The 135521-nt window shown below is 42.9% G+C and overlaps 18 protein-coding genes across 38 annotated transcripts in view; 6 read left to right on the top strand and 12 right to left on the bottom strand.

Moving 5' to 3' along the window:
* Positions 1-14206, top strand: part of rnf34b (ring finger protein 34b) — a 16065-nt gene extending 1859 nt beyond the window's left edge. Inside the window, exons 2-9 of one of the 4 annotated variants that reach the window (XM_034601972.1) lie at positions 3615-3821; positions 5568-5786; positions 8174-8680; positions 11146-11208; positions 11319-11520; positions 11609-11632; positions 11757-11798; positions 13681-14206. In XM_034601972.1, coding sequence (XP_034457863.1) covers positions 5583-5786; positions 8174-8680; positions 11146-11208; positions 11319-11520; positions 11609-11632; positions 11757-11798; positions 13681-13865 — 1227 coding nt within the window. In that variant the 5' untranslated portion in view covers positions 3615-3821; positions 5568-5582 and the 3' untranslated portion in view covers positions 13866-14206. The remainder of the gene's footprint in view (positions 1-3614; positions 3822-5567; positions 5787-8173; positions 8681-11145; positions 11209-11318; positions 11521-11608; positions 11633-11756; positions 11799-13680) is intronic. The other 3 variants (XM_034601971.1, XM_034601973.1, XM_034601974.1) reach the window with 3 other exon arrangements.
* A 3975-nt stretch (positions 14207-18181) lies between these two features.
* LOC117771518 (lysine-specific demethylase 2B) lies at positions 18182-38533 on the bottom strand. Of its 2 annotated transcripts, none has more exons than XM_034601968.1 (21): positions 38276-38533; positions 37632-37776; positions 37065-37143; positions 36882-36928; positions 36334-36512; positions 36108-36214; positions 34233-34326; positions 33555-33708; positions 33250-33365; positions 32348-32474; positions 31708-32114; positions 31523-31609; positions 25805-26035; positions 24137-24280; positions 23949-24035; positions 23516-23851; positions 22366-23435; positions 22109-22272; positions 20822-20983; positions 20213-20431; positions 18182-19462 (listed from the first exon to the last, which is right to left on the bottom strand). In XM_034601968.1, the coding sequence occupies exons 1-21, from the start codon at positions 38318-38320 to the stop codon at positions 19281-19283; spliced, it is 4182 nt and encodes a 1393-aa protein (XP_034457859.1). In that variant the 5' UTR covers positions 38321-38533; the 3' UTR covers positions 18182-19280. The 2 variants fall into 2 exon arrangements, with proteins under 2 accessions (XP_034457859.1, XP_034457861.1); XM_034601970.1 differs by having other exon boundaries at positions 23516-23842.
* Positions 38534-39375: 842 nt separating this feature from the next.
* orai1b (ORAI calcium release-activated calcium modulator 1b) lies at positions 39376-40998 on the top strand. The gene is made up of 2 exons (XM_034603275.1): positions 39376-39716; positions 39831-40998. Exons 1-2 carry the CDS (start codon positions 39603-39605, stop codon positions 40386-40388), a joined length of 672 nt encoding a protein of 223 aa, XP_034459166.1. The 5' UTR covers positions 39376-39602; the 3' UTR covers positions 40389-40998.
* Positions 40999-41118: 120 nt separating this feature from the next.
* On the bottom strand, positions 41119-43569 carry morn3 (MORN repeat containing 3). 2 transcript variants are annotated; one of them, XM_034603273.1, is made up of 6 exons: positions 43467-43569; positions 42307-42476; positions 42050-42207; positions 41800-41959; positions 41515-41699; positions 41119-41428 (listed from the first exon to the last, which is right to left on the bottom strand). In XM_034603273.1, exons 2-6 carry the CDS (start codon positions 42449-42451, stop codon positions 41363-41365), a joined length of 714 nt encoding a protein of 237 aa, XP_034459164.1. In that variant the 5' UTR covers positions 42452-42476; positions 43467-43569; the 3' UTR covers positions 41119-41362. The 2 variants fall into 2 exon arrangements, with proteins under 2 accessions (XP_034459164.1, XP_034459165.1); XM_034603274.1 differs by having other exon boundaries at positions 43504-43560.
* Positions 43570-43772: 203 nt separating this feature from the next.
* Positions 43773-51594, top strand: tmem120b (transmembrane protein 120B). The gene is made up of 12 exons (XM_034603270.1): positions 43773-43926; positions 45729-45847; positions 46984-47100; positions 47191-47250; positions 47341-47436; positions 47525-47614; positions 47850-47915; positions 48387-48448; positions 49202-49294; positions 49552-49616; positions 49895-49963; positions 50244-51594. The coding sequence occupies exons 1-12, from the start codon at positions 43864-43866 to the stop codon at positions 50358-50360; spliced, it is 1017 nt and encodes a 338-aa protein (XP_034459161.1). The 5' UTR covers positions 43773-43863; the 3' UTR covers positions 50361-51594.
* Positions 51595-52153: 559 nt separating this feature from the next.
* On the bottom strand, positions 52154-55937 carry rhof (ras homolog family member F). Its single transcript, XM_034603272.1, has 5 exons — positions 55173-55937; positions 54950-55037; positions 53919-54028; positions 53468-53602; positions 52154-53254 (listed from the first exon to the last, which is right to left on the bottom strand). The coding sequence occupies exons 1-5, from the start codon at positions 55305-55307 to the stop codon at positions 53090-53092; spliced, it is 633 nt and encodes a 210-aa protein (XP_034459163.1). The 5' UTR covers positions 55308-55937; the 3' UTR covers positions 52154-53089.
* Positions 55938-59126: 3189 nt separating this feature from the next.
* On the top strand, positions 59127-79556 carry setd1ba (SET domain containing 1B, histone lysine methyltransferase a). 5 transcript variants are annotated; one of them, XM_034603267.1, is made up of 19 exons: positions 59127-59243; positions 59706-59819; positions 62344-62498; positions 62767-62865; positions 63193-63463; positions 64358-64479; positions 64993-66096; positions 68029-68784; positions 69167-69340; positions 69447-69540; positions 69634-69836; positions 69920-69992; positions 70083-70442; positions 70529-71800; positions 72100-72266; positions 72352-72477; positions 72679-72798; positions 73233-73370; positions 73984-76249. In XM_034603267.1, the coding sequence occupies exons 3-19, from the start codon at positions 62358-62360 to the stop codon at positions 74155-74157; spliced, it is 5394 nt and encodes a 1797-aa protein (XP_034459158.1). In that variant the 5' UTR covers positions 59127-59243; positions 59706-59819; positions 62344-62357; the 3' UTR covers positions 74158-76249. The 5 variants fall into 5 exon arrangements, 4 of the variants coding, with proteins under 4 accessions (XP_034459158.1, XP_034459159.1, XP_034459157.1 ...); XR_004615731.1 differs by lacking the exons at positions 59127-59243; positions 59706-59819 and adding exons at positions 61577-62069; positions 79540-79556 and having other exon boundaries at positions 73984-75064; XM_034603269.1 differs by lacking the exons at positions 59127-59243; positions 59706-59819 and adding an exon at positions 61586-62069 and having other exon boundaries at positions 70529-70660; positions 71228-71800.
* Positions 78056-81627, bottom strand: car15 (carbonic anhydrase 15). The gene is made up of 8 exons (XM_034603271.1): positions 81344-81627; positions 81193-81222; positions 80149-80325; positions 79911-80056; positions 79717-79809; positions 79564-79630; positions 79321-79481; positions 78056-79224 (listed from the first exon to the last, which is right to left on the bottom strand). The coding sequence occupies exons 1-8, from the start codon at positions 81393-81395 to the stop codon at positions 79000-79002; spliced, it is 951 nt and encodes a 316-aa protein (XP_034459162.1). The 5' UTR covers positions 81396-81627; the 3' UTR covers positions 78056-78999.
* Positions 81628-82716: 1089 nt separating this feature from the next.
* On the bottom strand, positions 82717-98237 carry dgcr2 (DiGeorge syndrome critical region gene 2). 4 transcript variants are annotated; one of them, XM_034603123.1, is made up of 11 exons: positions 97722-98191; positions 91363-91395; positions 90247-90369; positions 88338-88424; positions 88039-88267; positions 86814-86890; positions 86525-86707; positions 86209-86412; positions 85626-85778; positions 85241-85477; positions 82717-85152 (listed from the first exon to the last, which is right to left on the bottom strand). In XM_034603123.1, exons 1-11 carry the CDS (start codon positions 97801-97803, stop codon positions 84923-84925), a joined length of 1638 nt encoding a protein of 545 aa, XP_034459014.1. In that variant the 5' UTR covers positions 97804-98191; the 3' UTR covers positions 82717-84922. The 4 variants fall into 4 exon arrangements, with proteins under 4 accessions (XP_034459014.1, XP_034459015.1, XP_034459016.1 ...); XM_034603124.1 differs by having other exon boundaries at positions 88039-88249; positions 97722-98190; XM_034603125.1 differs by lacking the exon at positions 91363-91395 and having other exon boundaries at positions 97722-98237.
* Positions 98238-99234: 997 nt separating this feature from the next.
* Positions 99235-103919, bottom strand: ess2 (ess-2 splicing factor homolog). Its single transcript, XM_034603127.1, has 10 exons — positions 103515-103919; positions 102571-102739; positions 102313-102396; positions 102054-102223; positions 101599-101716; positions 101365-101498; positions 101142-101244; positions 100931-101040; positions 100700-100815; positions 99235-100545 (listed from the first exon to the last, which is right to left on the bottom strand). The coding sequence occupies exons 1-10, from the start codon at positions 103659-103661 to the stop codon at positions 100275-100277; spliced, it is 1422 nt and encodes a 473-aa protein (XP_034459018.1). The 5' UTR covers positions 103662-103919; the 3' UTR covers positions 99235-100274.
* Positions 103920-104674: 755 nt separating this feature from the next.
* Positions 104675-107425, bottom strand: LOC117772180 (homeobox protein goosecoid-2). Its single transcript, XM_034603138.1, has 3 exons — positions 105768-107425; positions 105428-105678; positions 104675-105205 (listed from the first exon to the last, which is right to left on the bottom strand). Exons 1-3 carry the CDS (start codon positions 106006-106008, stop codon positions 105128-105130), a joined length of 570 nt encoding a protein of 189 aa, XP_034459029.1. The 5' UTR covers positions 106009-107425; the 3' UTR covers positions 104675-105127.
* A 2279-nt stretch (positions 107426-109704) lies between these two features.
* On the top strand, positions 109705-112650 carry si:zfos-128g4.1. Its single transcript, XM_034603176.1, has 3 exons — positions 109705-109715; positions 109781-110118; positions 111511-112650. Exons 1-3 carry the CDS (start codon positions 109705-109707, stop codon positions 112221-112223), a joined length of 1062 nt encoding a protein of 353 aa, XP_034459067.1. The 3' UTR covers positions 112224-112650.
* On the bottom strand, positions 112235-115836 carry rnf185 (ring finger protein 185). Of its 2 annotated transcripts, none has more exons than XM_034603137.1 (6): positions 115270-115836; positions 114619-114637; positions 114414-114526; positions 114166-114220; positions 113682-113784; positions 112235-113574 (listed from the first exon to the last, which is right to left on the bottom strand). In XM_034603137.1, exons 1-6 carry the CDS (start codon positions 115464-115466, stop codon positions 113477-113479), a joined length of 585 nt encoding a protein of 194 aa, XP_034459028.1. In that variant the 5' UTR covers positions 115467-115836; the 3' UTR covers positions 112235-113476. The 2 variants fall into 2 exon arrangements, with proteins under 2 accessions (XP_034459028.1, XP_034459027.1); XM_034603136.1 differs by having other exon boundaries at positions 113667-113784; positions 115270-115835.
* A 444-nt stretch (positions 115837-116280) lies between these two features.
* Positions 116281-118203, bottom strand: LOC117772176 (chemokine-like receptor 1). The gene is made up of 3 exons (XM_034603134.1): positions 117960-118203; positions 116750-117846; positions 116281-116711 (listed from the first exon to the last, which is right to left on the bottom strand). The coding sequence occupies exon 2, from the start codon at positions 117834-117836 to the stop codon at positions 116817-116819; it is 1020 nt and encodes a 339-aa protein (XP_034459025.1). The 5' UTR covers positions 117837-117846; positions 117960-118203; the 3' UTR covers positions 116281-116711; positions 116750-116816.
* Positions 118204-119356: 1153 nt separating this feature from the next.
* Positions 119357-122494, top strand: LOC117772178 (iron-sulfur cluster assembly scaffold protein IscU-like). Its single transcript, XM_034603135.1, has 5 exons — positions 119357-119512; positions 121153-121266; positions 121527-121637; positions 121731-121809; positions 121911-122494. The coding sequence occupies exons 1-5, from the start codon at positions 119411-119413 to the stop codon at positions 122000-122002; spliced, it is 498 nt and encodes a 165-aa protein (XP_034459026.1). The 5' UTR covers positions 119357-119410; the 3' UTR covers positions 122003-122494.
* tmem119b (transmembrane protein 119b) lies at positions 122116-126288 on the bottom strand. Of its 3 annotated transcripts, none has more exons than XM_034603133.1 (3): positions 126074-126288; positions 123476-124431; positions 122116-123430 (listed from the first exon to the last, which is right to left on the bottom strand). In XM_034603133.1, the coding sequence occupies exons 2-3, from the start codon at positions 124413-124415 to the stop codon at positions 123309-123311; spliced, it is 1062 nt and encodes a 353-aa protein (XP_034459024.1). In that variant the 5' UTR covers positions 124416-124431; positions 126074-126288; the 3' UTR covers positions 122116-123308. The 3 variants fall into 3 exon arrangements, with proteins under 3 accessions (XP_034459024.1, XP_034459023.1, XP_034459022.1); XM_034603132.1 differs by having other exon boundaries at positions 122116-123448; positions 123479-124431; XM_034603131.1 differs by having other exon boundaries at positions 122116-124431; positions 126074-126285.
* A 1651-nt stretch (positions 126289-127939) lies between these two features.
* Positions 127940-130136, bottom strand: selplg (selectin P ligand). Of its 3 annotated transcripts, none has more exons than XM_034603129.1 (3): positions 129866-130136; positions 128176-129432; positions 127940-128137 (listed from the first exon to the last, which is right to left on the bottom strand). In XM_034603129.1, exon 2 carries the CDS (start codon positions 129412-129414, stop codon positions 128188-128190), a length of 1227 nt encoding a protein of 408 aa, XP_034459020.1. In that variant the 5' UTR covers positions 129415-129432; positions 129866-130136; the 3' UTR covers positions 127940-128137; positions 128176-128187. The 3 variants fall into 3 exon arrangements, with proteins under 3 accessions (XP_034459020.1, XP_034459021.1, XP_034459019.1); XM_034603130.1 differs by having other exon boundaries at positions 127940-128143; positions 128182-129432; XM_034603128.1 differs by having other exon boundaries at positions 127940-129432.
* Positions 130137-131751: 1615 nt separating this feature from the next.
* Positions 131752-135521, bottom strand: part of coro1cb (coronin, actin binding protein, 1Cb) — a 15047-nt gene continuing 11277 nt past the window's right edge. For 2 of the 4 annotated variants that reach the window (XM_034602168.1, XM_034602170.1), the window contains exons 4-11: positions 135407-135521; positions 135021-135202; positions 134765-134884; positions 134314-134418; positions 134079-134224; positions 133550-133607; positions 133160-133402; positions 131752-132742 (exon numbers count right to left, since the gene is read on the bottom strand). The exon at positions 135407-135521 is cut by the window's right edge and continues 15 nt beyond it. In XM_034602168.1, the coding sequence (XP_034458059.1) occupies positions 132620-132742; positions 133160-133402; positions 133550-133607; positions 134079-134224; positions 134314-134418; positions 134765-134884; positions 135021-135202; positions 135407-135521 (1092 nt within the window). In that variant the 3' untranslated portion in view covers positions 131752-132619. The remainder of the gene's footprint in view (positions 132743-133159; positions 133403-133549; positions 133608-134078; positions 134225-134313; positions 134419-134764; positions 134885-135020; positions 135203-135406) is intronic. The other 2 variants (XM_034602169.1, XM_034602171.1) reach the window with 1 other exon arrangement.

The following is a 135521-nucleotide window of genomic DNA, read 5'->3' as shown; positions in this document are numbered from 1 at the left end:
CTGGCCTTACAGTGTATGTGTTATCAATACCAATCAGTGATGCAAATGCATATTTGATACATTTTTTTAATTCTTTCCATTCAAAATCCTCTTATCATTTCATATAAACTGGACGTCACAGACGCAAACACTAATCTCAAGCTGAAATTATAAGATGTCACAGGGCTGTAGCTCAGCGGCTCATGCTCATATTCCAGATGAGAATGTAAGTTGACTTAGGGCTGACTTCTAAAGTGGATGAAGAGGTCCAAAGCTATAAAGAGAGTCCGGGGGGCACGGCAGATTTCGGGTGCGGGTTGTAAAACAGTCTGGTTATGCTTTAATATTCCAGGACAAACTCTGCAGCAGTCAATATGCGTTTGCATCGCCGAACCGAAAGTTCTCTCCAGGCTAAATCCTCGCCAAGTTCTCCTCTGCCCTCGGAGTAAACTGTTTAAACATTTTACTTTGCAGACACAAATCCAAACTTAGCCTGTAGCCGACTTTAATGTGCATATCTCTCTCCAGACTCTCTCTCTGCATGTGATGTCTGCAGGCTGCAGCAGACACGACTGAATCGAGTACATCTCGCACATGATTCACTAATGTGTAGTTTAAAATGAAAAAAAAAAAATCCCACTGAGTCTTATCATTTTAGATAAACAACGAAAGGCCGTAAATGAATTTGTTTATTTTCTCTGGCGAAATTACTCCCCGGTCTGAACAGTCGGGGCGACTGGATCCACTTTCCACGGCGTGAGTGACATTTCCAGAGAAAAACAGGATTCAGCCGACAGAGAGGGGAAATGAAATGTGAGAGAGAGACAGCTCCTGATGGAAATATGGTGAATGATGACGCTTTATGATAGTGCACAGATGTTTACTCTGCAGGCATCTTAATACTCTCAGTCTGGGTTATACTGTTTCTGTGTATTGATCGCTGTTGATGTGTGCAAATGCATAGACTGAGACTGAGCCTTGAGATGATACATAGCATTAGACAGAATTTGTCAACGATCAGAGATTTGTATACAGATGTAGGTCCTCCATCAGTTTAGCTCTCCATCCATCCATCCATCCATCCATCCATTCATTCTCTACAATTTATCCTTTGAGGGTCGCAGGGGGAGCTTGAGCCAATCCCAGCTGACATTGGGCGAGAGGCGGGGCACACCCTTGATACTGTAGGTCACCAGACAAGTCTTCAATTAACACAATTCCAATCTGCATGTTTTTGGCCACCTCCACACAGAAAGGCCAAGGTCAAGCTGGGATTCGAACCAGGAACATTCTTGCTGTGAGGTACCACTGTAACACCTTACCGCTCTGAGTATGTAGCTCTGTATCAATATTCAGACTCAAGATGGACAGTGTACAAAAACTGGATCAAAATATATGCAGCAGAGACTAGAGCGTGGTGGTTCTCCCCAAGTCCTGCAAACTCATTCTGATGTGTGAAATTGGTGGATTTCTCCTTTAAATAGCTCCACTGAGATGTGGTGGACGGAGCTGCAGGTCAGGCACAACTGATTTATGCCAATATTTGACTTTATGAATTCTCCAGCAGGGTCAGCAGTGTCGACTCGCAGCACAAAAGGTTCCCGGTTCGAATCCCAGCTTGGTCTTTCTGTGCAGAGTTTGCGTGTTCTTCATGTGTCTGGGTGGGGTTTTCTCTGGGTTCCTCCCACAGTCCAAAGACATGTAGAGTGAGGATATAAATTGTCCGTAGGTGTGAATAGTTGTTTGTCTCTGTGTGTTGGAACCATGACCTGCAAAGGATAAACTATAAATCATAGAGTTATGCACAAAGAGATTAAAGTATTTATTATTTCGCTATATAGATATATACATTTGTGATGAATCATCAATGTGAGGAAGTACATTGATTTTTTCTTACCTTTATTTTTAGAGTCTATAGTGCAGAGTTACAGGAAACATAAGGAGAGAGATGATAAGCAACATAATTCCACACTGGGATTCAAACTGTGGATGATTCCTGTTATGTGGTTACTCACTGTTACCATTAGACTCAATGGTTCAGGGCGCCTGGTTATTTTAAGGTGTTTAATGCTCTTGATTTGATTGACTTTGACATTAATGCATCAATGACACGAGTCAACTTTCTCCGGTTGTGTTAGGAATAAATCTGAGAGGGAACCTTTTCAGCAGAGGTTGCTCAGAAGTCACCTGACGCCGCTCAGAGGTAAGAAGTGTTATCTCTCGGTTTCAGACTCGTTCCAGCTCCAATCTCCACACGACCCATTTACACCTCAATATGGTTCTGCCCCATGTGTTTACACTTGTCTGTGTCGATACAGTTTTTCTTTTGAAGCTGTATTTATGGGGTCAGATTACTGTTCGTGGAATCAGGCCTGAACGAAGCCGATTTTCATTTCCCAGGTGGTTTTTTTCTATTTAAATCTGTGGCACAGTTACTTGTTGCTGCTCTCCCCTCTTGCTGGCCCCCTGGTTTGTTTGTGCACAAAACTGCGTCCTGGTTGTTTGCTGGTCATGTTCCAGCAGCAGTGTGAGAAATGCCTCAATTATGTGGCCAAGTCCCGGAATTCAGAGTGTCCGGAGGCGATTGGATCGACAGAATCCATCAATATAATACAGTATATCCAAGGAAACATAAAATATACAGCTGACAAAAGGGTAGTGGAGTTTGCTCTTGTCCCTTGTTTATGTGGGACTCCCTGCCCACAGAGCTTACCGTGCGCTAATTGAAGTGACAGAGGGATCTCGTGCTGCTGGCTCACCGCCTGATAACACTGTTTTCATTGGAGGGCTGCCGTGGAGGATGCACTAAATATTCCTTCTTAGTGTCTTCACTCCCTCGTGAGGAGGTTTTGTATTTGACCTGCGAGACTTTTTGAGCAGCCGAACATCGGGTCAAGTTTAAGCCTCGGGCAAATAAATCAAGTTGTTATGCATCCTGGTTTTATTGTGTGCGCATAAAGCTACGGGAGTATGGCAAAGCAAGCTGCTTGTGGCAGATTGAAATCAGGAGAAGATGCATAAAGCTAAGAATAGTCAGTTAACATGAGATGAATTAATAGCAGTTAATAAATGACTTTTTAATTTATTTATCAAGCAGAAAGAGGAAACATTTACTTCTTCCAGCGTCTAGATTTTAAAGAATTAGTGTCTTATCTTAGTGTAAATTCTATATTTTTATGTTTTGGACTGTTGGTTTGATGAAATAAGGTTTTTTAAAGATGTCACCTTGAACTGGAGGCAGAGGTGATGAGCATTTTTCTCTATTTGTTTTACCTTTTGTTGACCAAAGGATGAAGTATTTAGTCTCGATATTAGTTTGGTGGAAATCTAATAAATGAATGAAATAAGTGAATGGTTTGAAACCCGTCCTGGACTGTGCGATTGCAGCAGGGGCTGGACCTTCCTCCACCTTCCTCGCCGTGACTCCACACATAGTGCCTGCTTCCTAAGATTACGTAACGGATCCCTAAGCAGATGGGTGAGGTCAGTTCACAGGGTGTTTGTGACAAGTCGGAGCGGAGTGCCGCCTGAGGAAGAGATGTGGCAGGACCCTGTGAACTCCGTTACTTTCCCGCACAGAGCCGGGGAACCACAGAGGGCCTACATTATGCTCATGTCAGCTATTGATTCTGCAGGCCGGGGGGAACAACAGAAGACATATTCTCTTCCTCGCTGACCTCCCTTCCTCCCTCCTCCGTCTCATCAGTATGCTCCAAGGGGCCGCGCCTCCCATCACGCCATCTTTGCTCCGTGTCCCTGGCCCATCTCGTGGTCAGCAAACACATCCGGCCGAGTCGCTCCGTGTGGGCTGGGATTGGCTCTAGTTTGCACGTTTTCCTCAGGTCAACATAAGATTCTCACCCTCTCATTTGACCCTCACGGTGCATGTCTCAGAACTCCTCAGCCATCATCTGCTGACTATGTGGTGTATTTATTTATCAGATTGTACAAAATAATGCAGTGACTGAGAAGTTTATCCCACAGATCTCTTTGGAAAACTTCATTAATAGGAGCTTTTAGAGGCTTCTTCTGCCTAATTATCTCTAACCTCGAGGACTGTTAAAGAGCACTCTCGGTAATGGGCTGTCCAGTACCTCCCCTCCTCCCTCACTCCCTCCCTCCCTCCCTTTCTTTCCTACTCATTCATTCATCTCTTTGTTTTACTCTCTCAACCTCCGTACCAAGAAGAGACCATCTCCTCAAGACATGCGGGGTACAGTAGAGGCCAGGGGTGGATGATACAGCATAGTTAAAATTAATAGTTTGATTAGTAAGGGCACCAATGAAAGGAAAAACTAATTTAAAGAGCATGAGGTGAATTGTTTTAGTGTGAGAATAATAATCAATCAATCACATTTTATTTGTACAGCCCACATTCCAATAATCACAATTTGATTTATAACACCCTCTGCCCTTAACCCTCGACCAGAGTGAGGAAAAGAAATGCTGATGATTTGCTATGGTCCTCACAGTGTCCAGGTGTTAGACAGTGTCCATGAGAGGGACACGTCCTCCTTATGGACACTGTCTAACACCTGGAGACTATGGTCCTCACAGTCTCCAGGTGTTAGACAGTGTCCATGAGAGGGACACGTCCTCCTTACTGTTAAACTCTGATTCGGTCTCCCCAAAAATATTCCATGTGCTCGCAGCGTTTGAAGGTTTTGCAGCCAGTAGTGAATCATTTCACTTTTTTTTGCCCTGGATTTTGAGTCTCAGGCGACTCAAGCTGCCCTACTTTGTCTGCGGAGGTACTGCAGATGCTATTCAGGGCTGAGAGAAATCCCCAGCTTGTCTGCTTTTTAGTTATTTACACGTGATTCTGCTAAAAAAGACACAAGAGCCGATCATCAAGCTCTTTGGTGAAGATAGAAATGAATGAGTAATCATTTAATTACCTCATTGTTGACATGATAATAGTAGTTTTACACAAACACAATTCTGTCTCCATGAATTCAGAGAACATAACATTGACTTACATTGATTTCCTGTAATCCTACTCCAACTTAACCATAGTTATTATTTGCTTAACCTTAAAACTAACCTTAACCTAACCTAAACTTAAACTTAAACCTTAACCTAAATCTTAACATTCACATTAAAATGTAATGATTTACGTTATGGGAACTTGATTTTTGTAACTATAAGTAAGAAAGTCCACATAATGTGAATGTGTAAACAGATTTAGGTCCCCACAACATGAGTAGTACCTGGACCACACACACACACATTAGACACACACACAATAAACAACAACATCTCAGCGTGGTAACTCATTTAATCAGTATTTATTGTTTACTACATGATGATGTTGGAATCTAATTTATTACTACTTGTACGTATAACTTTGTTCAAACGCACTGATCGTTACTTCAGTGCAGTGCAGAGGTGGATGTGGAGTCCAGGGTTTGAATATTTCATAAATATGTTGTTTAGCTTCAATGAGGAGCTGGAATGAGCTGATACATAATACATATGATACTGTCTGTGACTGTCTGTGACTGTGGATTAAGAGAAGATTTCCATCTTTAGAGCTGTGGAAAGATTTCTCTAAAAGTTTTTCTGTGTGTGTTTCTATCTGTGAACAGGCCGGGGCATCGTCCATGTGGGCGTCATGCTGCGGGCTGCTGAACGAGGTGATGGGCACGGGCACGGTGCGGGCGCAGCAGCCCGGGTTCGGAGCAGGCGCCGGGCCCTTCCGCTTCGCCCCCAGCGCCGGATACTCCACCTACCCGCCCACCAGCTCAGGGAGCGCCGGCCAGCTGTGCAAGGCCTGCGGACTGGCCTTCACCGTCTTCAGACGCAAGGTAAACAAGAGCTGAGTGAACCGGGTTTCAGACAGTGAGCCGGGGTTCAGGGACAATACCAGAGATTATTTTTAGGAAAGATGTCCAAAACAGCAAGTTGACATACCAGCTTCCTGCCCCCCCCCCCCCCTCCAGGTCAGAGCAACATCAACATCAACTTGCAGAGACGAGGGAACCTGCCTAAATAATCCTTCACCTTCCACATTTAGTCAGTGTTTTTTTTTTTTTATGTGTGTCTGAGTTATGCAATCATTGCGTGCAGCGGTGAGAGGGACTGCTCATTCATGGTGCATTCAAGGAAACACTGACGTCCATAATTACCGATTCACTCGCTGAGCAGAGATCCTCTTAGTGTAAAAACCTGGGAACTAGGCCTTTCAATTAAGTGAATTAAATCCATGTTATATTAAATCCTTATTCCACTCAACAAGATCATTTTCACTATTTGTAAGGTTGTATTCTTTTTGGGAAGTGAACAATCTCAGTATCTCTATCCACATGCTGTTTCACACTAACACCCTCTTTAAGAGTTAACAGAAATAAAATAACAGGGTCAGACAAACATGAATTGACTGGATTAGAGCAGTAAGTGAAAAAGCACAGGCTCATATACACAAACAGTGACAGGATCATCATGTTCAGTACAACATGCACATAATACAAAACTAAAACGAGGCAGCACGTTCTGCACTGTGACAACAAACTTATCTCAAGTTCAAAGTGGTGAAAAGTGCATTTACTCCACTACTGTTTGAAAGTAGAGTTTTTAGGTACTTGTACTTTACCCGAGTATTTCATGTGACTCACTTCATTTCAACAAGAAATATATGTTTTACTTACACTCAACAATAGTTACTACCTTTCACATGAAGTACTCCGTATATAAATGATTAGATTACAGGTGTCTAGTAGTTGTTAGCAGTTCCACCATGGAGGGATTTCTGCTCTAGATTTCTCAGTTTGTGGGCGGCAACAACCATACATATTTATTCTGGTATTTCCAGGGGGTCTCTGCCCGTGTCAGAGTTTAATGCCAGCGTGTCCTCGCCACTTCAGATCGCTCTATCGCCATCCAAACACCAGGTGCCTGTCTGTCGGCGGGTCGATTCCCTGGATTCGCGCATGTTTGTGTGCGAGCGTGAGATATTTTCACGGTATGAAAAGAGACGTGCCGGAGGATTAAGAGCAGATGATTGAAGAACTGTATCTGTTGCGGTGGAAATGTGTTTGTGCGTGTTTGTGCATTACTGATAAGAAGATGTATACAGCGGTGGTCGACCTGCTTCCCTGCACGTCTGAAGTGTCAGTCCACTCCAATGCTCTGTATCAGTGTTAAGCCTCTAAAATGTCAAACATCACCAAGAACTACTGACAGTTAAGTCTTTTTTTTACTTTATTCTTTCCCAGAAAACGACTGAGTGCAGGATATGAGCTACAGGATATAATGAACACACGATGAAATGTGCAATGATAGAAAACAGCAAGAAACAGTGAATCCTCACATCAGAGAAACTGGAACATGCAGCTTTTTGGACATTTTTGCTTCATAAATGACTCAAAGAATTTTTGATCCATTTTAAGCCAATCAACTTGGCACCTGATCCCTCATCTCGTCAATAAATCACTGACATCGACCTACATTGAAAATACAAACATTCATCACACAAATTTCTAAATCATTTTTTTTTATGTTTGACCTGATGGTTGTTGTCCAATCGTAGCCTTACCTGTTATGTATATGCAGTTTTATTTTTCTGATTATTGCTTTACTGTAAATGTCTTTAACTTCTTTTGTGTAAAGCACATTGTGTTTCATGAATCATGCTTTATTAATTAAGTTTGTTATCATCAAAGTTAGAAAAAAATAGAAAAAGCAAAGTGTAAAAGCTCATTTACACTTTGCCTCAAAATTGAAAACGAATCATTTTGTGAAACGATAACAAAGTAAATTCCTGTTATCGTGCAGCAGCTCCACTGAAAGTTAATAAATGATAATTCTGGATTATCGCTCAGCTCCAATCGACAGTATCTTGCGAGTCAAACTCTTGGCTGGTGAATTATTGTTTTTCAAAACTAAAACAATGTGAACAGAAACTGTCGTTATCTCAGTTCCATCGTGTGACCCACTTTCCTCAGCTCAAGTTAATTAAATCCCTGTTGTGATTCATTTATTCACCAAAAGTGACGTGTTGGATAAATAGTTTCCTATGCTCACAGAAGGCAGACATCAGGGCCGTATTAGCAATAATGAAAAACACATTTTCCTAAGTGAATGCTGTGGATTGAATTACTCTAACGATGAGTTTGGTTGCTTCAGTCAGAAGAAAAAGAATCGCTAATCACATCACGCCGGTCGCTGACTCTCTTCCTCTCTCTCCCCTCCCCAGCACATCTGCTGCGACTGTAAGAAGAGTTTCTGCGCCCTGTGCTCGGTGCTGCAGGAGAACCTGCGCTGCTGCACAACCTGCCACCTGCTGCGCAGCACGGCCTTCCAGCGGCCCCGGCTCATGCAGCTCCGGGTGAAAGACCTGCGCCAGTACCTGCTGCTGCGCAACATCCCCACAGACACGTGTCGGGAGAAAGAGGACCTGGTGGACCTGGTGATGTGTCATCAGGGGTCGAGGGAGCCCCAGAGTGCGGTGCTGGAAGTGGAGGAGGACGAGGAGGAAGAGGAGGAAGAGGAAGAGGAGGAGGAGGAGGAAGAAGAGGAGGAGGACACACACGAGGAGGAGGAAGATGAAGGGGGAGATGACACAGACAGTCTGCACTCACTCCCCCACTCGCACGCCGCCTCGCCCCGCTCCGCCACACGCTCCGCCTCGGAACAGTCAGTCCTCTCCGCCTCTCAGGGAGACGTGCTCAGCCCGAGTGACAGCTCAGGGACCACCAGCCAGGTCTGACGCGTACACACACACACACACACACACACACACACACACACACACACACACACACACACACACACACACACACACACACACACACACACACACACACACACACACACACACATACACAGGCAGGCATTCACTCACTCACTAATCTCCATATGCCATACTTCTCTCACATCTGGCCTCATTCTATCCAAGATAATTAGTTTCAGAGGTGAAATCAACTTATTTACAAGTTTCCAGTCAGGACGAGGCTCCTTCCTTTCAACTCCCCAACAAACAAACAGCCTCTCGTGCAAATCTTCAGACGGCAATTCGTTTATTTCATTCATTTCTTCTCTTGCTTCTATTCTTTCCGTTTCACCTCCACCAAGGACGTTTTGTTTTCACCCCTGTGAGTTTGTTTGTTGGTTTGTTTATTAGTTAGCAAGATTACACAAAATCTAAAGGATAGATTACTACCAACCTTGGTGGAAGGATGTGGAAAGAACCCATCAAATTTAGGTGCGATTGTGGGTCAGGGTGCGGATCCAGGATTTTTTTTTTCAGTCTCTTTAACATTGCAAGTTTCAACATTTTCCCAGATTTCCCAGTGAATAATTCAAGGATCTAGATAAAAACAACCAAACACATTCAGGGAACTGATATCTTGATAGCTTGGTTGGATTTAAAGGCGTTGGTTGAGGTTTACGCTCTACTCAGTGATATTCAGGTTTCTATCTTTTGTTCGACGTCCCATGGTGCTTTGCTCTGAATGAAGTGTCTCTGCATGAAAATCCACAAACTGTGAAGATTTGATTTTCCTCCACAGCACATTGAAAAAACACAGCTGGCTTATCTGATATGTCCATGTGACGAGATGTGAAACAGCCGTGTTCGCGCCGCGTGTGTGTACTTGTACCTCTGTCTTTGAGGTATAGACCTTATCAGGACATTTCATATTTAAATAGATTTTTTTTTAGGAGGTTAAAATGTGGTTGAAAGGTTCAGATTAGAATTAGAGGTCAGGTTTATGCATTTAGTTCTAATGGTTGAGGTTAGGGTGAGGAGACAGTGGATGTGTTATGTAAATGAGTGTCCTCACAAAGATAGAAGTACAAGTGTCCGTGTGTGTGTGTGTGTGTGTGTGTGTGTGTGTGTGTGTGTGTGTGTGTGTGTGTGTGTGTGTGTGTGTGTGTGTGTGTGTGGCTCTCGGACCAGCCAGCGATGCAGCTTAAGCCCTTTGCCTTTTTTAGGTCTGTTACATATAGGCTGAGTCTGTTATGTAACAGCCACACAGGTTGAGAAACTCCCCACAGCATCACAGCTGCAGAGAAACAACACAAACGCTGGAGTTCATCCCTCCTCTCATCCTCCCATAGATAATCTCCCTCTATGTGTTTTTTTATTCCTCCTCTCACTCTGCGGGACACGAGGGCTTTAAGATCCTTTTGTTGTTTGGGTTATTTACTAGCGACATAACTATATTATCCAAACCCACGTTTCAGTTCAGACTTTGATTTTCTGAGCCGTGGTTCGGATCAAACCTGCACGTTCCAACACTGCTGATTTAAATGTGCCGGGGGGGCGTCCACAGTTGAAGGGTGTTCTCCATCTTGAGCTAATTAAACTGGCTTAACGTTCACCACAGGCGAGATCCCTCAAACACAATTGGACCAAAATAGTGATGTGACACATGCAGTTATAGGTGTTATGAGTAATATTTACAAAATATCCTGAACGACGCTCAGTCCCCTGAAAGTCAACCTGGAATAAATTTCACACACTCATAGATATCAGTCCCTCCGTATATCTCACAATGTTAAATAAAAGAATAAAACAAATCCTGGATCGGCCCCTTTGTCCAGATCCGTGCCAAAATTAAAACGTTTATTTCCTGGCCCGTGTCCCATCCATTCATCACGTTTCATGGAAATCTGTGAGTAGTTTATACATAATCCTGCTGAAAAAAAATACTAGAAGAATACTGAGTGGCCACTTTATCACCATACTGCATGTACATGTATTGAGATCAAATACATCCAGAAAATGATACAGATCAGCTTTATTTGATAACTGAAAACATTTTCAGAATTTGAAAAAACGATCTTGGATCTGCACCCTTAATGGAATCCACTCTGAAACTAATTGTAATGAAAACATAAAGTATTTGGTGTAGGTAAAATGTGATAGATATTGAAGGGACAATAAGGAATAAGTTTGTGCCACTTTGTCGCTCTCTTGACATTGATCATCATGCTGAGCTAAATAAACGACATTCTTTTAAACTATTCTTTTAAATGATGAAATTCATGGACGTATTTTGACACATCATTTGACTTTGACTCTCAAACAGCGCATGTTTTACGAGGAGTGATTTTATATGTGTGATGAATCAGTTACTGTGTGTTTCAATAGGCTGAGCGGTGACTAATGAGAGTTTAAACAAAGTTGAATTGACTTCAGTGTTTTGATCTCCGCCCACACAGGAGCATGAGGATACTCCAACAGCGTCCCTCTTGAACCTGGAGCCCACTGAAAATATCATAGAGGTGTGACGACCTGTGTTTTTATTAAAAATATATATAAATATACATAGAACTGAATGATGTTGATAAGTAAAAGAGGCTGATCCTAGTTCTGTTTCCCGTGTGTGTTGCAGGTCAGTCCGGCCACACAGAGGAGGATCAGGGCTTCACTGTCTGATCTGGACAACGAGGAGGCGATAGAGAACCTCTCCGTCCGCCAGCTCAAAGAGATTCTCGCCAGGAACTTCGTCAATTACTCCGGCTGCTGCGAGAAGTGGGAGCTGCTGGAGCGAGTGCATCGGCTCTACAGAGAAAACGAGCAGAACAGGAAATCCAGTGAGTTGGATTTCACTTTTTTGTTGAATTTGTGTGACCTCCGGTGTTCCGTCTCATTAAAAATACTGTTTTCTCCTTTTTTCTTTAGTGGAAAATGTGAGCATAACTGCAGGTAATTGTTCCTTTGATTATATTTGTTGCTTATGGAATAAACTCCCACTCGACTTTAATCTGCTTTAATTCAACACAGTTTCCTACACTAATACATTTTCTCTATCACATTCTTATCTATAAAGTGGTTGCATATCCTCCACCTCTCTGCAACAGTGGTGTTGGAGGTAAGATGTCTTTATAATAAAACACATTTTGCATCACCTCCATGAAGAGATACACACATTTCACTTTTTCACATTTCACATTTCTGCCTTTTTTAGAGCCCGGCTGATCTGGAATTTGGGTTTTCCGATATTAAGTAATGCAAAATTTCCAATACTTATATATCAGCTACATGTTAGAAGGGGAAAATCAGATATCAGTTTTTAGTGAAGATTTATAAAATATTTAATCTTTATTATGACAGGATCTTTTTTTCTCATTAAATTATGCCTTTATTTCGTAATACTGTGGATGTTCTGTTGTTAAATTACGACGTTATCCTCATAAAATTATGAAAATAAAGTCAGAAATCCGACATTATTCTGAAAATCGTCAATATGGCCCTAATACAATTAAACCATAAATTGTATTATTACTGCAAATTAAAAGAAAACAAAAATACAACTCAATTTAAAGAACTTGAATTGAGAGAATAATTGTGAATCTTTTCTGCATCGTTTATTCTGTAAAACACCGACAGCGATCAGTCTGTGAAAGGCTGATATCAGCAGTTTTTTATCAGCCATCGGTCGGGCTCGAGCCATTTTTACCCTCTCGATCCTTTTTATCATCCTGTGCATTATCCCATTATGGTCAATTGAGTCATTATCTCCTGTCTTTCTCAGCGTCTGCACGTTCTGTCACTCGTGTCTCTTCTCCTTTGTGCAGCATCTCGTTTCATCCTCTCGTCCCGTCAGTAATGCACTCTCTCTCTCAGAGCTCTTACCTCTGAGTCATCGCATTACTTCAGTGGCAGCACGTCTCCATCAGTTGTAATTACATTCTCAGACTTCCTCTGGTTCTCCTGTTGACATGAAGGGCTTGACGATGGTATTAATGGTTCACTGTGGAGGGACGAGCCGACAGGCCGCAGCTCTGTGGGCCTTTTACAGCGGCGAGCAGCAGGAGACAGATTTAAGCCAATGAGCTGATCAGTCAGCTGTCAGACGTTTAACTCCTGTAAACCAGTGATGGATTAGTGGCACATTTTGAATGAATGTTTAAAAATGCTAAATGTAGTTTTCATATTCTTGGTTTCAATGACCAGAATTCATATAAGATGTCTTTTTTTTTTTTTTGTTACTTTCGTTCCCATCACGCGATCTGCAGCAGCAGATGGAGTTTTACTTTACGTCCATGTTGGTTATTAGCTCCATCAAGAAGGTTTTGTTTTCATCAGGCTCGTTGCCCACCGGCTATCGTCTGAATCTGTTTCTAGAGATTATGTTTTCATTGGTAATTAGTTCGTTAGCAGGATTGAATTTTGTGGAGGAGTGAGGCATAAATGAAGGAGCCATTAGACTTTGGATCTGATACACAGCTGAATTTCTGTTTTTTTATACGGTTGCATTGGTGGACCTGTTCGTGCTTCGTCCATCTACTACGGCTCTGATTCTTTAGCTGATTTATTAGGTTTGGAAAATGCTGACAAAGCATTTTAATAAGGATTTGTACACTTATTAACTAGAGAGTAGAGATTTAGATGAGACAGTTTACTGCAGGTCATAGCAGGGCCAAACAGAGGTGAATGATGTTACTGCAGGATTGGAGGAGTTATGTTTGTCTGCCTGTTGATTAGCGCAATTTATTTAATTTTGGTGCAGATCCGGATGAGTGGGGCGGATCCCGGATTTTATTTAAAAAATGTATTTAACGTTGTGAGAAGCCATTTTTCAAAATTTTGAGTTTTTGATTTCTCAGAGAATAATTCATATATTTTGATGAAAAAATTAGACACATTTAGGGGACTGATATTTATGTAAAAAAATCTGGATCTAGTGAATTTGAATGTGTTTTGTGGAAAACTGCTGTCACTGGAACCTAACTCCATCTTTCCGTCCACAGAAGGTGTCAAAGCTCAGCTGACGGCCGACGAAAACCTGTGTCGCATCTGCATGGACGCCATCATTGACTGCGTGCTGCTGGAGTGCGGCCACATGGTCACCTGCACCAAATGCGGAAAGAGGATGAGCGAGTGCCCAATATGCAGGCAGTACGTAGTGCGGGCCGTGCACGTCTTCAAGTCTTAAAGACTCCCGAGCGTGTGCGCGTCGGAGCGGCCCCCTCGGGCGCGCACACGTGGGCCCGAGGGGCTCTGACTTCACCACTGAGGAAGAAGTGCTGTGCATGACGTCTCACACGGGGGGGCCTAATGCTGCAGCGGGCGCGAGCAACTCCCCGGAAACCAGGCGGTTGCCTCTGGCCTACCACGGTCTGGTTCCCCCTCCTCCCCTCTTTACTAACTCATGCTCCAGTCCCACTGCTCCTCCCCTGGTGGACCGTCATCAGCTGCACCGGGAAACAAACACACACCCTCTCTCTTCATCTCTCTAGGGTCTGATAAACACACAGCAGAACCCCCCCACACCCCCCTTGCCACCACTTTCTACTCTCTTTTGAGATCCTACTCGCAGGAGAGGAGGAGGAGAGGACGGCGGTCCCGTGGTGACTTGAAGCCGAATCGGTTTGTTCCGACGCAGCGTGATGAGAAATGTAAGATCCCAGGGTTAGAGTCGATACGGTTTACACAGTCATGCCACATGACGCCGTGTGCTATCTCCCTCAGTGTTCTTTAGGATGTGCAATATCAGAGAAAAAAAAAAGATTCAAGAGACTTACTCACACGTGTTTTTAGTCGTCTCGTCTCACACGCAGAAGGCTGTGAGGTGCCAAACGTCATGCCTTTGTCTGATATTTGGGTTAGGATTCCACATCAGTAGCGACATCTCATAACCAGCAAGCTCGGTGTGATAGTTTACTCCTTTTTTTTTTCTTTCTGTTTTCTCAAATGAACTTTAGGAAATAAAAAGTAAATGTTTGAACACCTACTGTGTGAATGTGCTCTGACATTTCCCTCGACTAAAAATGCGGTGCACAGACGCGACTCCTGCCGACGACATGCTGCACGGTGTTCCTGTTGAGTGTGGAAGTTCATTCCGGACCTTTGACCTTTGAGACAGCAGTACGACGGGAAACGGAATCATAACTTTGGACTCATTCACAAACGGTCTTCGTCAGATAGTTTCCGTGGTTGTCATGGAGATGTTTTTGTTGACATCAGGTGACTTGGAGATTATAGCTGTGTCTCAATCCAGGGGCTGCGTCCTTCGGAGGCTGCATTTGAAGACCGATTGAATCACGGCTCCTCCAAATACGGCCAATGATATGCTTCCTTTCATCCCCGAGAAACGAAGGCGCCAAATGGTGGAATCCGTCTAGGGACAAACTATCCCAGGATTCTCTAAGTTTCATTGACAACTGACTGGCTTCAACTGAACTGAACTGCACATCTAATGCTACACACGTTGAAAATAAAACAAGGGGCATAAAAACGTTCTCGTGTCCCACTGCAGCTCTGTTGCTAGGTGACACCAGTAAGATGATGGAGACGGACATCCTCTGCAGACCAGACCGTCTTGTTTTAATTCGGCCTTTGCGGTCTCTGCGCGGCCCAGGAAGGAGGTGGGGCCGTGTAGACCGCATCCTCCGTAGGATGCAGCCCATGAATTGGGACACAGCTTATATGATGCCCTGAGGAAGACATTTTAATGACTTGTTCCTCTGAAACTAGTTGGTTTGGTTCGGAAGCAGGGCCACGCCTCAAACATACCTTTAATCACCTGTCAACATATATCAGGTCAACCCTTCGCGCTCTGTTTGTCTCAGATTCTTCGACCCATCCTTTGTCTTCCCTTCATCCTCCTTCCCTCATCCATTCATCCTCCCCTCCCTCCCTCCCTCATCCCTTCTTTTTCGGTGTGGTGCATGCCTGTCGCATGTCTCATTCTCGATACTGTCTGGCTGGGGGGGTTGTTATAACTCCACACTGAGTCTCCCTCCGCCTGTTCACCAGTGCGTCCTCCCCCACCAGCCTATCGGACACACCTTCACCCCAACTCTCGACATGCAATGTATCGATTTCCATTCAAAAACCTTGAAGTCAGATATCGTTGGGGTGTGGTCCTTGCTCGTGAAACATCTTCCACCAAGCAATACTGTTTGATTTCTACGTCTGTGTGACCATTAACGTAGAATCCTAGGCAGGTAAAAGGTGCTACTTCCTGATCTCTGTAGCGTAACGTTATCATCCACCTTTCTGTCATGTCGTCACTGTGTCCTTCCAAACATCGTCCACAGCACAGCAAGAGGTCAAAGAATCCTGGTTTACTTTAACCTGTTATGCAAATGAAACACTTTTTGTTCCTCATGAGATTCAGTTAACTCAGATGTCACTAAAATATCTGTGTGTACAATATGCCTGTGGTAAAAAAGAAAGAAAAAAAAACCCAACTCATTTGCTGTTCAGTGAATAACATACAGTAGATAGTTTATATTGTTGTTTACTGATGAGTTATTAAATGTATATTTTTCCATGTACTCGGGAGACGACATGATTTAAGATTCTGATCAGTGCGGAGGTTTGAAAATAAAAAAAAATACACCGTTTTTCAGAATGTATTCCTGCTGGTTTGGGTCAGAAGAGTTCCTCATTTCCTCTGACGGCGTCACTCCCTCACCGTTACCGTGACGCCGCCATGGCCTCCATTTTTCCTACAGCGCCTCTCACCATCGTCGTCCGCTTCAGATTTTGAACCTGACACTGAAACTATAACACTGTAACTCTGTAAAGTCTGTTTGTGGACGCTGCTGTTTCTCAAAGATGTCATTCATGGGCAGCTACAGTATTACCAGAGTAGGAGGGTATCATGAGCACTCATAATCCTGGATCTTTATATTTTGGAATGTTGAACCTTTTTATTTTGGTAAAACAAGAGAAAAAATGATTTATTAGATTCAATAAAATGCAGTACTACAAACCAGACCTGAGAACACCGCTCTTCATTTTGTGATCACTCACGGCCATGGATGTTATGTTTACTACGCTGATTGTCTTATTGTTAGCAGGGTTACGCAAAAACTACCAAACCAATTTTATTTAAACTTGGTGGAAGGGTGGGACATCGGCCGAGGAAGAACTCATGAGATTTTAGGCCAATCCAAGAAATGTTGTATCACTTTTTTTTTAACATTTGTATCTATTTCTCAGAGAATAATTCATGGATTATGGGACTGATATCTAATATGTGCAATTTGGTGCAGATCCAAATAAAATCTGGATCTAGTGAGTTAGTGGTTTCCTAAAGGGACTGTTGGGGCTTGTTGTAACTCACATGTAATAGTGATGTTCCAGTAATGAGCATATCAGCATGTTGCTTATTTTTTATAAAATGCTTCTAATCCTTAAGATTTTCATGTAATTTCAATTCCTTTCATTGTGAATCGTTCAATGTATCTATATCCTGTCATTTCTTCTCTACATGTTCGTGGTCGGCCATTTTCGTCCCTGGATTCAAATTGCTTACCTACAACAAATGTTTGCTCAGTTTTAGATCCTCGACTCCTCCGGGCCGAGCGCCGAAGTGTCCTTGGGCAAGATTCTAAACGCCCCTGATACCTGTGTGGTGAATGGTGTGTGATAGAAAAAGCGCTGTATGAATGTGACTGGTAGTTTAAAGCACTTTGAGTGGTCGATAAGACTAGAAAAGCTCTTTATAAATACTGCTGTATTCCTAACAAAGCATATTGTTGTCTGCAGCATTAAATCACACCTGCTGTTACCACGGGAACTGGAATCTTTAAAAGGCCAAAGGACCGAAACCACACACATTTCAGTATTTTAAACGGATTTAATATCTCAAAGGTTGACTTTAGAGGCTTTACATGTACATTATGTACACAGAACATTTACATTAATGTAGTAAAATCTTCCAATGAGACGTGGTTGTTTAATAAAAACAAATATTTAAATGTAAACCTCTGTTCAACAGCTACACCAAACGCAAACCCATCAAATCTTTACTGTGTAGCCTTTTTAGAAATGTATAAGTTCCATTAAGAAAATTTGTGTATCATGTTGAATATTATGACGATGAATACAGGCACAGAGTAAGAACAATGAAATGATGCCATAGGTTGTGATGTTTTTTTTTAAACACAATTAAGTAATACAAAAATAAAACTTTCAAGAAACAATTTTTAAAGAAAAAATAAATGTATGTCACTGGAATGTGTGAGTGAGAATAAAGAATAAACAAAATACGCGTCTTTCAGGTGATCGACAAATTGTCTTCAAATATAATTTGGGATGAATGGACATGTGGGGTCTATGAAGTCTTATCTGAATTTAAATAAGTGAATTTCTGAAGCTTGGATTTTTAAAATGTATACTAATATTGTATTAATATTATCTAAATAAAAGACAAGGTCATCTCTCGCCTTTAGAAACAGAATGCATCACTAAATTAACCAAATATCTGGGGTCGTGAGAACTTTGGGATATACAGTATATCATTTGGTGTCTTGTCTGTTTGACGGATTACACCTGAGTTCCAGCGCCTCATCTAAAAGATTCGTGTGAATTTAATTTCCTCCTCCTGGACTTTGCTTCCTCTTCATTAGTCTAGTTTTTTTTTTTAACACGTGGAGTTCAGCTAAGGATAAGGAGCAGACAGATGGTTATAATATTTATCGGTGACTAAATCTACTGACTTGTGTTGTAAACGTTTCTTCTCTGCATGCAGCCTCTAAAACGCTTCCTGTCACAAAGCACAGACGACACTAAAAGAGTGATGATCGACAGACACCTTTGTATACAGGCATGTGTCGGTATAACCCAGTAACTAGAAGCTGTTAGTAGAATTAGCAGAACGCTTTAGAGTTGGAAAAATAGGCTTTATACACATTCATATTTACTGTATCAGTGCAAATGCTTTTTTTTTAAAACTTCTCTCCCACGAGGACATAGCAACATATGTAAGTCTTATGAAAAACAAAATGTACAGTACCTTTGTCCAATCAGAAACCAGGGCACTGACACGTATATAATAAAATATAAAAACACACCCGCACAAACACAAGCTACCGTCCTACAGTTTGGCAAGAAAATGCCTCTCGACAACAAGAGCTTAACAGTAATGCCGAACGATTATCACCTCCCATGGTATGATACTGTACACTGGTGCATTCAATACTGCACATAAATGTAGGAAACACTTTCTGATACAAAAATATTACTCTATAATGCAGTCAACCTTGCATTGGAACAAAAAAATAGTCTATGAACACCCAAAGGATAATCATGATACATCAATACAAAGAAATAAATAACGTATAAACAAGGTGCAAACAACAAAAAAAAACATTTTTGCAATATTGCCTTCACTGGACGAGATTTCCATTTTCTTTTTTTTACATTCGGGCTTAGCAGCACAGCTTCCCTTTAACATCAGGCTGCACAGGAAGAGACAGCTTCCCCCCCGTCTGCTCAGTAGTCTGCAGATGACACTCGGCGCCGCTCTCCGCGAGCGCACAGTCGTCTGCTGCCTCCATGTGGACAGTAGCTTCACCACTTGTTAAATGTCAAAGTGCCTCCGGCGTCACTCTGTCTAGCTGATCTTCTGCAGCAGTTTCTCCTCTATCAGCTCGAACTGCACGCTGACGGACATTTCTGCGATGAACTGGTCGCACCCTTCCTTGGTCACCTGTTTGCAGTATCGCAGGTCGATGTGACATATGCTCCCGCAGCGCTTGAAATAGGTCAGCGACTGGTCTGTGACCCTGTTGCAGACTGCACGGGGAGAAATCAGGTTAGAAGAGAGGGAACAAGTGATGCGTGATGGGACACCTGCACTGACAAAAGCCACGACAAGGATAAATCAACCCTTTTAGAATATTTGAGGACAGGAAATCCAAAGGCCTGATTATACTCAGCGATGTTTTTGGTGATGGATGAAGAGGCTGATGCGCCTCACAGAAAGACTAAATGCTTTTGCCTTTCAGCTGTATCCATAATGATTCACTGCTTTACACATTTAATGGCAATCCAAAGAGACAACAAGTGTACGGTCTGATTATTTTTAGCTCTGTGTGCACGTCCCAACAAATGGTAAAATCAATTTTCATGTAATTTAATACCTCTGATGGAGCAGCAAGAAGTAACACCGCAAACTACAGCCTTCAAAATGATCATGAGGCTGAATCAACATCTATAAAAACAGATTGAGTACAACCTGAATATATTAATGCAACAGTTCCACCAGAAACCTTTTGGTTTTTATTACCGAAGGTGATAAAAGTCTGTGAAATGGCGCAGGGGTCCCTGTCTGGAAGTAAAAACTAGGTACTTTGGAGGGTGTTCTGCAGCAGTGTGAAGTATGAGCTTATTTATAGGTTTGTGTTTAATGAGGTAGAAACACTAGTTTGTTTCCTCAGCTAAAGACGTGATATACGTCAATATTGAATAAATTCAAACTCTATCCCCGAGTGGAAGTGAGTCAGAAGCAGGCGGATTTTACAGCCAACAAAGACAAGCTCGTACCTGACAGGTTGATGTCGGTGAGCGAGTCCCTGGTGGTCGTCCCTGCAGCCGTCAGGATGTTGACCGACTGGTCCGTCACGTGGTTGCAGTAGCTGAGATCCAGCTTGGATAACGAGGGCATGTAACGGATGATGAGGCGCAGAGATGCGTCCGTAACGTCCAACCCCGCCAGACGCAGGTCCTCCACGTTACGGAGCTTACTCCTGTTGTCTAACTGACCTGCACAGTAACGATTAAAAAAGAGTGGAGATTAACAGTGAGCCAGAGAAACGTTTGCTGAAAACTTCAGTACCCAGATGTTTTAGGAAATGACTGAGCCTCTTTTAAAAATGGAAATTACATATTTGTGTCTCATTGTTAAATACTTATTTCACCAGAAACCATTTGGACCGATAAAAATCACAAAAAGTGATTTAATGTATTTCAGTTTTTTGGTCTTTTAAACCAATTTTTACAACAATAAGAAAAATACAGATCATCATCGACCTTATACTTGAAGTTTGTGTGCAGATCGGAATCAACATCTCGTGGAACAGTCCACATACATTAAATGTGTTTAGATTCACTCCTCCACTCATTTCTCAGACAGTTAAGACAGAGTGTCGGTACCTGGCCTGTTGTCAGTGGGAGGCGACAGCAGGTCCCTCATCTGGGCGTCTTTCAGTCCCTCAACCCACTGGACATCCAGAGTTCGCAGGAGAGGACAGCTGGAGGTGCAAAGAGCAGAGACGGCCACCCAGGAGCATCCTGACAGCAGCAGCACACGCAGACCTGCAGGGACGACAAGACCAAACATCCTGTTAAACCAAGCTACATCTGTTGTGTTCTTTTGCTAACTCTATTAAGGCTTTTCTGCAGACGATAGATTTATCTGATGAACAGTCTAGTAAAGAAATATGCCCCATTTTCTGTCTCCAGAGTTTATGAGGTCTCAAAATCAAACAACACAGATGCAGTGAATATTCCCATCTGAATAACTGAATCATCCAGCAAAGAGATTCAAATAAGAGACAGAGAAAATCATCTCCCTGGCACCAAACCCACCGTACTAGAGTCTAAAGTAAACCGTCTACATTCAGGAGCCTCCGGGGACACAATTATCCATACGGAGGAGCCATATGGGAGCGTGTTACTCAAACAAGCCTCATGTTCAAAAAGTTTTAACTCTAACTTCCTAAAACCTGCACATGCAACACAAACACATTTCTATTCAGACCAGGAAAATAGGACTATGACTGCCTGTAGTATATTGTGTTTTCCAAATTAAATACACTGACAAATGGGCAAAAGTTTTGATAACTTTAATGTTTGCCTTTATTTTCAAAAGATGTTGCGATACTAATTTTCCCTTCCGCATTACGCTACCTGGACTGTGTGTATCCGCAGATACCAACAGATACCTGAGTTAACAACTTGTATAAAGTATTCTAACAGCTGTTTGCTATAAACCCTGTACGGAAGTGATGATTATCAGAATCAGAATGTCTCTACTTATTAAACAGTCCATGGTTAAATTACTGCGTGTGCTAATGGATACTATTGTAAGGTTCTGTCAAAGTGAGTCACCATCTCCTCATCGCTCTATAATTAATCTGGCAAGTAATTATCATAACCACTAAGAATCTGCAGAGTTGGAAACCCTCACTTTATTCCACTTATTTAATATGGAATAATTATATAATCAGATAAACTGAACATAAACTAGATATTTCTCAACATATACTGCTTTTTTTTTTGTCTTCCTTAGATCCCTTGTTTCCTGTGATATTTAACAAACACACAATTATGTCGGCCAGAGATCTCTGATTTCTTTCCAAAACTGCATCTTATCTCATTTACTGGCTGTTTATACAACACAAGTACAGCGCAGTGTTTCCTGGCCGAGTGTATCTTCACCTGGCAGCCTGTTGATCAGCCAGCTGAGCTGCTTCTTGGAGATGTTGGTCCAGCTGAGGTCCAGAGCGACTGGCTGTCTCCGGATGATGCCGCTCAGCATGAGAGGTGTGATGGACTTACATCGGTTCAGATTGATGTGCTTCCAGAGCCGCTTGTCACAGCACCTGGCGAGACACGCAGCGGACACTTTGCCATGAACGCTGTGTGATGAAGTGCGGACAACATGTTTTCAACACCGTGGCACATCTTGTACTCACCATCTGTTCCAGGTCCGGCAGACGCGCATGCACACGCAAAGGTCTCTGTGGGTCAGGTGACTGAACACCGTCATCCACACCTCTCGTCGCATCACATGGGCTTCGCCGTCGCTCAGCGGCAGCCTGTCAGGTGGGGGGCTGATGGGAGGAGGGCGGATCACATGGCGCTCCATTTGAATACATTTGGGCGGCGACCTGCAGGGGAGTGGTCGGGGGCACATGGGTGTGATGGGTGCGCTCCTGTTCCAGCCGAGGGGCGAGTAGCCACGTGGCGTTCCGTTCACCTCCCGCCCCCGATGCCGCAGCCAGTCACCCAGGTCGCCGCTGCCGTTGTTGACAGGCCATCGAGGCTTCTGGTCATCTACTTCGTTCTCAGGCTCAGATTTTATCGGCCTGTGGTTTTGATTGGTCAAGCTGTCCTCCGCTTTCAGCGGCCGTCTGTTTTGACTGACCACACCCTCTTCCATTTTCAGGGCCCTGCGGCTCTGATTGGTGGTCGAGTCCTCTGTTTTTAGTGGTTTACGGTTCTGATTGGACACAGAATCCTCATTCTTCACTGGTCGCCGGTTGTGATTGGCTGGACTGTCCTCTGACTTCACTGAACCGTGGTTCTGGTTGCTCAGACGGTCTTCGGTCTGAGGAACCTCCTGGTTGAACTCTTTGCTCAGCTCTTTGTTGGGGAGCCGCCGGCGCTGATGGCGAGCTTTAAGCTGAGTGGAGCTCTTCTCCTGAGCTTCTCCTGATTCGCTGCTTGGTCCAGCTCTGGGAGAGTTGGAGGAGGAGTGGTCACTTTCTCTGACCGCAGATGTTCTCAGCAGTGGATTTAACATGACCTTGGCTTTGTTCTCTCTAATGTCTTTCTCTTTCTTCAGCTTCTCCTCTTCCAACTCATCTTCCTCTTGGTCCTCGTCACCGTACTCGTGTTTCTCCTTTGAATAAATCCTGTCCAAGCAGAATCCATCTCCTTCACGATCGTCCTGGTCATATTCTTCATCACCGTGATCCCTCTCGGTCTTGATTTGACGCAGCAGCTTCTGAGTCAGGGGATCATCCGGTTTCAAAAGTTTCTTCTAAGAAAGAAAAGGAGGGAGAAAGTTATTTTAAGCACTTAGAATTTAGATTTTACAAGTGTGAATTTAAAGGCTTTTACCTTCTTTTTTACAATCACAGGTTCATCGTTGGTGTCGAAAAGTTTCCTCTTTTTCCTTAGGGGGTTGTCCTCCAGCCTTGGTCGGGGCGTACCATCCAGAGACAACAATGGGGGGCGCTTTTTCGGAGGCTCTTCGTCGTTCCTCTTGGGGACGTCTTCCCGCTCTGCCTTCCTCTTCACAGCAGATGTGGTCGTCAGCGCAGTAACCGTTGCTGTAGCCACCATGGGAGAGTCGGGCTCCTCTTTTGAATCCCGGATTAACCGTGTTTCTTTAAGCAGCGAGCCGGGAAGGTTTGATGCGTATTTGAACCCTGGCCCCCTTTTTTGCTTTGAGGCCAAAAGGGTAGAAACAAAGAGAGCACAACTTTATTTTACTAGCTCTGAGAGTCTGAGATTCAGACTCATCCAAAATAAAGTCCATACAGATGCTTACTTTCCCTGTTTTTCCCGCATGGTTGCACTTTGGACACTCCCAGCAGTTTGGCAACTCGTCATTGACGACTCCGTTAGAATCTTTTACCTGAACGAAAGGAGCATATATACAGATTACTATGAAAGACAACAACAGCTCAAATATTCAAAGTAAATGACAGAAACATCAATATGTATCGAGCGAATTACCTTAAGACAGTTGGGATGAACGATCTCATTGCAGATTGAGCACTCCATGAGCATGAGGTTGAACTTCTCTTCCTCGTCCTCCACAGTGTCCTCCTTCCCTGCCTCTCCACACACCAGACACACTGCTGTGTGGGGCAGGACAGGCTGCGGAAAACACACAGTAAAGTTGGAATTCAGGTCTCTGGTTAAAGTCCTGGCTGGTTGGACCATTATCTGCATGTCTTTCCCTACTCTCTCACAGTTTCCTTCACTGTGATTAACAAACAAGCTAACCCACACTTATACAATATCTATTAGTCAAGGTTCTATTAAAATGCTGTTAGCTTTCTGCAGGGTTTTGAATATGTTATCAGGGGATTAAAACGTATATAAACACTACGTTGTTTGAAATGTGAAGGAAAACATGTCAAAGTGATTTCAGAACATTTCACAGCCTTGGCTTTTAATCGCCCACTCACATTATCCAACTGAGAGGCCAGAAAATCGGAAACACAGTCTGACTGATGTAATACTGATGTGATTGGCAGAAGCTGTGTTTTCATATAATTCTGGTCCCATATTTTACTTTGAGCATCAATGACAGTTTGTGCAGTAGAATAAACTGTAATTATAATATTATATAATATATAGATTTATATTTCAGTTATTTTTCATTACTTGCTCTGAACCCCTTTTATTGATTTTTACTCAATTATATTCATCCTGAAAACAATATGTCTTGAATTTAACAACATCCAACCAGGTGAATTACCAACAACAAATGGGCTCACGTGGCACTGATGAGGTAATGATGATCTGTGGGATAAACTTGCCTCTGAAACAGCATCAGAGGGAACGTGAAGTGTGAGTTAAACATGTTGTCGTATCTTAAAAGTGGGACAAAGTTGCTGAAGAGCTTAAGCTCATAAGTGTGAAATATTGGAGCTGAAGAAACTTTCCAGTGATTGGTCATTAATACTGAATCTATCCGTTTGTACTTAAAATTTTTAGATACAATCCAACCCTGTCCTCTCTACATGTCTCTGTCCATGGTGCTGAAACACTCAAACACATGATGAATGGTCCTTGGTGAGTCCTTCTAACACTTCTGCTGCTGCCACTACTACCTGCTTTATTATTATTAATTGTATAAGTACTCAAACAAGTGGCGTAACTAGAGTAATTAGCGATCAGCTGAAACACACTACCAATCAGCTTGTATTGCCCTTACAATCACGTTTAACACCCTAACAACTACCTCAAAACCACACAAACAAAGTCAAGTACTTAAAATTAAAGGAAAAATACAACCATTAAGAGATCATTAAATTAGTTGTTTCATATTTTGGGGAATACACTTGATTGATATTACTTCAATGTCTGTTCACTAGCAAGCAGTTACCTAAGTTAAAAAACAACCAGCACATCTCATTTACGTAATTCGTACATAGGCAACCTCGTGATAATGACAAGTAATAATAATAATAATAATGAAAATAATCTAGAGTTTTGTGTTTATTAAACATTATTTTTTTTTTTTTTTACCATGGAACATTGCCAGCCCGTTTCCAGCCTTTATGCTAAGCTAATCAACTGATGGTTGTAGCCTCATATTGAACAAAACAAAGTGATCAAGGGTCTTTCACAAAATGACAAAAACAAAATTCACAATAAGAACAGGGTACTTACTGCGATGCACTGCCTCATGATGCAGGACTGTTTCATGCGTCCCGGTCCACCAAACTTCTTCATGTCTTTACAGAAGTGACACTCCCCACACTCCGTCCGCAGGCACGCCTCACACTTCCGACAGCGGGTCCGTCTTCTCCTGGCACCAGATGTTCCCCGACTGGCTGACAGCTTGACTGCAGAGGCAGGGGAGGCTGCCATCTTAGGTTTCGGCCGATTGGGAGGCCGGGGCTACAGGGATCAAGGGGATACAGTGTCAAGAACCTAGATCCATCAACCAACAAATATTGCACTACTAGATTCAAAGATCACATTAATTACTGTCTTATTACTTTATTATTCTGCTATTTATTAAGTATGCTACTAGAAATAGATATTGAATACTATGATATATGATATTATAACATTATGAAGAGCGTATTAATATAAGTACAGTGAGGTTTAGGATCCTTATCTCACTAAATAATAAATGGCCATCAAACTACTCTATTTATATTATTGCCTGCACCAAGGAGGTTATGTTTTCACCCCTGTCCATTTGTTTATTGGTTTGTTTGATTTTAAGACAGATCACACAAAAGATACTGGACAGATTTCCATGAAACCCGATATAAGGATGTGATATGGATTAGGAAGGAACCCATTAAATGTTGGTGCAGATCCAGGACTTTTGTTTTCACTTTCTTTAACATTGTGAGAAAGATTCTTCAACATTTTCCTTGATCTCTCAGAGAATAATTCATGGATCCTGATGAAAGAAAACAGGCACATTTAGAGGACTGATATTCATGAGTTTGTGCAATTTGGTGCAGATCCAAATAAGTCATAAGGTTTCATGAGGGGACCGTTAGGCCTTGGTGGAGGTATGCGCTCTACTGAGTGATATTCTAGTTAAATCTGTGAATTGTTAAACCATTTATTAAGATTCATACTGGAAGGTATAAAAACTAACTAAGGTGCAAATTAATCCAATGTTCTGAATTACATTAATTTAATTTAATAACGGTTCTATGCCCCCATAATAAACACTTACAATCATGTTATATAATGAGAATAAAACAAAACCATATATCAAATTCAGATGGGGTCAGTGTTAATGCTGGATGTGTGGGGATATGCCCTTTCTGATTCAGGGTCAATAGTCAAGACACATGCAAAAGAAAACAGCACCTGCATCTATAAATACACACACACATGTAATATATAACCTCAATCCAACACAAACCTGATAAAAACACAGTGTGCATAAACACATTATTCACGGCTGTTAAAGCACAAGATCTAGGAGAAAACAAACACATCAGGAAACGTCCCCAGAGGCGCCTTCCAGATTTAGCACTTCACTTGCTTGCATGTTTCTACTTCAAAGAGAAGCTGCACTTATGGCTGCATTTCTCACATGGATCACCAGGACCCCATTACTCCGTGTTAGGGGGCGTGCAGGCTGATTTATAACAGTACACATCAAATATGCTCTATTTAATAAAAGCGAGTAATGGAGATGAGATGCTTTTGATCTGCATCATTATTGCTCTTGGGTTTTATATTTTTGCTTCTTTTCAGAGCTGAGAGGAACCAAAACCACAACAGTGCATTTTTTACCATGAAAACCACATGTCCAAATACTGCCAACCGTGCCACGTGAGAAAAAATGAGGCAAGACATAAACAAAGAGCGAGTGAGGAACACTGCAGCTCTTGGAAATGAAGATCAGATTTCTTTAGTTACATCGGCAGGGCAGATTTTCCTAGCGTCAGCATAGCAACAGCCACATCCCGTTCCCTAACAGAACAGTCTATGACACACAGACTTGTAACCAATAAGAACTGTAATGAGACCCTCTGACAGAAACAGAAAGCAGCCTCAGTTTTAGGCATATTACAATAATTTATTCTAACAATAGCCATGAAACAGACTGACACAGGCGGTCAGATACGTGGTTACCAGACAGGATTAGAGGGACATATTGTGGGGGGGCGGGGGGGTGGGGGGGGGCTTGTGCAGTCTGTATAGGACTGTTGTGGGGGTGTGCAGGGGGGGGGGGGGGGGGGGGTTAACACTGGAATGAGACCAGAAAAAGAAATACATTGCAGTGGCTAAAGCAACAACATCTTTAACCCTGTTTTTGCAAGATCCAAGTGGCTGACAAGTCAAACTGCTCATGTCAGAGCACATATACCATCTTTATAATGGTTATTACACCTGTAACTTCAACTATAGGTGAGCGGGTTTATACAAAAAAATGACAGAAGGAAAAAAAGATTATAAATTTTAGCTGTCCTCATTGTCCCCTAAATCCCCTCTGAACCCCCCACTGGCTGCTAAGTGGGTGATCACTAGAGCAGATATCTCTCTGACAGAATTAAATAACACAAGACAACAACACCACTGATGGAATTAACCGCCTCTCAGTTCAAGTCACTACCCTCTGTGGTGTATTTGCAACCATATCTTGACCAGAAAATATGACGCTGGCAGCAATTTAGTGAGTAATTGTTGTATCCACACATATTTAGTGTACACACGTGCCTCTGTTGGACAGTACAAGTGACCAACTAGTAATTTCTTTGCTCTTCAGAGCTCATTCAGCCGGGGATCATTATGAGAGGCAGCCTCTTATGTTCACCGACACAGCCTTGGAACCTCTTGAGCTGCTGTGGAGAGCAGCGGAAATCAATTACTGTACATGTACTTAACATCGCCCTGAAGACAGAGCGTACAGATTGAAGAAACAATAGGACAAGTTGTTTTTTATCAGAGCAGAGGAAATTCACGATTACATAACTGGTTGCAACAGAAGAACACCTGAAGACTACGCTGACATAAACAGGTTGTTGTTGTTGTTGTTGTATTTTCATGAAGTTTCTCAAACTATTCAGACCAAACTTCATTATTTCTCTTTCCCTTGTCTTGGAAAATGCCTGGAACACAATTGACTTGGCAAAAAAAAAAGGGTTCACGAGTTCCTGGAGGGATTACTTTCCTGTTAAGCTTTAGAGGTGGCATATGTTGTGAAGCGAATGCTGCATGTGTAACATGTGATTGCTCTGTTACAGTGTGTAGTATGCAGCCAAAGTCAAACCTATGAGAACAGGAAACGTAGAGCAAGAGAGTTACACACAAACAAACGAGTTGTCAATCGGTTAAAATACCTTCAGAGTAAATACACTATGTTTTCAAGATGTTGGGAAAATACTGTAATAGATGCTCCACTGTGGGTATGTTTGACTTTTGTTGTACCTAAAGTCAGTCACTCCTCCTGCTGTGGATTTTTCAAATACCTGAACTGTGACACCAAGAACAGGTGCATTCACATGACTGGAACAAACAGAAATGCAAATAGGAAGACATAAGAGATTAAAAAAAATAGATTCTGCAATCAATGTTTTTCAAATCCAACCAATTAATGTAAAGGGGTGTGGTTCCGAGTTAAGTAAAGAGAAATAATCAAATAACCAAAGACGTTTCTTGCTGTGTAAGCAACTCTCAGATCAACCTGACACTGACACTGAGCAATATAAAATAAATCCCTCCAGGATGACCGCTCTCCTCCTGGCATGATGCCCTGTTAATTTGATATTCTTTAGATAATTCACATCCTCTGCTTTTACAATCAAACCATGAAAGATTCATCTTCTGAATCTACATGAATTCCCACTCCTCTGCTTCTCTCCTTTCAAACAACCAATAGCAGCCCCGAGGCGCTGAGCTGTATAAACACAGCCCTTCTCCTATTGCTGGATTCGCCGGACAAAAACACACAAGCATGCACACACACACGCACAAATGCACACAAACAAAAACCTATAAAAACAACAAAGACTACAACAAACACAAAAAAAATCAAGGACCGAGCTCAGAAGGTAGACTGAATTAATGTCTCCCCAGGTAGCTCCATTTCCTCGCTGCACTGTGATGCTGCTCACTGCTCTGTCTGGCACAAGCATTCCTCTGGTGGCCTCACTACGCCCGCCTGCAGGGGTGTGATGTGCTAACCTGCTCCGAGTCTGAGTCGTAGTCCTCATCATCAGCGCTCAGCGACATGGCCATGGCTGGTTTTCACACACCGTCCAGCTCACAGCAAACTGACATGGCTGCAGTCTCCTCCTCCTCCTCCTCCTCCTCCTCCTGCTGCTGCTACTGCTGTCTGGCCTACAGCCCTCCCTCCCGCTCCAAGAGCTCCACAATACCACAAGCAGATGCAGGAAACACAGACGAGCCTGCCTCATTAATATGGATCAACTCCATGAAAAAGAGGAGGGGTGCTGGGAGGCACAGGGCCAATGGGAGGCTGCTGTGCATCAGAATATTTACTGGGGGGGCGTCCGCCTCTATCCAGTGGAAAGAGAAAATGCAGAAGCGGCGTAGTCATATTCATGACGGGTATCACAGGGAGAGGAGAGCAGGCTCTGCACAGGCAGCCAATGGAGCCAGATGGCATCTCATTACAAAAGGCAAACACAAAGAGGCCCCATGACCAGCAGCTGGCCTTTGGAGGGATGAGTGGGGAGGTTTGGGGGGGGGGGGGGCAGACCAATAGGAATCACAGCACATCCTCCCTCCTGTTGAGGCTTCTCTCCCTGATACACCCGTCATGTGTTATTTGTTCAATTAATTATTCACAGTCAATTAAAGCATGTACAATATATAAAAGATAAAATAGATAAGTCAACTGTGGCACACTTTGCGAGTTTAACTCTCTATTTTACCTTATCTGGGCTGATAAACTCTGAGAAAATTTGCCCCCACTATTGTATTTATTTGTGCGCTTTTTTATTTTTTTTATTGTCTTTTTCATATTATTATTTTTATTTTATTTTGAATTGCTTTTAATTTTGTCTCTGTGTTGTTTTTACTGTCCCTGCACAGCACCTTGAATATACCTGTGTATGAAAAGAGCTTTATAAATAAAACTGCCTTGCCTAACTAAGAGGACACTGAAAATGAACATCTGTGCATCAATTTATTCTCTAAACAAGGTCAAGCCATTGTAAAAAAAAAATTCAATGAATGAAGAACCTTGATTTTGACACTCTTGACGCCTCCTGCTCAGCTCAAGTCTTGATAAAATCAAAAGCGAAGTGATATCGACATTCAAACATCAAAAGCACTTAAAGGGGACCTATTATGCTTTTTCTTATTGTCAGAGGTAAATATAATATGTTAAACACGGTCAGAGTTTAAAAGAATGAGCTACATGCATGTTGGAGGTGCATCTGGTCCAGGTACTGGGAAACATAACCACGCCCGCCCAGCAGAGGGACACACCTCTACCTGCTCGGGGGGGACAGAGCTACAACTTTTGGAAGGTTCGTCAGTAGGCCCCTCTGAAAGTGCTTTTTTGTTTCAGAAGGAAAGTTGCATTTGTTTGCCTTTCCAAAAGAAGATAACATCGAGCAACAATGGAAAAACAACAGCTACATGCAACTGTCTTTGTTTGTTTAAGCCATTTCACAGAGGACTCTTTCATCAACACAGTCCAGGATGAAGCTTCATCTTCATTGAAAATAAACAAAGACGAAAATAATAAACATCAATAAAAGGGCAACTATTTAAATTGAAGAAACCTTCACAGAGCAAACTTCTCAGATAAAATTTCCAAAAATATAAGTTAAGCAACAGGTGTATAACATCAAACTTCTGTTACTTGTATCACTTTGAATAAAATGAATATAAACTGCACAAGAAACTGTCACAATGCACCTGAAGTTTTCTTACCTTTATGGTTTTCTTAGGCCACAACACCACAGGAAGTCCAGTGATCGCTAACTTCGGGTCATCATCAGCATGTTCTTTTAAAACAAGCTAGACAGCCACAGGGGACAGAGAGAAATGATGTGTCACAACTATCTTATCGTATCTATAACATCAAACATATTCATGTAAATGTTTGTTTCTCTTACCTTGATGTCATCCAGCAGGGCTTGTGGGTTCTCTATTCCCTCTGGGACACATTTCTTGTTTTCGGGCAGTGACTCCAGCTTCTCAACCAGCGTCCTCAGTCCGCTCAGCTCAAACTCTGTCAAATGAGTCCATTTATTCTGAGACTCGGAGGCCGGAGAGTCCGAGGGGGTTTTGGGGAAATCTAGAGAAGTGGAGCCCGGATTACAGCTGTCCTCGGAGTCAATCGATAAAACAGCTTTGAGGTGTTGGCCCCTCCCGTGGTCAGGAGAGCAGGGGCCATCCAGGGCAGCCCTCTCTGCTTTCTCACCCTGGTCCTCCCTCGCTTGAGTCTCGCACGAGTCCTCGTTCATGTCCTGGCTCCTCGAGTCAGAGGACGGGCTCTCTGTGTTCGCCTTCGTCTCGTCGTCTGACGGCACAAAAGAACAGAGAATAGTGAAAACATGCTGCGGAATTAAGTCTGTTGCTGCAGAGCCCGTTGGAATGCAGCAGGACAGATGGAGATCAGAAATTTCATCCATTATTCACATCTAATAAGAGATTTAGTAACTTGAGAGAGCTAATTACAACCGCAGTACAAGACTTTAACAACATCCGAGGGCACACGAGAGATCTTACGAGACAGCTGCACTCTTTACTCACCCATCAGCACCGGCTCTTTACGGACCTCCAGAGAAAGGTAGGAGCGCTTGGTCAGGCAGTGAAGGTATCTCTCCAGGACGTACCAGCATATCTCGTAGTAGAAGGGGAAACGGAACTTGGAATGAACCTGAAAACAGAAACAAAAAAACATTTATTCATACGCAAGTTATTGTGGGAAACCAGATTTCTATAAAGCCATGTAATTAAAAAGCCCAGTTTCTTTAATCAGTGTTGTTAGATTTCTGCAAGCAATATTTAGACCTCAGACAGAAGCTGACAGAAGTGAGAAGGGATACATTTATTAATTTAAAAATATACAGCTTTGAAACTGTGATGTCAGCTAAACTACACAAACAAAACAGGATATTACATTTGCCAACCGTAAATCACACTGATACAAAAATACTTTCATTCTATTTATCCCAAGGAAAAACAATTAAATTCTGGATTCATTGAACAAATAGGTGGCACTGAAATGTTTCTGTTTCCGTTTCAAGAGACAGAAAATGCTGCATAAAGAAGTACTATGGTTTGTGTGAATGGTCAAATGTGAAATGAGCTGTAAATTGCTTTGAGTGATCTACAAGACCAGAAAAGTGCAGTTCATTTACCATTTGAGCTGGAAAGTGCTTCTTTCTTTCACATTGAATAAGTAACATTCAAGGTCCGTGCCCCTTTGTGTCTTTTCAGCGTAAATCACACAAGTCATAACTAAGAGTGAAAAATATCCTCCTGACTTCTGCCAAATATTTTGCCCTTTGACTCCTAATTTCTCTTGAATCTCAACTGCACTGACTCCCACTCCTCTCACTGTGTCACAGGTTAACTCATTTATTACAGGCAGAATTTATTGCATTATAGTGCCGCTCAGAATTCAGCCACACTACATTGTAGTCTCCTACCTTGGTCCTATTCTCTATCTCATGGATGGTAAGCTGCATAGGGATGTTGAAGCTGTGCAGAATGTTGCCTCCGAACACCAGTGTGTCCTCAGGAGTGTAGACAGCATGAATCCACCCTTAATGACAGAAATACAAAAGTAAAACACACATATATATAGAGAGAGGGATTAAAGCAGATTCATGCCAAGCTGAATAAACTGGTATAATGGTCAAGTAAAGCTTTACATACAAGTGGATTAGATTAAGTGGCAGCTAATCTTTTTTTTCTCCTGGCAACTTTAAAAAAAACCACAATGCCAACACACCAGAAGGGATGAAGAAGGTGTATCCTTGCTTAAGCTCCACTCTTTGGCATCCATCCGCTCGGTCTCCCAGGAAGATATCGCTCTGCTTGCCAGACAGGACCCAGTCCTCGAACAGGGCAAGGTTATGAAGCGTGGGAGGCACCAGCCAGAACACCTGAGGAGAGGAATCCTTATTTAGTGGTGATACTGTGCAGTTATGGCCAGGTAAGGTGAATAATCAACTATGTGCCCGCTCTAAACCTGCCTGTTTGGAATGGGCTGTTTGTTTGGCCTGTGGTGACGCTGGTTGCAGTTTTCTTTCTAAAACTGTAAAAGTGAACTGCAGTAATTGAGCCAGACCTGCCAGGTAAAGACCTGGTGCAGAATCTTGAAGCTGCAACACCGCTGCTGCACAAAAAGCTGTTCACCTGTTTATTATGAGAATCAGCTGTCATTGAGCGTGGTCGTGAACGTGCCCCTTGTCGTGAACGTGCTGTTGTCATGATCGCACGTATTGCACCTAATTCTACACTGCACTTCCTTGGGCCCTTAGCAATACACATGCCAAGTTCTCAACGGTTTCAAGACGTGCATTCAACATACAGATTAGACAGACAGAGATTTCTGGAATTCTGAGATAAATTGTGGGTTTATTCCACAAAATATCTTATATGTTTCGAGAAACTAGAATGAACTTACTTTCTGTCCCTTGAAAACATGATACCAAACCGAAGTTCCCCCGAAGTCGATGTGGAAATCTGTGTAGCAGCCCTTCACACTCATCAAACAGTACCTAGGAGAGAAAAATCATTTACAGGATGCAAATTGTATAAATGAGATAGTCAGAGTTTACAGGTTTGACAGACTGACATTCATAGAAATATCTGAAAAGGAAAAAACCGCAGCTCAGCCACTTAGAAGACAGCAGTGATATCAGCTGTGTTTTAACAAAACATTAGCTCCCGATAAAAACACCCCATACAGATCACTCACACTGAGAACTGCAGCACGGAAAATTGTTCTCAATAGGACATCTCTCCTCTGGAAGTTAATTGGGGAACAGTTAGCGCAGCGAGACATAAATGATTCACTAATTCAGCCAGACTGCCGCAGCTCTGTTTATCTAAGAAAAATCTATGCCAAGGAAATCTTTACACTGGATTATGTTGTGCATCCCACTGAGACCGTTTATTAAAACCTACTTAGCCCGTCTGAGCAGAAGTAGATATGAACTTAGCAATGAATTTATCAGTAAAGACGTTGAAAGATCACCGCAGGTACAGGTACTTCTGCTCTTTCTACAGCGCAACACTTGGTTTGCAAGCTGCAGCTACAAATAAGAAACGTGTTTAGGAGTCTGCTGTCCAGAAATGTTTTAGATGAACACTGACGTCATTTTTGGCTGAGACATGAATTGAATTCTAATCTAAAACATCTGCAATATTATCACTCGTAAGTTTATCCCGGTTATACTGAAGTATTATGAGACTGGAGCAGCTGGGGCAACAGATGACTAAGACTCCTGCAAACATTTTAAATCAGCATGTTAAACCCTAAAGTCACATGTGAGAAGCACAACGGAATAAATAAAATGACAAATCACATGTAATCAAAATAGTTGCCAATAATTTGTTTTTATCTTCAAATAACTGATTAGTGAGCAAATCATGTGCAGTATTTTTCACCTCGAGGACAAAAGGATTATTAACTAAAGGAGAGTGAAAGACAAAGTGGAATTTTTCAGGCAACATAGTCACAGGGAGACATTTACAGTGACGCCTTCAAACATCAGCCTGCTTATGTAAAAACTGCAAGTAAAGATTGAAAGGTTGAATATGTTTACCACAGTTTAACTGGCAGGACTTTGGTGAATGCAGGCACTTGGCAACACTGTAATTTCTGATAAAGCATTAGTATTCTAATAACGTTGTAATAGAATAAAAAATATTGGTTTCAGCATCATGTCTACACCAACACTACATATTCATTAGATAGTAAAATAACAGATGAACTACGCTGGTGGGAATTAAACACTAAAGGGGTTAGGGGCATCCCTGACATGTTGTTAAAAACCGCTCCTTATTATTTCATCCAGTGCAGCCCTACTAAAAGCAAACACCTAACCTCAATGAACACTGTCTAACAAATATAATTACAATGATTAAATACAACTCAGGAGAGGGACAGAGTGGAAGAGTGAGTGGTGTGTGATGGAAGGTAATTCGGGGTTAAAGCAAATGGCACGATTGGTTTGGATTCTTAGCCGTGTACTACTGCCCAAAGCTGATTGGCCGAGAGGTGTCTGTGCAGTCAGACCACGGCTGTTAAAGACCGTCCTCCACCATCGAACACTCTGCTGCCTAGCAACAATCAGGAGCACTCACAGGAGGTGGATGACACTGATAGTATTCAGCGCTCTGCAGTGATGGAGCGGTGCAGGAGACTTGTAGATAAGAGGGGGATTTGTATTCACTGACGAGGAGGCAGCAATTTTTCTCCAAGTGTTGTTTACATCTCACTCTGTGTCACCTTTTACTCACCGACTGACAGAGAAGCATTTCAATTCATTCATACCTTTGCACTTTAGGGTACTTCATCTCGGAGATGACGTTGGTGGCTTCTGTTTGGCTGTGTTTCAGATCAGGAGGCCACATGTTGTCCACCCAGTCCACTTGATCCACCTGCGAGAGCAATCAAAACTTCCCTGTCAGTCATCAACATGTGCTGTTAGTCAAACTTACTCTTTACCAGTGTCACGTTTATAAAATCCTTCACCACATCATACATAGTGTTATCTTACCACTGTGGGCCGCTTGATGAGGTTCTCCAGCTTTGTGTGGCTGAATTCGAGGCTGATGACATTGAAGAGTTTGTCCCGCTCTTCCTCTGGTGTCTCGTAATATCGGACAAACTGAGCCATGGTCATTTCGGAGCCTTTCTGAGTGCTCACGTCCATGACATCCACAGACCGACGACTGCCTGCAAGAGACAACCAGGGCACCAGGTGAAAATCACAGACCAGTGCTTCAGCTGTCATTAACATGTGATACAATCTGTCTGTAGGTTTGAATAAAAAGAATAACGTGCTACTTTAGATTTATGCATGGAGACATTTTGCATTGATGACAGATTCTTATATATGCATGTACTTCATTATCTTTTCCACTAGATGGCGAAACTACACCCCAGCCGTGCTTTGACTTTGTTTCTCTTAGGTTTCACTTTGCAGTTTTAGTTTCGCAGCTGGGATAACACGATTAGATATTTGCACGTCTGGCTGCTACATCAGTAAAACATGAATGCATGAGGTTTAATGTGTGTTGTTGTTGTTTGTAGCATTCAACTTACCAACTAGACCTTTAATTTCACTGACTGTAAATTCTGGATCGGGCATTCTGTACATGTGAATCAAAGAGAGGGCAAGATGACATTCAATTAATTTGTTACAGACAAAAAACACACACATAAATATGGAAAAAGTACAGTCAAAGTTTATTCTGACCAACTAAATTGACAGAAATGGCTTCTCACCTGATGCCAAGTCCATCTTTCTCTTTGAAAATGAGAGGGATCCTGAGAGCCTCCCTTTGCACATATTCATAAGTGAAGTCTGCAACACAATGCATGAATGTTTTGGTCCCAAGAAATTATAGAAATTAAATTCAATTGAAAACAACTATATTTGTCCCCGGAGGGCATATTCTTGACATTAGGCAATTCTAAGGCACGTAGAGCATGTCAGGACAACAAGTTAAAACAAGTGAGATAACAACTTTGACATCAGTGCAATATCCTAGACAGGTAAAACTCAGTGCAGAGAACTAAAATTATAAGTAGGAGTAAAGTATATGACTATAAAAGAACAGTGAACAGGAAAAAAGGCTGTGAAAACTGGTGGTAAGAATGTAGATAAACACTGAATGATTAAAGGGATCAGAGTGCTTTGAGGTAAGTAATAAAAAGAACATAAAGTAATATGCATGTCGCAAACCAAAAGGACTGAAAGAACTTTATTTTATTGCAAAATGCATAATAATAATAAAAAAGAATAAGGAACATGTCAAATCAAATAAAAATGTTGTGCAAGTAGTAAATTACCTTTTCCCTCCATCAAGTGGACGAAGTTCGCGCTGTATCTGTCACTGACGAGCTTCTCCTCGACGCTGAACCCTCGGATGTTCGTGATCTCCTCCACATCGGACGGGTCCTCGTTCTCATCGTACATCCTCCGGCAGATGGAGCGCTGCCATCCAAACATGACAACACATGACATAACACTAGAAACACAAAGGCCCCTGCATCTGCATGTAAACACACCATCACAAGAGACTGCACGTCCATGTCTCTACTAACTTTAACACGGGATTGACTAAAGGCTCATATTCAGGTTGGGCTGCTTGTGCATTACGCTTTTTTTAGTGACATTGTTTTTCCTTGCATGTGACGTCAAGTGCAATAATCATGAAACGACACTTGTCCTAATGGCAGCAGGTTTTTTTTTTTTTTAGTGTGTGGTGTCCCAACAATGATAAATGTTTGCACGTTTCCCCTCACGTCTCCTGACGCGTTGAACTGTGACACATATTAAAGAAGTTGTAAAACGTAAAGCAAGCGGAGGTGCCTCGGTCTCCTGCAGCACTGACCGACACCACCTGCGTCTGTAGTTGCAGACGTTAGCTTAGCTAACTAATTAGCTCGCCTCATGAGCTAACGACAACACGGCGGATGGGGGAGCTACGCACCAGCCTGCGTCCGGATTCAGGGCACGTCTCCGCGGGGTCCGCCATCCTCTCTCGTCGGCGCCGTTTCCCCGGTGGCTCAGTGTCGGGGGAGCATCCCCGTGCGCGGCGGAGTCACGGCAGCACTTAGCACGCTGCTCGAGTTCAAAACAAGGGGAACCATGTTTTTGTGTGTGACGTCACCGCCAGGAACCAAAACATTGTTGGACGACGTCACGGCATGTCAACCAAGCACACATGACACAACACCGATCATATGTGCACAGGCAAACATTACATATGACTGGAACATGACGAACAGCTAAGTCACTCAAATAGAAAGTATGAGCCATAATAAGCTTGTTCCATATTATTATGCATATCCATATATTCCATATATTTATTATTAATTTTGATAATAATATTTGCTGAGCTCTGCAATACTAATTTCACTTTATTTTTGTATTTTTGTATTACTGCAAGTTGAAGGTGTGTAAGACCAGTGTGAATGCAAGGCTAAGACATTTTGTTTCATTCTTAATTACTCAACACTTAGATAACAAAATAAATCAATCAAACATTTAACACTAGAGGGATAACTAACAATGCAATAGAATAGACATTATTTTGATACAATTTTATATATAAGCGTTTAAGAAATATATAAATACTATTCATTTTTCAATATTAAATCAAATTTGTATAAATTGGTTCCAAGCTTTTATGTTTTTAATGTCTTTTGGTTTCTGTAGTATGGCGAATTAAATAAACTTAGTATTCTTTCTTTTTTTAAGGCTGGCTGATACTAATCTAAATGTACGAACACAAGAACAGAATAGAAAAACACACTGAGCATGGAGATATAGACACAAACATATAACACACAGACATATACAGACATAAACATATATAGACAATAAAGATAAAGAACATAAACAGAGAAGACAAATAACTAAATAAATTAACGGGATGGAAAAAGGGTCAATGGTCTAATCAGGAAATACAAATTCCATGTTATTATAACTATGCATGGTATTTTTTTATTTTATTTGAATCAATTTGAACTCTTATATAAAAGGATAAGCTAAGAACTAGCCTCCATTTGGTCTCCAGCCTCTCAGCAGCGGATGTTGTTCTGTGGCGCACTGGCTTCTGGGTAATGTAAGGTGCAGACACGCTGTGCAGACCGGCGGTGAACGACGCAAACCGCATCCGCAGTTCAAGGCGAGGGTGAATGTATTGTAGGTGAACACGTTGACATGTTGATCGCTTGTTCCCGTCGCGTACAGGAGTAAGAAGAAGGTAACTGCGCCGGCGCTGCTCGTCCAGTCCCCGGACACAAAGACGCGACATGAGCCTGAACGAGCACTCGCTGCAGGCTCTGTCCTGGAGGAAGCTGTACCTGAGTCGGGCCAAACTCAAGGCTTCCAGCCGGACATCAGCTCTGCTCTCCGGATTTGCAATGGTAACGCTGTCCCCTGACATCACCCTGTGCACTCCTCTGTGGATGAATCGTGTTATTACAGAGTAGTAACGTGTTTATAAAGTTGTGTTTTCCTGTTCTCCTCCTCCTCTCCAGGTGGCTATGGTAGAAGTGCAGCTGGACAACAGCTACCCATACCCCCCTGCCCTCCTCATTGCCTTCAGTGCCTGCACCACAGTCCTCGTGGCCGTCCACCTCTTCGCTCTGATGGTCAGCACCTGCATCCTGCCCAACATCGAGGCCGTCAGCAATGTCCACAACCTCAACTCGGTGAAGGAGTCTCCGCACGAGCGAATGCACCGACACATTGAACTGGCGTGGGCCTTCTCCACAGTCATCGGTACTCTGCTCTTCCTGGCCGAGGTGGTTCTCCTCTGCTGGGTCAAATTTCTGCCCATCAAGCCCAACAAGGGCAGCAATAATACGGTGTCGTCCGGCGTGGCTGCTGCGATCACCTCCACCTCCATCATGGTCCCCTTCGGTTTGATCTTCATAGTCTTTGCTGTGCACTTCTACCGCTCCTTGGTCAGCCACAAGACCGACAGACAGTTTCAGGAGCTGGAGGAGTTATCGAACCTCACCAGGCTTCAGAACGAGCTGGACAACAGAGGGGACTCTTCCATCTTGCAGTCTCCGAGCTCACATTTCCCATAGGCAAGCATGGTGGATACAAATCTATGGTGGAACTCCTAGAATATCTCCAAGCCAGAAGCCTCATTATAGGTTTTACATTTTTTCTTCTTCTGTTTTTTTTTTTTTTTTTACAGGAATGAAGATATATATATCTCACGCCTTTGTTGTGAAATTTACATTTGTGAAAATAGTTGTATTTCTAAAAGACATGTTTGATCAACTGTGAACTCACCAATCTACCATGACGCATGTAACTTGAAATTGTAAGGTCTTAACTGTGATAGTTGCTTGATTTTATCTCTTAAATTATGGCAGAGACAATCTGATCAATAACTAGGAATCCTGTCTGTTACCTGCTGCATTTATTTATCCGTTTGTCAGTGAAGACTGTCTTGGTTATTATATATATTACTTTGCTGTGTTTAATGAACCACAGGTATTTAACTCTTTCCTCTGTGTTTACCGTGCACACGATTTATTGTAATGCTCACTACTTGCATTTGTAACACCTGTTTTTTTTGCGTAGACTGGATCAACAGCTGCCAAAACTTGAGTATGGTACGAGTATGCTTGCTGACATGTTGTAGCTCAGGCTGTGGCACTATAATAAACACTTTTTTACCAAGTGTCATTCAAGGTTTCCCAGTTTAGAAAATAATTTGGATTTATTATCATTCTGATGTTATCTATCATTGACACATTGACGCAAGTCACATCTCAAACATTTGAAGTTTATGAGTAGATTTATTACATAATATTTTGCACAGATGTTTATCCTTTTGCTTTATAGCCAACTGCGCCAGTCCTGTTGGATGGTGAACTTGAAGTCATTCTCCTGACACTTGATTTTTTTAAAGAACACTTGTCTCCTTACGCATGGTGCATAATCATAGTTTGACTTGTGTGGAATACTTATTGGTATTACACACTTCTCTTTGCTTCATTTTGGAAAGCCAGAACCCTCTACCTATCCTTGCTCTTGATCCTCTTGTTCATCAATAGTGATCAAGGTAGGTTGACTGGGCTTCCCTTAAAACCAACTCCATATCCACCAGGTGGATCTGTAAAAGAAGAAGCTGTACGTTCATGTTTTTATCCTCAAGGTTGAAACCTCAAAATAAAATCCGCCACAGTCAGAATATCGTACCTGTGGAATTTGATACTTGCTCGAAGTTTGTGTTACATCCCTTTCAAAATCCGACAGGGTCCCACATTTTGCTACGCCATCCACCCAAAAGCCTTCATAGAGTTGGCCTTTATCAGAATAGTTGAACTTCCCATTACCGTTCTTCTTGCCATCTTGCCACGCGCCTTCATACCAGTTTCCATTTGCTTGGACAAAAATTGCAAAGTCAAAATTTTAATATAATCTGGACTGACTAAATTATAGTCTGCTTTAGATTGAAGTGTATGTAAAGCACATTGCTCTTACCAAATCGAATGATGCCCTGTCCGTGGCTCTTATCCCCCATCCATTCTCCCTCGTAGACATCTCCATTCTCATAATACATTCTCCCCCAGCCACTCCGATGGTCCTCACTCCACTCCCCGTCATAAACAGCAGAATTACTATACAAGTATTTCCCATACCCCTGAGGGATAGAAAGTGACACAAAATATATCACAGAGTGTAATTACACTTAGTTATCATGTGCATATATGGCTGTATATCAGATACGCACATGCTTCGTTCCATTTTTCCACCCTCCAAAGTACTTCCTTTCATACTTCTTTGTTTCTGGCTGCAGTACACTGTAAGTGCCATATCCATCCTGTTTTCCAAATCTCCACTCTCCATCATAAATAGCACCAGACTTCTTCCAAACTTGAATTCCCGTTCCTTAAAAAGATCAACATGCATAAACATTTTAACTGTGGTGTAATCAACCTATATAATGAACCACAACCAAACATTCACTAACACAACACAGTATCTAACCGTGCTTCTTGTTGTCCTGCCACTCCCCAGTGTATTCATTCCCATTGGCCGAGAAAACTGTGTGCCGCAGTCCACATTTCTGTGACTTCACATCCAACAGTTTCGAAAGTGACAGTGTTTTCTGAGATGCTTTGACAAACGGCATGGCTGGAGGCAGCTTGCTGAAAATCCTACAACATAAAAAAACTGTTAGCGCCACGCCCACTAATCACACATTACGGTCAGTGCCATCAAGTACAGACCACACAGTGAACATTTTATGTAAATCGAATTAAAGTTGTAAAACGAGGCTTACTTCCTGTTGCCACTGTTGCCACTGTTGTTCCTATCCCTATCACTACATACAAAACAATATGAATGTCTTCAGGGGGGCCTGTTCTTACAGACTTGTAGTTTGAGGGAGATTGAACAAAGTACACTGAAGTTACAGCAATTTTGTGTGTCGCGTCGTCTTGTTGAAATTGAACACTAACATGGCGTTGGACGAAAACTCACAGTTTACATATGACTTCATCATCAATGTCTTGAGGCCCTTCTGACAAAGTTTGAGATGGTTGTGGTCAATGTACGAGGACGAGTGCTTCAAAGTGTAAGACGTGCAAAAAACAAGACATTTCCTGTTGCCATCTGGGGGCGCTGGGATTTTAAGTCATGATTTCTGTATAGATGTTGATTATGCAAACCCCTCATTTGAATGCACAACATGGGTCAAAAATGACCTGTATTAATTTCCTGTTTTATTTCATGCATGGCTGGGTGTTTCTTTGCTATATTCTTTTATAGCTTATTCTTCCTTCTTCATTCAGGATTCAGGAGAAGGCTCCTTTGATGACATCGAAGACTCATGTCTTCTTTGCATATGCTTTGATGACATCGAAGACTCATGTCTTCTTTGCATATGCTTTGATGACATCGAAGACTCATGTCTTCTTTGCATATGCTTTGATGACATCGAACATTTTTATAAAGACAGTGCTGATTAAATGTTGAATGTGGTGCAAACAAATACACGTGAACTCACATTTAGCATAATTAGTTTGAAGCTGGTTAGCTAGAACTTGCTATTCACCTGACTGACAAACAGCACTGTAACTTAAAACCCAGGTGAATTTAGCGAATCAAACACTCACAAAAAAAACACAAAAATGTTTTACTTGTACCTTAGTGTTGTGTTCAAGTTTACTTTCTTCAACTTACCAACTCAGGCCGTGAAGCTTCTGGAATAAACCAACACTGTTAGTAAGCTAGCAGCGTAGACTCAGCATTAAACTCAGTGTTTGTTGTATCCTAGCAACACAGATGTTTACTGGATGGCTCAGTTTAAATGAACTAAAAATAAATTATATTAAGAGCTATTTTAAAATCACATTTAACCGCGTCTTGCAGGTTGAGCTGATGCTTGATAAATTGTTATATGTTCATTTTATTGAAGTTTAAACGTGTGGCCGTGGTGTGTGATGTGCGCATGCTCCTTGCAGTCCATTTAAAGCAGCTTCTGCTCGAGTGACCCGGAGAGAAGCATCCCGTCCTCCCCGCCACCTCAGCGGCTGCAGCGCCATGTCCAAACCCAAGTTCCAGACGGAGTGGGAGGAAATAGACGAGGAGCACCAACAACTGCAGGTGATGGAGAAACCCTTCGAGGGGGTGCAACACCGACCCCGGTAGATTTAGTGGCTGAAGATGGTCGTGGATTGGTGCTAACTGTGCGCAGAGGGGCTCCGCTACTTGGGCTGGAGCGTTCCCCTGATCGCCATTCATTCGCAGCTCCGAGCTAAAGCTACTGTTGTTAGCTTTGATGCATCTTATATTTCACTTCGCGTCTGTTGCTGTAACATCCCAGAGCAGAGAGAGTGATTTAGCAGCTAGCGTTAGCAGCAGGTTGCTTGTTCTTGCTGCTCGAGTGAGATGAAGCTAATAAGCAGCTACTGTAAGTTAGCTAGCCCCACACCGCAGCACTGTGGACACTGGTGACTGTAGATTGTTCCTACAGAAGTCCCACGTTACAGGTGGTGAAGTGCACGTGTTGGCTATTGTTGTTTTTTTTGCTTGAGTAAATGATAGTGTGGTCCCTGAACGCAGCACTGTGCAGCCTTGCCAAGCTAGCTCAGGTTAGCTAGCAGGCTAACTTGAAAACAGCACAAGCAGGGTAGGATCTGTTTTACTTTGAAGCAGCAAAGCCCAAAGAGAGAGAGTCCTCTCTTCATGGCAGCATCACACATCTGAGACATGGATCGGCGATGCTATCATGATGATACAAAAATCTGGAGCTTCTCCGCTGGGAGACATGATGGAGGTGACTGTCAAGCTCTCCAGGGATTTGCTCCAGAGAAGCTCAGATGTGTTGGTGAATAACGGAAGTCACATTATCCACCTGTCTCTCACTCGCAGTCACCTGCAGCCCTCCACATTTTTGACATCTTAACATTTGCAGCTTGTCAGGGTAAAGTCCCCAAACTCTGTGTGTGTGGTTCTGGTTTTTAAACTGGTTTGGTTGACCTTTAGTGAACCTCTGGAGTGATGCCTCCCTCTCCAGTTGGCCATGTGCATGTTGACATTACTGCTAAGGGGAAGGGGAAAAAAAGACATCGTATGATCTACCTCTATTGTAAACACAATGATCACAATCTGTCGGTTTACTTTTCCTCCTGAAAGGTCAGGATCTCTTTCTGCTTTCCAAAGTGTGACAAAGTTGAAGCATGGATTGCACAAAGTTACAGCAGACGAGTGATTGCTCATTTAGTCCATAGCCTCAAGAAACCAGTGTTTTTATTTGGTGCGTAATCCAGTATTTTACATTTTGGGGATCTAGAAATAACACAAAATACAGTTTGTACTTCTAACATGGTGTACTTTTGAAGTATTTCCCCTTAAAACCCATTTGAAACATTTGTTTACGCTACTTGTCTCATTTTAATGTTAACAAAACAATAATTGTGGAAGTATTTATCAAAGAATGGCCCTTTTTGGTCTCTTGATTCTTGACAGTCCTGCTCGACAAAATAACATCCAGATGTTTCAAGATGTGACTATAAGTTTAGGAGATACTATGAAGTCAAGGGCTCTCTGAAAAAAGTTGGGAACCTGTGGTCTGGTCTTCAGACACAAATGCATGTGAACAGGCATTTTAATATTTCGCCACATAAGAATCATGGCTGTTTGTACTGAGAAATAAACAAGATTTTCACAGCATGAAGCATTTCCATCTCTGCTCAATCTCTATTCACCAGGAGCTTTTCAGTGTTGACTGAATATTTGAAGCTTGGCAAAGATTTTTAAGATGAGGTTAAGATAAACTGTGTGTGTGTGCGCTTGTTACTGCTTTTCTATTAATTTGATTACTTATCGTCCATTTCTCAGTCCGCAGACGTTCCTCGTCTTACAGATTTCCTTTTGTTCACTTTGTGCATTTGTTTGTTCCCCAGGAAAGTCACAAAGTATACAGACACAAACTTGAGGAGCTCACCAATCTTCAGACAACGTGCAGCAGCTCCATCAGTAAACAGAGAAAAGGCCTGAAGGACCTGAGATACAGCTTGAGCAAGTAAGTATTCCCATAACCGGAAGTGTAGAACACTGCATGTTTGTTTTTTACTGTTAGTCTATAGATGCATCACTGTCTAGATCATCAGCTAGTTTGTGTAACTATTTCATTCAAGAAAATGGTTGTACGCCCAATTCAAGGTTAAGAAGCAAGTTTATTACCGTTCACAATCACCATGTACGAAATAACAAGTAGTAGAGGAAAGGTTCATGATTTTTCCAACTGAACAATATTTGTTCATTGTCCCTTTTGTAAATTAATGTTCTTCCAGCTGCTTTTTAGTTCTGTTACACGCAGAATTATCATAACTCCTTTTGATACATAAATATCTTGTATGTCCAGAAATCTGTCTGTGGCTTGCATATCTCAAATCCTATTGGCTTCACACTCAACAATACACATGCCATGTCAAAATAAATGATGTGGGCCCGTTCCCGGCAACGGCAACTGATTCTCCAGGTCGTGGTTCCCTGAACTTTGAATAAACGGGTGAACAGATCTTTGTGCAGCAGCGGTGGCTTTAGGGTCCTGCAGATTGAGTCCTGCAGACGTTTTTTTTACTTGCCGCGGCTCAATTACTGCAGGTCACTTTAACAGTTTCAGAAAGAAAGCTGCAACTGGCATTACCCAGGCGAAGAAAACGGCTCATTCCAAAACAGGCAGGTTTAGTACGGGCACTGCTCTGGTATTTGATAGATGGAGAAAGATGCAGTCAGAGTCTTGAAACTCTGGAACGAGCTGCCTGAGCAAATCAGGTCAGCAGAATCGGTGACCTCCTTTTTAATTCTCTTCTTAAAATAAAGAGCTATTCCTAATTTTAGTGACCGTCCATATTGCCTAATAAATCTTTATTGACCATTACAATTTTTTGGGGGATTTCCTTCATGTTAATTACTGGAACTTTTTGCAGTGACATGGCATTTGTTTTTATTCGGACTACAGTGCAAAATACTGTAAATGTTTTAACTCTGTTGCTTTGTTTCAATTTACTGCTCTGTGTAAAACAACTTGGGTTTAGATAAGAGCTGTGTAAAGGTCACTAGTAGTATTATACTGACTGTTATCATGTGCAGGGTTCAGATGCTTTTCCTCTTGTTTACTTCTCCACTCACCACCATCTTGTCTTTTCTTTACAGATGTGCGAAAACGTGTGACGAGATAGAACTGAAGTTGATCACGGACATCAAAACACAAATCAAAGATAAAGAAAATGTCTTTTTTGATATGGAGGCATATTTGCCGAAGAGGAACGGGTCAGTATTTCTTCATGTTGCCATTTCATCTCTGTCACTTTTAGTTTCTCAAATGTATTTATATTTATATTGTTGCCTTTTGTTTTCTAGACTGTACCTCAATTTGGTCCTGGGCAACGTGAACGTAACACTTCTCAGCAACCAGGCAAAGTATGTAAAGTGATCGGTCACGGACTCTGGATTTGTGTGTGTTTGATCTGCGCCGCTCATTGTCGACTTGTCTTCTGTTTATTTACATAGATTTGCCTACAAAGACGAGTACGAGAAGTTCAAGCTTTACATGACAATAATCCTGATGTTCGGAGCCATAACCTGCCTCTTCTTTCTCAACTATCGGTAAGATGTTTCTCATCGCCCTAAAGCGTTACTGCTGTCGATGTCGACAGAGTTGCTCACTATTTCATTTTCTCTGTTTTTTGTTTAGTGTCACTGATGAAATCTTCAACTTTTTGCTGGTGTGGTACTACTGCACATTGACCATAAGGGAAAGCATCCTCATGAGCAATGGCTCCAGGTGTGTTGCGGCATCAGTCCAGTCACTCTGCAGTCGGTGGAAACTGTCGTGTAAACCAGCAGGACACTTAATCTTTTTTTGATTTATTTCTATTTAGTTGAAAGTAAAGTGTACGATTGCTCCACATCAATATGATTTAGTAATTTGAAGAAGTGCTTGCTGAATTCCAGAGTTACAATTTAACATATGTTCTTGTCTTTTTTTTTTTCTTTTTTTTTTTCGTCTCCTCACTCAGAATCAAAGGTTGGTGGGTGTCTCACCATTATGTGTCCACCTTTCTGTCTGGTGTAATGCTGACCTGGTGAGTTTATGTCTTTTGACTTTATTTTTTTTTACACATTCCTCTTAACGTGTTACTCGCATTGTCTTATGATTTACAACAACATCACCTCCTTGTTCTTGCTTACACTCAGTTGGTAACTGCTGTATGTCGATGTCACGAAATGCTTTGAAAACTCGAATAGGACAATATAATGGGATTACGACATATACATGTGTCCATAATGCAACTAAGATTAAAAATACTCCACATAATGAATCTATTTATTCAATCAAATCTTCTGAATATGACCTTATTCAGGTTAAGGTCATCAGAGAATGCTGCTGACATGATGACAGATTATTATCTTAATCAGGTTAATATCAGAATATTAGTGTCCGTGTTTTGAGTTATCATATATGAACTTAAGGTCACACATGTAGAGGTTAGTGACTAAAGACGACTGTAGGTATTAATTTAATCTGTTTCTTTTTACCTTGTGTCTCCTCACAGGCCGGAGGGGGCCATGTATCAGATGTTCAGAAGCCAGTTTCTGGCTTTCTCTATATATCAGAGTAAGAATTTTGTATCTGTTTGCTACACTTGGAACAAAATGTGTTGATGTTATAATTTTGTTTACTTACAAGTTTGGGTAACTAAGTGTAATGTTAATTTTGTAAAGACTAGTGATGGTGTTTGGTTAAGCTTCTTACCCCAGCATTTTATCATTTAATGCTCCAATGTTGGATGCTTTCGTTCTGTGAAACGTCCTTGACAAACACTTTTCTATGTGTGTTTAGCAGACCTCTTCTTACTAGTAGCTGTAATGTCAACAGACTCTTGAAATGTCAGTCAGACACAATCTAGATGTCATATAATAAAGATATAATGGCCCAGGTTAGACTTTAGCAGGAATCATACTATGACTCTGCAGAGAAACAATGATTTAGCACAGATATTCTACCACTACTGTCAATAACACAAAAGTTTGGTTGAATCTTCTGTTTCACTAGAATAGGGAAGTCATGTCCCACACTAGTGGTTACAGTCACTGCTCAGTACATCACATGCAGACTCATAATGTGTAATGTGAACGGTCTGTGTGGTTATGGTTTAAGTTAAAGAACTGACAAATTCAGCCTAAACTGAGATAGTGCTGCTCTTTTAGTTGTTTTCTTTTGTTTTAAGCTAATAAAAGCATTATAGTGTACAGCTTCTCATCACGAACTTCTACTTACTGTTTTTTACTTTTATTTTACGGGGGAAGGTAACTGGTGGCGATTGAGACACAAATTCAATCCTCTGCGTTTCATCCCTTTGTCCCCCAGGCTTCGTTCAGTTCCTCCAGTATTACTACCAGAGCGGCTGCTTATACCGGCTGCGAGCTCTGGGAGAGAGGAATCAGCTGGACCTCACAGTGGGTGAGTTGGCAGCTATTTTGGGTGGTTGTCATTTTTAAATCGTTTGAACTCTTGAGCCATCTGGAACGTGGCGTCTGGGGGGCGGAAATAGGGTAAAGGTGAGAGATGGAGACAGTTGTTGCCACACAAAAGATGTCGCACGATCTTGAGTGAGTGAGGCCTCGTTGAGTTTGATGCTCTAAGTCAGAGAGAGGACAGGGATCATCTGTGCCTGGTTGTGCCGAGGTCACTGTTACAATTGTTCTGTGTCTCTGCAGAGGGATTCCAGTCCTGGATGTGGAGAGGCCTCACGTTTCTTTTGCCATTCCTCTTTTTTGGCCATGTAAGTCAAACCCTCTCTTATATTTATTTTCTTTTGTTTAAGATCAAACCACAGCTTAATCGCTTTAGTTTTAAATCAGAAAGAAGGGGTAAAACATATTTTACACCTGTATTTGTTGTTTGATTTGTATGAACTGCATAAAAATGTATGTTTTAAGAGCATGTAGTTCAACAAAGTATTTTTTGGATTGGATAAGGAGAAAGATAAAAGGAATATTTTCTTGTGCAGCTAAGTGTGCAGAAACATTATAAATGACGGTGCCTCCTGTTCCTTCGCAGTTTTGGCAGCTGTACAACTCGGTGACCCTGTTTCGCTTGGCAGGACATGAAGACTGTAAAGAGTGGCAGGTAAGGATCGCATTGGCACCTCCAAATGACAAATGAAACCTGAAGCCATTGGTTAAATATCAAGACTCGAAAGGACACCACACATTTGGGTCCTCGTGTGGACATCAGGGACTTGATTTCTGAACACAGCGACTTTATTCAAGTGAACTCTGTTTTACCTCCATCTGCTTCAACATGCCCTCACGCAGCTACATTTGGAAATCGAGACATGGCCCTGGTTATAAAAATGCATGTTCACACTTGTCTTGAAATAAAACAGATTCTCCTTTTTTCCCTTCAGATATTTATGTTGGCGTTGACGTTTCTCATCCTGTTCCTGGGAAATTTTCTCACCACGGTAAAAGTTGTGCACCAGAAAATCCAGAAAAACCAGGAGAAGGTGCAAAAAACTGACTGAGACATAAACTCAACAAGACGCCTCAAATTCTTCCAAACGGCCAGTAACTTTGAAGCAACAGGCACAGGTGGCTTGTGAGACTGACCCCAGTACGATCGGGCCGGGAGAAGACAAAGCTTCTCTGCTTTGATTCCGCCAGCGGCATCCCGCCGGAGTATCTGGAGATCAGGCTCTCTGCTTTCTGATGACTCGTTGTTTGTGTCGCTGCTCAGTCGGTCTCAACACAAAGCGTCGTTCACCTTTCTAAGGATGAGCCGTTTTGTTGCTTTATCTTATACATAAAAAAAAAAAAAAAAGTGAGTGGAAAGAATGCGTTGTATTTGAGTGTTGGTGTCAGTGTATGAGTCTGTCTGGGAGCCTTTGTTCAAATCATATGCAACTGAAAGAGGGCAGGTAGCATCACTATACAGATGGGTGACAAATTAAAGGAAAAGCAAATTGTGTCAACCACCAGAGCAGCTTCAGTGTGCCCCGGCATTGATTCTACAAGTTTCTGGAGGGAAAACGCTCCCTTCATCAAAAATATATTCCCTCTTTTGGTGTTCATCATGATAGCTGTCAGTTCTGTTGACTGTGAAGGCCACAGCTAATGTTTCACATCATTCTCGTTAAAACCATTCAATGACTCAATGTGCTCTCTGTGGATTGGGGTTTCATTTCCGTTTTTCCTCTAATTTATCACCCGTCTGTAATTTGCCTTTTGAGGGCTTAACGTCTGTTATGTACATACTTCATACTTCTGTGAAGTAGCAACTGTCAAACTGTCTTTGGCTCAGTCAAACGTGGACATGTTCAAATTGGCACTGCACTTCATTTCTTTTACGAGTAGTTCCCAAACTCCCCATCAAGCTGTTGCACTGCTAACCAGTGTTGTTACTTGTTTATTTTTTTTTAACTAGACTTTTGTTCTCAGTCAAATAAGTTCAACTTTAAAAAACATAAACCTGATACTTCCCAAGCAGGTAACCTTAGTTACCTTCAGCTTCCTGAAAACAAATTTGTGTGATGTTAGAACGCAACACTGTTATTCCCGTTAGGCAGCGTTTTCATAAATGTGTGTGTGTGATCTAATCCCTAAACTCTGGCTCACACATAAAAACCTGGTGTTCTCGCGAGGTTTTCATGTGACTGCCTCTCTAGCAGTTCCATTTTTATGATGTAATTAGCATAATGCTAACAAATTGTAATGTAAACGTAGGTCTATTGTGTTTCCCTCTAAATTTTTACGTGTGTAGGAAGAGCTTTGAGCGTAGGAAACGTTTTGTCACAAAGGTTCAAAGTTCATGCAGAGTTTTTGGATTTGTCATCACTGTGCTGCTACCGTTCCCTTTTCATTCTGTAATGATCAAACGCTGCTATTAGCACTGGTACTGTGAGACTATGACGCACACTGATGAGTAATCATGTGCTGGATTATTTTTATTTTATTCAAGTAGACGTACTAAATTAAATATTTATAAGAATTAATTGATTAATGGCCAATTCCATGGCTTTTACACTCCTTCATTGTCATGGTCTTTTACTCTCCTTCATTGTCATGGTGTCTGGTTCACATTTCATGCTTGTTTAAAAATGGCACTCGAGGGTGTTTTTGTCAGGGGGTCGGTGGGTTCAAACGAACAGCTGTAGTGGTGTCGGGTCTCTGTTGCCTTATTCTCCCTCCAGCCTGTCACAGCAAAACACTGTCCTGCTTCTTTTATTTTGAAAAACCAAAGACAATTGCATTAAATTGTCTTTTCACCCCCCCCCCCCCCCCCCCCCCCCCCTTCATACAGTAGTGCTGCTGAGGAGGGTCATAGTATTTACACATCACTTTTATTGATAATTGACGAGTTACAGACTAAAATGTTACATGAGCTGCCAGGATGCACAACACAGTGAAATACTTCCTTGTTTTTATGATGTAGCCGATGTTAAACAAATGTTTTCATCAATCTTCTTGAATCTGTAACTGGTGCCTGAGTACGATCAGTGACGAGAGACAGTTGACAATTTCTCTGTGTACATTCTTGTAAAGAAATATTTAAAATTAAACATGTAATTGCAATTTCTGTTTCTTGTTCACTCAAACCTGAGGCAACTTATTTATTTGAATGTTGCATTTGTAGTCGACTCTGATGCATTCCAGGTTTTTAACACTGGTGGGCACTGTTGGCAAAGATTAGAGCTTCAGTTGATGGAGCGAAAACATTCGAGCCCAATGTTTATTTGACTGAAAATGAACTAACCCTCCTTTTTTTTCTTCTCAAGATTTAAAGCTACAGAACCATTATCATTAATTATATTTCAAAAACTATTTTATAAGGGTGCTTGTTTTTTACCGAACCACATTTAAACGGGGCAGACATTTAAATGATCCTATTAAAAACCTCCATAAGAGCTGACTGCAAATTTCTCCAATAAATACACTCAATAAAACAAGCCGTACAATGCTTTTTCTTTGGAAAATTACTAAAATATAATATCTGTATAAAAGAATTTAAAAAAAATAGTAAAATACATTGACCAGAGTCATTCCAAGTTATGTAACACTTGCACGTATCTCCACCCGGCCATTTCTTGCAAAATCGTCTTTCCTGTTGCATCACTTTTGGTAAAAGGAGACGAGCTCATGACTCAGTGGTGCCTCAACTTGCAGGAACAGAACCATCTCTTGGTGTCTTTGTGAAGTCGTCACCTGTGGGGCCTCGTCTGCAGAGTGGGGCCCTCGAGGCTCCGTCCCTTCCACTTCACAAAACCACACATGTCTTCTTCCTCCTACACTTCTTTTTTTTCCGACAGTAGGCCAGAGCCTTTTTGGCGGCCTCTCTGAAAATGTCCTCTACGTGCTCCTGATACTTCGCTGAGCACTCGAGGTAGAGCTCTGCGTTCATCTGCTGCCGGATCTCCTCACCCTACATCCAAAACCAACAATTAGATTCTATGCCTGTGAGAGTAAGGCGATAAAGAAAGATAAATGTGCATTTCCATTCATTTGGCTGTAGTACAGTTAAAAGTGGTTTAAGCTTCTGGCTGTGGTGCATCATGTGGCAGTTTATATCCTGTGACCTCGGGCTGAAAAGGCCTGTTTTCACAGATCAACGCCTGCACACGTCTTCTTGTCTTACCTGCGAGTATGTGATGGGAGACAGATTCGAGGCCATCAGCTTCCTCGAACACTCCTTGTCCTTCCGGAGGTCGGTCTTGCAGCCAATCAGGATGACCGGTATGTCCTGACAGAAATGCTTCACCTCAGGGAACCACTGACGTTAAAAGAGAAATAATTAAATGTCTCGCACGCTGAGATGCAATTCTGTACGTCTGCTCTATTTAACTTTCTTTGACAGCGTTTCTCCCTCTGTTTGTACTGAGAGGAGTCATGAGGTCAACGTTCATGCCTGCATGAGTTAATCATAGCTCAAAGAATGCAGCCGGCACAAACACACCAGACTCTGACAATCATTTACAAACTGAATTTGAACAGCCAACCTGAAACTCCAGTTGAACGGTCACATTGTTGTTTCGGTTTGCCTGCATGTGGAACTCTGTGTGTCGTTAATGATCTGAAGAGGTGATTACCTTTATCAGGACATTCTCAAAGCTGGTGGGGTTGGTCACGTCGAAGCAGATCAGGATCAGGTCGGCCTCTTGATAAGAGAGTGGTCTCAGTCTGTCATAGTCTTCCTGTCCTAGAAAAAGAAAGATGAAACCTACGTGTTAGCTGATAGATAAGTTACAATTTATTGGTGAACATTTTGTGCAGGACGCAACGGCCTGATCTTCAACATGTGTTACAAAGTCGGAGACGATGAATAAAAACCCACATCCTGGCCTCAGCTTCCTTTTTCCGCTGATGTAAAGCACCCTGCTGCTCTTATACTTAAGATAAGGTGTCAAGTCTCACTGTCATGGGTTTTGCTGAACATGTAACGACTTTAAAACACTTATCTGTAATGGGAAATTCATGTTTTATGTCCCACAGAGACACACCAGGTTGTGAAATTGGTGGAAATGTTGTCTTTACCTAGTTTTTTAACCACTAATAAAACAAAAGACTATGTTTTCTGAGCCCTTATGTGCCAAATGTATTTTCTTTAACCTCAAATAATTGTAGGGGAGCTTTATCCAGAAAAATTATATTCTGACAAATTCAAATTCAATCAGACACCTTACCATCTGACAGTCTGACTAGTTTTATAAACTTTCTGTACATTTGACTTCACTAAAGCTTGTTGGTAGTTTCTACCAGTTTGTCACTTCCCGAGAGATGATTCAGATGATGCTCTGACGTTAATGTCGACCTTTACCACTTCCTCTGTGTCCCTGTGTTTCAGAACAACCAGATAAAGACAACGCACAGTGTCGAGATGCCTGAACTTTAATATCTGAAAAGATAAGACACTATAAAATAATTCCTCCAACACCGGCAGTGAACATCAGCGGCTGACCTCTAAGTCAGTGTGTGTGTGCTCTTTATCTGCACAGATATATTATATATACTCCAGGCAGTTGACACAGTGTGTTGTTCAACATCCTCAAAACGCTGTCTTTTCGCATCATGTTAAATGTAGTGAGACTTCATGGATGTTCGACACGGAGGTGATTCTTACCGGCTGTGTCATACAGGTTGAGCTGTATCTCTTTTCCTCCGAGAGAGATAGTGCTGACATATTTTTCAAACACTGATGGAGCATATTTCTGTTTTTGAGACAAGAAGAATATGCTGGTTTTAGGGTACAGCCGTGTATTGACTTATTCTTTCCTATGTCACATTTTTGAAGAGCATCTAGTCTTGAAAAGGACATTATCACTGTATGACACAGCCTCTCTTACCTCTGGAAAGTTTCCTCGAGCATAAACGAGCAGAAGAGATGTTTTCCCGCAGCCTCCATCTCCAACAATCACAATTTTGAGTTCATCTCCCTTCTTTGTGGTGCCATTCCCAGTCCCAGCACTGTTCTGTGTCATGTCGACCTCCAGCACCAGTCACACAGGTGCCAGTCAGGACAGGGATGAAGATGCTCCCTCCAAATTCAGCTTAAACACATGGTGAATCTTTATTTGGAAAGGCTGAGATGGTTTGCAGGCTTGTGTCATGAGAGAGGAACAGACGAGCCTCATGGTTTACCAGGTACAGCTCGGCCTCCTCACCACTTCCTGTTCCTGTCACATCGAGGCTGTCTCCAGTCGACCCCCCCCCCACTACACACTTCTCCCCTGTCCCGTGGCCGCGCTGCTCAATGAGGCAGCATCTCTGGGGTATGAATAATGCAGCAGCATCTGAGTGTGGCTGCACCTACTTCCTCTATTGCCTGTGCTTTCCTCTTTCATTTGAAAGGGTGGGGGCTTGATGTGAAGTACTGCCTCCGTCCACAGAAGTGTGCATGAGCGATAACGCTGAAAATGTTCCTCTTAGGCTGGAGATAAGTCAGCGAGTATTGTTGATGTATTCACGGCAAGTATGTTCAGATGGTTAACTGTGAAGTCATGTGGGGCCTGGAGATTCTCTGGTGACAGTGAATGGGATGAATGAGTGTCTTGTACCTTTTAGAGTACAAGTACTAGATGTGCTAGAGCTGGTGTCTTTTGTGAACTTCTCTCAGGTCAGACCCTCGTCTTCTTCTTCGATGAAGCACGAAATATGAGCTGTCATAAACCAGCTGCCTCACTTCTCTCAGGTCCCTTGAATATATACATGTTTGAATCTTTATGGTAAAAATCCTTTAATTGTAATCCATTAAATAGTGTATTATAGTATATAATCAATTTTTGATTTGTTGAATGTATACCTCTGAAAACACCATTTGACCACGTTATTAGTTTATATATAAATAATGGTAGCATCCATTCACGTCATTGGTTTGAATCCTCGTGGTTACAGCAAAAATGTACTTCTCCTTTCACTCCGTGCAGCTGAACACGCCAGTGACATCACAGATTGGGCGTCAGGACAAGCTACTCTCTCTCTCTCTCTCTCTCTCTCTTTCTCTCTTTCTCTCGTCCCAGCGTGTGACGTTCAGGCATCTTATCCAGCAGCACCGAGCAAAATGAAGTGATTACGTTGGAGATAATGCAGAGATACTGTCACATACTACTATACTGGTTTTTTTTTTATTTTTATGGAAGGCTGAAGGAGACAAGCTACTTTAGAGCAAGATGACTTCTAAGACATATATGACATTAAATGCGATTTCCCTTTAACACAGCTTCAGTCTATAAATAGGGTTGAATGTTATAATTATGGTTAGATAGTATCAAAGACAACAGGACATGCAGTGTGATTTTATTCATTCTTGCCTTTGTGTTACCACTGCTTATCCAATTACCTGGATGCCCCGAGATCTCCTGAACATATTGTATGCAATGAAATTACATTTTAATCTTAAATTTGGGAATATGTGGGTTGACTACCATGGGTGTTAGGAGAGAACAGATCATAAAGAATGAGCGTGCATATTCAGAAAGCACAACAATGCTTTGGAGATTAATCTAGATTCAGTGTCTAGAGTCTAGTCGCTGAGGAAAATTCAAACCTACGTAGGCTACAAAGTCAAATCTAAAGGTTAAATTTCAGCGGTCAGTGCCGGGAAAGGATGTATTTAGTTGGTGTGTTGGAGCGCCTAACCCTTTTGAGTAAGCTGTCTCTTTAAGAGGATAAGCTGACACTGCCCTTTGCCTATTTTAAGAAGAGACACATAGTCTTCCAAGTATTTAAAACACATGCAGATCTCCTACAGCCATGTCTGTGGGTTTTAGTGTGGTGTGCTTTCAATGTCATGACTGGTGGAAAATACTGTGTTAAATCCAGGCCTTATATCGTTTGAAGCTTAAAGTGTCAGTGTAAATTCATCAAAAAGATTAAAAAAACAACAATCTGCTTCAGTTTCCACAACAACAAACCATAAAATGGGTGTATATTCTATTTATTTAAACACCTCAAAATCACAGACAGGTGAGAGTATTGCCAGGCAAAAAGAGACTAAAGCACAAACCATACTGTGGAATATTACACTAACAATACACAAACATGCAAATATGTAAGAGCTAGAAAGAAGAAAGGTTGATGTTGTAAATAAAACAAATACAGTACCAGCAATCTGCATGGATAAATCCTTGAATAAGCAAGTGTGGCCATGAATAATCAAAAAACACAAAGCGCAGAGGATACCTGGTTGGATTCAGTGAACAATCCGTCAGAATAAAAGGCTGCTCATACAAAGAAAGACAGAGAGGAGGTGCATTGTCTGCCTGAATCCAGAGAAACAGCCACACACCGTGTCCCATATGCTTTTACAATAAAGTATTGTGTAGCACATGCTTTAAAAAAATCCCTGTACAATAATAATAATAATAATAATAGAAAAGTGCTTGTTTGACTCATAAGGTGAAACTGTCAACCTGAATAACTATTTAAAAAAAAAAGGATTATAAAATTGTCCTGTGCAAAATATCCAAACATGTAAAAGCACCCATTGTCAATTCATGAACAAAGAACAATTGTCAAAAAATAGTTATTCGCCATGCATGCAGAGAGACAGCTGTCCTGAACGAGAGAGGCCAATCCTCTGTGTGGAATATTCCAGTCTGTCAGCAGCGCGCAAAACTGAATGGCGCAACCCACCGGGGAGGAGTTTTTCCTTTTTTTTTTAAAACCAGGGCCTAAAAATAACCATATTAGCAAAGTCGAAGAGAAAAGCCTCAACTAGTATTAAACGTTCACCTTTGTAACGCAAACATAACCATCACAAGTTGGTCCCCATTGTGTAAGAGCTAAAAAGTAAAAAACAAAAACACAGGCATACTTGAGGAATGAAGGATTAAAGAGAGAGAGAAAGAGAGAGGGTGGGGGAGCTGCCTCGTGACCTGCAAATGGAGGAATGCGCGCTCTTGGCAGCCGGAGCTGAGAGAAGGAGATCAAGACAAACAGGCCTCTGACACCGGCTACGATTTTAATGTCCTCAAACGCACTGCGCACACGCTCACAGCACCGTGCGTAAAAGGCACAACGTGGAGAGACCCCTGTTTTACGCACGCGAACACAAGCGTCCCCCTGCCTCTGTTTTTCAGCTCCTTCAGCAAACAAAGAGTAGAGTCGCATCTTGTTTGTTAGTTTGATGCGGCCTGCGGCGTTTGGAACACTCGATGACGGTGATCCAAAAAGAGAGAGAGCGAAAGAGCGAGAGAGAGAGAGAGGGAGGGGGGAAGCAGGCGCTGAAGCTCGTTGCAGCCCCGATGGTTGTTTATCACGCAGATAGAAATCTAAAGGGCTGCTGCTGTTACCATGGAGGAGGAGGAGGAGGAGGGACAGGGTTCCTGGTGACCTTATATGGCGGTGTGGGGGTTCTGCAACACCATGGCAACCGGCCAGAGCTCTCGGATTACCGCCGTTGCCAGGGCGCGTCAGCCAAGCGAGCGACACTTTGACAGGCGCTTGTTGACGCGTCCTTCCTCATAACGAAGCTCTCTGCCGCGTTTATCTGTTTATTTTAACTTCCTATAAAAACATGCATCGTTTCGAGACAGAAAAACAACCCCCCCCACCCCACCCCTGTGTCGCTTGGTGCAAAGACTTCACGTCGAATCAGAGAGATATGTCCTCGGAGAAAGAGCGTCTCCCCCCCCCCCCCCCCCCCCCCCCCCCCCCACGCACACATACACACGAGCGAGCGAGCGAGCCTCACCCAGTTATGGCGCAGCAGCATTTCACAGCACAGTGCTCGCCTTTGTCTGCAAAGAAGCCATTTTGAGACAGAGAACAGCAGAGAAACCATTGAACAAGTGTAGCCACATCACCTAAAGGTGTCTTCGTCAAAGGGAAGCAGTGAAATATGCAAGATTCCTCCCTATAAGACTCATTTTTTTTGCTCGTTTAAGACTTGGATTACATGTTTTTGAATACTAACTGTAAGTTTACAACATCAATCAAAATATGTATAAAAATATTGGTTACATTTTTTTCTTTTTTCAACAAATAGAGTTTTCAAGATAACGTTTAAATCCACATGTATGATCTGTCATGTTGTCTGTCCTCTGTGAGAATACTTACGTGTATAGACATACCAGCTTGGCAGAATTAAGTGAAACAGCTCAAAATCCATCACCTCTCCAAAAAAACAACATTTCCTTGTTTAGTTTAGTTTTTCTTAACACGATGTAGCTCAGTTAGAAATGTCGAAATGCAGGAGGTTATACGTGACTGCAATCCAGTCTTCAAGGGGAGAGGAGGGATAGTTTGCATATTGCCCACACGAGATGATGCTTGGAGATGCATGTTCGCTGGCAGAGAGGCAAATGCAACTGATTGAAAAAAAGTTTTTTCAAAAGAGCTCTCTATCTGTCGTGCTAATGGATTCCTTCCCTTCACAGGAGACGCTCTCCCACCCTTTATTAAAGCCATTGTTAGAGGATCGGAAGATGGAGCTGAAAACGTCCCTGCCCTTGCGTTTAGGCCTGTTAACTGCATTTCACCAAAGTGCTGAGGTAAATATTTTCACCCTGAGAGTTTTCCCTCCATCTGTTTCCTCTTTGGTTTAACTGCTTATTTTTTTTCAAATCGTTATAGAGACTGTTATGAGTTTTTTTTTTAAAAAGGCAACCCGTCTGGACTTTAATTGTGTTTTAAATGTGCCCTTGGAGCAAGGTCAAACCGTCGTTATACACATTTGGTGCGTAAACGCCAAATGGACGGCACGGTCCCTACACCGTGCCTGAAGTTGTCTCCCCCGTTGTGGGCAGGGTACAACTCAAGTCATCAGGGTTGTTAAGCGTTGCTGTTGTGAGAGGAAAGTAAGTCATTAATCAAAGCAGAGGGATTATCAGTCAACAGTCCAAATCGCAGGCGGCACAATAAACTATTTTACACAAAAAAAAAGGGGCCATTAGTTATGCGTGGCCTGCTCTCTGTCACTATAGAGGAGCAGTGGTACTGTATATAACCTGGATGCTGTATATATCTATATGTCAGCATGCCAGGGAACACATTTGGAATTAAAGATCAAAGTTTCTATGTGGTAACATTATAGCTCAGAAGATAAATTGACAGTAAAGGAAAAAAAAAATACACTTTTAATAACAGTAACTGCATGCCTCACATTATTATTTTTTTTACATTACTGAAAGATCAAAAAACACTGAAATGATTATAAAAGAGTTGAACTTACTCATTGCTACTCCTATCCTACACAGGCCATAAAGTGCAATGCCAAACAAACCAGCCATTACACGTTTTGTCACTTTAACTGTGTTTTTCTTTTCTCCTCCTCCTCCTCCTCCTCCTCTCTCTCTCTCTCTCTCTCTCTCTCTCTCCAAAACCATAAAGCTGTTTATTCACAACAATTTTGGTTTCTCTTTTCTTTTTTTCACTTAAACGAAATATAAACACTATTATATTGGGTGTGCCATGGCCTAGTTAAGACAAAGGTGGATTCCAGGCAGAGGAAAAAAGGCTCAAAATGTCACATCCGGCACATTCTCTTCCTTCTTCTCAATCCTTTCACAGGATAGTTTTTAATCATAGTCCGTGAGAGATGAGGAAATCGAGTGTAAGATCCCTCTTTGGAACAAAGGAAACCCATATAGGCCACTGAGTCCTGTGTGTTTTTGTTAGGAAAATGGCTGCCGATGCCCCCTCTCTCTGCTCTGCGTTGAAGGACTCCTGATCCTCGCCTCTAATAGTGGACGGCTCCTCTGCTGCCGCGCGCTGATTGGTCCGCCGAGCCGCCGCTGTTAACCAGCCAATTGCCCGAGCACCGCAAAAAAACAGTAGGCGACGTGAAACCAAAAAAAAAACCCGGTTTAACCTGAAAAATACACGAGTCCCAATAAGGCTTTATAAATACACACGGGATGTTTAAGAGCCACGCTGCGATCATAAGGGTTTTTAAAAAGCGACGTAAAAACACGAGCAGCTGCATATCCGGGTTGGCACTAGTTTTTCTGTCCTGAGTGGATTAGTGGCAGACAGGGAAGGATGTAACAACCCGCCGCATTCCTACGGTTCTTCCGCATCGTTTAAATCAATTTAGCAACATCCGATCTTCGTAATTTTTTTTTTTTTAAATAAACATAAACAGTTAGCAGTTAGCTCCACGTTAGCTCCTTTGTTAGTTCCCTCCGCAGATAGCGTGTGTTTTATTAGCCTCCAGCGGCGGTTCACTACATATTGACCCCTGTGTATATCTAGCTTGTGTTTGCCATCTGAGTGAAAGCAGCCGGCAGATTCGCCACACACACACACACAAAAAAAAAAATGATTGAGAGGGTTTAGCGACGCACGCTTGCTGCCGCCCCCGTGATTTCCCGTTCTATTCGCACTCTTCGTTTTTAACGAGTCGCTTGAAAGCTCGCCGCTTTTAAACAAAAACCCCCAAAACTGCGGTAAAGAAAAATGATAATACATGACAAGCGGAGGGAGAAGTAAGTTTGCGCCGAAAGTGCGCCTAGCGTCGAGGGTGGTGGGCAAGCGAGCCTGGCGGTGTATTGTGGGAGAGACAGGAGCAGCCACGGACCAGAGAGGCACACAATATGTGCTGGCTCTCGCCGAAAAGGAGGCAGTATTCTTCCGGCGAAATCATGTAATGTAAGCGGCGAAAGGAGAGCGATTCGTGTCTTTTTCATCAGTTCGAGAACCCCCCCCCCCTCCCTCCCCGCTCGAGTCGATCGGACGAACCATGTCCAAGCCCGGGGAGAGAAACAGGTTGAGCGAAGACCATGGCAGAAAGCAGAGTTCAAGTAAGCTGGTTCTTTTTTCTCTCTCTCTCTCTCCTCTTTCTCCAGCTTCTCCTCCTCATGCCTGCTTTCCCGTAACCGGGGGTAAGCTAGGTTCCCCCCCCCCTACCAACCACCGGAGCCATGCATCTGTAGCGTGTGTTTTAAAGTGTCCGCGGTGGGGGTAGTGGTGGTGGTGGTGGTTCACGGGCTCGCAGCAGCAGCAGCCGTGTTTAGCGGGTTGCACTAACGGCGGCTCTCCTCTCTCCTCTCTCCCCCCCCCCGCCCGTCGCTGCAGGTCTGGCGAACGGCATGGACAGCCACCCCGGTGTCTGCGGCTCGGCGGAGAAGCGGAGCCACCACTGGAGAAGTTACAAGTTGATCATCGACCCGGCGCTGAAGAAGGGCTCGCACAAGCTGTACCGCTACGATGGACTCACTTTCAACATGCCCGTAAGTGGACCGCCGGGGGCGAGGGGGACACGGCCACGAGAGTAACCGAGGAGCCGAACCTCCGTGGTCGGTCACAGTGTGGCGGTGTCGCCGCTGCTGCCGCGGACATGCTCCGGCAGCAGCAGCATCCCCCTTAGAAACACACAGCAAGTCTGGAGGGTTTTAATCACACGACCCGACTACTTTGCAACAAGTTAGTGGAGTGTGAAGTTGTGAATGGGATGGATAACATCATTGTATCCCCCCCCTCTTCTCTCTTCTCCCGCAGAACCCCGGGATGGACCCGGTGGACATGGTCCGGGACCCGAGGATCGGTCGCCTCTGGACTAAGTACAAAGAGATGGATCTACCGGTGCCTAAGTTTAAGGTACATACTCTGACAGGAGCTGTGGTGACAGGGGTCTTGTCCCGGTGGGAGCAGGGGTGCTGTCAGAAGGTGCAGACACACCCCCCTCACTCCTCTGTGGGACGTCCAGTGAAAGTAGGATTGTGAGAAAAACAAACTAAATCAGACGCCTGCTCCATCTTTTAGCTGTTTCAACCGGAGTGTGTGCATGTGCATGTTCGTTGTAACCACTGTGGCATGTCCCTTATCTCAGCTGTCAGGAACGACCCCACCGGGTGCAACATTAACCCCCGAAGCCACTTAACGTCATTAACCCGGCCCTCCCCCCCCCCTCCATTCTTCTTCCAGATCGATGAGTGCTACGTCGGCCCCGTGCCTCCCAAGGAGGTGACATTCGCGCGGCTCAACGACAACATCAGGGAAGGATTTCTCATGGACATGTGCAAGAAGTTCGGGGACATCGAGGAGGTGGAGATCCTGTACAATCCGAAGAACAAGAAGCACCTGGGCATTGCCAAAGTGGTTTTTGAGAGCGTGAAAGCCGCGAAGGTGGCGGTGCTGTCGCTCCACAACACGTCTGTTATGGGAAACATCATCCACGTGGAGCTGGACCCGAAAGGTAAACAGTGATTCACTCATTCAAGGGAGGAGAAGACGCGTGGACTATATTTGTTATGCGCGATCGAGCCTCGTCTCTCCTCCTGTGCGCTGACAGCGAGGTGTTGTCTCCATGTGGATTATGAGGAGCGACACCGGTCACGTTACTCAATGTATACGCGCGTTGCCTGGTAACGTGGGGAAATTGAATTTGATTGAATAGTAAGGCTGCTCCCAGGAGCCCGGAGCTGTGGGTGCACTGTGGTCCCACTGGGCCTAATTTCAGACCTGTAAACAAACACAAACCAATCAGTCACAGCCCCCTCCCCATCTCAAGGTGTCTGATCACTCACTTTAATAGAAATTAGTTTCCCAGTCAGTAGAACTGAAGTTTGAAAGCCTTCAAACTGTTGTTTTTTTATTATCTGGCAAAAAAAGTAACTTTTACTCCTATCAAGACAATGTTGTGTATTTATTGTTTACCTGGCGGCACCTTTTGCACCTGTGCTTATTGAATCTGAGAAATAATAAGGACTGATATTTTTAATTAGTGTGTGCACCATTATCTTGCCTGCATAAATGTTTTTTCTGAATTTTTTTCTTGCAAAATTACTTTAATGAGTGTAGATACCGAGTGTGTTTGTGTTATTATTGTATGTCATTTAATTAACATTGATTCATGGCAGATAATCTTTCAGATTCAGATTGCCATATTTACATAAACCATATTTATTGTATAACACACCAGCATAAACAGTGTACAAAATAATCAGACAGGAAACTGTTGTAAGTGCACATTGCTCCTTTACAAATGTGTAAAAAGGATCCTGTCCGATAAGCTTTATTAAACATTCACTGGATTTATACCCGCTCTATAAACTTGGCATCAGATCCACTCATGTTTACTGTTTTGCAGGTGATAATCGCCTCAGGTACTTCGAGCGCCTGATGAATGGCAGCTACAATCCGATGACCCTGCCGGTGGGTGGAGAGGAAGCCAGAGACGTTTCCCCTCGTAGCCTGGCTGAGGTGTTACTGGTAAGAAAAACATTCTTGATACCTTGCATGTAATGGTAGTTGGATATTAATGGATTTAAGCGCAGTCTCAGTTAAACATTATGGTGCACATGTGATTATTTAATTGTTGTGTTACCTTTTAGAACTCAACCAATTTACCAGTCTGAGCTGCCATACTTATCTGTAATCCATTTCACTGGTGCAGCAGGTGGTGGAGTAGAGCAGAGGAAATGTTATCCAGACCCTTGCCTGTGGACTGAAATCACAAAGCCACTGAAATATGTACTTTGGCCTTGTAACATGAGCTCACCCAGGCATTGTGCCTAGATACTCTTATCCACCAGTTTGACCTTTGACATCCTTCAGGTGTATTCTGTGAAACGCACCTATTGGTAATTTGGGGGAAATTGTCCCACTATTTTCCATACCTGAACTAATACAGCTATACAATAGGTTCTAAGGTGCAACATGGAGATAATGGTAGAGGTTTGTCCTGCCTGTGACTTGTCCTGATCCTGTTCTTCTCTTCCAAAGGCCTGCGAGCCCAGCCGCAGGTTGTCAGAGAACAGCGTGTCAGCCGGGGGAGCAGCGTTACCACCCAGCAGCTCCTCCACTCCTCTGTCACTGGATGCAGGCTTCTCCAGCCTAAGGCAGGACACACCCCAGTCCCAGGGAACCCCTGTTACCCCACGCCAGTCAAGTACGCCCTTTTCTCAAGACTCTAATTACTCCAGTCGGCAGTCCACGCCTGCGTACCAGTCCAGCCGACCTGAGAGCTCCGGAAGCTACAAATCCCGGAGACACGAGAGTAAGTTCCAAGATGCGTACAACCGCAGACCAGAGAGGCCTCAGTACCGCAGCAACATGTACCGAGGTACGGGATCGGAACCGGCTCTGTTCAAACAGCACCAACTCACCCCACCTGAGCCTCCACCCTCCACCCCATCTTTCACAGCGCCTCCCCCTTCTACGCCCAACTTCAAGTCCACGTACTCGCCCTACCAGGCTCCGCTGCCCCCTGCGTTCCCCCCGTCAGAGCCTGCTTTTCATCACCCACCCCAAAGGGAGGGTGATTACCTCCGACCACCGCAGCCGCCGCCACCACCGGCTGACACTGACTTTTTGCCCGGCAAGGAGAGACCAGAAACGCCTCCGATTCCCGAGCCCCCACCCGAGCCCGCGGCCCAACCGACCACCCCTCCTCCTCCTCAAACGCCAGAACGCTGCCCCTCACCTGGCTCCCCCGCGCTGGATCCAGAGCGCAATAGCCTGGACTCCCGCATTGAGATGCTCCTCAAAGAGAAACGGACAAAACTTTTGCCTTTCCTCGAGGAACGAGATTCGGACACTGAGGTGCTAATGGAGGGAAGTCCGATTTCCTCCTCGTCCTCTCAGCTATCCCCAATTCCCCCTTACGCTGGCGGCTCTCACGGTGGGCTGCAAAACTCCCGTCCCTCTAGCACAGGCTTGGAGGACATCAGTCCGACCCCGCTGCCGGACTCTGAGGACGAGGAGCCGATTCCTGGAACGGCCCCTCTGGTCAAGAAAATCACTTCTCCTGTCCACGAGCAGATGAGCAACAGTGACCTGCAAGATGGACAGTTTCGAGGCCACACTCCCACTGATAACATGGAAATGGTAAGACACAGTGTTCAATGATACTAGTATAAACACAGCTCCGTATATGCAGAATGCATGATTCCATGTGTGAAGTTTGTTACGCTCAGCTGGAGACAGCATTTAAAGGGACTAAAATGATTGTTTTGATAGTTGTTAGGTGCTGGTGTTTACACAGAGCTATGAATGACAGTTACTCAGAGGACACAGGAAGTGAGGTTTAGTTTCAGTGTGAGGTGGTAGTAGTAAACTTTCCCTTTTGTGTCCTTCTACGGTTTCACAGTGACGGTACCACAGAGAAAATAGTTTGCTGTTGTCAGCTATTGTGCAAAGATTGAAAATAATCTTAAAAAAACCAATAAAAGTAGTTTTTTAAAGAACAAAGGTTTCATGGAAGCGCAAATAAAATACGTAAAATTTCCTGTCTGCACAAGTAAAAGTGCTGGAAAACGAAGTCGTTAATGCACAGCTTGCATCCTCGCAAATACCTTCACATTCCCGTGAAACTGAGCTCCTGGTTTGTAGTCTGAGTTACACATCTGGCCCGTGATGTTGTACTTCTACACTTGCTGCCGTCCTCTTTGAAAGAGAAATAAGAGCCATTCTGCTGTTGGGAATTGCACACTTTCGTTTCCTCTTTCTAACACTCGCCGCACTCGGAGGAAAGCACAGTTTGGTCGTTGGGCCCCATTCATCACCGCATTTCCTGGTTTTTTTCGCTGGGGCTGATAGTGAGGATTGGCTGCAGCATCTCTGCTCTCACGTTTCAAGTTATCACAAAGCAAACAGTGCAAACAGGTCATTTGAGTAACGACTCCACTCCCATGCTGAGTAACCTCTGCTTAGTTTCAACATTAAAACAGTTTGTGACAGAAACGTCTTTTCTAGTATTGAACACCAGGGAAGAGAGTTCAGTTCTGTTATGTTTAAGTCTTTCATTCATATTTACTGATATTGGTTTTAGGACTATGTAATTTGATTCTTGAACAAACAGCTTTTTTTTTTAAACATGCTGACCAACGACTTGGGTCACATGTGTTTGACCGCGCTCGTGCGTCTTCCAATCTTTGAACTTAGATCAGCATTTAAATGTGTGATGCTCTTATTGTGGAAGTTTGTCAGGGGATCAAACCTCAATACATTTTTTCATATTGACTGAAATGTGTCATAGTATCAAAAGCTATGTTCAACTTTTGCTCAGACAAATTTTTTATCTTGTTGACTTACTCTTTAAACAGTTATTCAACTATTTTGACTTGATTTTATTCATGCAAAGCTCTTCCATGGCTGCTTGTGTACAAACAGTATTTTAAGAACTGTTCATATTCGCCAAAAAACATTTCTTTGACTTTGCAACTACAACTCAGGTATTGTCTCAGCACCAGTATTGAAAGTTATTAGATTAGACCAAACCATCATTCTTTTAAATTCATTCTAAGATTAAATATTTAGATGTGAAAAAAACCCATCTTAACTTAAGTTCCACTAATTAGCTGTTACCTGAGCTTTAGATCTTATCTTAAGGTCTTCACACTTAAGGGCTGAACCGACATAGATCTCTGAACTTTCATTCCTCTCAGATCCTAATTAAGGGAGATATGAACTGACTCTGTGACTTTGACGAGCCATGTCTCCCTCAAAATAAGAAAAATAACAGTATACTAAGTGACAATAAAAGTTAAAGTTTGATTGCAAAAAAACTTACATTTTGTTATTGGCCTTATAAAGCTTATAATGTCATCGAGGACTCTAGAAAGTTAGTTTTTTGTTGAGATCTGTGACAGTGCGGCACAAAAGTGTGATGATTTGACACAGAATGACCCGTAAGTAGTTGGTGTTTGCACAGTTGTCACGGAGATGAAAAAAGTCAGATGATTGTTCTTGTGTAACCTGTGGAAAAAAATGATGTTCACTTAGCATAGTCCTGACAGGCTGTCCTCCTTTTTCACACAGTGTCATCAGTCGTCAGGCGAAGACATGGAAATCTCTGACGATGAGATGCCTGGGACTCCGATTAACAGCGGCGAATGTGACAAGGGCATCGTTGTCAACTCCGCAGTGTCCCCGATGCAGACCATTAGCCTCCATCCCCCCGGCTTCCCCCCTATGCAGCACCAGGCCGCCTTCACGATCCCGCATCACCAACTGTCCCTTCACGCTGCCGTCCAGGGGCATCCTGCTCACCTGGCCGGTCATCCCGGAGTGCCTCACCATATGCTTCAACACATGGGGCCCTACCCTCATGGCATGATGCCACTGGTGCAAATGGAGCTGATGAACTGCTTGCGGTGGGAGCAGTGGAGCACGGTGCCCATGTCGTTCCAGATGCAGCAGCAGATGTTGAGTCGCATGGCTCAGACTAGAAGCCCCTATCCCTATCCACACTTTATGGACAGTGGTGCATCGGGGCAGTTTGCTGGGCCCTACGCACCTCTGACTCTCGGTGCTACGCCCACCAGCGGCAGTGCAGCGGCACCTGGGCAACAGTGGCAGCAATCCAGCGTACCAAAGTTCAACCCCACTGTTCCTCCTCCTGGATACGAGGGCAAAAAGGAGGATCCACACAAGGCCACTGTCGATGGCGTGCTACTGGTCATCGTCAAAGAGCTGAAAGCCATCATGAAGAGGGACCTCAACCGCAAAATGGTAGAGGTGGTGGCTTTCAGAGCTTTTGATGACTGGTGGGATAAGAAGGAAAGCTCGGCAAAGGTGAGTCTTTCATTTCACCACTCGAGATAAAAACACAGGAGCTCACATCTACACATGAGCAGAAAGTGTGGGAAAAATATCTGTTTTTATTAGTGTCAATTAAATGTCAATCAAAACAAATTAGGCCCATATTAAATTCATTATTTTATATTTAATGGGAAATAATTGTATTTCTGAACTGTTAATCAGATGCTTCCTTTGGCTCTTAGAAGTCTCGATGTGTATTTTTTCCAAATTTCTTCACATCTTGTAGACAAAGCGACAGATTGGAAAAATAATTGATCTTGAAAATAATCTTTATTTGCATTTAGTTGAGAAGCAGCTAATGTTTCTTAAAAAAAACCTTACTTGAGACTGAGTTTTGTTTTGTTGTTTTTCTCAGGCATCTTTGACTCCAGTGAAGGGCACAGAGGGGAAAGAAGAAGAAAGACCCAAACCCAAAGAGACCATTGGCTCGAGTCTGCTGGAGAACTGGAACAAGGGCGAGGGACTGGGCTATGAGGGAATGGGCCTGGGAATCAGTTTGCGTGGAGCCATCCGTCTTCCCTCCTTCAAGGTACACACTTAAACTCTTATTTTAGAAAACGTGGATAGAGAGGAAGTGTCTTTACTCTCAAACTGTTGCACTCCACTGGTGTTTAATGGTCCCATGATGTGCTCAGGTGAAAAGGAAGGACCCACCAGAGGCCGCAGCAGCAGGCGACAGTAAACGAGCCCGACCCTCCACTCCAGTCGACGACGAGCTGGAGGATGAAGGTACCCCTCTTTTGTCAATGAGGCAAAACAAAAGCAAATACATGCAGTGCTGAGGTTTCTCCTCTAAAATGAATGTTTGTTCATTTCTATCAGACCGGGATCGAGACCCAGCCGAGCTCCCCTTGGACGATTCAAAAACGGACAGCGACGGCATGTCTTCAAAGAGACGGCACTCGCGGCCACTGGAACTGGACAGCGAGGGAGAGGAGGAGGTGGACACGTCAGGGAAGGAGGAGTCGTCGTTGTCGGACAGGGCGGATGAAGCTGAAGCTACCGACAGGCTGTCGTCAGGCAAAGTAAGCTTTCTCAAAAACCACCACTCATTGTATTTGCTGATTACCGGTGCATTTTTGTAATAATATATCTGATCATCTCTTAGGAGAGTGGTGATGAAGAGGGTGACGATGAAGACTCATCCAGCGAGAGCGCCTCCTCGGATTCGTCTGATGATGGTACTTTAAATATCTGACAACAGAAGTAGGTTCATTTATGAAGTACATTCCCTGGAACTAACAATATTTCTTTGCCCCTGTTTCTTGCAGAAGCCGAGAGTTCTGCTTCCTCCAAGGTCGGCTCGGACTCCTCGGCAGAGAGCGAAGACTCGTCCGAGAACGAGTTGAGCTCGGAAGAGGAGGAAGAGGAGGAGAAGGAGGAAGTGGAGACAGTAGGTGAAGACGATGAAGGCAAAGGGGCTGTGACGTCAACGACCTCTTCGTCCTCGTCGTCCTCATCTTCTGATGAAGAGGCAGAGGCCAAGCCCCCGAGCCCACCTGCAAGACCTGTCCTAGAAGACAAGGAGGAGAAACGAAGCAAGGAGGTGGTCAGCAGCAAGATCAAACGCAGACCTCCAAGTCCTGTGGAGGAGAAAGTGGACCTGAAGCCGCCTTCACTTAAAGACCCAGGTAAATATCTTTAACTGCTTCTGTAGAAATCAGGTGAAACACTAAAACAAATGTATTTATTATATTTATCTTTTCTTGTCTTGTAGTCAAAGAGCGAGACGATAAAGACGGCATCATCCCCGTAGTGAAGTCTGAACCTCAGGAGCCCGTAGCGAACCTTCGGCCGCCCACGCCCACAGGCACGGCGCCAGACAGCGACCAGGAGTCGAAAGCCAAAGGTAAAACAGAGGCCAGGGAAGTAGCCTGCACCCCCGGTCGATTACTCCCACCCCACTTAGATCCACCTGTCCCCAAACCCGTCTCCACATCGTTAATGCACCTCCCTCTCCCTCCTCACCCTGCGATCGAAGGTCGCTCCCTCCTTCATCCACCCCCCGGTCCCCTGCCTGACCTCCCACAGCGGGCCAGGCTCCCCACAGATGAGGACATCCCTCGTACACCGGGTAGGGATCTGATGGAGCGTGCCCGCAGTCTGGGGAAGTCCCAGAGCACGGACACAGTGCCCAACACACCGGGTAGTGACGCCCCACTTACGGGCAGTAGCCTGTTGCTTAGCTCGCCTCACATCCCCGGTAGCCCCTTTTCCTACCCCGCTCAGTCCCCTGTCCTCAGTGCTGGAGTCCCCCGCACCCCAGGAAGAGACTTAACCTTCACCCCTGTCTTCCCTGACCCCACAGCACTAACTCTTAATAGGAAAGTATCCTCTGAGAGCCTGGATGATAGACCAGTTTTTAAGGAGCCGCCCATTAGTGCACTGCCTAACCAAACCCTGTCCGCTGGCACAGAGCTCTCAGCTAGTGTCCCTGAAGATCTGCCTGCTGGTCTCACTGTAGACGTCCCTGTGCCATCAGACACCGCTGCTTCAAAGAAGAAAACTGGACGAACCAAAGGCAAAAAGATGCCATCTGCGGCGGACGAGTCTTTGGAGTCCGAGACCACCCCGTTGCCTCATGAAGCACACCTCAGAGATCTAGCCACGCAAATCAAGTCGGCCAAGTCTCCCGACCACCCGAGTCTGGACTTCCGGGAAGGAGACGTCAAGCCTCGGACGGTTCTGCCGACCGAAGACGGCTTCCTGTCCTACGAGGACGAGGCGCCTGTGGTCGTGAAGCCGCCTCGGAGGGCGCGGCGAGGCTGGGAAGAGCTGCTGCTGAACAGCCTGTCCCCCGTCACCACGCCGCCTCGGCCGTACTTCAAGCGACGCTCTGACTTCGAGGAGATGACCATCCTGTACGACATCTGGAACGAGGGCATAGACGAGGAGGACATCCGGCTCCTGCAGATCACCTACGAGAAGATGCTCCAGCAGGACAATGGCAACGACTGGCTCAACGACACACTCTGGGTCGGCCATCCTTATATCCTTTACTGCTCAAAGTCTACTATTAATGAAGTGGATCTGTTTGTATTTGTTACTTTTCAAAACAAAGTTTCCCGTTAAGGAGAGAGAAATCATCAGGAGTTCAGTTCAGTTAAACACTGTTAAAACTTCTCATATTTGTCTTTTTAAAGTTGTGTTGTACCCTGTGTATCAAATAGCAGCCCCCTCTGGTGGTGAAACGGAGGAACTGGGATTAACTACCCCCAGTGTCTGTTGAGTGTTAGAAGTGTTTTTGGTTCAAGGCCTTTTTCAGTTTCTCCCTTGACTCCCCCGCACCTACCAACATCCCTGGAGTGAAGAAGAAGAGGCGAGACGACGGCATGAGGGATCACATGACCGGCTGCGCCCGAAGCGAAGGTTACTACAAGATCGACAAGAAGGACAAGATCAAGTATCTTCAGAGCACGAAGCTGCAGTTGGAGGAGCCGCCGGTCGACACTCAGGTGGGTGGGGGATGATGGATTGTGAAGTTACATGACAACGTGTATGTGCGACGCATTAACCTCAAACTCCGTTTTCTCTGTTCAGGGGATGAGTATTCCTGCACAGGTCCACGCCTCCACCAGATCTGGCTCGGAGCGGCGGTCAGAGCAGCGGCGTTTGCTCTCCTCTTTCGCATGCGACAGTGACCTGCTGAAGTTCAACCAGCTGAAGGTACAAACAAATGGGATGTTTGATTCACCCTGGATTTCATTTGATAAAAACACTCGACAAAAAAGATGTGACAGACGAGCACAACAAACAGACAGTCGCTAATCCTTTGTTGTAATTGTTGTCTTCTTAGTCGACAAAAAGTCAGTTGTGGGATTTGATTTTCAAAACTCGAACAACTTTTCTCCCATTTTTCCCGTTCAGTTCCGTAAGAAGAGGATCAAATTCTGTAGGTCGCACATCCACGACTGGGGTCTGTTCGCCATGGAGCCCATCGCTGCTGATGAAATGGTGATCGAGTACGTCGGACAGAACATCAGACAGGTGAGAGGCCGTTGATCTGAAGTGTTTTTCTTTGTGTCTGTAAACTGACTCTGAAAGGGCCTTGTTAACTTCATATATAGATGTAGTGCACATTTGCTTTATCGGGTCAACCCTTGAAATCTTTGAGTTATGATCGGACTTTCAGTGACTCACAACAGCCTCACGATCAATAAATACAACTGACGGTGACAATCAACTAAGCATGATGCTGATTTGGCTCCTAAGGACCAAACCTATTGAAGTGTTGACAAGTAGCAAGACAATTTGGTTCATGAGCTTCATTTAATTTCGTTAAAGTCATTGGGACAATTGATGATAATTAGATTAGAGAGTTCCTGTATTTCTGTCTGCTTCCCTTCATTTCTCAGATAAAACAATTAGTTTCCTTTTTTAAAGTTATCAAACGTCTAACAAGTATCGATCCTCATTTCCAGGTGATCGCGGACATGCGGGAGAAGCGCTACGAGGAGGAGGGCATCGGCAGCAGCTACATGTTCCGTGTCGATCACGATACCATCATAGACGCCACCAAGTGTGGCAACTTCGCCCGTTTCATCAACCACAGCTGCAATGTAAGTCAACTGATAACAACTTCATGATCACTGGGTGGAAAGTACATAAAGTAAAATGTACTTGTATTTAACTTGAGTATTTTTCATTTACTTAATACTGTTCTTTTTACTTAAGGTATCTTCAATAGTTACTGAGAACTTTGTGATTATTTTTCACACTAAACATGTGCAGCTTTTCTCAACTGAAGAAGTGAATTAGTTTTATTTTCTTATTAAAAGTAAAAGTGTTTCAAGATACATGCCATCATTCAAAAGAAAACAATAATTTAGATAAAAAATGTATATATATAAATATTAGAATATCATCACTCTTTTTCAGAGGTTTTTACCATTTCATTAAAAATATTTACAAACTTTTTAAACAACTGCAACAAAATGCTGCTCACACATTCATGCATCAGTAAAAAAAAAACTAAAAGTGATCAGCCTGCATAATTAGAACTTTTACGTTTTGACACTTTAAAATGTATCTGTACATTTTTGAATTCACGATGCTAAGTAAAAGAGTATTTTTAACATTATTCTATTACTTAAGGAGATTATCTGTATATTTTTTTCCACTCCAAACAGAACAATAAGGTATTAATGTTTATTTGTCTGTGTTCTCTTTCAGCCGAACTGTTATGCGAAGGTCATCACGGTGGAGGCTCAGAAGAAGATCGTCATCTACTCCAGGCAGCCGATCAACGTCAACGAGGAGATCACATACGACTACAAGTTCCCCATCGAGGACGAGAAGATCCCCTGTTTGTGTGGGGCAGAGAACTGCAGAGGAACGCTGAATTAACGTCCGGTCGACGGCAGAAGAATCTCCTGCAGGGTGGAAAGAGAGAGTGTTCGGGGACCACGCGCAGACTCCACGCCGACTCCCCGTACGAGGAGGAGGAGGTGAAGCAGTGAAGGTTTTGCTTGGCAGCGAAACCTGCCAACGGCCTGGATGAAGTTTAAGCTACCTGTACGGAACTCTTCACATATTTAACTCTAGATTGTTTACGAATTATGGTGCTCTTGAAATGAAAAATGCATAGTTTTTTACGAATGCCAGTGACCCAGAATTTACAGAAGACTTGACATTTCCCGCCCCCCCCTCCTCCTCTCAGCGATTTCAGTATTTCAGCACGGCTCCTTTCCGCTTCGAGTCCTGGTTTGTACAGTTTTACACTTTTTTTTTGGTTTTGTTTTCTTCTCATTTGTCTCATAAGCTTTACGTACACCACACGTGATACAGACTCACACGATCAGCTGCTTACTAACACTGTTGAGACGCACAAGCCCACCGGGGGAAACCCAGCCTCTCTGTGAGGGGTGGGGGGGACGTGGTCGCCCCCCGATCAGGTGGCAGACGGCAGCGTTTCCCATCCTGCAGCAGGCGGGGAAGCCACTGACTGAAACCCCTGCATTCTCGCTCCTACCTCCTCTGAACCGGTTTTCTCGGAAAAATTAATCAAACTGATGAAAAAGAAAAAAATCATGAAATCCTGCCACAAAAATCTGGACATTATGGGAAATCTCACCAGCCAATGACGGATCGTGCTGCTTCCTGTTGGTTTATGCAAAAGTTAAAGACGACGTGATGAATTTGTATTAAGGATATTCCAGTGTTTTCCAACTTTTGTTCAGAGGGCTTACCTCTGACTTGTTTCCTTCAAAGACACTATATTTGTGTTTGTGTGTCTGAGAGTGAGAATGTGTGTGTCGAGCTTCTGATTCGAAGTATTTATCATGACATCTTATGAGAGTATGTGAGTGCACTGCCCCCTGTAGGCCACAGCGCAGAAGGCCGACCAATCATGGAGCGCAAAAAAAGTCAAATTAAAAATCGAACCCAGCGTCCACTGGGCAGCGTCTGGAAATACTTGTTTTCAGCTTTGGAAGAAAGAGTTTTTTAAGTGCCATACGAAAGCGTAACTTGCAAGTTGACGTGCAGAAAAGTCACCTGCAGCCGTGGTAACGTGCACAGAGCTGCTGCCTAATTCTCTCTGTTGGATGGTGATGACACTTGTGACTCTACCAGTGTTTAATGTTTCCCGGTGTTGCCACGAGTCTGCGGACGTCAGAGGGTCGTTCATTCTTTATAACGTCATTAAGATATAAAACAGAATATCTGTGAATGCACTTCTGCTTTACGCCCTCTTCAACACGCCCACTCCACCTCCCACTCCCATCAAGACCAAGTCAGTCATTGCTTTTCATTCAGTTTGATCCATGATGGAGATTTCCTTGTTTGTCTTTTCCATCAGTGATGTTTATATTGTATATGATTACTTGTACAGAAGATCTAAAACTTTTTTATCTTCACAGGGTTAACACTTTTAAGACGCATCTTTCGCTTTCTCTCTCTTCTTTTTTTAAAACAAAAGACTGAGTATTTAAAAAACTATTTTCAGGGATCAGTTAAAAAGGAAATCTGAGGGTTTCAAAGGTTGTTTATTTAAAGACAAGGTCCCCTGTGTACAGGAAACAAAAGTCTCCGGCTCCCTTTTTGAAAGATTGTTTCTTGTAGAAACGTCTTCATTTTCTGCCCATTTTTGCTTTATAATCCTGAAATGTGTAAATACCGTAACTGTGAATACGATATAAATATATATATTTTTGTTCCCTGGGATTTGCTACGCGAACACAGCTCAGAGGTGGATGTAACATAATATGGGGCGAGCGCTGAGCTGGTAGCAGGAAATTCAGCTTGTGTCAAGCTTTGTTTTTTTATTTTCTGTTGTAAATTCTATGAAAAGTTGTTTGCGGTGTGGAGAAAAAAAAGGTGCAGAATCGGCATGGGAGGAGGATTGAAGCATCGGCTCGTCTCATGTCTATTTATTACACAACAAATGTATGAAAAGGAAAAATAGTGGAAATAAAGCGATTTTGCATACATCCATAAACAGCTTGTTTGTTCTGTTTGATCTCGGTCGAACCCGCAGTGTCCGACTGCTGCGGAGTTTTCATGAATGAAAACAGTCGACAGCAGCAGCTGATCAGACAAATGACTCAGTGTCAGGTCAGTTTGATCAGGAGCAGGTCATGTGACCCACCCCCCCTCTGACAAACTGAATGGAAGGATGGAGAGAAGGGATGGAGGGAGAGAGGATGAATGGGTGGTAGGAAAGAAGTATGGGAGGATGAATGGATGGATGGAGAGAAGGGAGGGAGGGAGGATGGATGGAGAGAAGACAGAAGGGAAGGAGGGAGGAAGGAAGGATGAATGGCTGAGTAAGAGAAGGAAGGAAGGAAGGATGAAAGGGTGGATGAATGAAAGGATGGAGAGTAGGGAGGATGGATGGATGGAGAGAAGACAGAAGGGAGGAAGGAAGGATGAATGGGTGGAAGGAAAGAAGTACGGGTGGATGAATGGAAGGATGGAGAGAAGACAGAAGGATGGAGGGAGGAAGGAAGGAAGGATAGATGGATGAGAGGGAGGGAAAGAAGAAAGGATGAATGGATGGAAGAAAAAAAAAGATGGACAGAGAGAAGAAAAAAGGGTTGAAGGAAGGGAGGGAGGAAGAAGGGATGGAAGGATAGATGGATGAGAGGGAGGAAGGGAAATAAGGATGAATGGGTGGAAGGAAAGAAAGATGGAGGATGAATGATGGATGGTAAGGAAGGAGGGAAAGAAAGAATATTGACAGGTCTGATGATTGTGGATGTAAAGTGTGTGGAACCACCTGTCGCTGCCTTGTAGATTTTCTCTGTTCCAGGATTTTAAAACTTGACACTTGAATGTTTCAGGAGTCAAGTCTCATGTTGTGATTTCTCTGGAGTGTGACTCTGGTTCAGAGGTTTTCACTCGTCCAGTTTCACTCTTCATTTCCTGTTTCAACTCTGTCATTGATCAGCTGTGTTGGAATTCAGTGAAAATCTGCAGCCTGACATCACCTCCGCACAACCCTGGACTCCCATTCACACAGAGAGAGAGAGAGAAAAGACTCCCAGTGTGCTCTCCCTCTCCCTCCCCCCCTCTATCTGTGTGCTTGTGTGTGTACGTGTGTGTCGCCTCGAGGCCGTGACAGGAGGAGGATGGTGTGACCACACGCAGAGAGGATGGCAGAGTCAGAGACAGCATGGGCGCCCAACTCACACTCATCTCCATCTGCTGAACGATATCAAACACACACACACACGTCTACACCGAGCGATCTGATTGGTCAGATGTTGTCACTCCAACTGTGCTCTCTCTACTTTATAATGTCACAATTTCATGATGCCATCTTTTTATTATGGTACTTTTGCCTTGATAAAAAAAAACTTAGTATTCCTCCAGAGGTTGTGTGGTGTCTCAGATGTTAGCAATGAAAACATTTTCCTGAAATTACAGCAGGTCTTTATATAATCCAGCAGGTTTTCTGAACAGAACATGGTTAAATGTGTAAATGCCTCAGATTTTGGTTAAAGTTTTAACTGATGGTCCCAAAAAAAGCTTGCAGCACTAAAGGATTACGACACAATCGGCTATAAAACTCACATTATGGCCACATTTACAGGAAGTATCCACACATGATGTTCAAACATGTGTCACCCTCGGGTATGAAGTAATTGTCTCACAGAACTGGAAACAAGGCTGAAAGTTGAAAGTTTATATCAGTATTCAGAAACAACAGCGAATATGACAGAATATGTTACAATAGGTTCAGTAAGAAAGGAAATAGTGAACAAGTATCTAATATGTGTTGTTGTTCTTTATTCTGTTCTCTCCACGGAGGTTTTGCTGAGTTATCCATTAGTTTGCATAGTTGAAGTTGTTCTTTGCATGATGCTTGTTTACATAGAGGCCGACAGACAAACGTTTGCATGTTGGGCGCAGGGGAAACATTTCATCACATCAATAGAGTTTTACCACACATTATTTTAGACTCTTTATTTAAGCAGTTTAACAGGAAACATTTCAAATAAAACTCTGAAATTTGGATTAGATGCACCAACTCAAATCAAATGAACACTTCTTATCTGCCTTCCCCTCGCTAGCGCTCGCAGGAAGTTTTGCTTTAGTTGGTTATTTGATGATTTAAAAACCAGGTGAAATGTGATAGTTGGCAGCTGAGACTGACTCGTGATTGGTCGAGTGTTCGTATCGGAGGGACCTCGCTGATCGTGTCATTGGAGCAAGGTGGCAGCGTTAGTGGCTTCTGGAGAGTGGAAGGAAGTGGAGACGCATCATCCGTCTTTACATACAGTTTATGAAATCAACATGTTAGCGGGGGAGTCATATATACGAAAGTTTTAAAGGTTTTATAAAAATGTAAAAGTCTATTAGCGCGCTTTAATTTTACAATATGTTGACCTACAAACAACCTCAGGCCCAAAGTCAGTAGTGAAAGAAAGTAATGAAAACTAAATAATATGCCAGATTTTTAAGAATAAGCACCTGTACAGTGCAAATAAAGGCCGACAGTCATAAATGCACATATCAATAGCACCAGGGCTCCTTTCACATTACTTTAAAGTGTTAGTGATGCAGGGTACAATCATGCAAAGTTAAGTGATAACAGTACTTTTCCTCAGTTTTGTATATGTATTCATTGCTGGACAATCTCTACAGATCTGTAAACTCTACCTCAGGTTCAAATGTTTCTCTGATCACAGAAAAAAATGTGAATCCCTTCTTGTCACGTTTTTATGATTTGAGCTTGAGGCAGCGCTAAAGAGCAGAGAGGAAACACCCCAGTAAAACTAACTGAAGCAGCTGCAGGGACACAGAAGACCCGAGGGGACGCCCGGCCGTCCCCGCGAGGACTCTGGCGTCTCTGGATGCGGAGATGGTGCGGCTGAAGGTGGGGTGCACGTGTCTGAAGTTGTTCTGCAGGGGCGTCACCTGCTCTGCATCCTCCTCCGTGGAGAAGATCTGCGAGGTGAACTGAGCCAGCTGAGAGGGGGAGAATAACAAATACAGTATCACCCAGGAAGCCAAGTATACCTTTATTAATGGAAAGTGTTATCTGAGGTGACTTGAGATTCCTACTTGAGACCACGAGATGAAGATGGGGACTTCGTACAGAGTCCACAGGACCACTTGAGAGCAGGGGGGGGTGGTGAGGCTGCCGTAGTAGCGGTAATACTGACTCATGTTGTGCTTCGGCAGGAGGCTCATCAGCGGGAACGGCTTGACTTTGGTCGTCTGGCCTTTAGAGGAAGGACACGCAGGAGTAATGAGTGAAAGACTGACGCACAACACAAGCAGGTGTGTGAGTGTGTGTCTTCTCACCTTTGTAAGCCACTGAGGACAGTTTTTGTGAAATGTGTCCAAAGTGCACGTTCTCTGCGTAAACAACCTGCAAGAAAAGACAGATATTGGGATGTAACTGTAAGAAAATAAATGTGAATGCTTGATTGTTTAAAATAAAATTCACAAACTGACGTCAATGAAGAATCCCAGCACAGCCAGTCCCGTCGGGTCATCCAGGGCCACTGTGAGATTGGGATGGATGGACTTCATGTTGACTATGTGCAACTGGAAGTGAACCACAAGAAGACAGTTGAGGACCCTGCAGGAGTCTGAGGCAACTCTTTTGCTTTGTGACAGTGTGCAGCTGCCTACTGACCGTACTGTACCTCCATCGGGAATCTGCGTCCGTCCACCGTGTGCTCTGAGCCGTTCGTGGCCGGGCCTCCCCAGTGGAAGTGCAGCTGGATGGTGTGGTACACATCTGGAAGACCTCCGCCGCTCACGGACATCCCACTGCCGACCTGCAGCACGACTGCGAGCAACCAGAATCAAGTCGCCGCCAACACAACTCTCACAAAGACACAATAACACACATGCACAGGAAAGCATCTGCGGTATATTCACCTGAGTGTCCGTCATTTTTCAGTGTCCAGTGGCCGGGCTGGGTCACATCGAAGCCCTCCAGGTGTAAAGGCCCCAGAGACACATTCCTGGTGGTGTGCTGGTCCAGATTAATGGGAGAGTGGTGCTCTTCAAGTAAAGGGTGACACGACGGGAACATGTCTCCCCAAGCGTAAGGATCTGAGGACGGAAGACAAACCACGTGAAGCACAGGACAGAAGAGGAACAGGTGGTGGAGTCCTCTCCAGGGGGTCACGAGACAAATCTGATGAATCTCAAGATGATCACAGTCTCAAAGTTCATTCTTAAACTTGGAAACAGGTCAAACAGTTGACATAACAATTTCCCCACAAGCTCCATTTAGTAGCTGCTCTGGAGCTTTTGACCATATCCCTCTTTCTTCCTCAGATGGATTTTTCCCTGTTGTTGCTGAGTCTCAGGCCTCTCATCCACCTTGGCTTAAAAACTGAGATTGAGATTGACCTCTGAAAAACAGTAGCTGACAAAATTCAGGTCCATTTAGTTGCTCTTCTGGAGCTTTCGACCATAACCCACCACATCACATAGAAACTCTGTACACCAGATGCTCAGATTTCATTTTCTTTGTAGCTCTCTGAGGAAAACTCGCTCAAAAACACCTGTTGAGGAAGAAAGTGTTCGGATCCAAAGCTGCAACAGCAACTAAATGGAACTTGTGATGAAAAGAATACTTCTCGTCTCTCAGACTCTTGCTTGAGTCTTGTAAAATATTAAATATGATTCCCTCGCCTAGAGGCCCGTAGCAGTTATTATTCAAATAACCAAACTGAGAGGAGAAAACCTCTCGATGATTTGCTCCCTACACAAAGAAGAGTGAAACCTCTCTGTCTCTGTCCATGGGTCTAAAGATGCTGCTTCATTTTAAAGGCTCACAAATCAAAAATAGTTGATTAATGTTTTCCACCGACCAGTCGATTACCAGGTAGTATTTATGTTATCATGACTGTTACAATAACAAAACCAGACTTTGTTTTTTAAAATTAAAATAACAGTTGATGGGTCACTTACCACAATGTGGCTCATTGTAGCAGTAGTCATCTGCAATACAGAAACAGCTAAATGTCACTTTTTCTTTACTTTAATTCAATACACTTGAATTTAACAAATATCAGAAACCTTTAATATAGTTTCTGTCGCGTGACTAAAGCAGGCCCCTCACCAGAATCCACGGAGGACAGCAGCACCGTGAGGAGAGCAGCGGTCCACATCATCGTCCCGCAGCCGGAGGAGCAGACACTATCTTGAGGTAGACTGAGGATCAGTGCAGACGTCGCCGCTTAAATAAGGAGACGGAGGTGAAAGCTGAGTTTTTTTATTCCCTCTGGCCCTGATCGCTGGACTGTGTCATTACCAGTCTAGTGGTCTTTTTTCCTGATCAACAGGCTCATTGATGCACACACACAGCTTCCCCCCCTCCTCCTCCTCCTCCTCCTCACCCTCCTCCTCCTCACCCTCCTCGCCGCTGCCAGCATCGATGCCCAGCGACTGGTAACAAGACACATTCATCTCATGGGAAAGTCGAGCTGAGTTGGAAAGCAGCAGATCGTATGTATGGTTTAACGTCAGCGGTGACGGCCTGAATAGGACAGAAGGTGACGAAACAAGACCTGGGGAAATCCATCTGATCATCTGGGACCATGTTTTAATGAGCTTTAGGCAGGTTGTCCTTCCCCCCCCTCATCATTGTTCAGCACAGTTTCAATGTAGTTTATGTGTATGATGAAAATCTGAAAGAAAAATTATTCAAAGTTTATAAATATATTTTCTGATTAGTAAATTAATTAAGTATTATAGAATTTGTAATCTTTTGTAGCTGAAATAACTGGGAAATAAAAAAAAACATCATACAGAATTAATTATGTAGCTCAGGAAATAAAGATTAACTTAATATATTTAGTTTATGTGCCTTTATGTTATCTTCTGTGTTTTTTCCTTTCCTACAAATTGTATTCTAACATAGTTCATCTCATCTTTTTACCCATGAGTCTTTGGCTCAACGTCACTTTAATGTGCTAAATAAACGAATCTGACTTGAAGTTCATCTCTTAACTCTATCTCCTTGACTTTCAGCTGAAGTAGTGAAGCAGCTTAAGGTGGTTTCTCTTCTCCACCGTCTGATAAACTCAGACCCGGGTCTTGACTGAGCAGCTCAGCGTTAAGTGCGTCGTCTCTCCCCTCATCCACTCGTGGATGATGGGATTCTGTCACTACTTGGCCCGTGTGAACAAAGCCTCTCTTCTCCGGCCACGACGCGCTCTCCAGCGGGGTATCACCGTCTCCCTGGTGCCTCGTGAGTCACCGCGTGGGGCTCGAGATCCGCTTTCTTTAAATTATTTGAATCTCTTTACTGCCGTGGATTGGATTTATCCGGGAAACCTCCATCTCCCTGTGGGAGGAAGGGGGATTTCCCCTGCGTCCCACCTTAATCCTCCTCTTCGTCAGCCAGTCAAAGGACTCACAGAGCAGCTAAATGTCAGGATCAATGAGGTGCGACAGAAAGTGTGTGTGTTCAAACCCACTGACTCATGAGACGTCCTTCATGGTGCAATTTATTTGGCATTTGATTAGATGTACATCTACCTCAGAAAAACAAAAAAGAAACACAAGCCCCCCCCCCCACCTTCCCCTCTGCAAATGAAGCATTTTTGTAAAATTTAAAAGGCTAAAGAAATAAAAGACAGTAAAACGTAGCGATTTATCATATTTTACATAAAACATTTCAAAATCCAATAAAGTTAGTTCTCACACCCACCATAGTCTCGCACAGGATCTACAGTGTAAATGCTGCTGTTCGGGTCGTGGACGCACACGGAGAATTTTAAACTAAATGCAGGAAGGTTTTGAACCGACTGTACAGGACACACACTGTTGAGCTAAAAATATATCCATCCAAAATGTTTTAAATAAAAACAAATCAAAAATCAATTCTCTCAGCATGCCAGAGGATTAAAAACATGCACCGCAGGTCAGAAACATTTCAACCAAACAAGCGTTGATGAGAAAATTAAAAAGATCCAGACCAGTGCACCACCTCGTTTACACACATGCATGTTACGGTTCAGACAATTCATGAGATCTTGTTTGATGGAGTATCCACTGTGGATTGTCAATATGCGGAAATAAAAAGGGGAAAATAGCGCACACAAAAAAATATTTCATAAAGAACATCCAAACATGACAGATGTTGCACAGTCATTCGTTCACAACCGTTTTGGTAAATGTCCGATCAAAAGCTTGTTGGATGCTGGTGGTCGTGGCTCGTTTGATCAAATTCATCCTCGGGCGAGTCAAACGATTGTCGTGGTAACCGGGGGGGGGGGGGGTCAAACCTGTTCCAAGTATACAGTTTACACTTTTCTTTTATTACAATTTTTTTTAGTTTTTTGCTGCAATCCCACTGAGAAACAAGAACAGACCCATCAACACCGAAACAGAAACGATTCACATCTACAGTCAGTGACGTCAGTAGCTGAAAAACAAGCTTGATAACAGATGTACTGAGAGATATCTCACACACACACACACACACACACACACACACACACACACACACACACACACACACACACACACACACACACACACACACACACACACACACGACAACTGACAAATCAACTTTCCAAATAAAAAAAGAAAAGACTGATTTAATCGAGGGATGAGCTTCGTTACTGAACATGGTTCGTTTACACAACTACCCTGTGAAGAGTTGACGAAGTAACAACACTGCGTAATTCAACGAATTTACGATCATAATTTGTGATTTTAAACAAACTTTTCTCCTCAAATTTAATTGATCATCACTTATCTGCACACTTGAAAAAGTGTCACCGCGACCGTCCCACAATAAATCAATCAAGATTACAACCGGCAGTCATAAATAATCGTCAAAGAGAAACACAAATTCAGTATTTATCAGTACTACAACATTCGCTGATACAGAACGCGTCGTGTCAGCTGAGAAAAACCTTACAGGAGGAAACTAATCGTACCTTCTTATGGAGGTTAAACCTCCTCACTACAAAACATCTCTCGCTGCAAATATGAGCTATAAACCTGGAAGACGGCTTCATGTATCAGACTAATAAGAAAGTGTAAGGTCAGAAGGTTTGGACGAGCGAGTAGAAATCTTGTTCGGGGGACATGCTGCGACAGACGGGGCTGATGGGAACATGATTTTGCAGATGTTTAAATGACGCAAACAGAAAAAGCACAAGGAACAAAAGCTGGCTTCACTGTACGTCTGTCATTTTTTCCCTGTCTTGTGCTGGACTAAAACACACAAGTATTACAAATCTGACGGGCACAGACCTGAGGGGGGGTATTTACATCAGGGCGTCTCGACCAAGCAGGTCAACTCTGAGATGTTTTCAAAAAGCTTCGCTCAGTCGACGCTAAAAGTAAAAGTGTAGCCGTCTCAGATTGAACGTATTGTTTTTCTTCTCTGTACAGAAACAGTTCTCTCTCTGCTGCCTCGGATGCTGGTGGAAAAAAAAAACTAAAACAAATTCAGAAGTCCAACTGCACAATTTTCAGAATCAGGGCATCGATCCCGTCACCTTAAAGAGAACAGGCTGCTCCAGCTCCTGATTCGTCTGTACAAATAATAACGCTCCTCTCTGCCGTCAGCGTTTTAGATGAATGACACAACAACGTGCTGTGTCCTTTCCTGTGTGCAGGACGTTCTCACGACCCTCCTCCACCAGCAGGTAATGTCCGGGTGCAGCTTCCTGCCGTCCTATACCACGGTGCTGAGGGTGGTGCAGTCTGCAGGCATGGGGGCGGGGGCGTGGCCATCTGTCGGCGTGTCAGGCCCCACCAGGAGGGTGCTGCTATCTATGGAGTCCTCCCTCTCCTGAGTGGCCGGCGCCGAGCCCGGCATGGGGCAAGACGTGTTGGGAATATCTGCCTGCAGGCCGTCCACCATGGCGTTCATCTGGCTCGGCACCATGGAAACCCTGTTGTGTCCTGAAGGAAACGACAAGGAAAGGAAATGAGAACTCTCTTTCTGAACACGGCGAGAAACATGAATAACGAGACGAGGATGTGCGCGTACCGAGGTCCACGTAGAGGAGGCTGTCCGGGTTGATGGAGGCCTCGTACGGGGGAGGGGGGTCATCGGGGTGCTGGATGTCGGGGTACTTGTAGGCTGCGTACGGGGGCGGAGGCTCCTGGAAATGAAACGCTCCTCCCTCTCCATCATCAGACAGATGCAGGGGAGTGAGGCCGGTGCCAAAGGCGTCCGGGCCGTAGTCAAAGCCGGGGACTCGTCTTCCCAGGTTAAAGTGGTGCACTGTCAAAAACAAACAACAGACAGATACAGACGATCATCAGCTGCAATTAAATCATCTGAAACTAATTAGAATGAGTGAGCCTCATTGCAAAACTTCATTATTATCGAGAGGTGTGTGTGGTTGTGAATGTCCAACATTGATGCTCACAATTTCCTCCAATCAGTGTCTCGATGCGTTCGCGCCGTCGCTGTCGGAGTCTGTGCACCATGAAGAGCAGCAGGGAGAGGATGAGGAAGGACGAGATGCAGCTGACGATCAGTCTCATTCCACTGGCCATCGAGTCAAAGAGACTGTTTCCCTCTGAAGAGGAACGTGAGAGGAAAATACAGACAAGATGAGATTATTATCGTTACCCTGGGTTTAATAAATGTTTAAATTTCTCTCGTTGTTAATGTATGAAGATCAGAAATCAGTCAGAACACCTCATTGGTGTCCTAGAGTCCACAAAACAAAGCTCTGACTAGACAGTAGATGTCAGTAATCTTCATTATTCTTGTTAAATTATTCAATTTATTAAAAGAAAAAATGTTTTTTTGGCAGTAAATGAAATATAGTAGATTTGTGTGGAGCTCCATCTTGTGGGACCATGAGCCCTGAAGGTTACATTAAAATGTTTTCATAGATTTAAAAGATTCTTTGACAACCAGAACCAGTGACTAAACTCATGAGAAAACATCCTGCCTGTGTGAAACAGCACTGGTCAGTGAGATGCATGAGGAGAGGGAAGTACCTGGGTCCAGGCAGGTGAACTTGCAGCACTCTTTAGGATCCTTGCGGAAGTGCTGGCAGCCCTGCGGCCGCTCGCACAACGCTGCCACGCACATCTCAGGCTCGCCGTCGTGACACGTGCAGCTCAGACATGGGTCGTCCCCCTTGGGGGTGAAGTAGTAGCCCTCGTTTACGACATTGTCTTTTATATCCACACACGTTTGCCCTGTCAGGGAAAAAATAACATGCAGACAAATTTAAAAAACACGTCACAAATGATGATGCATCTGGATGATGCATCGACACATCTGTCAGAAAAAGAAGACATGAGCACATACTCCTCTTGCAGAGAAAGGGGAACTTCTTGTAGCAGTTCTCGGCGTGCCAACTGTGAAGGCCTCGTTCATTCATGCTTTTGATCTGAAAGCGCTGGAGCTGAGCACAGAAGACGTTTTCCTGGGTGGGAGACGCCTCCCCGAAACTGGTGAGACCCTCAGGTGGAAGAAACACCTGCATTGATCCTGTTGAGAGACAAAACACCAGAAGTTTTTAACATTCCCAACACTCAAGTCAAGAATCAGAAATTAACATCTTATTCTGACAAACCCATAAAAGATTTGTATATACCTTTGTATGCTACCTCCCAGCGGCCCTCCAGGGAGTGGTTCTGATTGGTGATCACATACTGGTAGCCCACCCAAAACCTTAAAAAGAAACAAAAAAGAGTTACCAAATTGTTTAACTTTACATTGTCAAATGGTGTATTATAGGGTTTGTGCACATGACTATTTGAAGTGATTAAAATTGCCACCATTGGCCACTAGGTGGCCTACTAACAAAACAGAGCACTATCATTGACATAAACAAGTGAAACTTTTAATCCCAAAATGCAGAGTTTCTGACACCAGAGAGTTAAAGTGCACATGTTCTGGCAGCTTTTCATTGAGTAAAGAGAGACCAAGTGAAAGACAGAGGAAATGAAAGTGCAGAGGTTGAACAGAGCCGAGCACATAAGTAGAAATATCACAGAAACTGCACAGTGTGTGGGCACTTGACAGAATCATGAGAAACCATTTCTGGTAAACAGACTGTATTTAAATAGCACTTTTCTGGTCTTCCCTGCCACTCAAAGCTCTTTACAGTACAAGTCCCATTCACACTTGTATAGGCAGCGCTTTTTCTATCGTACACTATTCATACACTCCATCCTGTTGACAGGAGGAGTTGGGGATTGAACCACCGACCTTCTGGATAGTGGACGACCTCCTCCACCAAAGCCAAACTTAACAAATCTGATTATCTGGTAAAATAAATATATGAGGAAGATCACAAAGTTTGATTCAACTGTAAAGGATCCAGAAAATCCAGCTTCTTCTGGAATGTTTGGAAGTCTTAGGGGAGTTTTCACAACCTCTGCGTTAGTTAAATCAGACTCTGTTTTGTTTTCAGCCTCAGTGTGATTTGTTTGGGCAAGTATGAACAAAGTGTTCTCACTCCGGTCACACCAAGATCCTTTAGAGGACACGGTCTCAGCCTGGCTGTGAGTAAACTCTGAAGCAGTTGGCTTGAGGTGGAAATGTGATGTGTTATCAATCTGAACAACCACCAGATGAACTCCTGTACAGCTGTAGCCTGGTGCACTTTGCATTGTGGGTTGTGATGGACCACACAAACTGTAGCAACTGAAGCTGTTGCATGAAGTTAAAGACAGGATGTACAGACACATCAGAGCAATAAGGGAAGTGCATGTTCTCGTATGGTTTGATGTGATGAATGTTGGTTTGCAGATTCATCGGAGCAGAGTAAACTAAAGGTGTAAAAAAATTTTTTAAAAAAGGAAACACAAACTCACTTGCACTGGTCTTTGCGCTCGCAGACTTTATCGTCAAAGTCCACCTCGATCTTTAGGATGAACTGCAGCTCCTCGTTGGTCACAAACGTGGCCAGCGAGCCGTTGACTTTCTGACAAGTGTCCACGGCCTGCCAGTAGTTCTCGTTCCGCAGGTACACTTTGTAACAGCTGGCTGTCTTCTCATAGTGGTGCCACCCGCTGGGGCATTTCTCTGTGGACCAAGGAGAAACTTTACCATTGTGGTTAATATATAATCAACTAAAATTTAAAAAAAGGGGAGAGCAAAGTTAGATTCTTACTGTTGAAGCGCACAGGCTGAGCCACGCCAATGACGTCTTCTACCTGGTCATACCCGTTACCAAACCGGAACCTCTCCTCCTTTACAGCTGCAAGAGAATTACTCAGAGTCAACAAACGAGAACTAGTCTTTTATTCAACTGGTCATCTGAGTTTTTTTCAGTGCAGATTAGTTTGTGTTGTGCAACCTGTAAAAAGCGTGTGATGTAATCAGAGCCTGTCAGACCACTCCTGTGTTCAAAGCTTTTTCATTTGTCTGAGAGTCTGATACGTTAACAGATAAACTGCCGGTGGAAAAGCCCTTGTTTGTTAAAAGTCAAGCGAGTTTCTGTTTTCATATGTTCATAGACTGTATGGACAAATACTAGTTTTCCTCTAAGTGCTTTCTCTCACCTCTTACTTCTCGTTTACAGCAATACTTTCGATTTGAAGTGAAGTAGGAGTTTCCACAACTTCTCAATTCTCAAACTAAGACATGACCTGAACTGAAAACCTAGTTGCGGAAATTCTGAGAATCTATTTAAAACGAATTTCTAAAAAATATACGGTATCTAATGTTTTTAGTCTAGTTATTTAGAAATTTCTATAAAAACCTGACACTCTGCATCAGGGGTTAACCACACACTTCCTCTCGTTACCTTAAAGGTCTGTTGGTCTGCTGTTAGCGGTACAATTACTGGTCTTGTTTGCAATGTGGCTTCCTTTTCTTCAGCCTGCAATGTGTATTCTCTGCCAGTTGCATATTAAATAACACAGTTTCCTGGGTTTAGTTCTGTAGTTTGTGTGTTGACACGGTGAGGTTGACCAGTTTGCTCTGGTATTTGTCAGTGTCCGGCTGGATTTAGTGTGAAGGATTGCTGCTGAACCTTATTATCCAACAAAGAGCTAATCCCAAGAAAGAGCATTGATTTCAATACATGCTGTTGATTTAGCAGAGACTGCTCACTGAGGCGTATGTAAAACCCTGGGTTTTTTATTGCATTTCTCTATTAAAGCACAAATATGCTGCACAGGCAGAAACACGATGCTCAGCTGCAAGATCTTTCAACGAATAATAATCAGCAGAAGATACAGAATATACCATATACGCATTACGGTTAGAAAGGAAACAGAAGGACGTTTCTGCTTCGGTGTTCAGTGGCGTTGGCGATGCTTTATTTCCTGTTTGATAAATGAGGCCTGTGTGAAACCTCCCTCAGTGTACAGTGTTGTTGACAGGCCTACAGCATCTCAGACTCAGTATGTACAGCTGTATGGAGGTCACATGCTGGACTCAATCCTTTTCAATAATTCCCATTATGCGGTCAGAGATCTGGGGATAAGGTCTCTCTGGGTTTAGATGAAAACAATAGGATTCCGGTCAAAGGCTTAGCACTGCATTATCTATGCAGTGTCGAAGAGATCAACCCACACTAAACGAAAACACTGACACATGTGCAGCCACTAAAAATTCCACTCTCCATCCCTCTGCCATCTGAGGCTGGCAGTCCACGGCAGCTAATCTTTGTGATTCACTGTGGTGGATTAGAAAGACCTTTTTCCGACCTGCAGATTTAACACTAAGTCTGAACTACTTTGTAGAAGCAAACCAGCTGGACTGAGCTGTGTTTGGGGGTTTTACTACAAACACACACAAAAGTAACTGGAAAGGCACATATCTCCACCAAAGGCCCAAAAGATATCAGTTCCCTAAATACGTCTGATTTCTTATAAAGTATCCCAGTGCAACTTAAAGGTAATCTGGGTGCGTCCACACTCATATACACGTACATAGAACAGCTCAGTTGTGATGCAATCGTCCAAATGGGGAAAAAGTCCTGTGTGTGTTGCTATTCTTTGCAGAAATCAATCATGGTATGGGTGTTGGATAACACAGTGGGTGTAAAAGGGCTTAAGCGAGCTAATACTCACGGGGGCAGTCCATCTCGTCACTCTTGTCCTCGCATGCTGTCCAGCCGTCGCACTGCCAGGACATTGGGATACACTGCATCTTCCCACTGCGGCAGGCAAACTGCCCGGGGCTGCAGCGCTGCTCTGAAACACAACAAGAGGTCGAGTGGTCAAACCTGCGTGTGACTGAGGCATCTTTCAAACAAGAGAAAACCATCTAACGTGCAGCAGAGGACTGAAAGAGGACACATGAGCTTTCATGGCAGATTAAAAAACAAGAGATCTCAGATGATAATGATGTAAAAATTTGGGGTATGGAATAAATTAATAGTTTGATGGTGACAAGGTGCAAATTAAGGGAATTTAAGTCAAATAAAACCAGGAGTATCACTGCAGCCAGTGAATCTGGATGCTTCATTACATATTATACATATGTCATTCAATATATTGACAAAGCAAAGAAGGATAAAATAGATAACTGTTAGAAATTAAAAGGGGATCCTGCCAATGAGGAAATTCCACAGCAGTTGGTAACTGAATAGTTTTAAATTGGTTCAGACCCTCTGATCGTGTCTGAGTAATTCAATATATAGAATAAAATGAGACCAGAGAATAAAACATGACCTCTGTGAGTTAGTCTTTAAATAACCCTGCAGTAATGAGGGCAACTGGAAAGAGGCAGCCTCAGACCTCCAGCAAACACATACTTAACCACATGTACAGGCTTATTGTCCGTTTATATCCCTCGGCAACATTTTGAGCTAAGTGGGTCTCCATGTCCTATGAGACTAATGTAAGCGATTCCTCTGCATCAGAGCAAACTGTGTTAAACTTTATTCATGTGATGAACAAACCAGTCTCTTATCTATCACGGGAGGGGGAAATGATCTCATGTCTAAAGAGATCAGTGTAACAAAATATGATTACTACTTTAAAGTTATAGTTTTTCTAACACCATATCAAGAAATGATCAGCTCAAGCACAAAAAACTCCAGATTTGAATTTCTTTTAGGTAAAACTTTTCATCTAAAAGAGCTTTCAGGACAAAAACAAAAGGTTCAAACTAAAGAAGCTGCTGATATATTCAAACAAAAAGCTCAGACAGCTACTACACTAGAAGACACACAGCTTTCTTACCTGACAATAATCTTGCCAGAGCTAGCCGTGGACCTGAAACAAATAAAAACAATAGAGTGACTATTCTGTCAAGTGTCTTTGACTTTGAGGAAGTTTCAATTTCACTTCTTGCCAAAGCCAGTGTGATTTTAAAAAACAGACGATGCTCAACTTGTTTGTGCTGCTCTCTATGTTGACTATAAGGAAATCTATTATTTATACTGTCGACAACCCTGGTATTAGTCAGTGTCCAGTGATTTCCCCCAGTGCTCCCCCAGCGGTGTGTACATTAGACCATCTGTTCTTGGATACAGGTGGTTATTTGGACCCACAGTGGAGCTGGACCACCCACTCAACTGGCAAATATGGCAACGCTATTTTTACTTAGAAAAAAAACCCCAGCTTTGCGCTATTTCAAGACTGTGACTATTGTTCCACCTGTGTACCCACCACCTGAGCCGACGGTAAACAAAAAATGATTTACAATGAGCCCACAGAGCAGAGTAGAAACTTACTCTAAGCTTTAAGATAGTCAACTCGCTCTCTATTTATACTCGAGCTTGATATTAGCTTTGGGAATGCACTGACCAACTCATTCTATTTAAAACCAGACTTCATTGAAAGTTTTCCCATTGTTACATTTACAGCCTTACCAATATGGATTTTTGGGGCCGTTGCTGATACCGACTTTAGAGAGTAAAAAAAAAATTCTAGTTCCATTATGATCTTCCTGTTTTAACAATGTATCCGTCTTCTCACGGAGCCGAAACACAAGACGACGAGAGAACTGTTCAGACCTTCTAAGGATAAATAGCATGAACTATAATTTCAAAAACACAAGGAATCTCACATTACACAAGATGTACTTTTTATGCCCTAGTACTACTACGAAAGTCACCGACCTCACATTATCAAGTTGTACTGATTTTATTTTGCTCATCTTCCTGTATGTAGACAGATGAAATACGCTTAATCAAATATGATCACTCTAGTTATTCTGTCATTCATGAGCCAATGCAAACATTATCTGTAAACGATGAGGCGAAAACACTTAAAGTGAACCCATCCTTTATCGCGGACCTTAACTGAAATTGTCTTCACTCTGTCAAAAGGTGTTTTAAAAGCACTCACACACAGCAGACGCCACCCTGTCGCACTTACGACTAAGTGGATTGAGACGCATTACAGACCTGTCTGTCTCCTGGGACCCCAGCGGCCTGAATGTGTGTCAGGTTGATGGATACCATTAGAGACCACGTATCCCAAATGCATTAGAGAAGATTTGTTAGTGATTTAAATTATTAATATTTAGACAAAACAAATGTATGTTGTGTGACAAGAGGAGGCAGGATTCAAAGAAATGCACACGGCCGCCAGCTTACTTTTTGTATATTAAGACTTGTTGCTTCGCTATTTTAGCACATTGAGAACTAACCAGCGAACAGAATCCAAATCTAGCTGCTTTCTGCAGCCTGGAAATGTGACTAACTCTTGTTAAGCCTCATTAACATGTGTTCATGGCCAGAAAAAACACACCACATGGTTTCTGATGCATCCGAGCTGTGTTTGAATAAAGACTTGCTGCCTTCACACATCAGTATTCATGCTTTCTGTGCTTGTCTGATAACTGTTGCTGCAGGAAAATCCACAAGCTCCTCTCCCCCTCTCTGTTTGGTGGGGATTTCACTGCACATATTAAATATTTGATAAGGTGATTAGTTAGTCTTTTTTTGGTTTTGAAGACCATTTGACAATTGACAAATGGTTAACGTCATATAGCAAAGATTACTGCTGAACACACTGTAACTATACACTGTATATGAAGATGGACGACATGACTGTTCCAAGTAAGTAAAGCCAAAGCATCTTGATTCGCCACCTGGTGGCCGGCTGCAGTATAGGTCTTAAACTCTGCCTCCTCCGTGTTAGTGGATTTTTGAATGGGAGGAAGTGGGGATGCATCGTTCATCTTTATAAACACTTATGTACCTGCCTGTGTATCACAGCATTATAGACTAATGAATGTCAAACGAGGCTGTTCTGAATTTTTGAGATGTTAAATGAGGTTGAGAATAACGAAGAGCGAGCAGGATACAATTATTGTCCTTTTCTCTAACAAGCTTTGGATTTTGTAATGTCGAGTATACAAAAGAGTGAACACTCGCTACTCTTTGAAAAGTGAGCCTCTGCAGCTCTTACATAATCAACAGAAAAATACAATAATGACAATGAAAGCGCTTTTACTCAGACATACCGAAAAGCAAGGGTTATGGTGAACTGTCCTTGTGCACACGTTGTTTCATCTCCAGCCTCTAATGAATCACATCAGCTCTGAGGCTCACTGTTAAAAGCACTGAGTGGGTACAGGCATTCATGTCCATTTCATTATACTAACCCACATTTAAAACCAATATTTCTCTCTGCTCTGTGTGGATAGAAACAGAGCAGGTCCTTCAGATGAACCAAGCTGTTAGGTTTGCAAAAGATAAGCAGAAAAAAGCATGTTGGGCAACTTCTTGAACTGGCCTCCAGGAAGATGAAAGTATATTTTAGTGTTTCCTGTTTTGCACTGAAAGCACTTTCATTTCCCATTAGAACGTATGTACCACAGTCAATACTTACAATGCCAAACGCTCTCAAATACAGAGCTTCACCACTGAGGTTCTCCATATTAAAAGAAAAGCTAACAAGGGTTATTTGCTAATTAATTCACACATCTAGTGTGTTCCAGTGAGGATGATCTTTACTGACCTATATCATAAAATACCAAATGTATCGTTGCCCTGAGTAAACTTTTTTCCGCACCGTGGAACTTTCTGTGTTCTCAAAATGAACTTTTTTCTGCTCAACAACACAGGACAGCAGCAGGAGCGGAGCGTTGCAAAACATTTCAGATGTGAGGGGGAGAAAGTCTTGTTCTCGAGCCAGAGATGTGTGGAAGGTCAGGGCCGTCTCACAGCCGACGGCAGCAGGAAATAACTTGTATGTCTTCATCTAACATCTCATAGAGGTCAAGGGAACTAACAAAAGACAATTCAAAGAGTCTAGATTTTATCTTACAAATTTTAGATAATTAGCTACATAAAACAAGATTAACCATTCTATTGTGGGTCACTTTGTCTGTATTCCAAACCAATGACCTACTTTATGATGCAAGTGTGTATAAAGGGCTCTTAACTGAGCCAATGTGCACATCTCTGCTGCTCTGAGTCAATTATCTGCAGACAACTGCTTAATAAGTTGCCCTGAGCGAAACTATTGTTCCTACTGGTTATCATTAAACTTGCATTTCCCCAAGTTCATAAACTAGTTAGCATGCTGGCTAGAAAGACATTAGTTTCATACATAAACTTTACCAGAAACAGACAAATGACAAAGTGTATAGTAGTTTAGTAGACTGATGAAAGGTTTTCTACATTTGGGTCATTGCAAGTTAATTGTCAACTGTGACTGTTGTTTTCATCAGCTGACTGGTTGTTGACAGATGACGCCTGCCAAAAGTTCAACCACGGTCAACGTGTTCTGTGCAGAACAAATGGTGACAAATAAGCTGCCAGAGCAACACGGCCCCACAGACAATAAACAGAGTTCAGCTGACTTGTTGCTCAAATTTATGGCCGAGTAAACACAAAGGGAAAGAGGTCAGTCTCTATAAGATACACTGTTACTGGACTCTGATAACGTTGCCTGATTCGATGATCGTTTTATAAAAATGTATTTGCTGGTGTTGTCAACTGCATTTAAAGTAGGTCAGGCTTTGAGAAGCTTTGTATAGCTTCAGCTTCGGGTCGATAGTCCACCTGACACAGTGTCTTTGTACCATCAGAGTAAACTGAAGTAGCAGGATCCAATAAATGACATTATTTGCAAGAGAAACCGACCTTGTCTTTAAAAGTGGTTGTGATTTTGAAATAAAAAAATCATTGTCTCTCCAAACAATTTGAATGTTAATGTTGCCTGGCGGACTGGCAAGCATCTAGACCTGGTTGAATAAGACTGAAGGCTTCTTACAAATCTTTAAAAGCCATTTAGAAATGTGACATTTATGCACAGTGCCAAGCAAAGCTCAAATAAAACCTTAACCTTTGAGAGCAACTTCTCCTGCTTCAGTAACCTGCTGTGGAACCAGTCTAGAAACCACGTAAGCCAGGCGCAGAGTGGATGCTAAACTGTCCGATTCTGACATTTTTGAGAAATAAGAGGAGAAATCTTTCATGCTCACAACTGCCCAATTATTTCTGTTGAATTATGTTGCAAGAACCAGGACTATTCCGTTTCTGGATGTCCAACGGGAAGCCTGTACATGATATGCACCAGCATGCTCTGCAAAAACACACCCTTTCTTACAGTGCAGCCTGTGCAAGTAAACAGATAGCCTCCTGCTGAAACCCTGGGATGAAGGCCACATCACAACCCAAACAATAAGGAGTGATTTCACACAAAGTGAAACCCAGGCAACACTGTCACAATACAAACTAAGGTCTTGAGTTCACTCTTGAACGTTTAAGAGATAAGATGATGTAGCCTTTGAAAAGGTAAATAACCACAGTTGACTTAACTCTGTAATCGGATGCAAATGAACCACAATGAGCCTCCTAATAGGAAGTGAACGTGTGCCCAGGAGCCACAACTCTACACAAAAAGAAGCCTGCAGTTTGTTATCTGTAATGTGTGTTCTAGGCGGGAGGTTACACCTGCTTACTGAGCCAAATGACGATATATTTATTCAAGGGTGGAGCTGATAACAGTTCATAATCTATACAAGTGCCAGAATCACAAGGCCAGGAGGAGATCACAATATGCACGAGACAAGTGACCATAATGCCAGTGTTTCATAAAACACTGGCACCAAGTATTTCCTTATGAGGGTTTGTTTTAATGGTTTTCATAAGTCGTGTATTGTATCTGAAGCAAGTTGCACTTCTTATCCTATATTATGATCATAAGCATCTTCATGGGAAGTCATGGCTGATGCATCAGTTTACCACTGTGATGTGTTTTAGCCGTGCAGCTGCAGGATAGAGTGAATGAGAGCCAGGTTTAGTGATGCAGGAGGAAGAATCTCTCACAGGCATTTCAAATTACAGATTCACGGCTGAAGCGGAGACGAAGGAGGGATGTTGTGGAGGGTAAACAAATGCTTTCATTCAAAGGAGTGAAGACACCAATTAACCGAACAAGGAAGAAGAACAAGACGACTGTTTTAAGAAGAAGAAGAAGTACCATCATACATGATTACCCTACATGGGGGTGTGAAGTAATGAAAAGGGAAAGAGAAGTACAGTAGCAGATGGCGATAATGCACCTGGACGTAGGTTTCCAGCCGACAATAAACCGAAAAAATCAGAATAAGAAGTGTCAACTAGCTAATTATTAAGAGGCTGATGTGATTTTTCTGCGAATAAAGTTGCTGTGTGGACTGTGCATCACGTCTTTTGTCGTTTCATGAGTCATGTTTTAATTGTGTTGTATCTGCAGCACGTTGCACCAGTGACATGACTAAGATGCAACACAATCATTCTTGATCTATCTACTTAGAAGTTACAAGAATTATGATCCAGAGCATCTTCGTGGGAGGTCTTGGCTGGAGCCTTAGTGTGTCGTTTGTGTTTTAACTGTGCAGCTGCAGGATTGAGTGAATGAGAGTCAGGTTTAGTGGAGGAAGAAGAATCTCTGACATGCATTTAAAATTACAGATTCACGGCTGAAGCGGAGACTGAGCAGGGATGTTCTGGAGGGTAAACAAATCCCTTGAATAACAGGATTTTAACACTAACCCACAAATAAACCGGACAAAGAAGAAGTGATTGTCCCGGTGACACATGACTTCTCATCCTAAAACACAACACAATCATTCTTGATCTATCAACTTAGACGGATTGAGTGAATGCGAGTCAGGTTTAGTGGAGGAAGAAGAATCTCTGACATGCATTTAAAATTACGGATTCACAGCTGAAGCGGAGAGACTGAGGAGGGATGTAAACAAATCCTTTGATTCAAAGGAGTGAAGACAACAATCTCGAATAAGTTGAGAAAGGGTTGAAACTAGCTTCTTGCTAAAAAAAGAAGCAATGGTTGATGTGATATTTCTGAGAATAAAGTGTCTGTGTGGACTGTGCATTGAAGTCAGTGAGTGACTTGTGATTCAATGATTGCCAAATTGTGGTGTTAGTTGACCTGCTGGTACTAAACCCCCCCCCCCCACCTCCGTGCCGACGCACTGCCCGGCAACAGCAGCACAGCGGCGGCACGAGCCCCCCACTGGAGCCCGTGGTTCTCTCCAGCAGGCCCCTCCGCCTGAACCCCTCAGCTGTAATCTGTTTATCCCTCTCTCCACAGCGGTAATGTGCGCGGAGCAGGAGCGACATAGACGGGATTACCTGTCCGTGGTGGGTCCGTTAGCGTGAGGACGAAGAGGAGAGAGAAGAGGACGAAACTGCTGCTGTCAGCCTTCGGCAACATTTATCCTCCATTCATAGTAACTCCTCTATCCAGAAATGTGAAAACATAGACCGAGGATCTGTACCGTCGTCGCCGCCTCCCACCTTCCTCCTCCGGAACTATCACGTTAAACGCTTCACGCTGCTTTCACCCATTTCCCTTCATGCGTTCGAGGCGGCGACAAACGGGGGAAGAGGGCGTTCGCGGAGCATTGTGACGGAGACGGGGTCGAGGCTTTTCCGGGGCCGAGGAGCTAACGTTAGCTTCGCTGGCGCCGCCGTTAACGTCGTCCTCCTCCTTCTAACGCTGCTCGGTGCGGAGCGGCGCTGATCCAAGATGGCTGCGGCCTCCTCATCACAACAATCCCAAACATGCAGCACACAGGCGGCAGCTGGAGGAGCTGCCGGGGCGGAGTCAGCGGATTAGACCCGGAGAGACACACGATCACCAGAGTGCGTGTGCGTGTGCGTGTGTGTGTGTGTGTGTGTGCGTGTGTGTGTGATGCATTCAACCCAAAATACTATCTGTTTGTACGGAGCAAACATATGAATAATAATAATCATCATCGCCATCATTCTTAAAAGATTATTTATATTATTGTATGTTTTGTTTTTTTTACATGATCCTGATCCATCCACCACATCAGCTTGATTAAAAGATCATTATCATAATTATTAGATGGTTATGTTTTTACATGACCCTGAATCATCCACATCAGCTAAGCATTGATTTTACTCCCAAAAAAATCAAACCAACTTAAATTAAATGTATCTTTTTAATTTGAAATCACTGAAAAGCTTTTATACACAAATACATACATATGCAGATTTGTAATAAGCTACTATTTAAGTGGCTGTACTTCACTCCCTCTGGAGACACTCTGAGATGTTTGACCCTGGGAGATGCCCGATGGGTCAAACTCCCAACACGGAAACTGTAATAACAAGTAGGACATTTTACAGTCCACTTTTCTATTCATAATGAAGAGATATCTGATGACTTTAACAGCAGCTTTGGGGGCAATTAAGTACAGCACAATTAATATAATTAGCTATATTTGGCTGTGCGCAACAGATTAAGAGTGTTTAATAGGTGCCTAACAATAATAGAAAGCCCCATTTTGCACACATTCACACTACCTGATATATGTTGACTATCAGGTTGAAAAAACTAATTAAAAGTGTCATTAGAATGAACCAGAGAGAAAGAAACGTTTTAAATAAAATGTCTACCTTTTCCCACTGGCTGGTGACTCTATATCCGGAAGTCTGCCTGAAAACAATTCCCACAGTAAAATGGAAATCTATTGTGCTTGCTGTGTACAAACATGCGCTGTAATGTAAGGTTCGGCTGCCTTATCAGTCTGAGTTAGACATAACAAGAGTTGTTAATCCAAACAGTTCTCAGCCCAAAAAACAATGTCTGGAGAAAACGCACAGAGGGGAATTTTTTCGCTCCTGTACTGTCAGATGATGCCCAGTTAAACTCGAGACTGCTGAAGCTTCACATTTGCTTCCGCTGAGGTTTGACACACACGTTTTTTTGCACGAGAGGAGAGTTTGTCCTCCACCTCTTGTGCTGGTGCTGCAGTAAGCGCCAATGCCATACAGTGTCCACTTGTTCTTTCAATGTACATATGAGCAGACAAGTAACAAAATACAAACCTAGCCTCTTCTGCTTTTGTAACAACACCCTTTTCAGACACATGATAAACATGTATATTAAATATGAACAGTACTAAAATCCAATACAAGGTACATTTTAAGTATGTAATGCACACACCTCAGTCTACATCAGTTTGCTTCACTTCTTTATAATGAAAACAGACAATGACCTCGGACTCCCTTGAGAATGGTAAGTAGGAAATCAAGCATGTGTGTTGACTTTCCCAAGAGGCCAAACTCTTTTTATTAAAAGATGGCCCCAAGGTACCCTGAAACCTCAGATACTCCAAATAAACAGACTTGAGTACATGTTTGAATATTTCTGGATGTAGCTTCAATGCTCACAGGCATGAAAACACCTTTACATTTGAAGGGAGACACTAAAATGCCATGGCTACATGTATGAAGAACCGGGCAAAAGACTATTGTGTAAAATGTGTTAAAATCCACATGAAATTCTCCCAAAAAAATGATGGGCTATAATTATATAAAAATATCAGTTCAGGATGTGCTGGTTCGTAAGTGGCAGAAATTGCTGAACAGGAAACTTTATATTTGAGACCAAAAGAAAATATAATATAACAAACAAATAATTCCATAGAATTTGGAAAGCATATTTCACTGGGGATCTACAGCAACCCATCTGTGCAAACATGAAACAAATAAATCCTCAAAAATACATCGGTCCACTGTACATTTCTTTATCGAGCCATCCAGTCGAAAGATGTGCTCTTAAATCACAGAAAAAATTGGCGCGGATAGTTTCTTATAAACTTTTCCACAATACAACGTCTTAATAATATCCCAACAGAGAGAAGCCTCTCCTCGTTAGAAAAAGTCTGAGGCTTTCCGTCTCTTGGGAAGTTGCAGCAGATTGTCTGTGAGTGATGCAACGTCTTGAGAGCCTGGTGTCTTGGCTTTGTCTGGTGTCGGTGTTCCTGTTGGAGTAGATCCACCAAAGGGAGACACAGGGGCTCTGTGTGAGGGAGATGGGGTGTAACTTGCTCTTAGCGCTTTGTCCGTGTTTTTGCTAGACGTCAGATTGACGAGCCTCTGCAGGGCGGGGGTGAGGGCTGGGCTCAGACCTTTAGGTGTAAGACTGCGACACAAAGGTGATCAGTTAGTTCATGACAATAGTAACTTCTTAATAACTACACTAACACACGCTGTAAAAGACATAGCTGACAGATGGAGCAGGGCGTTGTTACCTGTAGAAGATAAAATCAAGAGTGAAGAAGGATGAACGTTTTTACCTTGCAAGGTTCTCTGTGACCTTTCGAAATGCCTCCTTTTTCTTTGCACGGTTTTTAGCAGCAGCTTCATTCGCCATCTTTATACCCAGCCTCTCTCGCCGCCCAGGTTCTGGAATCTATGGAGAAAATATTAAAAAGGTTTAAACACAACACAACAACATTTTTATGTAAAGACATGGTGGAGTAATGGCATCCTGGGCCCAAAAATCTAAACTTCTGAATGCTCAGTACCTTAAATGACGGACCGTGATTCCTCTCAACATATGGTGAGTCCGATCCATCCAGACGAAAGGGTGTACTCTCGATCTCACCCCATGTCATCAGAGGTGAGTCGCATACACCTGAAAAGAATTGGACAGAACAACAAAATGTTGGCAGGGCTCTCGAATAATTTATTGCTACATTTCGTTCCAGGTGGAGATGGATTAGAAGATGCACTTACCAGGTGCAGGGGAAGGCGTTCTCTCAAAACCATATCCATTCACTGATGGGGATTCATGTGGGATGAGCTCTTTCCCATCAGGGCCCACTTTACCTTGTTTGAACTGGACAAAGAGACATGATATATTAAGCTGCATCCTTCAGGAATTATACTGAGGTATATTACCCCAATGCAACATCATCCCTTATTTCTTGGTTTCATGAACCATATTCCTAAAACGTACCTGTGCATTCAGAGCTGCAGCCTGTTGAATCTGGCTTTTGTTGAGAGCTTTGCTGAATGGGTCTACGACAAAACGTGTATTCTTGTGAACTACCTCCCGTGGTTTTTTAAACAAAGCATCGTCATCTTTAACACCTGAATTGGAAAATGCGGAGAAAAAAAACTATATATTAATTATTTTCTCACTGAAATGTTTTAATAAATTTTTGCCATTTATGGTTTTTTAAAATCTTACCTTCTGGATAATACATCAAGGCATTTTTTGCTTTGTACTCCCATGTTTCCAGTCCAGCTTTGACACATTCTAGTGCGGCTTTCTCCATGGATGGTAAGGCAAGGTTCTCCTCGTGGCGCTGAAACACACAATTGTTTATTATATGTTTTCACTTTAGTCAGTCAGCAATCAACTGCCACTATAAACTACTGCCACGTAAATCCTTAGAACTATTGAAGTTGTAGTTTAAATGCAGGCTACAAACTACAAACTTTTCAAAGCCCCATTTCAAGCCCACAGTTGGTTATTGTTTGATACCCAACACATAAAAAGTATTTCTGTAATTAGCTATTCAGTCATAAAAAGTTCTGCAACTAACAATTTCACAAAATTCTAACTTCACTAAAGTATGTGTGATCAGAACCCCTGTTTTTCATTTGCTTTGAATTTAAGTAAAGTAATCTGCACATGTGTACCTGTTTGTATTCAGCCTCAGCCTCATATAACCAGGCATGCTTCACTTTCTCCTTGTCTTTAGCCAGATCCATTATCTGTTCAAACGATTCATTATCCTCACTGGTATTTTTAGCCAGGAATCGATCCAGGGGGGGAAGCTCTTTTTCTTCCTTGTCACCATCGATGCTTTCTGTAAATAAAACATTGAGAGAAGTACAGTTTAACCTCTGGTAAACTTCTGTATCTCAATTTGTTTCATTAAAAAAATGAAACACTCACCTCCATCTAAACCTTTACTGCCACGAATGGAGGAGGGAGACGCCGCGTAGCCCACTGGTGTCTCAAAGCTGGCTGGAGTCACATCTTGCCCACAAAATAAAACATAGTTGAAAAGCACATTCATGACAAAATCTGGTATGGTGCAACTAGCTTGTAAAATCATCTATTTACAAGGTGCAACAAGAACACAAAAGCTATTCTTTCTTTCTGTGATTAAAAAAAACAAGAAAAATACAGCAATTACATCACAATACTCACATGGGGCAGAAGATCTTGGTGTAGATTTTGTCACAGATGATCCATATCGGATGGATATCTCCCTCATTCTCTCCAGGTCTCCACATTCCTCTGCGTGCAGATAGTCCTTCTGCGCTTGCAATTTGGTCACATCGGGGAAGAAGTCCCTCTGGATGATCTTCTCCAAACTCTGTTCAAAGTAAACAGGTAACACTTGACTTTGAACATGAAAGGATCACGACATGTTCTCTGGCACTCCACAACAACAAGAAACAAATTATATACCCGACTGCTTTTTCTCAGGCGAGTCTCACTTTTACACAATCCTACATATTTACTTGAGTTGCTAGTTTCTAACAACAAACCAGGATGGTAAGGCTGCTACTGTCATTTTAATCGTTGAGTTATCTGCTGATTGATCTATTTATTCAGTCAATGAAAAGTCAAGAAACAGACATAAATGTACCAAACCCCAACAAATCATCATTCAAATATTGACAGTTAAAAGCTGAATGTTATTTGACTCATAATAATTCATTACGTATGGGAGGCTATTACCCGAGGACCTATGGCCTATTTAAAAATTAAATTACTACTAGATTATCAATATTGTTGCCTAATATCTTTGTCATTTCAAACACAGTCTCACGTCTCCATGAAATTCACAACTGTCAAACGCAGATCTTTCCTGAGTCTAACCTCCAACACTGACATGTTTCTCAACTTCAACTGCTCCTTGACAAACAATAAGTTCATTTAAAGAACCAGTGTCCAAGTTAAAAAGCACTAAAGAGATGCTACGTACACAACTTAAACCTTTGTAACAAAAGACACACAGTTCAACACAACGTTTATGTACGGTCAGTTTCTCGTCTGTCTTGAACCTCGCTAACACCGTTGTTTTGTCTGGTTACTACAGTTAAACACCGTAACCCCCCACACGCGGTCCTCTGTCATCTCTTCACCTCGATGTACTGCTCTTCGTCGAGGACCTTTCTGTGCGGCCTCCCCGTGTCTTTATTATCTGGCTGCTGCCGGATAGCCATCGTTGTCACCGCCGCGGGGACGAGGGTCCCGCACAGGGCTCTCCTGACGCTGGCGCTGCCCTCCATCGTGGAGCTCGACTAGCCTCGCAGGCTAACGGCTAACGGAGGATCGTTCACCGACAAACACCGAGCGGACGGAAACGCGAGGCGGCTTCTCTACCTCACAAACGCCGCGTACAAACGTGAAGGGGTCACCGTGGGAAATCCTACGCTTTAAAAAGCTGTGAACAACTGCGATGCGTTAGCTACGTATTATTAGCATAGATCATTAACCACAACAGAGCGACAGCGTCCGACCGACGTAGTTCCGTACTGCGCGAGGTGACGTCACCGGAAGTTTACCCTCAGGATATTTACAGTCGTTTTTTTTTTAAACTTTTATTATTATTGAATTAAATCTTTTTTTTTATTGTTTAAATTTAAATATATTTCCTTCTATTATTGTTATTTCCACTTCTCCGTATTAATGTTTGATTTGTTTCAACCTCTTTTTGAGTTGTTCCTGTATTTGATCTTTGATGTCTTTGATGTTGTGAATGCTGACTATGGATTAAATCACAGTATTTTTGTCTATTATAACTTTGCTTGTAACTTAGATAGGAGACAATATGTTCCACGTTCTTTGTAATTAACACTTGTTTGTAGAACATATATCAGTGTTCTAAGTAACATCTACTTACTTGACAAAATAATGTTACAGAACCAAAGTCTTTCAGCTGAACCAAATAAATACACTTGTATTTTCAAGATCATATTAATGATATATATTATATTGAATTTAAAAGATCCCTGATAGCATTCCTCATTTGAACAACAAAGCAATAACCAAGGCTACTCATCCTTACTGATGACCATTATCTAATATGCAATATAGGTATAGTTTGCAGGATATACTCTTCAAACAAGTGGCTTCAATCTGACCCCTGTTATCTACTCACTTGCAGAATATTTATATATATATGTATACTAACTGCTGGTATTATCCTGTGCCCCAATAAATATTGCCTGTGCTCCTGGGTGGATAATTTGTCAGATGAAAGCTTTTCTTTTTTTCTCTCCAAAACATAAACCTAAAACTAAAACAGATAAAGTGAAATATTTAAATTACATTCTACATGTCATGATGTTTTGTGTATTGTGGTTTGAGGGAAAAACAGATTCTTTCAACTCTTCCAAAAGAACTTTATTTTTTATCAAGGGCACCTTTTTTCACAACTGGTGCCAGTTAGAACAATATATTTACAAACTTAAAACTTATCTTTCAGGATTCAAAAGACGTATTTGCAGCCAGTGCTTCTATCATACACTCAACCAACCAGCTTCATGAAAAGGCTACAAACTGCCAAGGCTTAAGTCACATAATTAGTCACAAAAAAAAACACGTTTGTTTATTTTCTGTCGGAAAAAAAGATTTTGTCTGGCTGTTTGTGAACTGATTACAATATAATTTATTCCCTCAACCACTCACACACATACACACAAATATAACTCTCTCATTTTCAGTGCTGTCGTCCATATATACAGTACAAAATTTAGTTTTCTGCATTTCCCACAGCAAACGATAGTCTTTTCTGACGCCTCCACTTTGCTCTTCGGTTTTTAAACCAAACCTGCCAGAAAAGTTAGTTAGTGGTAATTTCATGCTTTCATTTACTGTACTCACAATATCTAGCAACTTTTAAATACATAGATCTACATTAGAAACCATTATCAAACATCCAGACATTTAATAAAAACACACAAATGCAATTATATCCCTTTTTAAATGTGGCATTTACAACTTCACATCTGCGTTATTTATTGAAAGGCTGAATAAGACCTAACAGACTCACCTCTACTCTCTCCTCTCTCAAGTGAGTGTGCTGTGCTAGTTTCTCCCTCGTGTTCACGTCTGGATACTGGTTCTGCAGGAACAGCTCCTCCAGTGCATCCAGCTGATCCTCTGTGAAAATCGTGCGGTGACGCCTGGTCCTCCTGTGCACCTGACCGGGCAGCTGCTCCTCTCTGAGAGCCTCTCCCAGCCTGCAGGGGTTGGAGAGCATCGCCGGGGGCCATCCATACTGACAGGCGGCAGGGAGGAAATCTGATGTAAGAGAGGAGAGTAAGTGATTCAGAAGACAAATCCAGCCTTTTAAAACACGTGTTAAAACAGAGGTGATGGTTTAGTCTTACCTTCATGGATGAAATCAGCTCTGAATATGTCTCCACAGTGGGAGCAGTAGCAGCAGCACACACAGGCGTGATGAACAACAGTCTCTGTCTGGTCCCCAGCAGGACTCACTGCCTTCTCTTTCTCCCCAGCACCACTCGTCCCACACGTCCACCTGTCACCATTACCGTCCGGATATTTGCTCAATATGTTCTCTATGGTGAAAGGAAACTTTTGTCTCTCCGTCCTCATCACTCCATCCATCTCTCAAAGAAAGTCCAATAAAACAAAAGCAATGCTAATCACAGGATATTGACACACAGCACTTTTTGATTGTTCAGGCTCCGCTGCTCTTCTCCTTCTCCCCTTCTACAACACTGTGTCAGGCCCTTATAGTGAAATTGGGAGGTAAAAAAAATAGTAAAAACTATAATCCCCCCTGTGGACCAGACACATAAAACGGTTGAAACTTAATTCCTAGCTAATCTGGGCAGTTTTGTGAAGAGGTTAGGGAGGACGGCAGATTCAGTTAATCTTGCCTCATTCCTTTCTCCAAAAGAAATCAGATTTCACTGCATAAAATGAGAAGTGGAGAGCTCCTAAGATCCTTATTGTTGGGGTTTTAGAGAAAAGGGGATTGCTCGGTATTAGAAACCTGGATTTAGAGATGAACGTTTTTTTTGGTGTGGCCAGAGACTTGTGCATGCTGAACTTGAGGATTAGCTCCCTAAATTTATTTCATGATGTCACTTTCCTATTTAGCTTTATCACCAAATGATCTTGTGCAAATTAGTAGATGTGGTCGGTAAATAAGAAAACAATGCGTACTGATCACACCCATTAAATAAAGAGATGCAGATGAATGAATGACTTGTTTTGTCAGTGCTATAGTCACCTGTGTGGTGTCACTAATGGATTTGTATGTACAATATTACTCAATACAGATAAGCACAAATAGGGGCTCCTCTGTGTAGTCTGTATTCAAGATAATGCATCATGTGTTTTATCTGTGAGGTGCAGTCTTTTCAGTCTGACTCCTCTGACAATGTGCACAGCTGAGGTAAAGCTATTACAGGTTAAATTCAACCCCCCCTCAACAAATCCTGTGATTTCATACAAGGCAATATACGAATTAATGGATTTCCACAATCTGTCTTAAGCTCCGCTTATAAGGGCTTTTGAAAACAGATAACAATAAACACCATCCCATCCTTTTCACCCGGGTTTAATAGCGTCCAGATTGTTGACATATAGTTTGAGGAGCATGGGAGATCGCTATCTGCAGTTATTGTGGCTCTCAAAAGAAGGAATTGTAGCACATCCGCGCTGGTTCATACAGCTCAAATTTCATTACTGGGGATTAGATTGATAAAGGTTCATTTTGTTGTTGTAAAGAGAAATACTTGGTACAAGAAGTGAAGTGAGGGAAACCACCTGCACATCAGGGTTAATACAGTTTTATGGACTTTTGATTCTCTTCCATTTAATGTGATTTTCACTTGCAAACATTATTAACAGTGAAAAATGGGTAAACATTATTGCTGGTGCTCATGAAATGGTGCCGCACCACATGATTCATCGTATACTCTCAATAACACAGCCTGAAGGGAAGTACAGGGAAAACTGACAATACCTAACAACTGATTCATTTGTCTGTGAAGATTCTCACTCATTATTAGCAAGATTACACAAAAACTACATCACCAATTTCCATTAAATTCCGTGGAAGGGTGGGGCATGACCGAAGGAAGAACCAATACAATTTTGGTGCAGATCCAGATCAGGGGGTCTGTCCTTATATCTCTGTGAAATCTGGTACTGATTTGGACAATGATCCAGATTTTGTGAATTAAAATAGGTTTTTTTAGGGGGATGATCTTTATTCACTTATCGTGCAGTTACAAATATTCCTCATATAATCAGAGAATATCAGAGATTGGATATTTTGTGTTTAATGTGAGCAGTTTGCAGAACATTTCTGTGTACATGCTATATGTATCTGATATAATACATGTATACGCTATATGGTGATAAAGTGGCCAAACACTAATTCAGATATACTGACAAAAAGCATGATCCACAAAAGGCCAAGGCGGAAAAATATTATAATATATAATATATATAATAATATCATAATATCATAATACATTTTCTGTCATATCCTTTTCAAATGCACATTTTGTAGACAGTTATTTCTAGAAAATATGTGTTTATCAGGGTTAGGGTTAGAATGTGTTCCAAGTGAGGTTCTTTTCAGCGTAATTATCAGTGACTAACGTGTCGTGTTGGGACACAGAAAAATCACATGGCTGCTCAAATTACAGGTCAGCGGGAGGAAAAATGAAAACATGAATAATAAAGGACACAAATCAAATCGGTACAATTCAGACAGGAGACACAGGATTAAAAAATACACCCACACACTGACTGTTGGTAAATGAGCAGAGAACCCAACATGACATGAGAGCATTCACGTGTGAAAAAGCTCAGTGTCTCTGCTTACCGCTGGACCGGGGCCCAAAACCTCCTGGGGAATTGGAGATTGCAGCTGTGAGACCACGAAATGCAGAGGATCAGCCTTCCTCTGTGTTTTCTTGTGCAGGGAAAACACAGGCAACATCCACACTACTTTACAAGTGACTGTGGAAGCTTAAAAGAAAGCACGCGTCAGATAACAATCCTCTGGGGGCTGGAGAGGAATCAAGAAAGCCACTCTGTGATTGCAGAAACTCCATATCTGATATCTGTGTAAATACAAATATTATATTTCTCCCCCCCCCTTCTTTTTTTTCTCATATCGTTTCCGTGAAATCTGAAAATGAGCTCTGGGACCTGGAGTTCCGTCTGTCTGGCTTCAGACTCACTGGGACCATATGTTTTGTTATTTAAGCAGGTTTACGTTACCGCCGTTGAACTACACAGGAAGACAAATTGCTCCCATGTGCCACTGTGTTCTCACTGCACTTTTCCACATCCTACACTCACTTTGTGAACAGCATTTCTGTCAGTTAAAGATATGTATCTGTCATTTATATTACATACAACCTTTTTGGAGTGTGTTTAAATCTTCCCTGTATTTGAATCCATTTGAATTCACAAGACAACAGTATTTTATACTGACTACATTGCAATAATAAGGGGTCAGTTTGTGGCCCTAAAACCAGCTGAGGAACTAGAATATGGACTGGTGGAGGAAGTCAGGGGTTGTTATCTCTTGTTAAATTACTTAACTATTTGATAACACAACGGTTCAGAGCCATTGTAGGGTTCCAGCATCACTCGAAAAACGGATACCTATTTAGAAATAACACTGTATCCAACAAATAATGGCAAAATTAACAGAAGCTGTGAAAAAAGTATTATGCAACTTGTCTTATATGGTACAAAATACCATTATTATGCAGATTACAGGCTACACTAATTGAGATTTTCTGATAGGTATGTTTTATGATACCTTTCAGAGTAGAGCAGGATAAGGTTATCTAAAGCAGGGGCTCATAAACTTGTCAGCCCCCAAAACAACCACACCAGAGACATGTGACTCCCATTATCATAAAGGTTATAGACCTGAGCAATAGTTAACAAAAAAAACATCACCTATGTGCACATAATGTTTCCTGTGGTGCTGTAAACTGACCTGCTGCAACCGATGCTGTTGCAAATCTGTCGTAATCCCCTCAGGGGGTCAAAAAGAAACTAAGATCAAAAGGCTGATGACTATTTGCATGGTTGTACTTTAAATATTTGAAGTAAAACAATTATTTTTCAGCTCTTGGAACTTTAATGCGTAAAATATATTATCAAGAATGGCTTTTGACTTTTATTTCATTTGCAGGAAATCATCTTGCGACTCTCCGTCTGCGTCTGGTGACCCCACAGAGGGTCCCAGCCTCTAGTTTGGGAACCAGTGATCTTAAGGGACATAGAACAACAAACACATGTTATTGTTGAGTTTGAGAAATGGTGAAATTGTACACTAAAGATATAATGTGATTATGCACAGATGTGGGTTTGAATCTCTTTTCTCCTCTCACAGTGAAACAAAGAGTGAGGGAGGCCTGTGTGCGGTGGTGCGCCCCCCAGCGGCCGTGCCCAGTGAACGGCGGAGCGACACGGCGCGGCACCGTCCGCCACCCGCGTCATCTCGCGTTGCGTCGGGGCAGCAGCTGAGCGGAAAAGGCGGGAGAAGGCTGCCGCTTCCGCGTCCGCGCAGCCCCGCACACAGCGAGCAGTGGAGGCGCAAAATGGACGATAAGTTAATATTGGCCGTATTTAATTACCCGGAGCTTTACAACGTGACTTTGCCCAACTACCGCTGCACAGAGAGCCGCGCGCACGCCTGGAGGAACATCAGCATCCTACTGGGTCTCCCGTGTGAGTATGTTTGTTTGTCCCAACTTTACTGACACTTATAACCTGCGAGGCGGCGTCACCGTGGACCGCAGAGCAGAGGGGTGAGGGAACGCACGTGTGGGTTCAGCACGCGCGTGTGTGTGTCTCGCGTGTTGCTTCCGGCGGGTTGGCTGTTCGGGTAGTTTTAATTCCGCGCGACTGCAGCACGGTGCTGTGGCCGCCGCCGCCGCAGCCGCGCGCACCCGCCGTGCTAGCGGTAGCAGCCGCTGCTCCCTCGCCTAGGCCGCGCTGCGCTGCACGGCACGGCACGGCACGGCACGGCTCTGCTGCGCCGCGTGTGCAGCACGGCTCTGCGGAGGAGGAAGCGCTGGTCTGCTGCGCCGAGCCTCTGTCGGTCGTCAGGCTGCGATCACATAGCGAAGAAAAGGCAAAGTGAAAAGCGTCTGGATGTGTCGTTGTCGCGGCGGCGGCGGCGGCGGCGGCCCCGCGGTGTCCCGGGTCAACATGTCAGTGTCAGAGACCCCAGAGCCGCACAGGCTGCACAGGGTCACGGACAAACTCATCACGAGGCGTCAACTTCAGATAAATGAGTTTATCTGCGTGAGTTATTCTCTGGGATGTGAAGTTGAACAACATATTTCAACAGAATTCATTTTCATTTATCAAGATAAGCAGGTAATAAATTCGTTTTAAGGGGAAAGTTAATAATGAGAATATTTAACTTTATGTATATGGCACCTTTCAAAACACAGTTACAATTGGCTTTACAAGTTAAAAAACTTAAGCTATTTGAAGATCACACAGCAGTAGAGCATGAGAGAAAACAGTCAAACAAGATCAAATGAAACATAAAATTATTAAAATAGACTTAAAACATTACTTTGTTCAAATGTCAGTTGTGAGGATTTGCTCACTTTCTTCATCTTATTATGAAGTAAATTTAAAATATTTATGTTTTGTGTTTTCTGTAGTTTTTGCCTTAAAGACAATATTATGGACCTTTTGTCAGTTTTCAGACATCTTATTTTACATGTTCAATATTAATCCATTTGCTTTTTGTAGCCAAATTGTTATTAGTTTATATATTTTCCCCCTTTTAAATAAATTATGGAGCTTACAAAATAAATTTTATATATATATATATATAAAGGGAATTGAGAGAGCACATACCTCTGCCAAGGCCCATCAGCCCCCTTATGGGACCACATATATATTCAATTCCCCTTTATAGGTCAAGAGCCATGAATAATTATCTGTAAAATTATCAAAAATTTTGAAAATAACTATAATATCCTAATATCAACAATCATAATAATGAACACATCATGTCCAGGTTGCTTTCTTTTTATTGTTCATTGTTCTGTGCACTGTTCGTCATCAGGAGAATCATGACTCTGAAATTTCTCTTTCCAGCTGAGGAGTGCAAAAGAAAATGGAAGAACATGAGAGACCGCTACTTGAAGGAAGTCCGAATGGAGATCAAAAGCAAGAAGCAAGGGGAGGTCGTGCAGAGCCGGTGGAAATACAGACAACTGATGAATTTTATTGCACCCTTCACTGGGTCAAGAAGCGGCGTGGCAGACATCTGCGGCAACGAAGATGATGACCACGACAACCCTGACAACGAATCTGGCAGCGTGGAGGGGGAAAGCGCGTCGTCTGAGGTGGTCAAGGCGCCGCAGTCGATCATGAAGGCCCCTGTGAGCCAACCTGACCTCAAGCCCCAGTTGGCATTTGTGACGCAGGTTCCTTCAATGTCCCAGGACACGCAGATGGCGCAGCTGGCTGTTATGGCCAAGCTGCCGTCAACCTCTCAGATCACACCCATTAGCAAGACCGGGCGGAAACGGCGCCTGATTCAAGAGTCACTTTCGTTGCCTTCCTCTCAAAGTATACAGTCCCCGACAAAATGGCTGGTCAAAGACAATGGCGCCTCATTTCCCACCAGGCCCCGGGATGAGGATGAACTATTTCTGCTGAGCTTTGTTCCTGCTCTCAAGCGACTCGCTCCACAGAAAAGGTGCGAGACAAAAATAAAGATCCAGCAGATTATGTACGAGGCCGAGTTCAACGTGACGCAGTCAGAGTCCCAAGAGAAACACACAAAGCAAGAAACACAAGACTGAACCAAACCAACTTTTTTGTACTTTATTCTGTTTTCTATAAACTTCTTCCACAGAATGACCAAAATATCGATTTTTCTTTTGTTACAGCATAAAGTGGTTTAGTTGAAGAACATCCTTTTTTCATGTGAAATAATTAAGAGTGAAGAAAAACAAAACGTATTCTACTTCTCAACAGAGTATTTAAATTTTTAACACCACTTCGGTTTGGTGTGTCTTCATTTGCATATTAACTGAGCGAGTAAGGCTTGTGTGAGAATGACACCTTCATAGGAAAACAGATGATTCACATCTTTATTCACATTAGCTTTTACTGTCAAGAGTGTGAATTTACATTTAGAGTAAAGATTTCATGTGAACAGATCAAGTTCTCTCTACTCTGTAGCACAGTATTTAACATTTACTTACAAGGACATACAATAAACTGAGCTAAATAAAATGTTACAATTTGGAGATAAATACTGTTTCATAGTTTAATCTTTCAACTGCATCAATGTAGTTTTAAAATAAAAAGACTGTCCGACATTGTTTTGATTCAACAAAGCAGGTGACAGATTTTGGTGAATTTTAACAAAAAGATGTGTAATTTGTAAGATCAGGTAGTATTAGATTAAATAAAGAACATTCTTAGTACATAGTGACCGGACTGATGACGCAGAGGAAGTACAGGCTCATATTCAGTGTTTAATTAAAAGGTGTCTATTTCCTGGAAACATTTTGACATGTTAGAGTAGGAAAAGCACAAATTATCTTAACCATCACGCTGTCAGGGTTTAAAGAGGAGGGTCACGATGAGCTGTGTCCCGATTCAGGGCCCGCATCCCTCAGCTTGGCCTCCGTAGACCCAAGTGGTCCACAGAGGCCGAGCTGAAATGACTATGGTCTACGAAGAATTTCCTATTTTTCCTGAATTGTGACATAGCAACAACATGGTAGACAGTACCAATCCTGTCCTTTTCCTACTCAGACTAAGTCCAAATGTCCAGTGTGAAAACCCCCTGACGTCAAGGGCAACCAATGTCACATGGTTCACCATCAAGTTGTTATTCTTAGATTAGCACTCATACATTTATTTTCAAAAAAACTCTTTTGTTCTAATCTCACATGGCTTGTTGAGAGAGAAATAAAAATCATCAAGGAAGAAAAACATGCACGGAGGCAGAATCCAATTCGCACATCACCGTGATGATGAGCCTTCCTGTCTCAACCTGGTCAGATCTCTTGGCCGAACCCCCACATGTTGTTTTCCTGCACCTTCATGCAATCAGCAGCCAGAACATAATCACCAGAGCCACGAACAGGAAGAGTCGAGAGAGAAACTGTTCGTCCATGTGCTGTGGCGTCCCGGGCGCCGCTGTTTGATGGGGAATAAGTTTGACAGTTATATGACATGTTGTTGATGAAAGATACATCATGGTGATAGTGACGTGTGTAAAGCGTAAATACCTGGAGGAGGCCTACCATCATTGATGTTAAACGCTGTAGCAAAAATACCAAATGGAAAGGCACCGATTCCAAACGACATCTGGAAACCCCCATCTCCAAAACCAAACCCTTGAAATCCCTGTAAAAAATAGGAAAATGTGTGTTGTATAGTCATGTATTCACAACACCTGAAGCACAGTTTACTGTATAGTTTGTCAGATGTGACGCAACAGGCAGTACAACTTGTGGTAATTCTCCCGAGTTGACGCTGCAACTCAACACAGTGCGTTTAATGGATCCCAGAGGGAAATGTCCTTTTGTTAATGAATAAACTACAGGGCTGCACCTCAGCACCTGCGTCATTCCATGTAATCATTTCATCATGAGTGCATGAGATTACTTGACCGCTGATGTTTCACTGAGAAAATACACACCGCTGCCTCACATGGTTGAAAACAAGAAAACAAAAAGGTACAGATCTGGCATGAAATGATACTTTGTATTGGTGCAGAGAACTTACACCACGGTTTTCTGGTTCAGGCCTTTGCCCTTGTGGTCGAGGGGGTGTTCTTTCTCTATAAAACAAAAAAACGCCATTATGAACAATTCAAAAAGTTATTCTCAATCTCTCTTGAATATTACATTAAAGTCTGAGTGGAACATATTCACCATTGCAGTACTATGGGGGGGGGGGGGGGAGGATTGTGATGACTCAATACATGAAGTTTAGGGTCAGCCTGACCTGTAACGCTAAACAACAATACCAACCTGGGGTCCTGTTGACCTGTGCTTCCCCGTCCATATAAGGGGATGACTTTGTCTCTACTGATGCCAGCTTTACACACCGGGCACACTTGTTTGCTGGGTCTGGTCTCCAACCACTGCATAAAAGACAAAGACGAGTTAAAGCACCGCCCTCTCGTTGGCATTTGCAAAATGAGGAAAAGGGAGAAAACAAAAGGGTTTGACTGACCTGATGCAAACACGGCCAACTGATTGAGAGGAAAGGCAACGGGGTGAGAGGTGAGATGTCGGAAAGGGAAGAGATTTGATTAGTGAAACACACAGACGTTGCAAAATATACATTTGCTAATACAATGGCATCTATATATGAGCGGTGAGAGAGAAGAAACCTGGCTTCTTGCTCTGGGCTTTTATCTACTTTTAGCGAATGATTAACTAAATAAATACTTTCACCACTTAAACCAGACCAGATGCTCAGACGTGACTGGTTCCCAGTGGACAAAAGTGGGTCAGAGTACATTTGAAGAGGTGGATCTAGTTGCAGAGGCTGTAAAGTTTCCATGAAAGTGACTAAGATAATAAAATTAAACGTGTGTGTGTGTGTGTGTTGTGGTGTGTGATTAAGATAACACGGTCAGTTCAAAGTAAACCAGATGTAAACAGGTACCTCGTGATGGTGGTTGTTGACATTAGCCACCATGGTGTTTGCCAATAAACTGGTTTAGCTGTTGTCCAGCAACATGATGACGATTAGCTTGATTTGAAAAACAGTCTCAGTCGGTCTGGACCCTGAACTGTGGCCTCATTACCCGGACTGACACTGAGGAGGTGGGTTCTAGTTTGAAAAGCTAAACTTAGTCTCTACCAGACCCAGACCTACCAGAAGAGGTGTCCACACAGGCTGATCACTGCGTCCTTGGCGGTGTCCAGACATATGTTGCACTCGAACGTGCTGTCCTGGTTGCTGCTGTCGGCCGCCGCGCTGGAGCCGCTCGACCCGGGACTCGGGTTGTCGGTGGCCGCGGTGGAGGGGCCGGAGGCCGTAGGAGGAGGTGGAGCGGGGGCAGCGGTGGCCATTTAACACCGAAATCCCCTTCAAGCAGGCAGGTTCAGGTGGGGGTGACTCCGCCGGCGGCACCCAGCGCTTCACAACACACACATGCGGAGGTCCAGGCGGAGGCTTGAGGGGTTTCTAACAGACGCTATAATCCCGCAGGTAACAGGAGAGCTAGCTAGCTACGGAGCGGCTAACGTTAGCTAGCGGAGCCAACCGACGGTTTAACCGGAAACACAGCGGAGATAAACACACACAGGAGCGGTATTAGCCGAGTGGGGGGGGGGGGGGATTCAGTGAATGATCCGTAACTTGTGAGGAGTTGTGGCGACTTGCTCCCAGCTGATTGCATCACACATCCGCAACACGGACCCGGTAGTAGATCCGGGGAGAGGGGGGGCGGCGGCTTACAGGCGGGATACTGCTTCCCTCGGTGGTGTCTGTCAGGAGGCTCCACACAGCACACAGCTGACTGAGGCTAAACCTGCATTCATTCACCACAAAGTAATTCCGCTCACAATGTGACACACAGCAGGTGTTTCATTTTTATGTTCCTTCCTCTTTATACACAGTCTGTGGTTCCTCCTGCAAAAGAGGGAGAACGAGAGAGCTCAAGGCATTGCAAATAAAAAAAATAAAAAAACTTCCTCAATTTCACGACACATGAGCTGCAAAACGTCACGACACATGCAAATACAGAAACGTGCTGCAAATTGGGAAAACCACAACTAAAATGTTTCCAGGAAACCCCCCAAAAAGTGATGAACCTGGCTGTAGTTCAATGCTTTGTGAAGTTAGTGAAGTCTGCTACTCGTCAGTGGTGATGGAACACAATACACAATTTTTATAGAAATATTAACATTTAATATCTTTATTTAGTTTACTAAACACAAATACACAAATAAACCCAATACTGGCATATGGTTATATTTGAAATGTATAGGTTAGAACGATAAACAATATGCATCAATTTCTAATAAGATAAAAAAAAGACCTTTTGTTTTTCATTCAATTGCTTAAATATTTTATTTATTATACATATTCATTATATTCAATTCTTCTGCCTTCCACTTTATTTAAGTTGCAATTTGAATCTGTTTGCAAACATAATAACACAAAAGAAATTCAGTTGTAGACATAAAACAAATCTTAGAAATAAAAATCATCTGAATCTGAAGATTTTCTTTAAAAAGTTGAAAGACACTAAATTAATGCCTTGAACAAACCAATAGCCGATCATCTGACACAAAAAGGTATATTTAGGGGAATGATATCTATCCAATTTGAGTTTGTCCAATTTGGTGCAGATCCAATAAAATTCCGGATCAAGACTATTGGTCCTTGGCGGCGGAATACGCTCTCAAAGTCCCATCCTAGGTTTTGATCACTTCCATTGACCTACACCTTGAATGATTGAGACCCGCTGTACGGAATTCCTCAGCCATCGCCTCCTCCATCCTTGATGTCAGAGACCTCTTCAGGGTTTGTTTAAAGTCGTTACCAACGAAAACGTACAGAGCTGGGGATATGAAGCAGTTTGCTGCGGCCAGCGTGGCTCCCACCTTCAGTCCAGTTTTAAGAACCTCCAGGCTGTGGTCTTTGAAGTCCAACTCCAGAAGAACAAAGGTGTGGTAGGGGACCCAGCAGAAGAAAAACGACAAGATGAGCGCCACCATGATTTTGTACGGCTTTGTTGACTTGACGGTCAAAGTTTTGAGCTTCACACCGAGCACGGAGCAGCAGACGACAATCATTAGGAACGGAATCAGGAACCCGCAGATGAATCGAGTCAGGACAACTGCCTTGTGTCTGGAGGGGTCCACATAGCTTGTGTAGCACTGAGTGACTGAGCCGTACACTATAGTTTGTCTGAAGATCAGTGAGGGCAGCGTTAGGAGCGCAGAAAGGAGCCACATGAGCACAACAACCCCAAAGGCTTTCTTCACTGACCGGTGGTTATGTGACCAAACGGGGAATAGAATCATTACGCAGCGATCAGTGCTGATCAGGACCAGCAGAAACACACTGCTGTACATGTTGAGAAACAGGGCGGAGGAGGTGAACTTGCACAAGAGCAGTCCGAAAGGCCAGTGCGAGGTTATTCTGTAGAAAGCCTCCAGGGGCAGAAATATACAGAACAAAAAGTTTGAAATTGCCAGACTGATGTACCAAGTGGTGATGACCGTTCTTTTCATTTTCCATCCACAGATCCAGATAACGACTGAATTTCCTATGAGGCCAATAACAGTTATAAGGATATTGAATACCACTAGAGCATGTGTCAACGAAGAAGGAGAGCTGCTGAAATTCAGGACTTCAGCAGTGGGGGGACTGACGTTCTCAGTTTCATTGTCTGGAGTATAATCGGCATATTCTTTATAATCCACATCCATGCTGGGTTTCCTGTAATATTAAGCAAAGAGTCTTGTTTCCATAAACACATTATAGCAGTTTTACTATTTTAGCACAAGGAAATACTTTCAGTTTATCAGATGAAACAGGTTATAAATACTCACGTTGGTGTCAATGTGGAAGCGATCACTGTTCTGATGTCTTCTTACTGAAACACCGAGCTGCTGGAAGCTACTTCTCTCTTCTGTTTCCTGGGCAGAGTTACTGACTAAAATGAGGAAAACAATCAGATATTGTTACTCAATGGAACAAGTTAGTAACTAGTAACTAATCTGACGGCCACTCATTACTGAAAACATAGTTTGTGTTTGATGGTGACACCATTTTAAGGAGTTTAAGAGGGTTTATGAAAGAGGATAAAATAAATCTAAAAGTTTGTTGAGTCTTACAACAGCCCACTGATGTAATCTCACATTGGGATCCCCTTCACACAGTAACACAAAAAGACTCATTAACCAAGGGTCTATAGAGTCCCGCTTTAAACTCACATATCATAATTACTTTTAAAACCAAATTAATCATTTGTAAAGAAAAAATCTACTCTGTCTATTTTAATATGAATCACTACCCATAATTGTAGCTATTGTGTCTTTAACCAACAGCGCTGAAATCCTCATCAAGTGTTTATAGCCTTAGTAAGCATTTCTCTATAGTTCCCAAAAAAATCACATGATCCAGTTATGCAATAGCACTGACCTCAACAGATCCTTATATGTGACACTTCTTTTTATTAGCATTGCCAGAAGACATATTAGGTAATTTTATAAGGTAAAGATAAAACAATGTTCAAAATCAAAAAATTGCAACCAAAAGTTTTAATTTTTGGTTGCAATTTTGGTCACAATTATATTTTAAAGTACTTTACCATATTTGAGTCATAATCACTACAACCGAAGTATAAAATGTGATAGTACTAACTCTGCAGAATAGAAATACAAAAATATTGCACGCCACAATATATATATATATCGATAAGATAATTCTTTATTAGTCCCGCAGAGGGGAAATTTGTAGCGTTACAGCAGCCAGAGGGCAGTCGGGAATAATCATCAGTTAAGTAATAATAAGGAGCATGCAGTATTTATGATGAAAGGATATATAAGTAAAACATAACAAATATTATCAGAATCAGAATCTGGTTTTATTGCCAAGCACATACAAGGAATTTGCTGAGGTGTATTTGTGCAAGTATATATATATAAACTATAAAAATAGGAAACAAAAATAACCCTATAAGCACCAGGGGAGGGATTGTACAATAGGTTGTAAGTAAACACCAGAGACTGGATTGTTAGTCGGGAAAGAAAATGGAGTAAAAACTAATATGTAGAAGTGACGTAAAGGACAACATGTGATTATAAGTCGCAGGTTGTAATAAAACGTGGACACTGCAGTTATGAGAGGATGTTTACTCTGTGTTGTTTATCTGCACAGCGCATGCGCACGTGTCGTCAGTGTTGACCCCGCCCCCCTGGCAGTGACGTGTGTCTCGCGCACTCCGGGCTCGAGCTGCTGTTCTCTTCCAAACTGCGTCATTACTGCTCCGCTCTCCAACATGGCGACCACCGTGATGAACAAGTGTCTCAGTCCTCTGGCTCTGCTCACCCGCAGGCTCTCTGCCCCGGAGTTCTTCACCCAGTGCTGCTACCACAAGAAGGTAACGACACCCAGCGTGTGTGTGGGTCTGTGTGTGTCTGCGTGTGTGCGTGTTAGTGCTGTTAGTTTGTGTGTTTGTGTGTGTTGGGCTGCGGTTTGACCTTTGTTTACAAACACGTCCACTGAGAAGTTAGTGTTTATTAACGCTCTGCTGCGATGGAGCTAACCACAACAAGCTAGCTCACCTAGCAGGGTTGTTTATTACAAAACAGAACAAGGAGAAATATTATATTAAATATTATATAACTAAATCTAATTGACTCTGAGCCTAAATGAATGAAAGTTAATCACACGAGTTAATTAATCCACCTGTCTGTATTATGACCTTTTATCTGAGTCCAGCTCTCATTGATTTAATCAGTTATATCATCAGGCCTTACTGTTGCATATTGCAGGGTGATGTAATAACTCTTAGGCTGGTTTCCCATCATAATTTTTTATTTTGGCCTCTGTGATTGTGAAATACTCAAGTCAGCTTTATTTAAAAAAGCATCTTTAAAACAACCAGTCGATCAAAATGATATATAATAAAAGACATAAAGAGAAGTCCAAGTTTAAAAAAGGTTAAAAAGTGAATAAACCCTCAAAAGCCTGAGAAAACATGTGGATCTTGTCAATAATGGTATTACAGGTCCTAAATTATATTCTATAAGGTATTCAATTAGTTTTGAATTCAATTAAATGTTACCCTGAACATGGCTGCCTAAGAATAAGTCTGCTTCCAAATGAGCTTCATATAAAAGTGTGACAGATACGGATACATGTGACTAAACAGCACAATAAATAAAATAAGTAAACATTATTTGTTGTGTTAGATAGTTGAATACTAAAGTAACGTCACTAATCTGCCCTCCAGCTGTCCACTGCCACGGCTTTCAGACCTGAATCACATCCCATTAATAGGCTTAAAGGGCTGTCAGGATGGTGAAGGTGCACATTGTGTAAGACTACATGTGAGTGTTCTGTAATACCTGTGGGAGAGTTGTGTATTTATTCTTGTTAGTGCAGCATATTTCTGTCTAACACAACTTTCACATTTAGAGTTTCACTGCGTTACGTGACCGTCTGGGTTGTGGGAATCAGAATCATACAAACATTTAGGTTGAGTGGATTTATGCCTGTAAACAGAGATGGTTTGTGTTCCCTTGGATGTGAAAATATAATAAAAAGCTTTAATATAAAAAGATTTAATTAAAAAAAAATAGTTTCCTACGTCATAACATTAAATATAAAAAGCTGAAAGTCAGTTTTGACAGTGAACAAAAAGAGAAACATCCCGAAATCTCACATCACATGAAATTTGCTGTATTGAATGACGTATACACAGACTAAGCCGCTTCGTGTTGTCCTGGTCAGAGTGACTCAGCAGGAACTGAGGGAAGAGGGGGTGCAGGAGTTGGTGTAGTGGACAATGATGTCCAGTCCTAATCTGTGTCACTTACACAATGGAGGAAATGCGTCGTTGTATAACAGCGATAAACAAGATTTATAGACATTTTGTGATTGTATCAGAATGGGAAACAAACATTCCAGGATGCTGCTGATGTCTGGGCTCTTCTGATTTATTTCAGTGTTATGATATACTCTCCAAAATTTCCCAAACCCCACTCTGATGTATTATTTCCTCTCTTTCCTCTGAAGGTGGTGGATCACTATGAGAACCCGAGAAACGTCGGCTCGCTGGACAAAAACTCCAGGAAAGTTGGGACGGGTTTGGTGGGAGCTCCAGCCTGCGGAGATGTGATGAAGCTCCAGGTACCATGGATGGATGGATCCCAGCCTTTTGTGTACATGCAGAGCTTTTAGAGTTGGATTATAATAACAAATCACAAGTGGGAGAACAACACAGAGAGCACTGAAACACTAAATATTCTTATTTTACCAAGTAGATGGCTCAAGTCTTTGATTAATAGTTTAACAGAGCTATATATCATTTCCCCTGTTATATTTTAGGGTAAACACATATTACTTGGCTCATAATGAAATGATCACTATGAATCCTCTCATCTCGATAGATTGAGGTGGATGACCAGGGGAAGATTGTGGATGCCAGGTTCAAAACCTTCGGCTGCGGCTCTGCCATAGCCTCCAGCTCTCTGGCCACCGAGTGGGTGAAGGGCAAATCTGTGAGTGATAACATAACAGACATGACTCTTGTTTCCCATTTCTTGTATTCTTCCGCTCATTGACCAGCAAGGTTTTTGCTCTTTTTTTTTCAGGTGGATGAAGCTTTGACAATAAAGAACACTGACATTGCCAAAGAGCTCAGTCTTCCTCCGGTTAAACTTCACTGCTCCAGTAAGTCTTCGGTGGATTCTTCTCATGATTGTCTTCTTTTTTTCCAAACTGCTCCACTCATGTATATGTATATTCACCCTTTATTTCCTGTTCCTCCTCAGTGCTTGCGGAGGATGCCATCAAGGCTGCTCTGGCAGACTATCGCCTCAAGCAGCAGGACGACCAGCAGGAGGCAGTCAGGGCCAGCATTTAAAACCGACCTCCACTTGCTTCCTGCTGCCAGGGAGAGAAGTAGCTGTAGTTCACCTTCCTGCAGTACTGAAACACGCACACACCAAATACGTTGATAACAAGTCCACCATTGTCAACCCTCTGTAGCAGTGTTACACCAGGCTTAGTCTGTGGCCAACCCTGCGCCCTCTTACCTTTTTAGCCTGTCACCTAAACGCACAATGTGAGCACTGTTGTGAGCGGTTGGTACAAAGTTGAGCCTTATTTTTGAGATTGTGAAATATTTTAAGATTGTCGAGCGTGAGGAGAGTGTCTTGAAAGGTGTGATGGAGATATTGATTAAAGCTAAGAGCTGATTATGTATCCTGTCTGCACCCTAAGCTTTGACCTTTAATATATGCAACCAAGCGACGTGGCTAGAAACCATGAAAGGGTCCACTGGTTTTATCTGTAATTTATAAGTATCTAGCAATGCTTCTGTGAAAATCTGCAATAAAAAAATCCTGAATCATCATTTGCTTCGAGTGCAATTTATGACTTGAAACATCCTGAATAATAAGATATGTTTTTCACGTTAGACACACGCAGGTATCTAAATTAGTTAATTATGCACAATTCACAATATGATGGTTATGGATGTGGATCACGTGAATAAATGCATTTGTTCTAAACACTGCTTGTGCTTGTACTGATAATTTATTGTGATTACATAAAAGTAAACCGATGCTAAAAGGTGGTTAAATCATAAATTATCTGCAAAAAGTTGTAAGTATGTTAATGTTTATTCACTGAAGCACAGATAACGGGCCACATACGACTACATGTTTACTAAAGTGACCCCCCCATCCATCCATTAACCATAACACTTGTCTGCTTTAAGGGTCGCTGGGTGTCACTCAGAGACAAACAACGACTCACACTCACATCATTTAGAGTCTCCAATTAACGTCAATCAAGCATGTCATCGGACTCTGGGAGGAAGCTGGGGTACCTGGAGAAAACCCACAGAGACACAGGAGGAACATACCAACTCCACAATCTCTAGCTGTGCGGCCATTTTGAAAGAATTCAACGAAAGCATATCTTCATAAAAGGAACTATTGTTTGTAGCAGATATTAAAGACAGTAAACCATGTTTTTAAACTGCCATAATGATAAGAACCAGTTGCAAGGGAGCTCTGCTGCACACCATCTTTCCCTCACTGGACAAAAAACAAATCTAGTGATAAATCTGTCGATAATGTTGAGGTTTTACGGACGAATTGCCACTGGTGGATTCAAAGTGGATTCAGGTAGAAAATAGAGTCAGTTCATAGTGTTCAGAGGAGTCAGAAGGCTGTTTTCTCTCCTGCGATCAGCTGAAGCGTTGCAGAGTCATTGTGGATATGCAGAGAGGAGGGCCGCAGACTCCTGCCAATCAAACGCTGCTCTGGATCATCTCCCTCTGGATGAGGCTGCTCTGGATCATCTTCATGCGGATGCTGCGGCTCTGGATCATCTCCCTCTGGATGTGGCTGCTCTGGATCATTTCCCTCTGGATGTGGCTGCTCTGGATCATCTCCTTTTGGTTGTGGCTGCTCTGGATCATCTCCTTGTTGTTGTGGCTGCTCTGGATCATCTCCTTGTGGTTGTGGCTGCTCTGGATCATCTCCTTGTTGTTGTGGCTGCTCTGGATCATCTCCTTGTGGCTGTGGCTGCTCTGGATGAGGCTGCTCTGGAGGACAGCTCAGCTCAGTGCTGCCTCCTGCTGCTGCTGCCTCTTCAATGTTGAGGAGCTCGCATGGCTCCTTTTCCTCAGGGAAACTTGGCAGCTGCGGATCCAGGACGCTGCCACATGTCTTAGAGCTGTCTCCAGGACTGTGGTCTGCTGCTTTCTGACTGCTGCCACTTCCCTCTGCAGCATCTACAGATTTATTTGGCGTCCGCAGCCTCTTGGCGGCCCTCATGATGTCGGCCTGGAGCTGCCTGTGAGAGTCCACAGGCTCACTCTCCTGCTCGGGAGCTGGTTTCTCTGGCACTTCATTAAAGGGTTTTGCACCTCCGGTTTTGTCCCTGTGGTCCACGTACATTTTGGAGGGGAAGGAGGAAGGGTAGTAGGCGTTGACCTTTCGCCTGCGGCTCATGAATATTGCCCCACAGATGATAAACAAGACGAGGAGGATGAAGGAGGTTGTGACGAGGATGAGGAGCATGTTCTCCTCCAGGAAGTTCACAACCTGACTCAGGAAGTCAGTTTCCACATGGGTGGGGCCAACAGGTGTTGTTTGGGGCACGGAGAAAAGGTAGCTGGTGGGCAGGGAGGAAGCAAAGTTACTGAGGTCTTCCTCATCTGTACTTCCCTCCACAGAACTGGAAAAAGGTAGAGGCGTGGCCAAACCGCCGCTGAGGCAAAACACCACACACGCACCGATCTGACGAAGGCCCATCGGGAGCATGGTTTCCCCACAGGATCTGTAAATAACAATGAATGTCAGTGACTGGAATGTCCATATGTGAAGACAGTCTGTGCATCTCGTGTTTAGGCTTTACATTGGAGTCTCAGAGCAGAGCATCTGTTTTCTCTGGAAAAAGAAAAGGATCTTAGAAAAACCCAGGTTGTTTCACAATGCTCGCCACTGTTCTGAAGGTATTTCCAGAATCCTCAGAGACTCCTCTGACCATCTGGAGGAAAACATATTCAGTCTGTTGCAGGATAAAGAGAGAGAAAAAAAAGATCTTTCATCCATCTTTCAAGTTGTGCCACTGTCTCTAAGCTCGGAGAGGGATGGTCGCCAGAAACGCAACTACAGATGGATCTTATTATGAGTCAAATCCGGGTTTCATTATTTTAGGCACAACAAGGGGAAATGCATTAAAATGTCTGCAGCAGACGGAATATTTTTGATCACTGATTCTCTGAGGAGTCTGGAAATATCAAGAATAAGTGTTTTGACACTAACTCAAATGTAATAGTAAAACATGAGATGCGTAAAACCTGGATTAGTTCATATTTACATGGAGAAGCAAGGATCCATATGGTGAAAACATCTGTGTAAAACATCTCTACAGCCTAAGCACGTGTTTCTTCATTTTAGACGTAGATATGATCATTTGTATGTAGCTGTAATATGAAGATTACGAACAGTATTATTTGACTGGACTGTAACAAAACAAACGTATATACACTCACTTTTAGCCTTTCAATGGTCTGGTTAGCTGGTTTAAATTTACCATTTTATTTTTTATTGGTTCTAGGTGTCTTATTATTTTATAATTTCATATTATATTCCTACTTTTTAATTTGCGTGTTTGTTTAATCGGTGTCTAACGTTTATCTTTGCACTTTCCACATAGTTTTGAGTTCACTATACGTCCATGGTAGCTCATGCATTGTGCAGCACATCGTGCCTCCACCTGGAATCAAATGTGCTGCATAGATCAACCTCAGCTTGATTCAACACAAAGTTAAATACATTTATTCCAGCTCGGCCTGAAGTGTCCTGAAAACACAGGCTGTACAACAACAGAAACCCGGAGTTAAAAATGTTAAATAAAACGCCAAATATCGGTGGATAGTTGAAGTGACCCTTTAAACCCAGCTTCAGTCTGGTGCAGCACTTTGTTTTTACTCCATCTGTGTCACTTTGATCCTCATTCTGCTGCGTCTGTGTTCGAGCTGCACGGAGCAACATGAAACTGCTCTCATCTGGAGGAGGAATGGTCTTTTTCTTTTTCCTTTTTCCCTCCCAAAATTAATCACCTTCTCAACCCAGACCAAATAAACACAGCCACACATGCCTGTGCAATCTCTCTCCCCCACACACACACACACGGGAGGAGGCAGATAAAAATAAACAATAATAAACTGAATAGGAATGAGCTAGATTCTGTTTTTGTCCATTTTAATGTTTAAAACAGACTCAAAATATGGCCTTTAAGTTTTAATAGCCGTGCTCTTGGAGTGTGGAGGCTCCTGTGAAGGCATCACGATGCTGTCACATCACTTCAAACTGTCACCTGATGTAAAGAAAGCCCAGTTCAGCTTGACCATGCAATACTCAAAGAATTGATAGAAAGAGCAACATAAAAAACAATGACAAAACATCTCACTCACTGTCCTGAAGAAGTGTCTCAGTTGGCGTCTGATGGGAGGACGAGTGAAACCAGTCTGGAAAAAGTGAACTAACAGTGAAACGACTGCTCGGCGACCCACGCAACTTCTGCAGTTTCAGATTTCAGGGCTGGAGGTTTGTCTGGATAGTGCAAAAAAAACACAACACAGGGACAAATCCCTCCTTCTGCCTCTCCTCCTCCCCCTCTTCAGTTTCCCCGAGAGAGTCTGGGCTCTCCGGCCTGCACACAGATTGTTCTTGTTACAGGCAGGAGTTTATTATGTGCTGTGGGGGCAGGGTCCTCTCCTGCACCCTTATGTGTGGCTGACTGGATGTGTTGGACGGAGACGACAACAATTTAAGTAAATTCTTTGTGGCTCAGACATCATCAGCATCAGCAACTTCTCATGTCTCCAGGATTCCTGCTCTGATGGGCGGCCTGGCCTCCCCTCTAACCCCTCGGCCCTCTGACGACTTAAAACAAAACCTCTCGGGGTTAAAAAAGAAGGAGTCAGACTGAGAGTGGGTTGAACGAGTGACTGGTCAATGCAGGAAGAGGTTAATGTTTCCTGTGTGGACAGCCAGGAGAAAGGGGGGGGGGGGGGGGGGGTTGTGCTTTTCCTCAGAGTCAAGCAATTAAACTCACATGGTGTGTGTGTGACCACTTTAGGGACACAACGCAGCGTGTGAGTGTGAGCCTGTGAGTGATCGTGTGTGTGTGTACATGCGCGGATGCATTTTTGGCAAGTGGACATTGTTTGTGATCAGTCAAAGACAAGTCGAGCTTTATATGGTCACCGAGGAGCAGGAGATGAATGTCCGGCATCCTCCAGGTTTACATTCGTCTCGGCTCTGCTGAGAGTCACCGGTGTCTGGTTCTGATGCCCTTTGCTGAGTATGAAGAAAACAAAATATAAAAAGGGCGAGAGGATGACAAAGAAAAATAAAACATGGCCCTAATAAGTATGCAGGACTCTCTGTTTTCTTTTCACAGGAAGGGAAGTGAATATGATATCAAGTCCAGGGCGGAAGAAAAAGCCTTTTATGAAGCCTTTCACAAATAAAGGAAGTGACTTAAGGTCACAGACACGTGGGATGAAACTCCCCCTGGTCTGTTTTTTAAAGTTTTTTTCATTTCAGCTTTTATTTTGGACAAATTTTCAGCAAAAAAAGATGGTAAACTACAGAATAATCAGCTCCAATTACCCAGGCTGCCTTTTTGTTTAGGTTTAAATGGAGCATAAAGGTTGTTGGTTTGAATCCTGGTTCAGGAATTGGCGACCGGCCCATGCTGTACCAATGTCAGCTCCAGGCTCTATATTTATTCCAATTTTTTTTCTCAACTCAACACAGCCAAGTGTTTTTGACCTTTTTCTTTATTACAGAATTCTTTCCAGGAAGTTTGTGAAAAATTATGAGGCAGTAACAGAGCCATGAAAAAAAAAAGCATTGAATTAAAACATTAAATACGATGCTCTTTTAATAAATTATCCGAGAAACTGCATTTCAAAACAAACATTCACACGTTCAGAGACACATACAGTTTGTCATCAGTCAAAATAAAATACTCCATTCACATGATAAAACCTCACAGGGACCAGAGACCAGTGTGTGTGACAAAACAAGTCTTCCTGAGTGAAATACCATCAAGGCTCAGAAAATTTAAATCTTTGATCGTGCTCCTCATCCAGGTGTTCAGTCTTCAGTGTAAGATAATAAAACAAGGTGTGTGTGTGTGGTTTCTGTCTCTACTTCCTGCAGGAGCCTGCACTGAAGCCTAACCACCAACATCAAAGAGGAAGCATTGGTTTATTATTAAAACAGCAACTGTCTCCACATCAGCAACAAGCTGATCACATCTGACATCAGCCTGATCAGTCTAATAGGTCGGCTTTGGCTCAGGAGGTAGAGAGGAAGGTCGGCGGTTCGATCCCTGACTCCTCCAGGTTGCATTCTGAAGTTTCTTTTGGGCAAGATGCTGGAGCCCAAACTGGCCCTAACGTCTGGGCTGGATACGAAAAAGCGTCGCGTAAAGTGAATGACTGTGACTGTAAAGAGCTTTGACTGGTCAATAATTCCTCAGTCCTTCCATAAACTGCAGGTCTGCCAAATGTCTCTAAACATAACGATCGTTTTCTGGTAGGAAGCTGCTGAGGGTGACGTTGTCTCCTCCTTCCTCGTCGCTGTCTCGGCCAGCGGGGAACACCAGGACGCCGTTGGCGATGGGGGTGCGGTGCCTTGTGTAGGTGAAGTCCTCCTCGGGCAGCAGGGTAGAGATGCACATCATCTCAGTCGACTCCTTGGGCCTCCTGACCTTGTACCTCCTCGATGACAGCTTGGTGCACAGGATGACGGTAGAGACGATGAAGATGCAGGCCAGCACAGCCAGAGAGGCGATGGCGATGAGACAGTGGCTCATCGCGCCGCGGGTAGAGCAGGGCTGGACCTCAGAGGTGCTGGGTGGGACTTTTGAGACTTTACAAGGTGCTGCTGTCTTTGCTGTAGTTGGTGTGGTCGATGGGATTGGCAACCTCTTGGGAAAGATACGTGCCGGACTGGTGGAGACGACGGAGGTGGAGATGGAGGAGCCGTCGGTGGGAGACTCAGTGGGAGAGTGCGACGAGGCTGAAATCTCAGAGCTGCTGCTGGTGAGGGTCTTTGTTGTCGTGACAGGTAGAGAAGTGGGGTCAGATACCTCAGTGGCAGGGTTTGTTACAGTCACAGTAGAAGATGAGGCGCTGCTGATGGTGTGTGTCGTCTGAGAGGTGGTGCTGGGAGATAAACGCGATGTAACCTCAGGTTTAGTCGTGGACGTGAGGCGCAGCGACGTTGCAGAGGTCGTTTCAGGAGAAGTCATGTCAGTAGAGGTGGTGGATGATCGTCGCTGTGTCTCATCCTCTGTAGGTTTCACCGTTTCAGAGATTGTCGTATTTGGGGGAGGTTGTGCATCACCTGTAGGCTGAGCTGCGGTCACCGCCGTTGGGGTATGAAGCATCGGTGGACCTGAGCTTCTTGCTGCTGCTGCTGTGGTCACAACATCCAAACCGGCCGTGCTGCTGTTTGAGCTGCTTGCATCTGCCTCCTCTGTTTCTGCTGTGTGTGACACAGAGGTGTGAGCTGTTGCCATGACTTCTGCAGGATTGTGAGTTGCAGAACGATTCCAGGTTGCAGCCTGCGTCTCTGATTCATTGTGTGCAGAGGTGAGCAGCATGTTTGCCGTGTTTGGTGCAGCAGTAGCCGCCTTGCTGCTTGTTTCTGTGATGGAAGTGTTCTCCCCCTCCACAGAAAACAAAACAGATATTCCACATAGCAGACGCAGACAGGCCTTCGCGCTGAGACGCATCCTCGTAGAGTAAAAGATCTGAAACGACAGAACGGATTCATGTTCACAGGCTCTAATGCACAAAGCTGCCGGGGGATATGAGTAGTTGACACTTGTGGGGGAAAAATCAGTGTGTCATATGTCTGCTGGTGACATCTTATGATGAAACCGTCATAAGTCTTTCACCACACAGAACAGCAAAGTTTCTGGAGTAAAACTCAAACTTCCTGAAAAAACGTTCTATACAGAAGAAGTTGTTGAAGTTGTGTAAGGTCTGAAATGTCAAAGTTAAGAGTTAAACAAGGGTTTAAGGTAGGAAGTAAACAAACCTCAATACAAGTATTTCCTTTGGTGGCAGAGTAGAAAACGTATTTTTAAAAAGTGATTTTATCTGATGGCATCACTAAAGGAGACATCAGCCCTCATAACCAGAGACCTTCAGACAGAACACAGGTTTTTAAATGTGTCTTACCTCACTGCTGGAGAAGCAGATCGATGGACGTGAGGATTAAAAACAAACAGAGTTGACTTCAGCTCATTTCAGCCTCTGTGTAAGAAAGATCCTTAGAGCTCTGACATGCTGACAGATTGTGGCACTGCCTGAGACAAGAAACAGGAAATGTTCACCACCCCCCCCAAAAAAACAGCGCTATGCAACATTATCAGATTGACAGATACAAACACACACTTCCCTACACACTTTGCCATTTCCTTCTGAACGCTCAAATATATCACAAGGTTATTTTTATTGCTGAAGATATAATGGAGCTCCATGTCTGCTCCGCTGCCACATTTTAATGCTGTTTGTTATCCACAGAGATAAACATCTGTCAAGAATTTAAAAAAAAACAAGGTTTAATTTAATTAAATTTCTCCTTCCTCATCTTATGTTACATAGATAACATAGATATAAATGCATCGGGGAATTGCCAGACAGGTACATGAATAAAAGAAAGAATAATAAAGGAAAAAATAACAATATCTTTTCCCCCTTTCTCTTTATACTCTCTGTAACATTTTGTAATTTCAACAGTAAGAGACACAGTAAAAAATACATCTTCATATTTATTTGCCTCCAAAAAAGCAGATTACAAAGTGACTTCAGAAACAAATAAGAATAAAATGTTTATGTTATAGTTATAGCTGTGTCTCTTTTTAACCTTTCTGACCTGAACTAATAGAATTCTATTAGAGAACGATTCCACTGATGTAGAGAAAGAGTTGGTCGCTGCCAAACATCTAATAAAACTACAAACAATCAACCTGAAAGTCCATTTATTCAATCAATCAATCTGAAGTGTGTTGTTTTGGCAACATGGCTGTTGTGAATGTTACATAACAGCGAGGCGACTAATGCTCGGCCTCCCACGTTACAAACAGACAGGAAATAAAAAGGTTCCTCTGGTCTGAAAATCATAACCGTCACTTCCTGTTCTAATGAGTCACACTGAGATGTGGTTGTGGAAAAACTGCAGAGGAAGATGAAAATTGTTTTCAGTGTTTTGAACGTTGCTATGTTGTGTTATGTGTTAAAATATTCAAAAACATGTTGTGAAAGTGACTTTTGACTCAGGTGTTAACTGCAAACTGCAAACTGTTATATATCACTTTTTTGGTTTATTATTATTGCATTATATACTGTACAATAAGCAGTTTATTAGGTACAACTAACTGAAGCTGAGTGTTTATTATTTGGTCCTCTCCGTTTGAGACATGATGCAACATTAGCACAAACTACATGCACTAAAACCACACCTCCACACCTCTGAAGGTATTCTGGGAAATGTAGGCATGAATGAGCAATAGCTTGAATGCTACATGAGACCAGTTTAGGTCATTTTGATAATTGATGAAGTCATTTTGGAATCAAATATCTTTCGACGAGTTATTTGAAGTTGAAGATATTTTTCACAATTTTCAGTAAAAAAATATTATAAAATAATATTATAAATACACTATAATATTTTTGTTATAACACAAATAAATAACAGTAAGAGTAATGCATAATTAAAGTAATGATATGTTGTCTCAGAGTTGTAATGTAACCAGTACCCACCTTCTTCTTCTTCTTCTTCTTCCATCCACAACAGTTGTAGTTCTGTACTCGGGCTGCTGTAATACCTGAACTTCCCTCATGGGGATCAATACAGATTTATCTTATCTTAAAAGACAAATGTGCCTCAGCAGTGGAAGAACTATTCAGATCCATAAAAGTAGAATTACCACATTTTACCAGCTTGAAACGTCCGTGTTTCTTCTCTGTGTAACTCAGAGATTTCAAATCCACATCTGATGCCAGCGGAGGGATGTGTGTGGACAGAAGGCAAGATAAGAAAAAGATAAGAAAAGGTAAAAATGGAGGTTTCCATGTGTAAAATCTTTATTATGTGCACAGAACTGTTTGTCAGGGGGTTCAGTGAAACACAAGCTGGGTGAGTGGTCCCTTCCCAACACCGAACTACGCACTGGAGAGGGCAACTTTTAGTTTGACCCTTGACAGTGACAAGAGGCACCACTACATTTGCACAACATTTACACCAGAGAGATGCAAACCCCCTCCCCACCCTCCCCTCCCCGCCCCTTTAAAACCCAATGTTGAATTTCAATCCCCAGAAGAACAGGAAGCAAACGTTTTTTTCGTAGGAATTCTTCCACATTCATAAATCTGATGGTTTATCAATGAACAAACTGGTGGGAGGAAAAAAGTTCAACGGCTATTGTTTCAAAAAAATCCAGCTCGACTACGTCATTCTACCAGGTTGTGACGGGAATGTACAACAGGATAGAAAATAAATGTAAAAGCAGTGCATGAAACCGCACACGATTCATATTTGGCAACACAAAAAAAAAAGAACAATGGAAATACTGATGCTACATACAGTTTCTGAGTAGTAAGTACAAACTTCACATAAGAATGTTTTACCACAATTTGAAAAAAACAAACAAAAAAAGGTTAAGACTTTTCCTTCAACAAAAAAAATGTCTTTTCTTCAAAATGAGCTGCAAGAGTTCTTTCCGTTTCTCAGTGTGTGTCGGGGCAACGTGTAAAACCGGAGGCTTGATGAGAAAAATAAAAAGGTCATCTTGGAATGTAGGCTCCGACCCGTCGCAGGGGCAGGCGGTGTCGAGCTGAATGAAGCCGAATCGGGAGAATTTGGCCGTGGCTGACGCCGTCCATTCGATTCCTCTCCAAAACAACGAGCGGTCCCCGGGAAGGGGCCGCGTCTTACATGGAGACCTTGGCGACCTGGTCTTCCAGTCTGGCGATTCGACGGTCTTGGAGGATGACGCGGTCCCTGAGTGACTTGAACTCTCGGAGCACCTCTTCCAGTTTGTCTTCTATCTTCTGCTGAAACATTCACAGAGAGTTAACTCAAGATCTTTGTCGGACGTGTATATTTACTTTGTCGATTTTCAAATAAAATCTAGCAATTAATCTTGGTAAAATAAGCAGGGACTTCACAGGCCTCGAAGATCTGGAGCTGTTAACATTTTCCTTTGCTGCTCCACTGAATTGTGACCCAAATACCAAAGTATGTGCTGATCCATAACTTCTGTGAATTGTTCCAACCATAATAATTACTGTGAGTGGGAGAGTGCCCATGTCAGCAGAAAAAGCTGTGTGCAAGTTTAAAAGAACATCTCTGAGCAGTTTGACTGAGAGGAAACACATCTGTTTTAAGAACCTAGTTAGATCACGTTGAACTATTAGTAAAAATCTACTAAAGACAGAAGCATGAGAGCTGTGCAGGTGTTCAACACTCACGACTGAGGGCGGTGGAGGAACGTGCTTCTGGACAGTCGGGGTGTTCTCTACTTTCGTCGCTGACTTGGTCTCCAGGGCGTTTGACTTGACCACTTTCAGGTCACGGCTCTTCGTGGAGACGTAGCCATCTTTGAGCGAGATGAGGATGGGGCCTCCATTCTTGCCGGCAAACCAGCCCTCTGCCTCCAGGGCGGGGTCGGGGCCGGCCGTGTCTGGATACAGGTCGTCCTGGAACAGATCCGACTGGGCAGGTGGAGAGAAAGGAAATGTCAAAAGGAAAATTAAGGATTGTGCAAAATGCTAAAAAGGTACAGATAGAGAAAAACTGCATTATATATATAGCAACAGTGAAAGAAGAGCGCATTTGTTACTTGACAGAAACAGACTCACCTTACGTGGGACTGTCATGATGATAGGTTCACATTTTCTCTCATGTAATTTGTAAAACCTGCCAAGAAGAGAAGGTTTATTCATTTTAATTTTATCTTAAAAGGGAACGCAATAGTCTTTCCGTCTATTACTTACATGTACATATTACCAGGTGTTTATATTATATTTATTAATATTTCTGTCATAGCTATTAAGATATAATAGATAGAAGGAACTTAATGACAATAAACTAATGTTTACAGCTGACTACTAATAATCTGCAACAAACTCTAGAGGACTAACCTGTTTCACTTTTTGAAGCAAAAATGCAGTATTTTTTGATCTGAAGAAAATGAATTGAAGTCCTAGTGATGACTCTTTACAGTAACGTTTGGCTGAGTGGAGATATGACATATAGTTGGAATTTTGTTAAACTGATCTGCTCTTGTAAAATTATGGGTATTTTTCAGACTGTATATTATATAAATATATGATATTAATCCACAGGAGCACACACTATCTGGACAAAGTAAAAACAAAACATAGCTACCTTGCGATTTCACATTTGTTGACATCCAGGCCTCTTTTGGGCATGTAGCCCATGCCCCTCTGAGGCTCCTTGGTGGAAAAGGTGCTGAGGTAGTGAACAAACGGTGCCTCGTCTGTGATCTCAAAGTACCGAATGCTGCTGTCGCCCTGAGGACACAGAGTCAGAGCCGAGCGTGAGTCTGTGAATCTGATTATTAGAAACAACACAGATGTATCTTTATTACACAATCTCTCACCTTTCCACACAGGTAGACTACACTGGTGTCGGGGTCGTAGAAGGGCAGCAGGACCCCGTTACTGGTGTCCATCTCCTGAACGCATATCGGCTCATCCATGTTGTCCTGGTAACACAAGATTCAACATTTGAATTAATTCAGAGGAACCTTGAGTTGTATAATTTACTGCCCGTGATTAATGATTGAAACCTAATTACTGCTGATAATTCTCAAAATATAGATTATCACAAAAAAGAGTTTCTCTTTGAATTCGACGCCCCCTGCTGGAGCGAAGAGGCTAGAGACACAAATGGGTCGCCTGATCAGCCTCAACACTGAAACCAGTTACCTGCTGATCTGTGTGTATCTCGGACAGGCGGCTGTACAAATCAAGGTTCAATGAAAGTTGAAGTGTCGTGTGGATACCAATGTTTCTGTGACAGACTGAAAGGGATTCTCTACAGTGACGTACACTTTTCCACAGGGCTAGCTGGCGCTCGCTCATGCGGCTGAATCCGGTGGTGAAAATGTTTCCGTCTGCTAAAAAGATGGCTCTCATTGGTCGAGCTCCCTCATGGGCTTTGTCCTTCTCCTGCAAACACACAAAAACACCTGTCAGATTGGCCATGGCTGCGTGGTCGCTGATTCTGGGAAACATTATTCCACACGTCAAGCATATTATCCCCCCATCAAAAAATAGAAAAAATCCCCTCAGTGCTTCTATTCACCGTCACAATCTTTTTCTTGCGGGGGTCGATGACGCGGACCTTCTTGTCCTTGCAGGCAGTGCAGATCAGGCTGCCATTGCGGTTCCAGCTGACACTAAAGATAACCTCAGGGTGCATGTCCTCCAGGTTGATCATGGCCTGTCCCGTGCCCACATTCCAGATGATGATCTGGTTGTCACACCCTAAAATGGACACACACACACGGCCTGACTGCACACACCTCTGTTTCCAAGTGTATTTTTAGGAAATCTGCATCACACAAAGCAACACGACAGAGGGCGGAGCCTGAGAGAGTTGGACAGATATGGAGTTCAGCTGTGCACAGTGGACAAATGGCAGACCGGCTGAGGGCAGAGGACGTAGCAGAGGCTCCAGTCAACGCTTACCTGCACTGAGGAGAACGTTGCGAGCAGTGGGATGCCAAGACACGATCCCGACCCTCTTAGAGTGGCCCTCTAACACGACCACAGGCTCTGAGAGGGGATTCTCCAGCCCGTTCTC

Source organism: Hippoglossus hippoglossus, chromosome 12 (genome assembly GCF_009819705.1).
Source record: "Hippoglossus hippoglossus isolate fHipHip1 chromosome 12, fHipHip1.pri, whole genome shotgun sequence".
Classification (NCBI taxonomy): domain Eukaryota; kingdom Metazoa; phylum Chordata; class Actinopteri; order Pleuronectiformes; family Pleuronectidae; genus Hippoglossus; species Hippoglossus hippoglossus.
The sequence above is the reverse complement of the archived record's forward strand: the minus strand, read 5'-3'. Positions and strand labels throughout refer to the sequence as shown.

Excerpts from the sequence above, each read along its gene's own strand:
- morn3 (XM_034603273.1), bottom strand. The coding sequence starts at position 42,451 with ATGCCGTTTGTCAAAGCATCTCAGAAAACACTGTCACTTTCGAAACTG. Across the intron at positions 41,960-42,049 it reads GGAAAAATGGAACGAAGCAT|GGGTATGGGAAATACTTGTA; the intron begins GTGCGTATCTGA and ends TCTATCCCTCAG. Across the intron at positions 41,429-41,514 it reads GCAAGTATCAAATTCCACAG|ATCCACCTGGTGGATATGGA; the intron begins GTACGATATTCT and ends CTTCTTTTACAG.
- tmem120b (XM_034603270.1), top strand. The coding sequence starts at position 43,864 with ATGTCCAAACCCAAGTTCCAGACGGAGTGGGAGGAAATAGACGAGGAG. Across the intron at positions 47,615-47,849 it reads CTCATGAGCAATGGCTCCAG|AATCAAAGGTTGGTGGGTGT; the intron begins GTGTGTTGCGGC and ends CTCCTCACTCAG. Across the intron at positions 49,295-49,551 it reads TCAGCTGGACCTCACAGTGG|AGGGATTCCAGTCCTGGATG; the intron begins GTGAGTTGGCAG and ends GTGTCTCTGCAG.
- dgcr2 (XM_034603123.1), bottom strand. The coding sequence starts at position 97,803 with ATGTTGCCGAAGGCTGACAGCAGCAGTTTCGTCCTCTTCTCTCTCCTC. Across the intron at positions 86,708-86,813 it reads CTGGGAGGTAGCATACAAAG|GATCAATGCAGGTGTTTCTT; the intron begins GTATATACAAAT and ends GTCTCTCAACAG. Across the intron at positions 86,413-86,524 it reads CCCCTTTCTCTGCAAGAGGA|GGCAAACGTGTGTGGATATA; the intron begins GTATGTGCTCAT and ends TTTCCCTGACAG.
- rnf185 (XM_034603136.1), bottom strand. The coding sequence starts at position 115,466 with ATGGCCACCGCTGCCCCCGCTCCACCTCCTCCTACGGCCTCCGGCCCC. Across the intron at positions 113,785-114,165 it reads CTGAACCAGAAAACCGTGGT|GGATTTCAAGGGTTTGGTTT; the intron begins GTAAGTTCTCTG and ends TATTTTTTACAG. Across the intron at positions 113,575-113,666 it reads TGATGGTAGGCCTCCTCCAG|CGGCGCCCGGGACGCCACAG; the intron begins GTATTTACGCTT and ends CCCATCAAACAG.
- tmem119b (XM_034603131.1), bottom strand. The coding sequence starts at position 124,415 with ATGCTCCCGATGGGCCTTCGTCAGATCGGTGCGTGTGTGGTGTTTTGC.
- car15 (XM_034603271.1), bottom strand. The coding sequence starts at position 81,395 with ATGATGTGGACCGCTGCTCTCCTCACGGTGCTGCTGTCCTCCGTGGAT. Across the intron at positions 80,326-81,192 it reads CTACAATGAGCCACATTGTG|ATCCTTACGCTTGGGGAGAC; the intron begins GTAAGTGACCCA and ends TTCCGTCCTCAG. Across the intron at positions 79,810-79,910 it reads GACGCAGATTCCCGATGGAG|TTGCACATAGTCAACATGAA; the intron begins GTACAGTACGGT and ends GTTCACTTCCAG.
- orai1b (XM_034603275.1), top strand. The coding sequence starts at position 39,603 with ATGAGCCTGAACGAGCACTCGCTGCAGGCTCTGTCCTGGAGGAAGCTG. Across the intron at positions 39,717-39,830 it reads TGCTCTCCGGATTTGCAATG|GTGGCTATGGTAGAAGTGCA; the intron begins GTAACGCTGTCC and ends CCTCCTCTCCAG.
- LOC117771518 (XM_034601968.1), bottom strand. The coding sequence starts at position 38,320 with ATGGCGGACCCCGCGGAGACGTGCCCTGAATCCGGACGCAGGCTG. Across the intron at positions 23,436-23,515 it reads CTGTGATTGTAAAAAAGAAG|AAGAAACTTTTGAAACCGGA; the intron begins GTAAAAGCCTTT and ends TTTCTTTCTTAG. Across the intron at positions 20,432-20,821 it reads TCCCACTGACAACAGGCCAG|GTCAGTTAGACAACAGGAGT; the intron begins GTACCGACACTC and ends GTTACTGTGCAG.
- si:zfos-128g4.1 (XM_034603176.1), top strand. Across the intron at positions 110,119-111,510 it reads CATCCTACTGGGTCTCCCGT|CTGAGGAGTGCAAAAGAAAA; the intron begins GTGAGTATGTTT and ends TTCTCTTTCCAG.
- LOC117772176 (XM_034603134.1), bottom strand. The coding sequence starts at position 117,836 with ATGGATGTGGATTATAAAGAATATGCCGATTATACTCCAGACAATGAA.
- selplg (XM_034603128.1), bottom strand. The coding sequence starts at position 129,414 with ATGCGTCTCAGCGCGAAGGCCTGTCTGCGTCTGCTATGTGGAATATCT.
- LOC117772180 (XM_034603138.1), bottom strand. The coding sequence starts at position 106,008 with ATGGATGGAGTGATGAGGACGGAGAGACAAAAGTTTCCTTTCACCATA. Across the intron at positions 105,679-105,767 it reads AGCTGATTTCATCCATGAAG|ATTTCCTCCCTGCCGCCTGT; the intron begins GTAAGACTAAAC and ends CTCTTACATCAG. Across the intron at positions 105,206-105,427 it reads TGAGAGAGGAGAGAGTAGAG|GTTTGGTTTAAAAACCGAAG; the intron begins GTGAGTCTGTTA and ends CTTTTCTGGCAG.
- LOC117772178 (XM_034603135.1), top strand. The coding sequence starts at position 119,411 with ATGGCGACCACCGTGATGAACAAGTGTCTCAGTCCTCTGGCTCTGCTC. Across the intron at positions 119,513-121,152 it reads AGTGCTGCTACCACAAGAAG|GTGGTGGATCACTATGAGAA; the intron begins GTAACGACACCC and ends TTTCCTCTGAAG. Across the intron at positions 121,810-121,910 it reads GGTTAAACTTCACTGCTCCA|TGCTTGCGGAGGATGCCATC; the intron begins GTAAGTCTTCGG and ends GTTCCTCCTCAG.
- setd1ba (XM_034603266.1), top strand. The coding sequence starts at position 62,009 with ATGTCCAAGCCCGGGGAGAGAAACAGGTTGAGCGAAGACCATGGCAGA. Across the intron at positions 62,499-62,766 it reads GACTCACTTTCAACATGCCC|AACCCCGGGATGGACCCGGT; the intron begins GTAAGTGGACCG and ends CTTCTCCCGCAG. Across the intron at positions 69,541-69,633 it reads CGACGAGCTGGAGGATGAAG|ACCGGGATCGAGACCCAGCC; the intron begins GTACCCCTCTTT and ends CATTTCTATCAG.
- ess2 (XM_034603127.1), bottom strand. The coding sequence starts at position 103,661 with ATGGAGGGCAGCGCCAGCGTCAGGAGAGCCCTGTGCGGGACCCTCGTC. Across the intron at positions 102,224-102,312 it reads CAGTAAAGGTTTAGATGGAG|AAAGCATCGATGGTGACAAG; the intron begins GTGAGTGTTTCA and ends TTTTATTTACAG. Across the intron at positions 101,041-101,141 it reads AACGCCTTCCCCTGCACCTG|GTGTATGCGACTCACCTCTG; the intron begins GTAAGTGCATCT and ends AATTCTTTTCAG.
- rhof (XM_034603272.1), bottom strand. The coding sequence starts at position 55,307 with ATGACACAGAACAGTGCTGGGACTGGGAATGGCACCACAAAGAAGGGA. Across the intron at positions 54,029-54,949 it reads CAACCTGTATGACACAGCCG|GACAGGAAGACTATGACAGA; the intron begins GTAAGAATCACC and ends TTCTTTTTCTAG. Across the intron at positions 53,255-53,467 it reads CTCCCATCACATACTCGCAG|GGTGAGGAGATCCGGCAGCA; the intron begins GTAAGACAAGAA and ends TTTTGGATGTAG.